Source organism: Podarcis raffonei, chromosome 17, assembly GCF_027172205.1.
Source record: "Podarcis raffonei isolate rPodRaf1 chromosome 17, rPodRaf1.pri, whole genome shotgun sequence".
NCBI lineage: Eukaryota > Metazoa > Chordata > Lepidosauria > Squamata > Lacertidae > Podarcis > Podarcis raffonei.
In genome coordinates this window covers 7,914,658-8,055,514 of record NC_070618.1, presented here as the reverse complement: position 1 = coordinate 8,055,514, position 140,857 = coordinate 7,914,658, and the positions used below count along the sequence as shown (strand labels likewise).

Genomic DNA, 140,857 nt, shown 5'->3' with positions numbered 1-140,857 from the left:
GTACAAAATTTGCACGTAACTAAATTTTGTGCATCTAGAAGTAATGACTAGAGTTTACAGGCCAATTAATTTCCCAACCTCATCACATGAAACAAAAGTTTTTCACCTCCGACACAGACCACCTGAATTAGTTCTTAAATTAGTTGATCCATTACCAATACAGTAATCAATTCCCCCACCCCAAACCTTATTCTAAATTGGGATGGAAAGACCTGTCAGTTTCGGTATTCTTCGTTCTGGGGCAGTTTGTGATTTATTTAGTTTAAATCCTCACGAAAAGTCATCAACATTTTAGTTCAAATTTATCCAGATAAACAAATGTACACATGCAGTTTTTACTACCACATATTACATATGCAGCTTTTACATATAAATAAATTATTGTTAATAAATTATTAATAAATTATTGTTATTCGTGTGCACATTTCTTGCAAGCAATTTCCCCTACATTTTTGTGTTATTTATTGGTATAGGGACGCGGGTATAGGACTTGCCGATCAGAAGGTCGGTGGTTCGAATCCCCGCAACGGGGTAAGCTCCTATTCGGTCCCTGCTCCTGCCAACCTAGCAGTTCAAAAGCACGTCAAAGTGCAAGTAGATAAATAGGTTACCACTCCAGCGGGAAGGTAAATGGCGTTTCCGTGTGCTGCTCTGGTTCACCAGAAGCAGCTTAGTCATGCTGGCCCCATGACCTAGAAGCTGTCTGCGGACAAACGCCGGCTCCCTTGGCCTATAGAGCGAGATGAGCGTGCAACCCCAGAGTCGTCTGCGACTGGACCTAACGGTCACGGGTACCTTTACCTCCACCTTTTTATGTAAGATGCTTTAGATATATTTTTGGTATATAAATTTTGCTAAATAAATAAACTACTGATTAATTTGTGGTTCTGGAGACCTTTCATCATTTCTCCCTGGTGATGTCTTCTGATTTCCCCATACCTTCTATTAATCTAGTCTACCTTGCTCAGCCCCATGAACAACGGGGGCGGGTTTCAGTGGTTGCAATCCTAAGCAACACTCTTACAAGTTGTGACATGAATCCTGGCTCTTCGTTTGCCGTCATAAATATAAAGGTAAAGGTAAAGGGACCCCTGATCATTAGGTCCAGTCGTGACCGACTCTGGGGTTGCGGCGCTCCTCTCGCTTTACTGGCCGAGGGAGCCGGCGTACAGCTTCTGGGTCATGTGGCCAGCCTGACTAAGCCGCTTCTGGCGAACCAGAGCAGTGCACGGAAACGCCGTTTACCTTCCCGCCGGAGCGGTACCTATTTATCTACTTGCACTTTGAGGTGCTTTCGAACTGCTAGGTTGGCAGGAGCAGGGACTGAACAATGGGAGCTCACCCCGTCGCGGGGATTCGAACCGCCGACCTTCTGATCGGCAAGTCCTAGGCTCTGTGGTTTATTCCCTGGGAAGAGGGTTTGATTGTTAAGCTACTTTGAGAATTGCACCTGTGTGAGGGAATTGGCATCTCCTAACAACTTGCAGTACCTTTAACAAACTACAGTTCCCATGATTCTTTGGGGGGAGCCATAGCTATTTCAATTGGCATAATACTACTTTAAATGTATAGCGCAGATGAGTCCTCAGACTCATGTATATTCCTGCACGTTTTTGATTTTCACAAAAGCGGGGAGTTGTCAGACCTCTGGTTCTGGAAAAGCAACATTCCTCCGTGGCTCTCGAAAAGAAAGCAACGGTGAATTGAAAACGGAAATTAAATTTAATAGGCACATAGATCAAGGGCAAACCCAGGAGAGCAACAGGGCTGCCCAAACACGATCTGACGGAGATCTCGTTTTGGAACAGTGCCGTATTTCTTCCAGTCAGTGAATACTTCTTGGTGGCCTGCAACAAAAGCCTTGTGGCTTGTTTTTGGTATTGGTTAAATTAATTGTTCAGTGAACTACTAGCGATACTAATCAAACAATTTGTTTCTGGTGCCCTGCCAACTCTGGAGAATCAGAAGGAGCAGAGGAAGCAGACGGGAAAGTTCAGGGCTTTGGCTCAAGCCAAGATAAACTACATTTGTGGCCGCGGGATTATATTTATGGACGGATACCAGGCAAGGGAATGAACTTGGGGACGGCCTGGTTCTCCTAAGGAGGGTTTAGGAAATCTGGGGTGCTGAACGAGATAGACCATAGCTGTCAACTTTCAGATTTGAAAATAAGGGATCAGCAGCCTCGAAAATAAGGGATCAGCAGCCTCACCTGTCCCGGGGACAGTCTACGGGATATCTAACCATCCGGGATAGCAGCGGGAAATGGCACTGGAATAAGGGAATTTCCCGCAAAAAAAGGGAAGGTTGACAGTTATGGGGTAGACCAGTCAGAGGAGGAGAGGCCAGCAACTGGCAGTCTTTGTGCCAAGCCTACAGCCCCTGCAAGGCATACAATTTTACTTAAAAAAAGAAAAAAACTTTCAACATAGCATCCCCAGGTGAAGGCACCGGATCAGAGGTTAACCACCTCCCCTTTTCCCACGCGCTGAGCACCATGTAGGTTTGCCACCCATCCCTAGAAAAATGGGATTGCTCCGTTTTTGGACAAAAGTTCCCCCTATCCCATTTGGACTTGAAACGGAGAAAGCTTTTCTCCAATATTTGAGCTTGGAAGGCCCAAAATGGTGGTTGTAATAGTAATAATAATAGTAATAATAAGAAGAAGAAGAAGAAGAAGCCACTCTGGGCGGCTTCCAACAAAACACTAAAATACAATAACCTATTAAACATTAAAAGCTTCCCTAAACAGGGCTGCCTTTAGATGTCTTCTAAAAGTTTGGTAGTTATTTTTCTCTTTGACATCTGGTGGGAGGGCATTCCACAGGGCGGGCGCCACTACCGAGAAGTCCCTCTGCCTGGTTCCCTGTAACTTGGCTTCTCGCAGCGAAGGAACCGCCAGAAGGCCCTCGGCGCTGGACCTCAGTGTCCGGGTAGAACGATGGAGGTGGAGACACTCCTTCAGATATACTGGACCAAGGCCGTTTAGGGCTTTCAAGGTCAGCACCAACACTTTGAATTGTACTCGGAAACGTACTGGGAGCCAGTGTAGGTCTTTCAAGACCGGTGTTATATGGTCTCGGCGGCCGCTCCCAGTCACCAGTCTAGCTGCTGCATTCTGGATTAATTGTAGTTTCCGGGTCACCTTCAAAGGTAGCCCCACATAGAGCGCATTGCAGTAGTCCAAGCGAGAGATAACCAGAGCATGCACCACTCTGGCGAGACAGTCCGCGGGCAGGTAGGGTCTCAGCCTGCGTACCAGATGGAGCTAATAAACAGCTGCCCTGGACACAGAATTGACCTGTGCCTCCATGGACAGCTGTGAGTCCAAAATGACTCCCAGGGTGCACACCTGGTCCTTCAGGGGCACAGTTACCCCATTCAGGACCAGGGAGTCCTCCACACCTGCCAGCCTCCTGTGCCCCAAAGACAGTATCACTGTTGGTGCAGATGACGAGGAGCCTGGCCTGGTGTGAGCAACAACAGAGAGAAGGAGCGACTTTCTCTCCCTCCCTCCTTCCTTCCCTCTTGTCGGTGCTCCTCCTCAGCTGCCACCGCCACCAGTCTAGCATGGTGCAGGTTGCAGGTTGCAATGTTCAAACCCAGGCATTTCCACATAGGGCCGGGAGAGATTTCCTGTCTGAATTCCTGAAGAGCCTTTGCTAGTCAGTGTCTGCAGTACCAGCCTAGAGAAACCAGTGGCCTGACTCGCCTTCCTACAGAAGGCTTCTTTCCATGATACTGGTGAATAATCAAACTACATTGGAAGGGAGTTCTCCAGAATCGTTGCTGTTATGTACTGAGTTGAATAGGATCCAGAATGCAGCAGCCTGATTGGTCCACAGGAGCCATCCAATCCAGCTCCAGGTGGAAGTGAATCCGCAACCTGATTGGCCTATAGGCGAATCCCGGAATTAGCCAATCATGTGGGGCCCATTGTGTAAATAATGTATATAAAGCAGACATTCTGGGGGAACTTCCATTCCTCCTCACCACTATGAGCTGAATAAAGAGCATGAAATCCACTCTCGACTCTGAGTATATTTCGGTTGCCACCACAGCTGGCCTTGAAGTCCTTGATGTAATCAAGAGGACGGAAACCACATTAGTTGGGATTAAGCTGGCTGCCTTTCTCTCTCGACCCTTTCACCTTTTCCCTCTTTCCTGTGGTTTTCTTCAAGTTCAGGTTCAGCACTCTCTTGGGCAATTAGCGTGTGATTAATCGACATAAGATACCCGCCCTTTCCTTTCTACATCTACCATATGTGGGAGCCAAAGATCATGACTAATGTTAAGAAATGGTCACGTGCTTCGATATCGCTGGCTGTGGACGAGCACTTCAAAGGCCTTGCAATCCTTCCCTGATTCTTTGTGCTTCCTCATGGCTAGCAGAAGCAGGGGTAAAAGCACTACACTGAATGAATTGGCAGGATTTCACCAGTGGTTCTGAGTGCAGGTTACTTTGGGTTACAGCAATGTTGTGGTGTGTTGTTCTTAAAGCAGAATATCTGCAGGTCTGTGCTCCGTGGGCTTTCTAGTTTGAGGGGGAAACAGATAAGGAGAAATCTGATAAACGTTGTTTATTATTAAAATTTATATCCCACCCTTCACCCTAAGGTCACAGGGTGGCGATACAACATCACATGCGATAAATGACAAATAGAGTCAATTAACTCAATATTAAATCACTAAAACTAGTACGTAGCCATTTCTATCGTAGTACTTATCTGAAGAGCAATACAAATTAAGATTGTCATTTCATTTTTTTTAACTGACCAATTTATTGACGTGTTATTGATGTTTTAACTGATGTTATCGTAGCACTGTAGCACGTGTCCTTATGTTGTACACTGCCTTGTTATATTTCTTGAGAAAGTGCAGTTTGTAAATATTTAAGTGCAAATCACAAATATCTACTACTGATGCTCAAAGGATTGATGAAGTAAGGAAGTTTTCAGGTGTCACTGCAACCCACTCAGCACAGCAGCCTGTTTGAGGGAGAAGCAGATTCAAAAGTGAGGAGGCCACAACTGAGAAGGCCCTATTCCAGGTTCCAGTTAACTGGATCACCCTTGTTGATGATACAACTAATAGGACTTCCCTGGCCAATTTCAGGTCAAGGGCAGGATAAATCCATGTGAAGGAAGTAGACAGAGGTCACATCCACACTAAACATTTAAAGCAATCCTATACCACTTTAACAGATATTACTTCCCTCAAAGGATCCTGGGAATTGTAGTTTGTTAGGGTCTGAGAGTTTTTAGGTAACCCCATTACAGAGCTACAATTCTCAGTATCCTCAACAAACAACAGCTTCCAGGATTCTTTGAGGGAACCTATGATTGTGCTTTAAATGGATTGTGACCAAAGGAAAATATTCTCCTTTTTAATAATGCTAATTGGTCAGGTGGCGAGACACCCAGTAAAATGAATGGGCAGTAGGTTGAGCCAATAGGAAGTTCTTTGAACAGGGGATTACCAACTTAGAGAATTAAAAGTGGTGACAGACACAATCTCAGGTGGCTTTTTAAAGAGGATTAGATTTGGAAGATAGGTCTTCAATAGCCACTACAGTCAAATGGAGCCTCTGTTTTCAGAAGCAGCTATGTCTCTGAGTATCATGCTCTGAGGTAAATGTGAGTAGGCTGCTTCACTTGTGACTTTCCAAAGGCATCGTGTTGGCTACTGTCTGAAGAAAACCGCTGGGCTTTTTTAACAGAGCAGGTCCACACCATACATTTAATTTAAAGCACACTCAGTGCACATTTAAAGGACATGCTCCCCTCCATCCCACTAAAAAGAATCCTGAGAACAGCAGTTTGTTGAAGGCAGTGGGAATTAAAGCTTTGTGGTGGCAGAACTACAGTTCCCAGGTTTCTTTAGGGGAAGTCATGTGCCTTAAATGTGTATTGGATGTGCTTTAAATGCATCTGAGCCAGCAAAGCTCAACCTTCTGTAGATGACCTGGGTTCCCACCTCCGTCTCGTCTCATAATTCATAATATCAAGTCCGTATCCTGCAGGCAACCTCTTCACAGGCTTCCTGTTTCCCCGCCTCGAAAGATTGGCTGTGTTTTTGTGGCAGAGGAGATTGTTGAGGAATTTGTACCTTGCAGTTCCTGTTTATGCATCTGTTGTTCTCCCTGGGAACAGGCATACATCGCAACGCAAAGCCTCTTGAGGGCAACAGAAGGAATGCTCCCCCTGCCCTGAAGATAGTTGTTTATTTCCTTGACATCTGATCGGTGCGCACCGATCCCTCTTGCTCTCCTGGCTTCAGCGATAGCTGCGCAGCCTGCATTCGCTCCATAAGACTCACACACATTTCCCCTTACTTTTTAGGAGGGGGGAAGTGCGTCTTACAGAGCAAAAAATACGGTAATTTGTTCTGGAGGTCCGTTCTTAACCTGAAACTGTTCTTAACCTGAGGTACCACTTTAACTAATGGGGCCTCCCGCTGCCGCTGTGCAATTTCTGTTCTCATCCTGAGGTAAAGTTCTTAAGCTGAGGTACTATTTCTGGGTTAGCGGAGTCTGTAACCCAAAGTGTTTGTAACCCGAGGTACCACTGTATCTGACTTTAGAAGACACCTGAAGGCAGCCCTGCGTAGGGAAGTTTTTAATGTTTGATGTTTTGCTGTGGTTTTATAATCTGTTGGAAGCTGCCCAGAGCCACCCAGTGAGATAGGCTGGCAACATGTTGTTGTTATTGTTGTTGTTGTTGTTGTTGTTGTTGTTGTTGTTGTAGCATAGCGTGGGATGGGAGATGACCACAGGCAGCAATGCTTGAGGTGAGAACAGAAGTGTGTCCGTTTCCCTCTGTGAAACATTGGAAGCTGTGGTTTTTTTTCTTCCCGCCATTCCACCAAAGATATGGGGAATTGTTTCCTTGATAAGAAGAGAAATATTTCATCTTTGCACATGGAATGCTAAATGCAGCTTTTCTGAGTAGAGCACAGAGTCTACAGGCTCAAAAGTATGTCTAATAAAGGGGGGCGGGGGAATCACGCCACACAACAGCATTTCTGCAGCATTCGTGCTTTATGGATTTATGGAAATGCATGCTGAGAACAGTGCTGCTCCAAAATACACAGCGGAATTCCTGCTATTTATAATCCTAAAATAAAAAGGAAGTTATTGGGACGGGAGGACGGGAGGTAACAAAACACTGGCATCCAGTTAGGAATGTGAAAGCTTGGGTTTCAGCAATTGTAGGAAGACAAGTTTCATTCATTTTGCCTGACAAGCTGGCAACTGGCCACTTGCTGTGGATCAGGAGCTCATTGATGTCTCTGTGATGCAGAGTCAGAATTACTAGCTCAAATGCTGAGATGGCCACTTAAATTCAAGAGTCCTGTGATTTAGGTTCCTAGGCAGACACAGACTGAAAACCTAATCCCAGCTGCCCTGAGTGGCTAGAGCAACCCAATCAGATCAGTGGGGTATAAACAATAATAAAAATTATTATTATTATTAAATAGGACATCACTATTTTCATTAGATAAATGTTGACAGGTATGTTACTGTGTCACTTACTAGTTGTCCATTGAGAACCCTAGGTTCTTGTGTGACCTTTGTTTTGAAATCCACCAACCTACAGTCAAGTCTCTCCCTTTGTCAAGAAGAATATTTACTTGGTTTCCTTTCTTTTCTTTTTTTAAAATGGTATTACTTTTCAAGGCTCTCTCAAAGCAGTTCACAAAAGAACACCATTAGACATTTTGCAGACAGGGCACCAAGTTATGCCACAGGTTCACATTTGGTAGGGCCTTATAGTGTCATGGTCCAAAAATTAAGAGTAGGAAAATAAGAAACTGAGAGGAAACAACATTGACCAATTTCCCCATTCCTAGCATTAGCCACGAAATTAAAAGACGCCTGCTTCTTGGGAGAAAAGCAATGACAAACCTAGACAGCATCTTAAAAAGCAGAGACATCACCTTGCCAACAAAGGTCCATATAGTAAAAGGTATGGTTTTCCCAGTAGCGATGTATGGAAGTGAGAGCTGGACCATAAAGAAGGCTGATCGCCGAAGAATTGATGCTTTTGAATTATGGTGCTGGAGGAGACTTGAGAGTCCCATGGACTGCAAGAAGATCAAACCTCTCCATTCTGAAGGAAATCAGCCTTGAGTGCTCACTGGAAGGACAGATCGTGAAGCTGAGGCTCCAAGACTTTGGCCACCTCATGAGAAGAGAAGACTCCCTGGAAAAGACCCTGATGTTGGGAAAGATGGAGGGCACAAGGAGAAGGGGACGAGGGAGGACGAGATGGTTGGACAGTGTTCTCGAAGGTACCAGCATGAGTTTTGACCAAACTGCGGGAGGCAGTGGAAGACGGGAGTGCCTGGTGTGCTCTGGTCCATGGGGTCACGAAGAGTCGGACACGACTAAACGACTAAACAACAACAAAGCATTGTATGACAATGGCACACTCTTCTCACTGCCAGAATTTTTGGAAATGCTACATGAGACCACCATCTCAGTGACAGTCCAGCAACCAACTCTGTACTAAAACTGTCCACACATTAATGGAGCTGTCTGAAAATCAACTCACCTGCCACTTGAAGTGAATGACCATAGTCTCATATCAACTGAATGAAAAGAAATCAAATGGAGGTTTTTCTAATAGTAGACACATACATGCTGCTTCCTTCCAGGGGTCAATTTTCCAGCATGTCAAGTAAATACCTTATTTTAAAATTATATCCTGCAGGCGGTAATGCGATACCTGACTATGTTATCCTAATTAAATGGCTCGCAGCACTCCCTGTAAACTTCAAACCAGGGCTGTGCTTCTGTTCTGAAATGAATACCACCACCCGTCGGATTCTTCTGTTCAGACGCCTGTTGCAGATGGCGCAGGCATAATAAAACACTTGTCTTGGCAGTTATGCGAAGTCTACAAAAAGTTTCCCAGACAGAAGTCACTTTGCAACATGATGTCAAACTCAGAGCTGGCCCTACCGTTAGACAGAATGAGGCAACTGCTTCAGGCGGCAGATAGCTGGGGGGCAGTGGGGAGGTGCTGGACGGCAGAGCTGCCTTAGGCTATGTGGGCTGCCTTAAAATAACTTGCTCTCTTCAGGTGCAGTGGGAGGTGATGGGCCCTTTTTACAGTGTTGAAGTAAGACGCAACAGCCGGCCCAGTCAGACTTTGTACGTGGAATGGGGAAAGGTAGCATCTTATAATTCGCCTCAGGCAGCAAAATATCACGGGCCAGTCTTGTTCCCACTGCAGGTGCTTGATGCAAGAGTTAGCGTGACACAGTACCCCTGCTCTGCCATCTAGGCCAAACCTTCTGGTCCATTTAAAGGTAAAGGGACCCCTGACCATTAGGTCCTGTCGTGGCCAACTCTGGGGTTGTGGCTCTCATCTCGCTTTATTGGCCAAGGGAGCTGGCGTGCAGCTTCTGGGTCATGTGGCCAGCATGACTAAGCCGCTTCTGGCGAACCAGAGCGGCGCACGGAAACGCCGTTTACCTTCCCGCTGGAGGGGTACCTATTTATCTACTTGCACTTTGACGTGCTTTCGAACTGCTCGGTTGGCAGGAGCAGGGACCGAGCAATGGGAGCTCACCCCGTCGAGGGGATTTGAACCGCCGACCTTCTGATCGGCAAGTCCTAGGCTCTGTGGTTTAACCCACAGCGCCACCCGCATCCCTTCTGCTCCATTTAGATAGCAGTAATCAGAATGGGCTTCAGCAACAAACCCATCTGTCTCATGGATACTTGGCGCGCTCTTGCAAAACATACCGCTCGGTAGCACACTGAGCGGAAGTGTGCAGAGCAAGATTCTTCAGCCCTGCTTCCACATGAAATCTAGTAGCTTAAAGAGGTCCAGAAATTCCTGGTAGGAGTTTACCTATTTGCAAAATTAGCTAAGACAGCTATACAACAGCAGAGGACGCACACAGGTACATTGCTTCATAGAATAATTGCAAAGTTGGAAGCTACCCAGAAGGTTCATCTAGTCATCTAGTTTTAAAAATCTAGCTCAAATTTAAAAAATGTTTTATTAATGTGAACCAATAGAGCAAGAGGCAGCCTTTGCGAGGGCTCCTTCCCACCGAAGACCACTCAGATATCACTTTTATCTTTGCCACATGATGATTTTCAGCTGATGATTGAACTGACCCCAATGAAAAGCACTACACCGGAGTTAAATGAGATACTATAGGCACTCTACCTGTGACAGCTCATTCACATGTAAATGCCACCACCTGGTACTTTGACTGGTATAGGCACACTAACATGGTTAGGTAGACACATAGAGGCTGCATTGCAGTATCTAAGTGATAAACATACATCTGTGAAACACTTAATAGCTTAATTAAACAGTTTTTGTCCCAGTGCTCCAATTAGGTTGCACAATGAGCACTGACACAGCCTGGGTTGTTTTTTCCCTCCTGAGCAGGAGCCCGAATCCTAGTTGTGTTTTTAGGCATTTCTGTGCTGCAACTAGAATGTAGGTGGAGAGAGATGTTTCAGTATGCATTTCAGTGCACAGCCTAATGAAAGCAAGGTAATGCGGAGAAATGGCGTTCACATTCAGAAGCAAGTTCTGATGTGTGTTTCGCTGTGCCTCTGACTTCTGTTATATTATTTATTACAACATGTATACCCCACGTTTCCTCCAGTGAGGACAGGGATGAGGAGCTTAAAGAGATGCTTCAGAAGTTGTTTGCTGTAATCATTAGCCTAATGAATCCACCCTGAGCATCCAATCTCCCATGTTGACGTAGCCGTTGAGAAAGATGATAAACGAACCTGAGCTTTCCAGTGGCATGACATGTAAACAGAAGCCATCAGGCCTAGTTAATGCCCTTTCCTAAATGCTATCTTTTGGATGAAATAAGTAACTGAGCCATGAGCAATGCAATTAGTGGTATCTGGAATGACTTTTTTTCCCCAGAAGACGACAAAGAACACCAAAATACTTGGTGAAAGTTCCATCTCTTAACTATCAGAGACTGCTTGGATACAGAAGAGGAATGGTGTGAGGAATCAGGTGGTAAAATATTGGCTGAGACAGCTACTGGTACTAATGTCCCTGGTGAAAAGGGACAGCTGGAGCATATGGAGCACATTTTAATTGTCACCTTGTCCTCTATTGCTTCTTGTTTTGCTTTGCTTTCCTCTAAGACCCAGGCCTCCTGAAAAATACAAACAGGAAACCAACCGCATTGTTGGACTATATCGCCTTGCCTGTCTGTTGCCTTCACACGCAAACTTCCTTCCGTTACATAGTGTTCCTTTTGTACATGCTTTTGAATGGGGCGCATTAAGACCCCAAACAAGTGTTATTTATTAGCTGCTTGCCTGGCAGTTCTTCTCACAGAACAGACAGATAAAGCGCCCCCAAGCTGGCTTCCTATAGATAATAAGGTTGCGCTCTGGTATACAGCCAACTCCCCAAGGCTGTTGAATTAAAAGCCAGTCTGGGAATTTAAAAGGCAGGTGCCCTTAAAAAAATAAAAATAAAAATCACATTTACGGTTTATTCTCCTACTTCCATGCACAATGTCTCTTAACAGCCTCTGAAAGAGTTTTATGTCGCACTACTGTCCTTGAATCCTGAGAAGAGGCAGGGCCAGCTAGAAAGGGCAGAGGGGTCTGTGTCAAACTCCCTCAGTAAAGATGGGAGCAAGGTAATGTGACAAGGTTTTGGGTGCCTTAAAATTTAGACACTCCCTGGACTCAGCTACATTGATAAAGAAACAATGATTTGAATGCACTATAAACATGCAACACCAGAAGGCGCAAGAGAGCAGGAAATTTTTAAAATGTGATTTTCCACAGGGGTTTTTTTCTTTTGTTACAGCGATCTAACTTCTGACCTATTTATTGTGTGTGTGTCCCCCCCGCCAGTGTTTAGATCCATCCCCTGTCAGTAGCACTTGAGAAGACTGAGATTCTCCGTATGTGGAAGCATTTACTAATACCCAGCAGCAAGGACTCTTAATAATGTGAAAGGGAAACCTGTGACCACAGAGAGGAATCAGGCTGTTGAGGAAGCTGGGCTGTCTCCCCTTCCTGTGGCGACCTGCTCCCCTCCCCCTGGTCTCCCAGAACCTGAAGAGGTATGAAGAGGGCAGAGCAAAGGCAGGCAAGCTGAAGGAGCCTCAGATTGCTTGAGAAGGAACCATGGGAGGAAGAGCTGTGGGAAGGCGGGGGACCTTCAGTCCTCACAACTGCCTCATAGGGGCAAGAGCTACCGGGACTAGCTGCTGTGCCACTTGTGCTGCTTCCGTCTCTGGAGTCACTAGGCTCCACCTCTGAGTTAGATACTCTGCCTATCATGCCAGCTTCAACTCCAGAGTTGCTGGAGATGGCGCCCAGCTCAGTCCCACAATTGGAGGCTGCTGCCCTGTCCATCCCATCGTCTCCAGAGGAGTCGTCAATGCCTCCTCCACCATCCAGGTCGTAGAGTTACCAGTACAGGCCACCCAGTCTCCCATGAGGAGAGCCTGTTTGCTTGCCCAGTCTAGGGAACAGCCCTGGTTGCTGTGCTAAGTTGTGTCTGCCTCTTTGCCTTATATACAGTCATACCTTGGATCCCAAACGCCTTGCGAGTCAAACGTTTTGGCTCCCAAACGCCGCAAACGCGGAAGTGAGTGTTCCAGTTTGTGGACGTTCTTTGGAACCCGAACGTCCAACGCAGCTTCCGATTGGTTGCTAGAGCTTCCTGCAGCCAATCAGAAGCTGCCTCTTGGTTTCCGAACATTTTTGAAGTTGAGCGGACTTCCGGAACAGATTCCATTCGACTTCCGAGGTACCACTGTCATGGCATCCCAGGGTCAAGCCGCTTGTTGGAACAATGACTCCTTCTTTGCTTACCAGTCTGAGCAGAAAAGAGTTCAAGTTCTTCCAGTGAGAGCCAGCACAACTTCTATTAAAAGGCACAGCAGCCTGGCCTGCTTTTTCGCCTCGCTACCCGAGTTCAGACTCAGAATAGATAATATTGGGCTGGTGTAACTCAGTATAGGAGCCTTATATAGTCACACTGCCTTTATTTAATGAGGAAGCCGCGGGTTATATTTCTGACTGCTGAATTTTTGAGCTCCAAAAATAAAACAGGTTATACCGATACTAAAATGGCAGCTGGCATATTTGTTGAGCACATAGAGGCGGGGCATGTAGCAAGTTTGCTGAGGGATTTCTGCCGCTTCCGATTTGCTGTTCACCGTGCAAAACCACTCATTGTTTTGCACCTATCTCACCACCAGTCCTGCAGGTGCACCTTGCGAAACTTGCGATTCAGCAGCCACTCAACCAGTTCCATTATTTTTATCCCAACAGAGCACTCCAAGTGACGCCACAGCATATAAATAAAGGTGAAATGAGATCCCATATCAATAGCAAAGATACATTAAAGAGGACAGTTAAACTAAAAGCAGCCGTTTAGGATGTAATTCAGTTCTAAGGCGGCAGTAAAACCTGATATTCAAAGCCTCTTAAAGTAAATTTAGTTTTCACATTTAATAAGCCAAAGAGGGTGCTTGATGTCTTCTCCCAACTTTCCCTACTTTCTCCCCAATGCTTGTTTTTTCAGTTATCTGTGTTCACTTTCTGAATTTTTCTAAAGGAGAAAAAAGGCTTAAAACCACTTAAAAGTATTAACATACCCTCCAGCATTTTTTCGATGAAAATAGGGACGTCCTAAGGAAAAGCAGGACATTCTAGGATCAAATCAGAAACCAGGACGGATTCTGTAAATCTGGGATTGACCCTGGAAAATAGGGACACTTGGAGGGTTTGGATTAATAGGGGTAGGGGAGGAAGGATGAGAGGGCCTGATGAATCTGTACATGGAGAGTATTTCACAGTGGCGGCACCACCACTGAGAAGGCACTGCCTCTAGTTCCTAATGACCCAGGCCAATGAGAGAGATCAAGCCTCGGTCCAGTATACCTGAAGGAGCGTCTCCACCCCCATCGTTCTGCCCGGACACTGAGGTCCAGCGCCGAGGGCCTTCTGGCGGTTCCCTCGCTACCAGAAGCCAAGTTACAGGGAACCTGGCAGAGGCCCTCTCGGTAGTGGCACCCGCCCTGTGGAACACCCTCCCACCAGATGTCAAAGAGAACAACAACTACCAGACTTTTAGAAGACATCTGAAGGCAGCCCTGTTTAGGGAACCTTTTAATGTTTAATAGGTTATTGTATTTTAGTGTTCTGTTGGAAGCCACCCAGAGTGGCTGGGGAAACCCAGCCAGATGGGCAGGGTATAAATAACAAATTATTATTATTATAAGGCCTCCAAGGCTAAGCCTTAAATCTAGGCAGACCTATATGGGAGTAGATCAGCCTTTGCCATCCTGGTGCTTTCCAGAGGCTCTGGACTACAACTCCCATCGGCTATGCTGATTGGAGCTGATGGGAGTTATAGTCCAAAGCAACTGGTGGGCAACAGCTTGGCGAAAACTGGAGTGGATGGTGCTTAAGAAAACCAAAGCTGTGAAAAGAAAATGTTGGTGCCTTCTGCTTTGTCATGTGTGAGCTGGGGTGCAATCAAGCAGTCAGGTGCAGTCAGTTACAGCAGGGGACGCGGGTGGCTCTGTGGTCTAAAACACTGAGCCTCTTTGGGCTTGCCGATCAGAAGGTCAGTGGTTCGAATCCCCGTGACTGAGCTCCCGTTGCTCTGTCCCAGCTCCTGCCAACCTAGCAGTTTGAAAGCACTCCAGTGCAAGTAGATAAATAGGTGCTGCTGCGGCAGGAAGGTAAACAGCATTTCTGTGTGCTCTGGTTTCCATCACGGTGTTCCATTGCACCAGAAGCGGTTTAGTCATGCTGGCCACATGACCCGGAAAGCTGTCTGTGGACAAATGCTGGCTCCCTTGGCCTGAAAGTGAGATGAGCGCCACAACCCCATAGTCGCCTTTGACTGGACTTAACCGTCCAGGAGTCCTTTACCTTTTACCTTTTTACTGTAGGGCTGCCATACGCTCCCAAAATGGTGTCCGGGTGGATTTTTGCAGAATCGGCAAAATGTCCATGAAAAACCAGATGTGTGGCAAGCAGCTCAACAACTCTGTCCGGATTTTCACTTTTGGGAATATGGCAACCCTAGCATGCTGGCCAAGGGTTTAGGTATAGAAGTCCCAACAGAAGATTTTCCCTGTTGCTCCAGGAAGGTGTGGCAGTAATATCTCTTTGAGATGCCGGACTCTGAAAGTGGGGATCTTTTGCTGTGGTCCAAGCTATGGCACCTCCCTGTTTAGAGCATCCTGTTGTGAGTATCCTTGCTCTTTGCCAGAGAAAAACCTTTGGGAGGAAAAGGCCTAGGAATGTCAAAAGGACAGGAGCATAATATATTTGGAGAGTGGGGAGCACTTCAGAGAACATTTGTAGCTCTCGTGCCAATTGTTCCGCCTTTTCCTTAGCTACCATTTCTTATAGCGCTCTCTCATTAAATTTCCCTTCATTTGGATCGGCGGATTATTAACAGTACATTACTCTGGCATCCCAGTCATGAAGGAGAATGAACCTAAGACCCCCGAAAGCAGCATGATCAAATCACGGGGCAGATTATACGGCCACACCTGATCCAGATCTTAAGCAAATATCACACTGTTCACAGCAGGTCTACAGGAATGCGCAGGCCTCCCTCGTTTAGAATGGTAATATAATTGGCAGGCGTCTTTAACGAGAGAGAATCATCCCCTGTGGCTCAATTAATCCTGCCAGACCCTTAAGATTCTATACCATCTCTAGAGTTTGTTCCTATTAATCACGCAGCGCGATCAATGCGCTTGGTGTCTTACAGGGAAACGGAAGCCACAAAGGGAGATCTCTGCCCCAAAGCATTTCCAATCTAAGCATCCGACATCGGGGAAGACAACATACAGCGTGAGCACTGTCACGCTGCATTTAATCCAATATTTTGTTTCTCAAGGGGGGCCATCCAGAGTCAGGGCATGAAGGCTGAATGTGTACAGTGGGGAAGAGGGAGAGACCCCAAATTCCTCTTCCCTCAGCCTCTACACATGCTCACTTTGGGGTCTGAATGGAACTTGACAGGTGTACAAACCACATGCAGAATTAGCTCTCCAGGACCTGTTCCAGGAAAGGCAGGGTATCCTGTCGCAGATACAAACAGGGCTCTCTCTCAGGGTTGTGGGTTGGAGCCCCACATTGGGCAAAGGATTCCTGCATTGCCGGGGGGTTGTACTACATGACCGCTTTGGCCCCTTCCAACTTTGCAATTCTATGAGTCTATGATTGTTTGGCCAGTAGTGATGTATGGAAGTGAGAGCTGGACCATCAAGAAGGCTGATCGCTGAAGAATTGATGCTTTTGAATTATGGTGCTGGAGGAGACTCTTGAGAGTCCCATGGACTGCAAGAAGATCAAACCGATCCATTCTGAAGGAAATGAGCCCTGAGTGCTCACTGGAAGGACAGATCCTGAAGCTGAGGCTCCAAGACTTTGGCCACCTCATGAGAAGAGAAGACTCCCTGTAAAAGACCCTGATGTTGGGAAAGATGGAGGGCACAAGGAGAAGGGGACGACAGAAGACGAGGTGGTTGGACAGTGTTCTTGAAGCTACCAGCATGAGTTTGACCAAACTGCGGGAGGCAGTGGAAGACAGGAGTGCCTGGCGTGCTCTGGTCCAGGGGGGTCACGAAGAGGCGGACACGACTAAACGACTAAACAACAACAACAACATGATTGTTTGGACCATGGGGTGGGGTGGGGACTTCCAGCCTGCAGGCCTAATCAGGCCCACTAAGGGCCCTAATTTGGCCCACAAACCCTTGTTCTCAGTTGGAACTCAACTGCCCCACACCAGACACCAAATGATGATAGGTTGGGGGGGCAGGTACTTTGTGACTGCAAAGGTGGGTTTTGGGGTGCCCCGGATTGTTCCTCTACAAGCGGAGATTGTGTCCAGCGGCTTTTAAATTTGGTACCACATGCAAGGCAAGCCGGGATTGGTTTGATCCTGAGTGAAGCAACCCTCTGACACAAATACAGTGGTCCCTCTAGTTATGAGCTTAATTCGTTCCGGAGGTCTGTTCTTAACCTGAAACTGTTCTTAAGGCGTGCTTTCGCTAATGGGGGGCCTCTTGCTGCTGCTGTGCCGCCGGCACACAATTTCCATTTTCATCCTGGAACAAAGTTCTCAACTCAAGGTAACTCTTCCAGGCTAGCGGAGTTTGTAACCTGAAGCGTTTGTAACCTGAGGCGTTTGTAACTCGAGGTACAGTCATACCTCATGTTACGTCTGCTTCATGTTATGTTCTTTCAGGTTACGTCCCGCGGCGACCCGGAAGTACCGGAAAGGGTTACTTCCAGGTTCTGCCGCTCGCGCATGCGCAGAAGCTCAAAGTGATGTGCGCGCATGCGCAGAAGCGGCGAATCGCAACCTGCGCATGCGCAGACGCACCGCTGCAGGTTGCGCTCTTTTCATGTTGCGAATGGGTCTCCGGAACGGATCCCGTTCACAACCAGAGGTACCATTGTACGACTGTACTTGAATCCCAATTAATTCTGGGCTTTTAACACTGGTATTAACTGGACCCAGAAACACCTCTCATGTTTCTTTTATATTCCGGGACAGTTTTTCAATGTGACGGGCACCCAAATACAGTGGTACCTCTGGTTATGTACTTAATTCGTTCCAGAGGTCTGTTCTTAACCTGAAACTGTTCTTAACCTGAAGCGCCACTTTAGCTAATGGGGCCTCCCGCTGCTGCCGCGCCGCCAGAGCACGATTTCTGTTCTCATCCTGAAGCAAAGTTCTTAACCCGAGGTAATATTTTTGGGTTAGTGGAGTCTGTAACCTGAAGCGTATGTAACCTGAAGCGTATGTAACCCGAGGTACCACTGTATAGAAAGAGCTGCAGTATGATCTAGTTCAGATTCCTACATTGCAAGGGGTTAGACTAGATGACTCTTGGGTTCCCTTCCAGCTGTACAGTTCTATAATTCTAAGGGGGAATTTCAGAGGTGGGGGGGGGGGGACAAACAAGCCCTGGTCTTTGTTCTCAGGACTCTCTCTGAGCTATAGGGATGCCAACCAAATTTTCCAGGCTTCGTCCTCTGTGTGTGAATTGGGCCCTCTGTAAATGTAATATGTTCCGTGGGCTCAGCAGCACTACACTTGGCTTACAGGGCAGCTGGGAGCACCGCAAAGTTAAAACAAAGGAGGTTTAGAAAACGGAAGGGGCGGGAGACCCAGGGCCCAGTGCAAAAGGCTTGGGTCTCCTGGGTCATCCCACAACAACACCCTTTCTGAACATGCAAGGAATGTTCTGGCTCCTACTTTGATCAGTGGGCTGAAGCTTTCGGTATCTGAAGAAACCAGCTCCTGCCTTATTTAAAGACAAAAGAGGAAATGCTACTACTGGAGGCTGTAGCCAAGGCAGGGGGAGGAATGCAACTGGGTCAGCCGCCCGAGCAGTGACTGTGAACTGGTAATTCAATCACTTTCCGGCATCTGATCATTCCTGAGTTAAGTCTGAGAAATGTTTAAGAATGAATATATATATATATAGGCAAGAAACAGAGAGAGGACAAATAAAGGGAGCAATGCGGTGAGAGGAGGGAGGAGCGATTTACCTTTCACAGAGGGAGGGAAGCATCTTGTTTTGCGCATAAGGCCATTGGCAAGATCCTTCTGTGCAAGTCCGCAGCCACACGGTGCAGCCGAGCGACTCTCAGCGCAATCCTATACATGCCTGCTCCATAGGAAGCGACGCTGGGTTCCGCAGGGCTCATTCTCTGCCGGCGGGGGCCAAACTAGATGTGCGCTTAATGCGCATCTAGCGGCTATGCACCTTGCTTTTCCCTAACTAATTGCAGGCGCAGGAGGGAAGCCCAATTCTCGAAGCAGAGGCAGCACATGAGGAGTGGAGCTTTGTTTCTTCCTTTCCTTACCACCCCACCGCATGTGGCTTGCTGGTGCCAAGATGTCTGTGCTATCATCATCAACTGTGACGATGGCAGAGATATCAAAAGTGATGCAAAAGGAACAGGGTGTTGATGTCACCGCATGAAGATTGACAGCTCCCTAACCCAGTACAGTGGTACCTCAGGTTACATACGCTTCAGGTTACATACGCTTCAGGTTACAGACTCTGCTAACCCAGAAATAGTGCTTCAGGTTAAGAACTTTGCTTCAGGATGAGAACAGAAATCGTGCTCCGGCGGTGTGGCGGCAACAGGAGGCCCCATTAGCTAAAGTGGTGCTTCAGGTTAAGAACAGTTTCAGGTTAAGTACGGACCTCCAGAACGAATTAAGTACTTAACACGAGGAGGTACCACTGTATATTTAAACTAAGCACCGCAATTGAGCTTTGGGGCTGAAGTTGATAATTTTTTTCAACAACAACGTCCTGACCTTTTTTTCTTTAATTTACTTTCAAACATACAGATCCAATACTTTCCCAATACACATATATTTTGATTCCCCCCACCCCTTTTGCAGTATCTTATATTTTTAATTCTAAATATTAAATACTCCCTAATTTTTCTTTAATATTACATTTGACTGCTTGTTTTAGGTTAATCCTGCTAATGAATTTATATATGTACAAAAACTTTTCAGGTATTCTACAAATTTTCCCCATCCTTTAATAAAGTGTAATTCTCCTTGGTTTCTTATGGTTCCATTTTGGCATAATCCATCAATTTGATCTGCCACTCCTCCTTGGTTGGGACAGAATCTTTTTCCTGTCTCTGAGGGATGAAAGATGGAGGGAGCAGGTGAGAGTTGCAGGAGGAGGGGAAAGGAAGGGAAGGGAAGGGAAGGAGGAAGGCGGCAGAAGGGAAAGCAGCAAGTGGAAGGAGGCAGGAGGACCTATGAAGGAGGAGGAAGGGGGGGCAGAGCAGAGCAGACCTGACCTCAATGGCAGTGGCAGAGTGCAAAGAGGGGACTCTTTTTGAGCTTCTGGTCTGTTATGTATTCAGTGGTCTGTGTTTGCCTGAGCTTGAGTCTGGACTAAGGAGTCTGAGCCCTGTGTTCTGATTCGATACATGATATCCAATCACAGAACATTTCAGGATTTGGGCCTCTGCCATTGGCCCTTAAACTCTGAGCTATGATTCGCAGCTTGGAAGTTTAGACAACCAATCATGTTGGAAGTGGGAGTGGCCCAGTCCTTCAGAAGTGTATATAAGCAGTTGCTTTGCCCCTGTTGTTCAGTTCTGTTAGTTCAGTAAAGGTTTTTGCTGTTATCTGTCTTGCCTTGTGGAAACCCACCTACACTTCATGGTCCATGGTCTCTTCCGGTTTTGGAGCCGTGGATACAGCTCCTTGCCAAGGGCACAACTATGCTTCTGTCTTAGAACTGTAGAGTTGGAAGGGACCCTGAAGTTCATCTAGTAGTCCAACCCCCTGCAATGCAGGAATATCCATACAGTGGTACCTCGGGTTAAGTACTTACCGTATTTTTTGCTCCATAACACTCACTTTTTTCCTCCTAGAAAGTAAGGGGAAATGTCTGTGCGTGTTATGGAGCGAATGCCTACGGATGGCGGGGGGATCTGCTGCAGTCGTGAGCAGAGGATCCATGGTTCCCCTTCCTTCCCTCCTCCGTGGCTCGCTTTGCTTGCTTTGAAACAGCAAAGCGGGAGAAGAGCTACTGAGTGGGAAGAAGAGAGGGACAGAGAGCCTGGTTACAAAGCACGGATCCACATGGATCCTCAAGATTTTTGCACTGGGTCACCCCAAATTCACCATCAGATCACATAGCATGTCAATGGCTACAGCTTGCACCAAAAAAATCACGCATCCACTGTTTCGTGGGGCCGCAGTGGTGCAAAAACGTGGTTACAAAGCATGGATCCACATGGATCCTCAGGATTTTTGCATTGGGCTACCCCAAACTCACCGTCAGATCACATGTCTGTGGCCACAGCATGAACCACAAAAATCATACATCCACTGTTTCGTTTAGAATATTTTTTTCTTGTTTACCTCCTCTAAAAACTATGTGCGTGTTATGGTCAGGTGCGTGTTATAGAGCAAAAAATACGGTAATTCGTTCCGGAGGTCCGTACTTAACCTGAACCTGTTCTTAACCTGAAGCACCACTTTAGCTAATAGGGCCTCCTGCTGCTGCCGTGCCGCCGGAGCATGATTTCTGTTCTTAACCTGAAGCAAAGTTCTTAACCTGAAGCACTATTTCTGGGTTAGCGGAGTATGTAACATAAAGCGTATGTAACCTGAGGTACCACTGTACAAGGATTGAACTTGCAACCTTGGCATTATTTGAAAGGTACTCTTCAGCTCCTCACATGGTATGTCCCCAGGTCACAATTTAGGAGGGGCTTCTTTGGAGAAAGTGGCTCGTAATGTTCGGGTGCTTCAGAACTTTGACTTTTCAATTATGCTGCTTTGTAACTCTTGTGACCTCAGTCATTCGAAAGAAACTGCTTAAAAACCATCCCGGTACCAGCAGCAAGCGACCCATAGAGACGTATGTTACCGTCTTTACTAATAGGCATTTTAAAGGATTGCCACGATAAACCACCATTAATCCTCAGGCGGGAAAAGTCATATTTCAAAAACTGGTTTGGCAGTAATTGTGAAACCCACACTCTTTTCTGATCATTTCCTAATCCCAATGTTATTGCTGGCATAGGACCTTAAAATGCAGAGACTGCATGACTCAAATCAGCAGAGGAGTGACACTTTGCAGTCATCAGCCAAATCTGTGAGCCCTTTCCCTACAATAGACCCACACATGGCCAGTTCTCCCAGTCTAAACTGAGGCTTGGCAGAAATGGTCATAGTTCACCAGGCTCTACCTTTTCAAACAACAACAACAACAACAATAATAATAATAATTTATTTCTACCCTGCCCATCTGGCTGGGTTTCCCCAGCCACTCTGGGTGGCTTCCACAAAGACCAAAAAGAAACTAAGATGTCACACATTAAAAACTTCCCTGAACAGGGCTGCCTTAAGATGTCTTCTGAATGTCAGGTAGTTGTTTATCTCTTTGACATCTGATGAGAGGGTGTTCCACAGAGAAGGCCCTCTGCCTGGTTCCCTGTAGCTTTGCTTCTTGCAATGAGGGAACTGCCAGAAGGCCCTCGACGCTGGACCTCAGTGTCCGGGCAGAACGATGGCGGTGGAGATGCTCCTTCGGGTATACTGGGCCGAAGAATGGCATTGGAGTGTTGACCCTGGAAACAGTCTCTAAACTTCTAACCCAAACTTCCTCAACCTGTGTGGTGCCCGAAAACAACCCTTCCCTTCAAAAATAAATTGGGTGTTTTCACCTTCTGGGACTTTACACTACAGATTGTGGGGGGGAGGTGGTCTTTTTATTATTATTAACTTTTCCTTTAGTCAATCCCTTCCTACCGGAAAATGAAACCTATCCAAATCCCCTTTTGTATAGTTGAAAAATGAAAGTATCCCTCCGGAATGGCCAGATGACCCTTTGACCTGTGATTCAGACACCAGTTCGGTTTTGAAAAAGTTGAAATAGTGACTTGAGAAAAAACAGAAGGGTTATGAATGTGCCCGTTAGAGATGGAGCGGAATGATTTATGGAGCTTTTATCAGCCCATTGTACGAGCCAGAATTGCAGTGCTTTGGGGCTGAGAAGTCCCGCTCCTTTCCAGCTACAGCGCAAGGTCGCTGCAGTTCCATCCCCTGATATGACCGTTGGGCTCTTCCTCTCGCAGGCAGACATACTGTGAATGCCTTTTCTCCCACGCTTGTAGGAGAATGCTGGTAGCAATCTCTCTGATTCTAATATTAGGAAGACCACTGGTCCATCTAACTCAATACTGAGCACCTCCAATCAGTGTTTTGTTTTGTTTTTCTAAAAAATAATAATGTTTAGGGCTACTCTCATTTTGACTCAAGAAAATCACCATTTTATAGTTCAAACCGGGAACAGTAAATGGACAAAAGTACAAAGAACACGCATTACCTCATATTATCACACATCCACATTCCACACTGCTTCACACATTAAACGCTCACTTCCGTCTGAGACTCAGGAAACACCGGGAAAGGAAAGGAAGCCGCCATCGGAGGTGGTAACAACGAAACTGACCAATCACCGTGCTCGAGTCCAACTCCTACTTCACACATTAAACGCTCGCTTCTGTTTGAGACTCAGGAAACACCGTGACAAGAATTGAGGCCGCCATCGGGGGTAGCAACAGAACTGACGATTCACCGTGCTAGAGAATAAACTATTTTTTTAAAATTTAAAAAAATAGTTTCTTCTCCGGTTAGATTCACAAAATGTTTAGGAGTATGCGTCCCCCTGCCTCCCCCCCGAAAAAAGTAATGCCTCCAGGCATCCTTTTTATTGTGCATCCATGATGTTTGTGTTCATGATGGTATCAGGACAGCTGTACGCAATCCCACTTTCAATACCGTTTGCACCAGCAGACGTTTCAGGGAGGGCATAATATTTCTTTTCTAATCCGTGTGTGTCGCATTGCCTCCTGCTGAAATCTTGTACCACAAACGTTCCAGGGTTGTTGTAGTTTTGGTCCCTCTTTTGTTGCGCTGTCGTGCAAGAGTGCTCCTCCGCAGCAAAAGGACGTGCGGATGGGCCAGGATCCTTCCACCATGGATCCACTAACGTTGGGCCAAGGACCTGTTGCTAAATGCAGCTTCAAAAAAAACACAGTCTGGAAGGGCTCATTGTCTGTGCTGACAGGTACAGCTCTCCAAGGGTTTTTGGGGCGATGTGGGGCTTGAACTCGGGACCTCCTGCATCCAAAATATACACTCTTCCCCTGTAAAAGGTAAAGGGACCCCTGACCATTAGGTCCAGTTGTGGCCGACTCTGGGGTTGCGGCGCTCATCTCACTTTATTGGCCGAGGGAGCCGGCGTACAGCTTCCGGGTCATGTGGCCAGCATGACTAAGCCGCTTCTGGCAAACCAGAGCAGCACACGGAAACGCCGTTTACCTTCCCGCCGGAGCAGTACCTATTTATCTACTTGCACTTTGACGTGCTTTCAGACTGCTAGGTTGGCAGGAGCTGGGACCGAGCCACAGGAGCTCACCCCGTCGTGGGGATTCGAACCGCCGACCTTCTGATCGGCAAGTCTTAGGCTCTGTGGTTTAACCCACAGTGCCACCCGCGTCCCTATTCTTCCCCTGAGCTACAGCCTATTCCCTAACTCTGAGCAGCTGCAGCGATGGCGGTGGGGCTTAAACCACAAACCCCACAGCCCTTTTGTACTCGCTTTCCCTCTCTGTGTAAGCAAAGACTGAAAGGAGCTATTGTGTGGCAGCAGGTCCCCACGATAATAGCCAGTTCTCAACATTTCATCTCTCTATCAAACTAAAGCATTGTGATTCATGTAGCCGGAAAGAAGCAACTCGCAGGGACACAGGAGCCATGGTAAAATTCTTTTTTCTTTTTTTACTGAACTGAGAGTCAAACAAGAAACCTGAAGCCCAGTTGCAAAGTAGGCTAAGATTAAAGACTTGCTCTTCCTCATCAAGAAACTGAGATCATCTGGCACACGGAGTTCACGTGCTTTTATTTCCCCTCTCCAGTATAAGTTAAAGCGAATGCTTCTGATGGAATGACATACTGTATGTGTCAGGAGTTCAGCCTACACTCAAGTAGGACCCTGGCAGGGACACATGCCCGCCTGGCATGTTCTCTCCCTCCTGGTCGATCGTTCGGGAGCTTCAAAAGCTTTCTTCAGCCCGAACATCACAGCGACCGATGCCAACCGACACACTTAGGGATCTGCAGAGTTTGCGCATCATGCGCGTGACAGACCTCAGCAACTCAGCATTTTGGCTAATCTACTTTATTTACATATAAACACACACGGAGCACTGCAACATGGCTCCCTCTCTCTCTAGCATCAGACAGCAAAGAGAAAAAGAACAAAGGACAATAGTCCCACTTCACGGAACACAGTAACACAAACATCCTGTCTTCGTCACTTCGTGGAGTCAAAACATACACCGTCATGTGATAGACAACAACACCACGACTGCAATCATAGAGCAGGAATTCTAACAGTATGTATGTGCACACACTTCAAACCCTCTAAGTGTCCCTGTTTTGCAGGGACAGTCTCAGAATTACGAAAACCATCCTAGCTTCTGGCTTGATCCTGGAATGTCCCTATTTCCCCCACTGGTGCTGCCACTGCTGAGCCCAGGGAGGAGGATGAGCCAGCCCTTTTCTCGAGCGACAACAATGGCAGCTGTGAGAGAGCATCCCATAGCCTCTTCATGGCCGCTGCTGCCAGCCTCCTCCCTTGGGCAGTTTGTAGCGGCTGCTGCAGCCCGAGCGAGGAGGAAAGGGGCTGCCTCTGCCAAGGCCCTGCCCATGTGAGGCGCCAGATTGGAGGTGCAGGCAGGGCCACTGCCCTGGGTGAGAAGGAAGGGGGAGTGGAGCAGAACGCGAGGAGTCTTGATTTTTTAAATTTTTAAATTAAAGACACTTTGCGTGTCTGCATCTAATCTTGCCCCTTTCTAAAATCTATTTATTGCTGTGTGTTTCTCTTTTTGTAAATTTACCAAAGAATGAAATGAAATGAAATCGGGATCAAGGGGCTTTCTCAGACGGTGGAGGGAATAATAATAATAATAATAATAATAATAATAATAATAATAATAATAATAATAATTTATTTATACCCCGTTCATCCGGCTGGGCTTCCCCAGCCACTCTAGGCGGCTTCCAACAAAATATTAAAATACAGTAATGCATCAAACATTAAAAGCTTCCCTAAACAGGGCTGCCTTCAGATGTCTTCTAAAAGTCTGGCAGTTGTTGTTCTCTTTGACATCTGGTGGGAGGGTGTTCCACAGGGCGGGTGCCACTACCGAGAAGGCCCTCTGCCTGGTTCCCTGTAACTTGGCTTCTCACAGTGAGGGAACCACCAGAAGGCTCTCGGTGCTGGACCTTCAGTGTCCGAGTAGAACAATGGGGGGTTATGTGTGCTTTGTCCCATTGGTGAACTGGTGCTGGCACTCACTGTTCTTCTGATAGGAAATGCTCTGCAGCTGGGGGGGGCACAAAAAATGGGGTGTCGAGGAGGGCCAGTTCGGGGGGGAGGAGGAGTGAGAAATGTTCCTATTTTCGTCTGAGGAATGTTGGAGGGTATGACATGTGATGTCTATATATACAGAGCTTGGCTGCTACCACGGAAGGTTTTAACCGTATCCTGGCCCTGCCTCTGCCCCCAACCATAATGACAATTTTGTTAGTAACGTCTCTAAACTACTGCAATGTAAGGCTGGCACTGGATTCATACCCATGAAATAGAATCATTTCTGAAAATCCAGCAGATAAAAAACACTGATTGCTTCCAAATGAGTGGTCACCCTGATTGATTTTTGCAAAATTGGTGTGGTTTATATGATGTTGGACTTGCCGATCAGAAAGTCAGCGGTTCAAATCCCCGTGATGGGGTGAGCTCCCATTGCTCGGTCCCAGCCTCTGCCAACCTAGCAGTTCGAAAGCACATCAAAGTGCAAGTAGATAAATAGGTACCACTCCGGCGGGAAGGTAAACGACATTTCCGTGCGCTGCTCTGGTTCACCAGAAGTGGCTTAGTCCTGCTGGCCACATGACCCGGAAGCTGTATGCCGGCTCCCTCGGCCAATAAAGCGAGATGAGCGCCGCAACCCCAGAGTCGGCCACAACTGGACCTAATGGTCAGGGGTCCCTTTACCTTTATATGATGTTGTTAAGTGGTGGTTCTCTTGCACTTTCCCCTGTAGTTTTCCATTATTTTTTTAGAAGCCGATGTATTGTGCAAGAGTACTACTTAGCTGTTTATCCTAATGTACCCGCTTTCTTTGCAGTGGTTCACGAGGGTGCACTCTTATTGCGCAAAGGGCGCATACCAGGCTCTACCTTAATGTGCGAGAGACCTGCGCAGAAGGGCAGCAGTCTGGAAGTGCCAACTGACATCACCTCCATCAAATGTATGTCAGGCTGTTCAAATACATTCCTTTGTGCTCAGTTTTTTAATGGTGTTCTTTTCTGAAAGCACAGCTTTACCTCTTATGACTATGTATTCTGGCTTCTTGCCTAGTATATATAGTGTCTTTCATACACCCATTTTGGGCTCCACCTTCTACTGATATGTCGCCAGAAGAAGAATTAGCCTGCAGGCCATACAAACAAGAAAGGTTACCTGTCTCCATCGTACAGAGTCCTTGTTGTTCTTAAAGAAATCCTTTTAAAAACTTTACATTCTAATCCAGTTACATGGTATTATAGATTTGTGGGGAACTCCCCCCCAAAAAAAACACACCCTAGAATTTAATAAACGGTAGTATTTTGATTAATTGGGATATGGATGAAAGTACAATCTGCAGTACAATCCCTGGGTTGGCTACCAGCCTGGCTGGCCTAGCAAAGAGCAAATCTGTTAACACAACAAAAAAGGTTGATGGGCCATCTAGTCCTTTGGCCTGGGGAGACAGATGTTGCCAAGGTGATGGGTGTGTACGTTTGAGATGACAGAAAAGGGAGTCTTGAGCAAGGATTGCTGGGAAGAAGGTAGAAGAAGATTAGGATCCATCTTGGGCAGGATGGCTGAAGGCTGGCTGCACTGCTGTGAGGGACAAGCCCCTCTTAAAATGACCATGCTAGACTCCCTCCATACAGACTGAAGGTGTAAATAGGTGAACAAACCTTACTTCTTAAAGCTACGACAGTCTCCACCGTGTCTCAATAATCCAAAGGACCACAGACCCTAAGTGAGGTGAGGGGAACTTTTGTAACAATATGTTTGGCCAGAATCAAATGCCTCCTTGATAACACAAGAGAATACAGGGCAACAGATTTTTGCAGAAGGAACTATACAAAAAGAAGGTCACTCAATACATTACAGATGTCTGCCACTCCTTACAGACAATTAGTTGAAATGGATGTGAATATTTCCACAGATTCCATGCACAGGCATGAATGTGAATGTACCCAAGGCATGATCCAGCCAAGTCCTGGGTATGCTAAATCCTGCCCCAATGTATCCCATATTCTGCTACAACAGGGATGGCCAACGTGTGGGCCTCCAGTGGTTGTTGGACTCCAGTTCCCATCAACCCCAGACAGCACAGCCAATGGTTATGGAGGATGGGAGTTGTAGTTGTAGAGCCATCACTTTGCTACAAGAAAAGCTACATTCTGCAGCTTGTACCAGTTATGAACATTTTATGTGTTATCTTATTTTGCACAATTCATTTGTATACTGTACGTAATTCAGTAGGGCTTACAGTAGTACCTCGTGTTAAGAACTTAATTTGTTCTGGAGGTCCGTTCTTAACCTGAAACTGTTCTTAACCTGAAGCACCACTTTAGCTAATGGGGCCTTCTGCTGCCGCCGCGCCGCCACTTCACAATTTCTGTTCTCATTCTGAAGCAAAGTTCTTAACCCAAGGTACTATTTCTGGGTTAGCGGAGTCTGTAACCTGAAGCGTCTGTAACCTGATGCGTCTGTAACCTGAGGTACCACTGTATTCCCAACTATTAAACTTATTTAGTTATTAATTACACAGCCTTTCCTCCAAATAACTCAAGGTGGCATATGTAATTCTTCCACCACACAATTTTTCCTCACAACAAGCCTGTGAGGAAAATTATATTGAGAGATTGGACCAAGATCACTCAGTGGGCTTCATAGCTGAGTGGGATTTGAACCTAGATCTCGTTGCTTCGAGTCCAACGCTTTAACCATGACACCATGGTGTGCTGTGCTGAAATTTCATTGGGCAGCAATCTTATAATTGTTTAATGCCGGCTGGATCTTGCCCATTGTGAGAGAGTGGCGTCTGAGGCATGTTAATATCACTGATACTAAGCTGGTCAGGACTTGCCGGTTTACCTCAGTGGCATTACAAGAAAGTTCCACCAAGCTGCAACATGCAGTCAACAAAATTAGCAGCTGAGGCAAATTCTGAAAGAACCGTGCCGTTTGATGAAACGAGGAGCAAAGCACATACTTGTAGCAGACTGCCCTGGAGAATTAGATAAGAAAGGCTAGAACAAAACAAGACCTCTGCTAGACAAATCCAGCTTTGAAAAATATTTTATCGTTATCCTCGGTGATTTACAAAGCGATTAGTTGGTATTCAGTTTTGCAAGCATAGCTGTCACCAGCTGGGATTCGAAAAGGTATGCTTCACTTCAGGCAGGAATTAGTCACGATGGCATCGTCTGGTTCACAAGATGTCCTCGAGGGAGTCAGAGAGAGGATCAGGCTCGTACAATTGCAATTTTCTGGTTGCTAGCTTCGTCAGTTCATGCAGGGTGGACTTGGGTCTTTCAGATTTCAGCGGCGCCCCCTGCAAGGCCAAAATTCAGTGTTTCTTACACCTCTTGTCTTCTGTTCAGTATGTGCTCTATGTCACAGTTGCGCTGCCCTAAATTTGCCTCTGATTCGTGCACCAAGGGAATAACTAGAGAAGAAGCTACAGAGGTGGCAAAGGGATAAATTATTCTGCGTATTCAGGAGGCTGCTGCTTTCATCTACAATGACAAAAGCCCAATTCCACAAATTGATTGGGAGCAGAATCTAAGTAACTGCATGCTCCTAGCATCCTATCTCTCTTAGGACCAAATCCACGGACTCCCTGCACTTTTCTGGAAGACATAGAAGTGAATCCGTGGGACCACCCGAAAATGTTTGCAGGTGCGAACGGTATTGAATGTGGGATCCAGTTGACTTCTCCAATAGCATCAGCAGCACAAATGATCAGGAAGGTGCAAGAAGTCCTTGTTTGGCTTTGCCTGCTTGGGGCTCTAGTGCCACCTACTGTTGGTCTCCATGTCTTCTGTCCTACAAGTCCTAATAGGCAGAGGCGGAGCTAGCTGCTCTGGCACCCAGACTGGCACATATGTTGTGCACCCAGGGGCGGGGCTAGCCACCTGCATGGCGGGGCTAGCATCCCAGGGGGGCGGTGCTGCAGCCACCATACACCCCTTCCTCCGCCAGTGCTAATAGGCAGCAGGAATCACTGCAATTACAAAAGAAGAAAAAGAGGCAACAGGAAGCAAGTGAGTCACAATATTTCACGGATTCTCTCCTTCCATTCAGGATGCATGTCCATAGTGACTCATGGAGAAATATAACAGATGGGCTCCACTCAGAGAATGACATGGAGTAAATAATAATAATAATAATATCTTTATTGTCATTGCCCCCTCTCAGGGACACAACCTTTGGAGTGTAAAAGCTAAGTGCTTCCAATTTTATTTCAGAAAAATGTGCTTCTGCTATCCAAAGTATGATGAAAAAATACTACTAGAATACTAAAAAAAATACTAAAGTAGTATGACAAATACTATTTTAATTATTGTGTAGGAGACATTTCAGCTGGTGTGGGGTTTTTTTTTTTTACCCCTGTATATCTAGTCAGATGCGCCTATTGGAAAGTATTAAAAGCTGCATTTATTCTCCTCTGCACCTTACAAATAGCACCACAGACACTTCTACACAACCAGCAATAGGAATGCAACCCTGTAAAGTTCAAGTCAAATACCCTGAGCCGAAGACTGCCTGGCTGAGTCAAGCTTCAGACATTGTTCTGTGATTTATTAAGGTAATTTGGGTTAATGTTTCACAGCAGTGCGTTTATATTAATCTAAATGTTGGGTGTGGGGGAGTGACAGGTTGCAAAAGATCCCTTATCAGCCTTCCAGCTCTAGAGTCTATGAGGATTCTTGTATTTCCAGATGCCTCCTCTTGTCATTTTCAAGGTTCTTCAGCTCCCCTTTGCAAAACGGTCTGCAGAGTCAGAGGGGAGTGGTCAGAGGGAGAAGACTGGCAGGAGGAGGAGTCAGAAGCTGAAGAGGTAACATGGCTTAGTGAGCGGGGAGAGTCTGTGGCAGACAGAAGCCCAGAATCAGAAACTGAAGCAGGAGAAGAATAATAGAAACAGAGTGTTATGTACTGAGTTGAATAGGATCCAAAATGCAGCAGTCTGATTGGTCCTAGAACAATGCAGCAGTATGATTGGTCTGCAGGAGCCACCCAATCCAGCTAAATGTAAAGAAGAGAAGTTGAAATGAGAAAAAGGATAAAAGGATACTTTACATTTTTCCCTGTTAAAATTCATCTTGTTTGTTTTGGCCCAGTTCTCTAATCTGTCAAGGTCGTTTTGAAGTGTGATCCTGTCCTCTGGGGTGTTAGCCACCCCTCCCAGTTTGGTGTCATCTGCAAATTTGATCAGGATGCCCTTGAGTCCATCATCCAAGTCGTTGATAAAGATGTTGAATAAGACCGGGCCCAAGACAGAACCCTGTGGCACCCCACTAGTCACTCTTCTCCAGGATGAAGAGGAACCATTGATGAGCACCCTTTGGGTTCGGTCAGTCAGCCAGTTACAAATCCACTGAGTGGTAGCATAGTCAAGACCGCAGGAGCTATAAGAATTATAAACAATAATTATTAACAGCACACCTGGAGATTATGGTGACACACACCCCAACACTAATTTGAGCAACCAACCAACGGGGATATTTGTTTCTTCTCTATATTGCCTCCAGTGAATAATAACACAGAAAGAATTTCCTCTCATGAGGTCTCACATTATCTTTATTTCCCCCCCTTTGTTAGGAAACACGTAGGCTGGAAGTGTTTGCTTTTCCTCTGGCCTTATCGTATTTAATTAAAGCTCTTAAGAATGTTTCTGATAAAGTAGTGAGTAGACTATTCTGTGCCTTACGCAAACAACAATTCTCCCACAGTCAATGCCTTAAGAAAAGCCTTGGTGAGGGGCGAATGCTGCAGTTTGAAAGGGATTAATGGGCAGAATGTGACTTGTCACTTTCTAGCCATTATTATCAATATCCACGAAGGCTATTTCCATCAAGGCTGGCTCCCAGTTAAATTTTTCTCATTCTTGAAGTTCCTGCCCTCATCCTTTTAATCTGCTCTTGCCGGCTTGTAGCAGCTTCAGCCTGTGGTATGTTTGTGTGTGGTAGTCAGACAATGTTTGCAGCCCAATCCTAGGTGTGTTTTCATGCTGAAGGAAGTCCCACCATGTTCATTGGAGCCTACTCCCAAGTAAGGGACTGTTTAAGACTGCAGCCTCTGTTTTGAAATACGGGCCGCCTCAGGCAGGTGCAGGGCTTGGTGGGTCAGAATAATTAACAGGATATCGTTTTATGCGTTGCCAGAAGAGAAAGCAAAAGAAGACACAGGTTTGTGTAAAATGCACACATGCTAATTTAGCTGTATAGATGCAAATATAGAAATAATTGCTATGGGAAGGACTCCAGTAGTGAGTCCCCTCAGCAGAAGCTGTGCAAAGCAGACTCTTCACATGTCCCTGTTTTCCAGGGCCAGTCCCGGATTTACAGAAGCCATTCCAGTTTCTGATTTGATCCCGGAATGTCCCACTTTTTCTTAGGACATCCCTATTTCCATCAGGAAGACAGGAGTACCTGGCGTGCTCTGGTCCATGGGGTCACAAAGAGTCGGACACGACTAAACGGCTAAACAACAAAATTTCCATCAGAGAAATGTTGGAGGGTATGGAATAGGATGTCCCTGTTTTCATTGGAGAAATGTTGGAGGGTATGCAAAAGGGCTTCCACTTGGGGAGCTGGGCTTTCCACTCTTGCCTCCCCCTGTGCACTGACCGAGCCAGCAGTAAACCACACTTAGCAAGCTGAAGTTAACTCTTTACAGTCATACCTCGGGTTAGATGTGCTTCAGGTTGAGCGTTTTCAAGTTACGCTCCGTGGCGACCCGGAAGTAACGGAGTACTTCTGGGTTTTGCTGCTCGCACATGTGCAGACACTCAAAATGATGTCATGTGCATGCGCGGAAGTGGCAAAACGCGACCCACACAAGCGCAGTCGCGTCTTACGTTTTACTCAGGATGCAAACGGGGCTCCGGAACGGAGCCCGTTCGCATCCAGAGGTACCACTCAATTAGCAAAACAGGATCAGCACAGGAGTGTCAGGCCTTGCCCCCATGAAACAGTTGCTGAGATTAAGATCCCTGCCTCCCCACCGCCGGCTATGTCTCCTCCTGCGGCATTCTTGCCAACAAGTCTGCTGGGCCCACTGGGTTACTAGAACCAGAGAGGCAATCTTCTGGGAACAAATGGGATCATTAGTAACAGGAAGAACACGCCTCGTTAAAGTGTGCCTGTTAACGTTCCTAGGGTGTTTGGGTGTGGGTGTTGTGTTATCAGATATGCTTTTCTCCAGCCCCCACCATTTGCCACTGAAGCCACAGAACCCTGAGGGTCAGCATTCATAAAGTTTATGACACTAACCCTTTATCTGTTTTGGCAATCAGCTGGCTCCTATTCTTTGTTTGCTGTGAAAACAGAAATCTTTTTTTCCCCCAAGCCAGCTTGTAAGCAAATGAAAGAGCCACGATTGTACTCAGGTGTGGTGCTTTCTTCTTAATGTGCTACAGGAAAAAATGGAGGCCATGCTCCAGGGACGTTTCCGAGCACAATTCAAAGTGTTTGTGCTGACCTTTAAAGCCCTAAACGGCCTTGGTCCAGTATACCTGAAGGAGCGTCTCCACCCCCTCATTCTGCCCAGACTGAGGTCCAGCGCTGAGGGCCTTCTGGTGGTTCCCTTACTACAAAAAGTGAGGTTACAGGGAACCAGGCAGAGGGCCTTCTCGGTAGTGGCGCCCGCCCTGTGGAACACCCTCCCACCAGATGTCAAAGAGAAAAACAACTACCAGACTTTTAGAAGACATCTGAAGGCAGCCCTAAATATATGGGATAGATCTAGATTGTGCAGTGGTACCTCGGGTTACAGACGCTTCAGGTTACAGGTGCTTCAGGTTACAGACTCTGCTAACCCAGAAATAATACCTCAGGTTAAGAACTTTGCTTCAGGATGAGGACAGAAATTGCACAGCCGCGGCAGGAGGCCCCATTAGCTAAAGTGGTACCTCAGGTTAAGAACAGTTTCAGGTTAAGAACGGACCTCCAGAACGAATTAAGTTCTTAACCCGAGGTACCACTGTATATGGACTGTGTAGGAAAATACTCAGTCTCCATTGATTCTAAAATAAAATGCTGTGTGTGTAGGCAGCCTAAATCCATGGAGGGCAGTGCAGATTGCTTTAATGTGGAATGCATTTCCAAATTGGACAACTGTGCTGCCCTAAATCAGAACACTTCAGCCATCAGATATCTCCCCGGACAGCCTTCAGCCCACAACACTCACAGCAATCAGTGTGTTTTGATGTGAGCAGAGGGAACCATTTTATTTCAAACCTAGACAGGCTATGCCAACATTTTTCTCTGGGGGAAGTTGTTATCTGCAATCTTTTACAAAGGAAAAGGGAAGCTAACATTTATTGTGCAGTCTTTGGAGTCTTGGTAAGGACTGTCTCGGTTATATTCTTTATGTCCCGGAACACAGAGATGAGAGAGAGTGTGTATTTTATTTTATTTTATTTTATTATTTATTGCATTGCATTGCATTTTATTATGGGTACATAATGCTTCGTCCAAGGCTAACCCCTAATTTGAGGGTGTCATCCATGGGTAGGTAAATTAAGGCCCGGGGGCCAGATCCAGCCCAATCGCCTTCTCAATCCGGCCTGCGGACAGTCTGGGAATCAGCGTGTTTTTACATGAGTAGAATGTGTGCTTTTATTTAAAATGCATCTCTGGGTTATTTGTGGGGCATAGGAATTCGTTCTTTTTTTTCTTTTTCTTTTTCAAAATATAGTCCGACCCCCCACAAGGTCTGAGGGACAGTGGACTGGCCCCCTGCTGAAAAAGTTTGCTGACCCCTGGATCTGTTCCCCAAACATATTTATCTGGCCCTCCAAGACCCTAATCACTTTGGTGGTGAGTCAAGAAAGAAAGAAAAATGACACAATGCTGATACAGTGGTACCTCCGGTTACAGACGCTTCAGGTTACAGACTCCGCTAACCCAGAAATAGTACCTCAGGTTAAGAACCTTACCTCAGAATGAGAACAGAAATCACGCGGCGGCAGCAGGAGGCCCCATTAGCTAAAGTGGTACCTCAGGTTAACAACAGTTTCAGGTTAAGAATGGACCTCCAGAACAAATTAAGTTCTTAACCCGAGGTACAGTACCACTGTATAGGCAGAGGACAGCACCCTGATGGAGAGAGGCAGATGACTCCATCAGATTGATCACCTAATGAGCGGAGATTGAGAGCGATAACTCCCTACCTTGACTGATTGGCACAGATCAACTAAGGCTGAGGGAGGTTGCCTGCCTCTGTGTGTGTGTGTGTCTGTGTGTTCTGTGTGTGTGTGCAGGTGAGTGTATGGAGTGGCCATTTACTCTCCTACTTTTAAGGCTTGCCAGGTTCTGGGAGATGGGTCTGGAATGCTTTCTAGTGACAACGTGGCAGCCAGCTGCTGCTCCAGCTCTGCCTGCTCCTCCTCTCTCATTATTTCCCAACTTTTCCCCTCATCTGCCTGTGAGCTGTGACCTCCCGCAAACCCCTGTTGTAAATTTATACTGTCTTCCTCTTTTTCCTCCCTGGAAGGGTCAGGATGAGGAGGCAGTCTCCACCACTCCTCCTTGGCTATGCACAAGGTGGCCATGAAGTGTCGGGTTTCAAGCCAAAAGTCAGAGGAATTGGCCACCCTCCAGGTGCCTCGGCTTGATTCCCTGTTGACCTCCCTGGCTGCATTCTCCAGCAGGCGCAGGCAAGGTCTCAATCGGCGATCCTCCTCTAACGTGAGAAGAACACACCACTCCTCCCCTACCATTCCCAGGGAGGGGAGAGAGACAGACAGAAATGTATTTACGTGCCTTTATTTCTGTCCTTCCAGCAGTACAGAGAATCGTGTCTGCACTCTCTCATCACCAACAGCAGAGAGAGAAAACTCCTCCCATGTACTTCCAGTACAGATCAGGTGACACTCTGAGCTAACATCCGGTGCTCAGTACACTGAATAGACTGTCCTTTGTTCCCACGGTACAGTCCCATAACGTCAACATCCTGTTTGGCTTTCCAGCCACCTGGAGCTCGCTGCTGCATTGCTCCTTTTTCGTAACCTGATTGGCTAGTACCTGTGACATCTTGAGGTTCCTACAGTGCCCTTGTTGAACTTTGTACTGTGAAAAGTTAAAATGACAGCCCCCCAGTGGGGTCTGGGAAATTAAAATCACAGCTCACTGATCAGAGTACTGCTGCTGCCCACCACATCTACCAAGTAAGGCCAGCATGGGCTTTGAAGACACTAGAACGCAGGACGAAAAGGAGAAATGTGCTAAGAGAAAGGCACGTTTGGCAAACCATCACCATGATCAACTCCCACCTGGAAACCCCTGTCCCCACTGTGGAAGGACGTGTGGATCCAGAATTGGCCCCCACAGTCACTTACGGACCCACTGTGAAGACCATGTTCATGGAAGACAATCTTACTTGGCTATGAGTGATCGCCAAAGAAGAAGACTATCTCAATTATATAAGAACAAACATACTTCTAGGTTCATTTTTTATTCTATTTTTAAAGGAAAAGCCAGTAATGGATAGATGATAGATAGATAGATGATAGATAGATAGATAGATAGATAGATAGATGATAGATAGATAGATAGATAGATAGATAGATAGATAGATGATAGATAGATGATAGATAGATAGATAGATGATAGATAGATAGATAGATATAGATAGATATAGATAGATATAGATAGATGATAGATAGATAGATAGATGATAGATAGATAGCAGGGTCCTACTCACTCCTACCAGCTTCAAGATATTCCTTAGATGTAGGTGAGGCTATTTCAGAAGGCCTGTTCGCTATATGAAAGGCTTGTTTGCTTCTCTCTTTCAGACCAGCTTAGGGTCATGATGTGGATGGTGTGACTAAGAATTTTGATGAAAACAACTGCTTTTGTCCTTCCTGTCGGCTGCCCACAATCAGAGAGAGAGAGAGAGAATTTGTGTGTGTGTGTTTCTTGCATCTGACTGCCCCACAGCAAAGAGAATCAAGAGGAAATATTCTCTTTGAAGTCTTTGTGCTGTGTGCTTTAAAAAAAAAAGTATTAAGGCAGCAGCGATGTGTTCTTCAAAGAAGACAAGCCAACTGGATATAAAAAGCACCCATGTTCTCCTATACCCACCTGTGCAGCAGACCACATGAATTTTTTACCAGCAAAGTCTAATCAAAAAGCGCTTCTAAGGAGCATCACATGGAATGGAATGTGTGTTGGGGAGGGAAGGAAATGTCTCTTGAACAGAAATTCCAGTGTATAGAAATGCCGGCTGGGTAATCTTGAAGCCATGTCCTGAATAGCATCTCTGTGCTAATTCCTCTGTCCTCAGAAAGACAAAACAGAGGACTGTAGTCCAAGATCTGGTTAGTTATTTGAAATCAAGATGTGAACTTCAGCCTACTACTGCTCCTGGCCGTGTGCCACGCTCCTTGCTGCCCGTTCTGCTTCCTCATTAGCTCTCTTCAGATGCCTATTCCCAGCACCACTCCCATCATGAAGAACCACGCAGAGAGGAGCATCTTGGCTCCTTTTCTTGGTCCTTCTTTTGCTCTTAAAGCTGTTAGGAGATCCCCCATTCCCCTCACAGGGCTACAATTCTCAGAGTTCCCCAGACAAAGGGATTGATTGTTAAACTTATCTGGAAATTGTAGCTCTGTGGGGGGAAATAGGAGGCCATCTAACTACACACAGCACCCTTAAAAAAATACATCTCCCAGAATTCATTGCTGTTTACAGTTGTATTACAGCGCTTTCAATGCATGGTGTGAGAGTGTTCCTTCCCCACCACAAAATTCCATTGCAATGTAGTTAGTGGAGAGGAGTAATAATTTTGAATCACAGGTACTTCCTTGGGGATCTGATCAAAAAAGCTGCTCTGTACGCTTTTGAAAATTTTAGCCCCTCTTTTGCATTTTTACTGTATCGCACGCTTCTTTGTGCCCATTTATGTGGAAAAGTGGGAGCCAGAGTGAAGTAATCCATAACAATTCACTTTGTATCTCTCTTGTAAATGCCTATTGAGGGTGAAATGATAGATCATGAATAACTCAGATTACCTCAGGTCTGCTCACAGGGGCAAACCTTGGTTTGTTGTTGTTGTTGTTTAGTTGTTTAGTTGTGTCCGACTCTTCGTGACCCCATGGACCAGAGCACGCCAGGCACTCCTGTCTTCCACTGCCTCCCGCAGTTTGGTCAAACTCATGCTGGTAGCTTTGAGAACACTGTCCAACCACCTCGCCCTCTGTCGCCCTTCTCCTTGTGCCCTCCATCTTTCCCAACATCAGAGTCTTTTCCAGGGAGTCTTCTCTTCTCATGAGGTGGCCAAAGTATTGGAGCTTCAGCTTCAGGATCTGTCCTTCCAGTGAGCACTCAGGGCTGATTTCCTTAAGAATGGAGAGGTTTGATCTTCTTGCAGTCCGTGGGACTCTCAAGAGTCTCCTCCAGCATCATAATTCAAAAGCATCAATTCTTTGGCAATCAGCCTTCTTTATGGTCCAGCTCTCACTTCCATACATCACTACTGGGAAAACCATAGCTTTAACTATACGGATCTTAAATCTTGGTTACAGCTCCTTATTTTGGAGCCAGCTGAAGCACGAGCCTGAATCTGGATGACACACTAAACCAAACCATGGTTTCTCACAGCACTGGCGGAGGAACAGGAATGCAGAGGGAGTGGACCGCTCCCGGCACCACTATTCCAGTAGGGTGCCACACCCACAGGCAGTGCACCACGCCCCCAGAACATGCGCCATGCCCTCGGGTGGCAGGCCACGCCCCTGAGAGCACACACCATGCCCACTGGGGGCACCAGCCACGCCCCCGCCTGCTCTCCGCCCCCGGTAGCAGAGCATGCAGCTTCGCCACTGCAGTGCAGCAAAATGGTCAGGGAGGGGAACAAAGTTGTGACCATTGCCTCTCTGGAAACCCACATGCTTGTGGGTTCATGATGTGAACCATAGGTGCAAAATAAAATTTTACACGCTCTTTCACGACAGATTGGCCACTGTGGGTGAAGCATACATAATCGTGCCACAGTTACCTCAGACAGTACTCAAATGGTTACTTATTTTTCAGTGGTTACCCCAGTGTTATACCTATGAATTAAGGCTTCTCTCACACAACAGGGAAGGGGGTTGCTTTGTTTGTTTATACAGGGAAAAGCCTCTTTGCTGTTGTTACAGCTGAGAGCTACCACTACCTTGTGTTTACCTCTTTGTTTAGCCATTTACAAATCTCTCCTTTTGCTCAAGTAGCTAATGAGCAGCCCTGCTGTGTGGAGTTGCTGAGGTTGTTAGCATATCTTCAGAAGGAATAGCGCTAGCTGCCATTCCTACTGAATGTCAAGCTGGTCCCAGCCTGTGGAATTTCCTAAATACATTTTCTCACCAGGAGGATCCTGTCTGATCATTCCAACCCACTCATTACATTTCCTTCATCCTTTGGTGTTGAGATGATACAGAGGCCACAGGAAGTGAGGGATCTGTATTTTGGATGTGCAAATTAAGCAAAAAAAAAAAAAAAGTGGGGAAGAAATAGAGGCAGTGAGAGATTTTACTTTCTTGGGCTCCATGATCATGGCAGATGGTGACAGCAGCCACGAAATTACAAGACGCCTGCTTCTTGGGAGAAAAGCAATGACAAACCTAGACAGCATCTTAAAAAGCAGAGACATCACCTTGCCAACAAAGGTCCGTATAGTAAAAGCTATGGTTTTCCCAGTAGTGATGTATGGAAGTGAGAGCTGGACCATAAAGAAGGCTGATCACCAAAGAATTGATGCTTTTGAATTATGGTGCTGGAGGAGACTCTTGAGAGTCCCACGGACTGCAAGAAGATCAAACCTATCCATTCTGAAGGAAATCAGCCCTGAGTGCTCACTGGAAGGACAGATCCTGAAGCTGAGACTCCAATACTTTGGCCACCTCATGAGAAGAGAAGACTCCCTGGAAAAGACCCTGGTGTTGGGAAAGATGGAGGGCACTAGGAGAAGGGGACGACAGAGGACGAGATGGTTGGACAGTGTTCTCGAGGCTACCAGCATGAGTTTGACCAAACTGCAGGAGGCAGTGGAAGACAGAAGTGCCTGGCGTGCTCTGGTCCAGGGGGTCACGAAGAGTTGGACATGACTAGATGACTAAACAACAACAACAACAAAATATAACAGACTCACAAACCTCCCAATACAGAATAGTCATTTGAGAGCTCTCTGAGGCCTAAGTGTAAAATTTAAAACATTGTACTGTGCACTGACATTGTGTGTGTGTAGTTGAGGTCTGTACCTTTTGAGTGAAGTTACAGGTCTCCAAAGGACCATCTTCTCTCCAGGATATGTGTGTGTGTGTGTGTGTGTGTGTGTGTGTGTGTGTGTGTGTGTGTGTTTTCAAGGTCACGATTCCCAGCTCAGCATATTTCTATCCACTGCAAGTTTCAAATTGCCAGTTGCTTGAGTGATAAATACTGTTTATATAATTGGATTAACAGCTCCTGTTTGTCATTCGCTCATCTTGCAAATGTTCCTTTTGGCAAGTAGTGCTTTACTACCTGGGACTTGATGTAACACAGGCGGGGGGGGGCAGAGTATACAAAAATACTTTGATGTGGCCTGTAGCTTCATTTGAAGCAATCAAAATGGATTCAGTTCTTCAAGAGACTGAACAAGTCCTTACCCATTCATTTTCACTTAGGAGAATTAAGATTCTGCCTGTGAATCTCCTTCATCTGTGCAGCTACTTTTCTTTCTCACGCAAGTAAGAAAGAGGTTACATTCCGTGCCTCGTCCGCACCAGTTTTCTTCCCTTCTTTGATGATATTCATTTAAAAATAAATGCAAGAATGCTGGAAATTTCAGCTGTGCAAAACTAGGCGTTAGCGCACAGTGAGGCTCTGCAACTTTCTTGGGAGCAAGTCTCTTTGAACTTAATAATAATAATAATAATAATAATAATAATTTATTATTTGTACCCCGCCCATCTGGCTGGGTTTCCCCAGCCACTCTGGGCGGCTTCCACAGAGACCAAAAATACACTAAAATGTCACACATTAAAAACTTCCCTGAACAAAGCTTGCTTCTGAGGATTGGGCTGTCAGGCCACAAACGTCAAAGGGTGGCATTAGTTTCAGAGATAACTCACACAGGGCTGGCCCAAAACATTTTGGCACCTGAGGTGAATCTCAAAATGGCACCCCGCTTCCCAGCAGGGAAGAAGAGTTGAGTGCAGATCTATATCAAGAACAAGGGGGGAATGCCTGCAGATATTGAGAGATGAGGCCCTTCTTTGGGTGCCACCACCTGCTGAGTTTTTCCTGGTGGTGGTCCCCATGACATGAGTAGGATATACAAGAGCTACAAAACCGATTCATTTATATTAACTGGAAAAACATTTTGTTTATTTTCCCAGGCTACTAGAACAATGCTCTTGCATACAGTCCTTCTGCTTCGCCACGTCTGTTTCTGATTTTGATTGATGTTGATTGCATTACTGTATAGTATTATGTTGCGAGCCACCCACAGGACTCTTTTGTGGAAAGGCAGGATGCAAATCTAAACATAAATGTAAATAAACAGAACGGTGCCCTTGCACGAAAGGTCCCAGATGACACAGAAGAAGGACGGAGCACAGAAAAATAATAGGTTTCCCTTTGAAAAGCTGAGCCTCTCTTTTCAAGGCTCCAGCATCCCTTAATTTATATACTGAGAGATGTGCTCCTATTTCCAAAGCTCTAATACAGAAGGAAGAGGCCAAGAGCAGTTGATGTCTCCTTAAATTAGGAGCAGCGTGGCATGAGATGACTCAATATTGACATAGTTCCTGCTTCCATACAGCTGCTGCCACTGTATTTTTACCAGCAGTGAGGTCTGTTCATAGTCTCGACATCATCCATATATTAATATTGTTACAAAAGGTGCCTCCCCCTCTCTCTGCTGAGCGGTAACAAGAGCCCATGGGGTTCCAGGCACTCACCCAGGGTCTGTGTTCCTTTGGAGAACTGAGACGCGACAGAGACTGTTGTAGCTTTAAGAAATGTGGTTTATTTACCCATTTACACCTTCAGTCTGCATGGAGGGAGTCCAGATCTTACAGCATGGTAATATCAAGAGGGGCTTTCTGCCCCACAGCAGTGCAGCCATGGAGTCTCCCAGCCTGCCTTCAGCCATCCTGACCAAGATGGCTCCCAGTCTTTCTTCCTCTTCCCAGAACATCTTGCTCAAAAACTCTCTTTTCCTGTCCACACCCAGTTACCCTGGGCAACCTTTCCCTGTCTCTGTTCACACCTTGGGGCAAGGAGGAAGGACAGTTCTCTTGCATTGCCAATGGTTCACCTTGTCTTGTTTCTTAATGGTCCTAGCTTGGCCAGGTCATTTTACATAGGCTAGTCCAGGAATTCCTCTGCAGCCTGTATTTCTCCCTTCACACCCCAAACAATCAAAATCCTACCATTTATTAATTTGTAGGGTTTAGGGGAGTCCCCCCCCAAAATCAATAACAATATACAAGTAACATACGGCTTTGCCCTGGAAACAAATATACAGTTCTACCTCAGCAACGGTGGTCTTTAAAATGAGTTTGGGGAATCCTGAGGTTCCTTCAAAGCTTAACAGGCAGTTCACCAAAAAGAAGGAACAGCAAGATAAGCTTACTGGAAAGACAGCTTTCAGTACAAAATCTTCCACTGCGACGTAGAGCCACAGTGCGTATTATCTGGGCTAGGATCTGATCGCACAGAGTTCCAACAGGCCTTGTCAGTGCCCTGCATGTTCGCCCCCTAAGGACAAGTCCAGCCACACAAGGATGCGATGGCAGATGTGAGGAGGAGATACCACCCTATTTTGTGGAAATATTTACAACATCTAATTAGGAGGCTGCACCGTACGCATTGGTTCATGCAATGCGTAATGAACTTCTGGAATTCATTAGTAAGTTGGTGACGGCTTCTAGTTTAGACGCCGTTTTAAAAGGATTAGGCAAATTAATGGGGGATAAATGTATCTGCAGTTATTAGCCTTGAGAGCTGAAGGGAACATCTGTGTTCAGAATACAGATTGAGAAGAATTTTCTTAGGTCCACATTTTAAAGAGAAGCGACCTGATATAGCACCTTCCAGATTTATACTTGGGCTGGAATGCAATTCGGCTTAGAATTTTGCTCTTCTGCAAATACAGTTGCAATAAAGTTCTCAGCTAAAAGATGTACCAAAATGCACTAAAATGTGCATTTTAGGATAAAATGGATTTAGAAATGCATACACGGAAACATAAAATAGTATTTAAGTACATATTTTGTGATAAAATACATATTTAAGCATGTAGTTAAATACAATTTTCCATATGGTCCATTAATCTGCCATTTGTTCTTAATGCAAAAATATCACCAAATGGACTTATGTGGCACAGACTGAAAACAGACTGATCTGTACATCCCACGTTCAAAAGCCCTGTACTTCTAAAAATCACATGGGGCAAGCAGAGGATAACCTTTGCCTTCATATCCTTGTTACAAACTGCCCAAGATATCTGTCAGAGCACGGCTGGAAACTGAAAATGATGGACTAGATGGATTCTTGTTATGATCTTACAAGGATTATCTTGAATTATTATACAGTATTAGTTTTAGATATTGTATGTCCTGGTAGTTTAAAATGTTCTGTTCTGCTTCGCCTTTGGAAACAGTGTGTATTAATCTGACCTTAGGAGGACCAGAGAAATCTGCTACTCTTACAGCATTCTCTTTTGCAGATTTTCACAGAGTTAAGCACCCAGCTATGATCAACAATCTCACCCACTGCTACTACCCCACAATTTAAATTCTGCTTTTTGAGAGGTCCACAAAATCCTCATGTTGAATATCCGATCTCACATGCAAGTAAGTATTTTTCTAAAATTATACGTTCACTGAAAATCCTAAGTTGACTACCGGAGAGTAAACTGTTGTCTAGTACTTTGCCTTTGCAGTGGAAGTAATTAGGATCCAGAATGTGGCACCAATGTCACAAAGAGGCACAGAAGTCCTTATCTGACAACCCAAACCTCTGTTGCTGGCAGGTTATAGTAATCTGGCTCGGATAAAGAGATCTTTGTTGAAATAATCAGCACCACCCAGGTAAGTACACATACTTGTCTCATAGTCTTGGTGTTGATGGCCAAGAACAAAAAAATCCAAAAAACATTTCTGCTGCATCTGCGGTCATGTGTCCTCAACAAAAGTGCTTGATGATTCTTTGTCCTGGATAAATGGAAGAATGGAAGAATGCTTAATCCACGAAAGTAAATAAAACCAGCCAATGATGCCAGAATTGGATCCTGTAACTTCAGTTACCTTCATGTACTGACAAAAATATTGTCTGAACTCATACAGCTGCCTGCACACTATGCCTTTAGCGCATATTCAAAGCACACCATTTTCCTCAAAGAATTCTGGGCACTATAGTTTGTGGAGGGTTGCCTGAAATTGTAACTCTGTGAGGGGGAAATTGCAGTGGCCAGAATTCTTTGGGGGGGGGGAATGTGCTTCTAATGCGCTTTAAAAGTAAACTCTGCACACATCCTAAGTAACCATTTCTTCAACAGGCCTACTGTGTAATGATTACTAGTTGAGAGGGTAGGATTGCTTTCTTTGCCAAGCCAGAACACAGGAGGAAATCCAGCTGCCTCTGTAGTAACTTGAATACAGCCCAAGGCCAGCCTTTCTCAACCTAGTTGTGATGGCCTGGGATTCGGACTCAGAGGCTGAACCTGAGGAATCCCAGCCTGCACAGGAGTCCCCGCCTCCAGAACCAGCTGAGCCGGGGCTGGGGCCTGAGCCTGAAGGGTCCTCACCTGTGCTGGATCCTCAGGTGCAGGCACCAGCTGAGGCTGCTCTGACCCCTGAGGTGATGGAGGACCCATTGCCTGCAGGTGCTCCACTCTCAGCCCTGTCAGGGGAAGCTGAGGTTGCCTCTGGGTCTGGTAACCCTCCAGCCTCTCCTGAGCTGCAGAGGCTCAGGGCAGAGAGGCGGAGGGAACTAAGTTCCCGCAGGAGGAGTGCTCGCCTCCAGGCCAGGAGAGGCAAGTCACCTGTGGACCGGGGCCGCCCTATGCCTCGGGGCAGATAAAAGCCAGTCAGCCCCAGTCCCAGGTTGCGGGAGCAACATTGTTGGTTACCTGTTCCTGCCTGCACCCTGTCCTGCTCCTCTGCCAGTGTTCCTGACCTCACCCGACTCCTTGCCTTGGAACCCTGCTTCAGCCTTGATGGACAGCCTCCATACCCCACCCTTGACCTCGGACTGGACTCGGACCTCGCTGCACAGTAACCCCCCGGGACCAGCACACTAGTGATCTCCATATATTTTAGACTAAAACTCCTATCGGCCCCACTGAGCACAGCCATGCTGCTTGGGGCTGATGAGACGTGTTGTCCAAAACATCTGGTGACAGAAACTCCAGCTCCTGGGGGCCAAGCCCTATATTTTTGGGGTGGGGGCTGGGTCCCCAATGCCGCAAAAGCTCAGAGGCGAAGCATAGAGCCAAACATGGCACAGCTCCAGTGGCCGACTCCTTCTGCTCCTCCTCCAGAGGGAAAGGGGGGTCAAAGCTGCCTCCCACTTGTGGTGAAGCCAGGAGGAGATGGAAGAGGAGCTGCCGGCCATTGAAGCCATGGGGCCTCCATGTCTGGCTCCATCCCCAGCTCCTCCCAACATCCTGACATCATGCATGTGATGTCACACACACCCATCGCCCTTGCAAGCTGGCGCCTCTGTCTGGTGGGCACCAGGTTGAGTGTGATGGCCTGGGACTCGGGACCAGAGGAGTCTCAGTCCGCACTGGATCCTTTGCCTCAGGCGGCATCGGAACCATGTCTGGGGCCTGATTCTGAAGAGCCCCAGTCTGCACAGGTTCCCTTGCAACAAGCACCAGCTGGGCCGAGTCAAGGGCCTGAGCCTGCCCTGGCTCCAGATGTGAGGATTACCTCGTTGCCTTCGGCTGAGCAGTCACTTACAGCTGCTCCACTACCAGGTCGGTCAGGAGAGGCTGAGGCGGCCTCGGGGTCTAGTAACCCACCAACATCTCCCGAGCTACAGGGGCTAAGGTCTGAGAGAAGGAGAGACCTGAGTACTGGCAGGAGCACCTTCGGGCGAGACAGGGAGGTGAGTCACCAGGGGATCAGGATCGGTCGTTACCCCGACAGAGATAAAAGGCTGTCGGACCCTGCCCCAGGTTGCGGGAGCAACATTGCTGTTTGCTAGAACCTGCCTGTGACCCTGTGCCTGACCTAGCCTGGTTTCCTGCCTTGTGACCTGCATTGGCTCTGTCGGATCGACACCTCGCAGAACCCTTGGATTTGGGACCGGACCTGGATCACATTGCTCGTGTTTACCCCCGGGCCCAGCACACTGAGGAAAGTTAATCTAGATTGTGAAGCCATGGGGTGCCCCATCCCAGACAAGACACTGTAATAAAACAATCTGATGTTTACCTGGAATGAAGTCCTACTGAACTCAGTGCAGCTTCTTGCCTCCCCTGCAAGAAAAGGGCACAGGACCGCAACATTAATTTCTTTAATATTAAATGGTACATAATGAAATGTTATGCTAAATTCTGTTAGATGACTCTGGAATCTTGGTTTCTAAACCACGACGATTAAAAAATAGTATCAAACTTGTCCGTTGCTCCAAGTCACTAGCAACAAATTTAAAACACACATGTAAGTAAAAATACATTACAACCTAAGCACATTTACACAGAGCATCACACACACCCAATAGCAGCAGCAGAAAGCAGCCGGTTGCCATTGTCGCTGAGCACTAGACAAAAGCAGCATTGTCCCCTCACTTTTGAAGACGTATTTTATCCTAGGCACCAGTTCCATGCCATTCTGTTTGTGGGCTTTTTGCCAGCTGTGATCAGGAATGCTGTCTGAAGCAAATGACAATAATTGGGATTTGCAAAATGGCCAGTTCTTTTCGAAAAGGGAAAATGCGGCACAAAAAGGCTCATCTGTTTATGATCCAGCCCTCCAGGCCCTTCCAAGTTAACACACGAAGACAAGAGTTTTTATATGACACAGCTCTATTTGGGGGAGACTCAGTGACTTAATGGGGGGAAACTTTCCCTTTTTACGCTCCTTTGCTCCATCCTTTGGAGACCAGCCTTCTAACAAAGCCCTCCTATTGTGAAAGGCATGGTGGCGCAGCTGCAGGTGTCCTGGTAGCGACACAGGACAAAGCCCATTTGTTAATCGGCCGTGTCACAAGGCCCATGGTCCCCTTCTCCAGGCATCGCCACAGCCTTCAAAAGCAAAATCTACACATTCAGTCAAAAGACCTATTCTCCAAGGATTTCTTAGCGAGTACTGTCCCTGGGGTATGTGTATGTAAAAGCAAGGGTCTGTCTTTGCCCCAGTGCCCAGATCTGGCTCCTGGTCAGCTTGGCGATTCTTTGAAAGAATCTGTGTGGAGACTGTTGAGGCATTAAGAAGAAGGGGGGCGGCTTCCTTTTAGCCCCTTTCAAGATAAAGAAACCACCATCAAAACTCTTTGGAAAGTAAAATTGTTAAAGGGCCATGGCCCTAGAATGGATGGGTTGCACCAAGTTGACGTTATTCATTCAGTAATACTACATTTATATTATATTGATTCAGTAATATTCAGTAATGTTATATATTCAGTAATAGTAACATTATAAAAAGTGTCATTTTTGTGCGTGTGCACACACACTTAATTGTAGGTTGCTTCAAGACTTTTGGGTAACGTTCAGCCAGCAAGTCAAATACAGTGGTATCTCGGGTTAAGAACTTAATTCATTCCGGAAGTCCGTTCTTAACCTGAAATTGTTCTTAACCTGAGGTACCACTTTAGCTAATGGGGCCTCCCGCTGCCACCGCGCTGCTGCCGCCCAATTTCTGTTCTCATCCCGAAGCAAAGTTCTTAACCCGAGGTACTATTTCTGAGTTAGCGGAGTCTGTAACCTGAAGTGTCTGTAACCCGAGGTACCACTGTAAATAACAACAGCAAACAACACCTTGCATTTTCTCTAACAAAATCAGTGTGGCATACGAGCCCCACTTTTATCTTCAGAATAAAACTGTCTTAGCTCCCACTTGAGAGGTGCCGGAACAGAGTTCCTGCTGAAAAAACCCCCCTGGTCTTGTGCAATCTCAGGTTTGTTCATTATCTTATCGATATTTGTATTATTGTCAGCACTAGTTAGTCACTTGTCACTGTAACCATTTTGATTTTAGGTATCTATAGCTGTCTGCTCATTTTTTACATTATCTTTCCCTCCGACCTCAATCTTCTCCGTTCCCTCAACCACTTGAGTACACACTCCTGACAGTTTAGGACTTCACATCATGCGCCTGATGGACTTTGGTCTGTGGAATCTTACATGCCATATTGACATTGTTTGTCATTTAAGGTGCCACAACTGCTGTTCTTGAAAAGTAGGCTAGGCTGAGAGACAGAGTTGTTGTGGGTGGATTTGAACCCAGGTTTCCCACTCTAAATCTGACACTATAACCACAGCACCACACTAGACAGAAAGCATTTTACTTAAGGTGGTTTACAGCAAAAATCATGAGAACATTATCATAACAATGCAGTTGAATCATTTAAAACCCAACACAGCAGAGTCAGCAGAAAAGTGGCTTTGAGTCAGTGATTTTAACAGTGCCATGGGTTTGGCAAAATAAGAAGGCTTTAACTTCCTCCCTCAACCTAAACCTTGGATAGAGAGAGTTCCATGGCCAGCCCTCCACCGAGGACAAGCCCCTGCTGCAGCCAGCCACTTCCCAAATAAATAGCAAAGAATCAGTGTTGGGGTGAGGATGGAGAAAGAGGTCTGCTTGACCACAGCTGCCTAAATCCATGATCTCAGGAAATGGAAGTGTCTCTAGAAAAGCTCCCCAAAGTCCACACTTGGGTAATACCTTTATTAAAAGTAAAGGGACCCCTGACCATTAGGTCCAGTCGTGGCCAACTCGGGGGTTGCGGCACTCATCTCGCTTTATTGGCTGAGGGAGCCGGCGTACATCTTCCGGGTCATGTGGCCAGCATGACTAAGCCGCTTCTGGCAAACCAGAGCAGCACACGGAAACGCCTTTAACCTTCCCGCTGGAGCGGTACCTATTTATCTACTTGCACATTGATGTGCTTTCGAACTGCTAGGTTGGCAGAAGCAGGGACCGAGCAACGGGAGCTCACCCCGTCGCGGGGATTCGAACCGCTGACCTTCTGATCGGCAAGTCCTAGGCTCTGTGGTTTAACCCACAGCACCACCCGCGTCCCTTGAATACCTTTATTAGGACCAAGCAAAAAGACTCGATTTGGCAAGCTTCCGAGTTCTCCACAACTTTTCCGTAATGACCTTACACACATTCTGCATAATCCAGGCAGAAGCCACAGTTGCCTTCATATAATCAGGCAGGGGACACCCATAGGCTGAGGCCCAAGGCTGCATGTGGGCTGTAATAACAGGCTATGCTGCTGAGGTGCTTTCAGTCTCTGAAAGTATTGTACAAGATGCATTTTCAGTTATATTACTTTCTGAATGTTTTGAAGGACCCGTTCTTCCATTGAGAAGCTCAAAACAGCAGCACACAAGAGTGCTTCCAGACAGCAGTTTGGTGTGGAATTTCATGTTCTAAAGTGTTTTGCACTGTCTACCTGACATTGCTGCCATCAAGGAAGAAAAAGAAAGGTTGTCCTTTTTCTTCATTTAATCTGGATTTATCCGTTCCATGGAAAGTCGATGAACAAAAGTAACCTGTTAAGAATCCACAATAGTTGCTGGTGTGGATGTGTGTTAGCACATCCTTTAGGAAGTTTCCTTATACTGAGTCAGATTATTGGTCTATCTAGTTCAGTGCCTTTTACACTGATTGGCAGCTGCTCTTCAGAGTTTCAGGCAGGAACTCCTTCCTATGTGGAGAACCTGGGACCTTCGGTTGTTTTTTCCTAAATGATTTTTTATTAAGTTTTACAATTTTATAATCCTTACAATGACATTATCTCAAAGAAAAAGGAAAAAATGCAATTCCCATACTCTCCCCCCATGACTTCCCTCAACTTCCTCTTCTGGTCCTTTACCTATTAACTTCTCCTGCTTATTTTATTAGGGACACGGGTGGTGCTGTGGGTTAAACCACAGAGCCTAGGACTTGCCGATCAGAAGGTCAGTGGTTCAAATCCCCACAACGGGGTGAGCTCCCGTTGCTCGGTCCCTGCTCCTGCCAACCTAGCAGTTCGAAAGCACATCAAAGTGCAAGTAGATAAATAGGTACCGCTCTGGCAGGAAGGTAAACGGCGTTTCTGTGCACTGCTCTGGTTCTCCAGAAGCGGCTTAGTCATGCTGGCCACATGACCCAGAAGCTGTACGCTGGCTCCCTCGGCCAATAAAGCGAGATGAGTGCCGCAACCCCAGAGTTGGCCACGACTGGACCTAATGGTCAGGGGTCCCTTTACCTTTATTACATTCTTTAGATTAAATATTGTTCTATTCTTATTCTTTTTATACCATAATTGTTTTCAAATTGCCTCTTACACTTTATTATTTCCCAATTTTTACATCTTAATCTCTATGTTCGTTTTGTTAATTGTGTGTACTCAAACTCTACTAGTGAGTTCACTTCTTTACAATGTTTCTGGAAGTACAACATAAATGGTTCCCAGTCTTTTTTGAATTCTCTATTGTCTTTGTCTCTAAATTTCCCCAGTTAGCTTCACCATTTCCGCATAGTCCATCAGTTTTTCTTGCCATTCTTCTTTAGTTGGTATCTTGTCGTCTTTCCATTTTTGGGCTAGTAATATCCTGGGACCTTCTGCATGCAACTCAAATGCTCTGTCACTGAGCTGTGACCTTTCCTCAGTTTTGGAAAGTGGTATGTCATGTACGTAGTAATGTCTTATCTTATTCCTTACCACCCAAAGACATCCTAGCTATTTGCTTTCTGCCAGTCCAAACAATACACGTGTGCCCGTTTCCACTGACTGTCCCATGCTGAAAGGTGAAGGTAAAGGACCCCTGACAGTTAAGTCCAGTTGCAGACGATTTTGGGATTGCGGCGCTCATCTTGCTTTACAGGCCGAGGGAGCTGGCGTTTGTCCGCAGTTTTTCCGGGTCATGTGGCCAGCATGACTAAGCTGCTTCTGCTGCAACGGAACACCGAAACCAGAGCAGCGCACGGAAACACTGTTTACCTTCCCGCCAGAGCGGTACCTATTTATCTACTTGCACTTTTGGGCGTGCTTTCGAACTGCTAGGTTGGCAGGAGCTGGGACTGAGCAATGGGAGCTCATCCCGTCGTGGGGATTCGAACCGCCGACCTTCTGATCGGCAAGCCCAAGAGGCTCTGTGATTTAGACCACAGCGCCACCCGTGTGTCCCTGTCCCATGCTGAAGGCCTGCCCAAATTCCAGCAACCCAGAATTCCAACAATCCCCTTTATTGTCACAATAATCCTGTGAGGTACCTGTGAGGCTGACCAAGATCACCCAGTGAACTCCAATGACTGAGTAGCGGCTTGGACTCAAAACAAGTTCAACACGCTTATTAAACCCCACCGCTTCTGATTGATGGCTTAGTGAACTGAGGGTTAGGCGGAGGACAAGGGATGTCTGTGAAGCTCAGCTTTTCCTCAGAATTTGCAATTGTTTAGCAAGCTTTTGGTTTCTATTTTTTTATATATAAAAAAATCTCTGCAGGTCGCTTTGAGACACTTGTTAAAAGCAATGAGTAATATCTTAACAACATACACCAAGAAGGACATAAAACCCATTTGTTATTCATATTAATAGTATAAGTCATGAAAGTACTTCAGCAACAACAACCCTGGGATTCAATCCATACAATTTATTTTGCCCTGTCTTGATAAAGGGTTCCATGGAGATGAGCTATTTAATATTCATAAAGCTTTCTGCACACAGATGTTAAAGAAAGGCTGGAGTGATTAATTGATTGGCCACTGTTGAGCTAGCGTGTAACTGGAGAATTACCTTTGTTGGAGTAGATTCAGAAGCCATTGGAAGGTTTTGTCGGGAATCTAGTAAATAAAAGATTCCCATGTCTTAATGACACAGTAGTGTTATTGTGCCCAGTGGTCCAACAATTTCTCTGGAGAACTAAAGAAAGGCAAAAATGCAAGATGTGATATTTCTATTTCAGCATCCTTTTAGTGAGAGAGATAGGGAAGATTTGCCGTCGTTGTTACACCATCATAGTGGCAGCCACAAAAACCAAATAATAAAGGGTGGTGTGGGGAGGTGGGCATTAAAGAGACTTTAAATATTGATTCTTGAAGTTAGTGGGGCTTAATTGTCATGGCTTCACCCAGAGTGCCAGGGGAATGGTAGCTTTGTTAAGAGGCAGAGAACTCTGCCAGAGGTCCCAGCTCCTACACAACAAATAAACAGGTTGGAACCACTTGACACTCTTGGCTCACTCCCAAAAAATTTCCGGGAATTGTAACTGTGTCATGATGATACATATCCCTAAAACACTGTTTCCCAGAGTTTCGAGAGCCGAGTCACATTCTTTTTCTTTTCCTTGAGTGAAATTGAAGGCACACTTCGTTCCTATCCCCCCCAAAGGGTTTACATTTTAGAGTGTAAATAATAATAATAATAATAATAATAATAATAATAATAATAATTTTATTTGTATCCTGCCCTCCCTGGCCAAAGCTGGGCTCACAGCGGCTAACAACAAGTAAAAATAGCACAGCGTACATAAAATCACACAGTCAATTAATTAAAATACATTCTAAAATCAATTCAGAATCAAATTAATGGCAACCATTGGGTTAGAGTTCTGTGAGGATTGCAGAAGGAGCAGGGGGTCAGACTGTGCCTTGGCCAAAGGCCTTTTGGAACAGCTCCGTCTTGCAGGCCCTGCGGAAAGATGTCAAGTCCCGCAGGGCCCTAGTCTCTTATGACAGAGCATTCCACCAGATCGGGGCCACAGCCGAAAAAGCCCTGGCTCTGGTTGAGGCCAGCCTAACCTCCCTGTGGCCTGGGACCTCCAAGATGTTTTTATTTGAAAACCGTAAGGTCCTCCGTGGGACATACCAGGAGAGGCAGTCCCATAGGTACGAGGGTCCTAGGCCGTATAGGGCTTTAAAGGTTAAAACCAGCACCTTAAACCTGATCCTGTACTCCACCGGGAGCCAGTGCAGCTGGTATAGCACTGGGTGAATGTGATCCCGCGGCAAGGACCCGGTAAGGAGTCTCGCCGTGGCATTCTGCACCCGCTGGAGTTTCTGGGTCAATCTCAAGGGCAGTCCCACGTAGAGTGAGTTACAATAATCAAGCTTGGAGGTGACCATCATGTGGATCACAGTGGCTAGGTCAGGGCGAGAGAGGTAAGCAGCCAACTGCTTAGCTTGGCGAAGATGAAAAAATGCCACCTTTGTTATAGCTGCAACCTGTGCCTCCGTAGAAAGGGAGGTGTCGAAGATTACACCCAAACTCTTAATGGACAGCGCTGCCACTAATTGCGCCCCCGCAAGAGATGGGAGTTGGCCCCCCAATCCCTTATTGTCCCAACCCAGCCAAAGGACCTCTGTCTTCGAAAGATTTAACTTCAACCGGCTCCCACATAACCATCCAGCCACAGCTTCCAAAAGTGAGAATTACTCTAGGGCAAGCACCTGTTTTGTGCAATTCCCCCTAACTAGAAGGAAGGAAGCTCACAGAACTGATTCATGCATCATCTCAAAGGGAGACACCTTGGAGGGCAGGTAATTCTGCTACACCTCTGTATCAGGAATGAGGCAAGCTCAGATCAGCGCATGCGAAGAAACAGGGGGCTGCCTTCTCTAAGGGCAGGAACTGTGAGCTCACAGAGCTTTTAATTACTTCATTAAATTATTTTATTTGTAATGATGCACTAGCAGTTCCTAGAAGTAGGCATGGATGAATCGGTTCATTTCGGTTTCTCAATTTTCCCGTCTTAAATTCAGTTCTCCATTTTTCTGCAGCACTTAAAAAAAAAAGTCATGAAAATTCATCAGCAATTTATTGTATGTATTGTATTGTTGTATGCAGTTTGGGCTCCCATGCAGATTTTTGCAATCTCTTCTCCCTAATTTTTTCATGTTATTTTAACTAATGTATGTGTTTTAATGCACAATTCCCCCTAAGACAAATTTCCCCTATGTACGCATTGGTTGAAGAAGTGTGACGCAACATTCAGAGAAGCGTGAATTTCATAGGATAGCTGTGTTCCGTTCGCGTATTGGTTTGATGAGTACAAAACAGGTAATCTTTAAAATACAAACAAAATCAAATTTCTCCCCCATCTCCATCCAGGAGTACTTGGTTTGAAGCAAAGCCTGTTGAACTAACTCAAAGCTGGTTTAAATCTGTAGTCTGGAGAGGCAGCTGGCAGCTACATTCACATTTACTCTTCCCCCCCCCCGCCCTTGTTCATTCATCTTACTCATTTGCAGTTGCTTCCAAAATTTGCCCTTCTATATAACGAAGTACAAAAACAAGGTATTCTGTTCTCTGATCCCATGGGGTTGTTGCGTCTCCCTGAAAAACGGCATATGAATCAGAAAATTTTATTTTTAGGTTTTGCTAAAACAAGCAAACTCTCTCCTCTTGCTGCAGACGTTCCCCTTTCCTTCCTGCTAAATTTCTAGGGAAATACTGGGTGAGTACATACAAACAATGACATAGATTTCTAACTGTGAAAACTACAGTACTGCCTGTTTTCAAGGATAACTAGTGAAGGATACTGCTCCAAAGGGAGAAGGTATGGGTTTATACCTAGACAGCATCTTAAAAAACAGAGACATCACATTGCCAACAAAGATCCGTATAGTTAAAGCCATGGTTTTCCCAGTAGTGATGTATGGAAGTGAGAGCTGGACCATAAAGAAGGCTGATCGCTGAAAAATCGATGCTTTTGAATTATGGTGCTGGAGGAGACTCTTGAGAGTCCCATGGACTGCAAAAAGATCAAACCTATCCATTCTTAAGGAAATCAGGCCTGAGTGCTCACTGGAAGGACAGATCCTGAAGCTGAGACTCCAGTACTTTGGCCACCTCATGAGAAGAGAAGACTCCCTGGAAAAGACCCTGATGTTGGGAAAGATGGAGGGCACAAGGAGAAGGGGACGACAGAGGACAAGATGGTTGGACAGTATTCTAGAAGCTACCAGCATGAGTTTGACCAAACTGCGGGAGGCAGTGAAAGACAGGAGTGCCTGGCGTGCTCTGGTCCAGGGGGTCACGAAGAGTCAGACACAACTAAATGACTAAACAACAACAACAACATGGGTTTATAGTGTGTTCATAGTTATAGCTGCAATTGAAATTTTAAATAATAATGACAAAACATAGATTTCCTTGCAACTGAATGTTTTCATATAAGGCTACAAAGATTCCTCAATTTAATAAAGTGCTATCCTTGCATCAGTGGTGTAAAAAAAGGTGGGGGGGACTCTTGAAAGAAATGTTAGGTCCCTCCAGCTGTTGTAGGACTACAACTCCCATCATCCTTAGCTAGCAGGACCAGTGGTCAGGGATGATGGGAGTTGTAGTACAACAACTGGAGACCCTAGTTTGAGAAACATTGTGTGCTTATTGCGTTGGTGGAGGTGGACAAAGAGGGAGAGTTGACAAAGTGATGCTGAAAAAAAAGAGCATGCTAGGTTGTCATTCATAACTTGGGATACAAATGGTGTTTGGGTTGGCTGTTTGTGTGCTTTTGTATTTTATGATTTGATTTCCCATGGAGAATGGGGTGGAAGGCAGGGCTTTGTGTCATATCTTGGATATGCCCGCAGGAACGGTGGGTGTCAAGTGTGAGAGAAGAGCAGCATCCATTGTGTGCCGATACTGCCCTGCCGTTTTGCTGTCTTTGCCCCTGAGCAAGTCATTTCCAGAGCACTGAATTTTTATGGGGGTGAAATGGCTGTTGCTACGGGCTGCCTACAAATCCAGTGCCCCAGAAATGGCAATGAGAAATTGGCCAGGAGGGCAGAGACAGATTTCATATTACCGTCTGCAGGGCAGCCATCCGATGAAGAACGACAGGGCCTGCTGAGGCTAGGAGTCACAGCTGACGCCTCAGCCCCAGCCTGAGCACTAGGCCTTACTGGCTCCAGTAGCAGGAGCAGCAGATGGGCAGAGTTGGACCCCTGGGCATGCCTCTGCCCTACAACACGTACAGTAGAGAGGCAGAACAGAAAATGGCTAAGTGGTCCATTTCTGCTTCTTTGCCAAAGCTGTCTCACCCACCTGCCCTCTGCTCCTTCCCTGTCAGGAATGTTTTTCCTGAGTCATCACTTTTTCAGGAAGGAACAGGTGTGCTGTTCCCCTCCCTTTGCCAATTCTCCACTTTCTCCTCCTTTCCTGGGATACAAATATGAATAACTATTTTTAAAAAACAAAGGGCATGTTAAAGATTCCACCCCCGCCTGGAGAAAACCGCTCCCTGTGAGATGACTGGTTTCCAAAAGCCCCTTCAGTCAGAGGGAGAAAGCCAGAAAACCGTAAAGTAGAAATGACAGAAGGAAGCCCTTAGATTTGTGTATCAAGTTAAAGGGACCCCTGACCATTAGGTCCAGTCGTGACCGATTCTGGGGTTGCGGCGCTCATCTCGCTTTATTGGCCGAGGGAGCCGGCGTACAGCTTCCGGGTCATGTGGCCAGCATCACTAAGCCACTTCTGGCGAACCAGAGCAGTGCACGGAAATGCCATTTACCTTCCCGTCGGAGCAGTACATATTTATCTACTTGCACTCTGACGTGCTTTCGAACTGCTAGGTTGGCAGGAGCTGGGACCGAGCAACTGGAGCTCACCCCGTTGTGGGGATTCAAACCGCCAACCTTCTGATCAGCAAGTCCTAGGCTCTGTGGTTTAACCCACAGCACCACCCGCGTCCCTCAGATTTGTGTATATATGTCTGTAAACTTGTATGTGCAGATTTGCACCTTATGAGCTTTTTTACTGGATTTTTAAGTACTTAGCAGTACCAGTGAAGGCAGGTATCTTCCCCGTTTCTGAACTGGGGGACAGGATTCAGAAAGGGAAAACCACCAAGCATAGGAGCCAATTCAATGCCCCAATCTAGATTAAGGATGCTACAATTTTCTTGAAATTACAAGAAAGGAGATCCCTACTTAACATCAGGAAGAACTGTTCACAACAGTGGAACCGTTTCTCTCAGGTGGTTGGGGCCTTTCCTTCCTTGTCTGTCTGCTTTTGCTGACATTCCTGCATTGCAGGGGGTTGGGCTGGATGACCCTCAGGGTCCCTTTCAACTCTACAATTGTATGGTTCTATTATTATTTTAAAGAAAAGGAGAGGTCTCCTTTGGTCCTGAGACTTCCTCACTGGGGGAATGAAACCCTTGTGTTCTGTTGCTTGCAAACTGAGCAAGGAGGAAACACGGGGGGGGGTGCTCAAGAGGGGGAAACGGGGAAGGAGGGTGCAGAGGAGGATGAGTTATGGGGTTACAGGGTGCGCTGGGGAAAGGGATTTAAAAAGGGGGTGCAGAGAGAAAAGGGGGCAAGGGAAACGAGGGGCTGCAGAAAGTGTGTGTGTGTGGGGGGGGAAATAAATGATAGTGGGGTGTGTTGTACCTTGCTGTGGTGCACCTGCGGGGTGAAACTAAGAAAAAGCCAATTGGGTGTGAAGAGAGGTCGGAAGCACCTGTGGCGAGGCCGAGAAAGGCGAGGAGGGGATTAACCGAGACCCTGGCGGGGGGGGGGGAGGAAACGCTCTGATGGCAACAGAAATGCAGCGAGGCGCCTTCGTCCGAGTTCCTGAAATGCAAAGGCGGCCCTCGGAATGTATATCATTGCATGCAAAAATCTCTCCCTGCTCCGGGCAGCGGGATGTTTGGGGAGGGGGGAGGGAGGCGGGCTGAGAGAGGAGGGGCGATTTTGCGGCAGGAAGAGGAGCTGCCGCTGCTCCCTGCAGCCGGGAAATCCTCCTTCGCTTGCACAAAATACACACACCCTCGGCTTTGCCCGGGCGGCGATCCTTGCTCAGCCGGTGGAGAAGGGAGGTCCCCCTTTGGCACGCTAGGAAGGCTTGGTTTGATGGCGCTGCAGCCGGGAGTCTGGGAGGTAAGAGTTTCCTTCCTCGCCGCCGCCGCCATCCTCCTCCTCGCCTCTTCCATTCATTGCTGGGTTTGCAGCCCCAGCAGCTGCGGGGTCCGGGCTGCGGCGCCGCAAAAGGGGGAAGCGGAGTTTCCTCCTCGCCGCTGCTCCCCAAAGTGACATTTGCCCATTGATTCGCAAGCAGGTAGGCGCGCGCGCTTCCTTTTGCGCCTTTTGCGCTGCGGGAGAGCTTGCAGCGCGAGGCGCAGGGCAAAACTTTCCCCTGCAGCCTGGTTTGTGTGTTGTGTGTGTGTGTGTGTGTGTGTGTGTGATCGGCCTGGGGGGGGGCTCCCATCCGAGGCCGAGAGAGCTCATGGGAAGCGGGGAGTCGCTTCGCCCAGCAGAAAAGGCCATGCGCCCCTCGCTTCCTTGCGCCTAGACGCGCCGCTTTCCTGGAAGAGTCCCGCAGGACTTCGAGGTTTTCTCTCCGTGCATTTTGCGTGGGTGGCTTGCTCCGCGACGCTTATACACACGTGTTGCGTGTTCCCCACCCCCGCAGCTGTTTCACTCTCTCCCGAGGTTCACGTGGCGAGCGCCGAACAACAGTAAGCAAAGTAGCCTTTTGTTAAAGGCTTCCAGAGGGTTGCATTGAACTGAATGCAGTGCGGTGCGTTTCGTGAAACGTGCCCGGCAGAGCAGATGGTTGGCCGGGCATTTCTTGCCAGTAAGTTCCCTGCAACGTTACAAGGTTGGCGTGGTTCGGCTGTTCCAGGGGCGAGGTTTTCCTTGGGTGAGCGGGGCAAACGTATTTCCTCCGAAGCACATGGCTTGCTCAAAAGCAAAGGGGGGAAAAAGCTCCAGTAGCGCTGCCCAGACGTCTGACTGGACCTTGATCTTTCCAATATCCTGTGCTTTAAAAACCAGATTCCTCATAAGCTGTATAAAAGACGAGAGAGGGTTTTACGGGAAAGCTGTGAAAGTCCAGACTGTAATTAGATACGGTGCAATAACCATATTCCACATTTCTTTCAACTTGGCAGTGTTCCTGATCCTTTCCCATATGCCTGTTGCAGGATTGCAGAATATACAAGTGTTAGTTGGTTTCTTTCCCTTGGTGTGTTTAGACTGCAACCCCACTCGCAGTGCCCTGGAAGGAAGTCCCATTGAACTCAATGGGTTTTATTTCTGGGTGAACATGTTACTGGATCACAGTTCCCTTTTGAAGTTGCCAATTTCCTTGACTCTTCAAATAGTGCTGCTTGTCAGCCTAACATTTTACAACTGCGAGTACAAACATTGTTAGTGTTTATTAATTACCAAAGAACCATATTATTAATGTTTTGTCAGGCCTTTACTAAGTGTGTGCCCCAGAAAGGCAAATAGAGCCCACCGTGCGTGAATTTCCTGTAGGTGCATGATACACCTGTTATTGCTACCTGTCTGAGACTGCAATAAGGGAGAGGAGGGTCAAATACTTGACAGGCCACAGGGCACGCCTAGCGGGCTGCATTTAGGCTGGGGAATCACAAACTGCAAATCTGGTGTTACTGATCTTATACAGAGGACTCAGCTATACAGCTGCAAATGAAATGTTTTAAGTGTGTTGTAAAGTGCGTTATACAAATGTGACACTAGATGGTGCTGGTGAGCTATGAGAAATCCAATCTATTTTTTCAAAATGTTATTTTTAAAAAGCATTTTCACACCTTTTTTTACATGTGTGTAGATTCCACCAGAGTGTTTTGAAGTCAGTGCAGTGATCCCAGGGAATATCCCCCCCCCCAGCCCGTGATTGTGATCAGTGGGCATGATCCAACTGAAGCTTAAGTACACTTGGATTCAATTGATTCCATATCATAGAATCCTAGGGTTGGAAGGAACCCTAAGGATCGTCTCGTCCAACCCCCTGCAATGCAGGAATATACAGCTGTCCCATATGGGAGTTGAACCGGCAACCTTGGTGTTATCAGCACCATGCTCTTACCAACTGAGCTAAAGATGCCGGAAGATAAAGAGAGCTCAGCAGGTTCTTAAATCCCCCATGGATATTTGCTTAAGATGGATTTTACCCCAATGTGTTAGGATTCAGGTGATACCTGGATAATGGACTGCAGCTTGCTTCTGGACTTCCTCACTGAACACAGGGGGACTTATTTCTGGATAGGACATACAGAGAACTGCGCTGCTAATTTCCTACATTGTGGAACTGGCCCAAATAAAGTTGGCCCTGCTCCAGCCTCTTTGAAATCAGTGGGTCTTAGTTGATTTCAGTGGGGCATAATTGCAGTTATTACTTGCAGTGATAAATAATAATTTACGGTAAATGTTTCTGCAGGCAGAGGGCCTTCTCAGTACAGTGGTACCTCGCAAGACGAATGCCTCGCAAGACGGAAAACTCACAAGACGAAGGGTTTTTGGTTTTTTTAGTTGCTTCGCAAGACGATTTTCCCTATGGGCTTGCTTCGCAAGACGGAAACGTCTTGCAAGTTTGTTTCCTTTTTCTTAAAACCGTTAATACAGTTGCGACTTGACTTCGAGGAGCAACTCATAGCACGCGGTGTGGTAGCCTTTTTTGAGGTTTTTGAAGACTTTGGTGATTTTTGAAGCTTTTCCAAAACTTTTCCGAAACCGTGCTTCGCAAGACGAAAAAATCGCAAGACGAAAAAAACTCGCGGAACGAATTAATTTTGTCTTGCGAGGCACCACTGTAGTGGCACCCGCCCTGTGGAACGCCCTCCCACCAGATGTCAAAGAGAAAAACAACTACCAGACTTTTGGAAGACATCTGAAGGCAGCCCTGTTTGGGGAAGCTTTTAATGTCTGATGGACTATTGTATTTTAATATTTTGTTGGAAGCCGCCCAGAGTGGCTGGGGAAACCCAGCCAGGTGGGCGGGGTATAAATAAACAACAACAACAACAACAATAATTGCTGAAAATATAATACATGGGCTCACTAATTGTAAATTATTTACAGTGACAAAAATGCGTCCAACTTGACTGACATTCCTTGAAGGTGTATTCTGGTAACATACCTGGAAATATAATGTGTTGGCTTGATATTCATAGGATTCTTAGGATTTATGTAGCTTTTGTTGCTTCATATAATGTCTTCCATTGTATGCAGTGGTAGAACTGTGTGACCTTTCTCACTATGGGCGAGAAAACTTGAGGAGCATCCTTTAGGAAGTTTTCCTGTACTGGGCCCATTGAAATCTATGGAGTCGCACAAGAGTAACCACAAACATCTGTGCAGCCCTCATTGATTTCAATGGGTCTTGTTCAAAAAAACTTATGGGGGAATTGTGCTCACACTAATATAGTGCCAAACCTGTGGTATGGACTGCTCATTTACTTTGCAAAACTTCATTCGTTTTCATGCCAACTTTTCAATATTTGAATAATAGCTATTAATAAATATATGTTCTGTAGGTGGCTTAGAATAGGTTCTCAATTTGGAGGGTTTCTGCCGGAGGAAAGCTTTAATGAAACTGAAGAAACAAAAATGTAACTTGCATCTCCCTTGCATATTACCCATTGTATGAGCCATATTTTAAAGCTCAGCATAAATTTACATTTAAAGCATGGATTTGATTATATCCCCAGCTCCAAAATAGCCTGATTATGCAGATTTGGCACAAAGATGATACCAGTTAAAATGTAAGTCGGCCAGGAAAAGTTACATTAACACTGATAGGGGTAGGGAGCAATCAGTATCTGAGCTGTCAGTATAGAAAATCAGTGTATATTTTTTTACTGGGCCTGCAAGAGTGATTCATCGCTGATGGGATTAGAAATGATACGAAAAGTTAAAATTGTAATGAAATGGCACTTTGAACAGGGTGGCTGCTCCAGAAGTGATACAATAGTGAAGGTTGCATAGAAGGCTGAAGTGCTGAGTAGTTATTTGCCGCCATAGTTAATTGGAACCACCCATGTTAAACCACAGAGCCTAGGACTTGCCGACCAGAAGGTCAGCAGTTCGAATCCCCGCGACGGGGTGAGCTCCCATTGCTCGGTCCCTGCTCCTGCCAACCTAGCAGTTCGAAAGCACGTCAAAGTGCAAGTAGATAAATAGGTACTGCTCCAGCGGGAAGGTAAACAGCGTTTCCGTGCGCTGCTCTGGTTCGCCAGAAGCGGCTTAGTCATGCTGGCCACATGACCTGGAAGCTGCACGCCGGCTCCCTCGGCCAATAAAGCGAGATGAGCGTCGCAACCCCAGAGTCGGCCATGACTGGACCTAATGGTCAGGGGTCCCTTCACCTTTACGATAATAATAATAATTAATAATTATTTATACCCCGCCCTCCCCAGCCAAGACCGGGCTCAGGGCGGCTAACAACCAATAATAAAAACAAATTGATTAAAATACAATTTAAAAAAGATTAAAAAACAACATTAAAACATTAGGATGCAGCCTCTTCACAGGAGGAGAAAGGAAAAAGAAAGAGGGGGATTTAATCAAACTGATTCTAAGCCAAAGGCCTATATTTTTATATATATATATATATATATATATATATATATATATATATGAGATATCAGATATATATATATATCAGATAGAATTCTACAGGAAGGAGTATTAGTGTGTGAAAACGGTCAAGATCCAGTGATTCCCCAAGCATGCACCTCCAGATGTCAGGCGCCATCCTAATGCCCAGGCATGTTTAACTTGCTCGCGAGTTGCCGATAGTCAGGGAGAAAATGCGCCAGGCTCATCAGAGGAGGGCAACCAAAATGGTCAAAGGCCTGGAAACGATGCCTTATGAGGAACGGCTAAGGGAGCTGGGCATGTTTAGCCTGGAGAAGAGGAGGTTAAGGGGTGATATGATAGCCATGTTCAAATATATAAAAGGATGTCACATAGAGGAGGGAGAAAGGTTGTTTTCTGCTGCTCCAGAGAAGCGGACACGGAGCAATGGATCCAAACTGCAGGAAAGAAGATTCCACCTAAACATTAGGAAGAACTTCCTGACAGTAAGAGCTGTTTGACAGTGGAATTTGCTGCCAAGGAGTGTGGTAGAGTCTCCTTCTTTGGAGGTCTTTAAGCAGAGGCTTGACAACCATATGTCAGGAGTGCTCTGATGGTGTTTCCTGCTTGGCAGGGGGTTGGACCCGATGGCCCTTGTGGTCTCTTCCAACTCTATGATTCTATGATTCTATGAACACTGCCTGTGGCCCTCCAGATGTTGATGGACTACAACTTCTACCATCCCTGACCATTGGTTATGGCCGATGGGAGTTGGAGTCCAACAACATCTGGAGGCCCATGTTTTAGCCACCCCAGCTTAGAAGCATCCGGCTGAGTACTTCTAGAAACCAACTTTCCCATGTTGGGGAGCCCCACAGGTTGGCATCAAAGTTATTTGTGCTTTAATCCCATAGAAATCGTTAGAACAAATGAATCTAGTTGAGGTGTGAGGGATCTGCAGTCTAACTTCAGGTAGCCCTTGGAATAATCTGCATCCTAAATTGGGAATCTGCGGCCTAACTTCATGTGGCCCTTGGACCAATTTCAAGCCGAGGAGCCAGTATTACAGTTTGCAGAAGGAGGTTGAAGGCGAGAGGACTGGCCTTTCTTGAGGCTATCCACTTTGTTAATCTCTCAGCTTAGTCTCTCGCTTCACTTAGGTGCCACCTCACTCATTAACTCACTTCTTGGCTTTAGGCAAGGTGTTATGTACTGAAGTTCTCACCCTGAACCAGCAGGGGGATACTGTAGATAGTTCAGGTCCACATATGCAAATAAGGGATCGAAAGTGACGTTCAGTGATTGGATAGTTACAGGAAATGGTTACTGTTGCGTTCTAGTGGAGCTCTATATAAGCAGGCTGGCTGAACCCTTCAGTTCAGTTCTGTTCTGACCTGTGAATAAACAAGAGCTGTTTGAAGAATCGCTGTGTCGTCTGATATGTTCACCCACAACTTAACAAAAGCCACCGTCGTGTATTCCTGTCACGCAGAGTATAACAGTACTGGCAAGATCCTACGCAGTGGTTATCAATACTAGGGTAATGTATGCAGAGCACTTTGCAAACTTAGCAAAAGCTGCTTCTTAACGCTGTTCTTATTGATCACATTTCTATCCCACTTTTCCTCAAAGGAGTTCAAGGTACCCAACCACCTGCTTCATCCTCAACAATGACCCAGTGAGGGATATCAGGCTGAGAGAGTGGCTTAATCCAAGAGGTGGCATTCAACGTACGTTTTACTCAGAACAGACCTGTTGAAATAAATGAACCTAACTGAGTGACGTTCATTAATTTCAGCGGGTGCGCTCTGAGTAAAACTTAGTTGCCTGCCAGCCAAAGTTTCCCAGTGACCTTCAATGAGGGTGTGGAGATTCAAACCCAGGTTTCCAAAGTCTTAATCCAGTGGTTAAAATAAGAATAATAGAATCGTAGAATTGTGGAGTTAGAAAGGACCCTGAGGATCATCTCGTCCAACCCCCTGCAATAATAATAATAATAATAATAATAATAATAATAATAATAATAATAAACAACTATATATATATATATATATATATATATATATATATATATATATATATCTCCCGCCCTCCCCAGCCAAAGCCTGGCTCAGAGTGGCTAACAACAATAAAAGTAACACAGTTTACATAAAATCACAATCAATTAATTGAAATATGCAGGAATATGAAGCTGTCCCATATGGGTATCGAACCTGCAACCTTGGTGTTATCAGCACCACACCCTAACCAACTGAGCTATCCAGGTTCTCAAAGTTTTTTCTCTAGCCCACACTTTCAGAATAAAAGTTTTGCTCTCAGCATGCCGGGGTTTTTTTTTTATTGATAAGAAATACATTCGAAAACAAAAAGGAACACTTTTGACAAATTGAATACATTTGACTGGATATACAGCACGCATGGTCCGAGTAGCAATAAATCTGGCTTAGTAACTTGCTATTCAGCTGGTCACCTGTGGTGAGTAACAATTGCCCCCAGGCAAATAGGCAGGGAAGCTTTACAAAAGTTGGTTCCTTTTTCTGTTTGAGGCACAAATGACTAACATGGAGTGGGTGTGAGTGGGCTGGTAACAACTTTCGCTGGCATGTCATTTTGAGGATTTATTACCAAGGCTGCAGTAAATCCTGTATTAAATGAATTTTTTTAACTGTCGGATGCGATAGAGCTAGAGAAATAGGATTAGAAGGGGAATTTTTCCTTAAATGGGCATGTTTCTCGTGGGGTCCTTGCAAAATCAGCTGCCTGTTTCCATTGTTGTAGAAGTGGACAATATTATTAAGTTATGGCAAAGACAGCTGATATTCAAAACTTGACGGATTGATAACCATCATTTGTTTACATTCTGTCTAGATCTTCCATTTGTTAACTTTCTGTAATTTCAGATAGGTAAAGGTAAAGGGACCCCTGACCATTAGGTCCAGTCCTGGCCGACTGGGGTTGCGGCGCTTATCTCGCTTTATTGGCTGAGGGAGCCGGCGTACAGCTTCCGGGTCACGTGGCCAGCATGACTAAGCCGCTTCTGGCGAACCAGAGCAGCGCACGGAAACGCCGTTTACCTTCCTGCTGGAGCGGTACCTATTTATCTACTTGCACTTTGATGTGCTTTTGAACTGCTAGGTTGGCAGGAGCAGGGACCGAGCAACAGGAGCTCACCCCGTCGCGGGGATTCGAACCGCCGACCTTCTGATCGGCAAGCCCAAGGCTCTGTGGTTTAACCCACAGCGCCACCCGCGTCCCTGTCACACACTTAATGATCTTGTCTTACAAGGTTGTCTTACAGTGTAGGCAGTTAATGAAAACTCAGGAGTTGCTGTGTCTTCGTCCCCCACAGGATAAGCCCAGCTTCCATCTGCCTGTATAATATAATATGTACACGCACCATTTGTATCAAACTCTGATGTAGTCATTGTTTTTTTCCTTGACCCATGCTTCCACTCATACATTTGCACCATTTATTCATCACATTTAACACAGAGAGAGCAATCTGTTTTGTAGAAGTTGAAAAACCGTTGTCTTGTTTGCATCTGTCTATCAGGGAGACAATGAAAGAGCACGCCTTCAGGGGAAGAGTCCAACCGTTGGAGAGTTATAGCGCCTGCTATGACTGTAGAGAGGGACGCGGGTGGCGCTATGGGTTAAACCACAGAGCCTAGGACTTGCTGATCAGAAGGTTGGCGGTTCGAATCCCCACGACAGGGTGAGCTCCCGTTGCTCGGTCCCTGCTCCTGCCAACCTAGCAGTTCGAAAGCACGTCAAAGTGCAAGTAGATAAATAGGTACCGCTCTGGCGGGAAGGTAAACGGCGTTTCCGTGCGCTGCTCTGGTTCGCCAGAAGCGGATTAGTCATGCTGGCCACATGACCTGGAAGCTGTGTGCTGGCTCCCTCAGCCAATAAAGCGAGATGAGCGCCGCAACCCCAGAGTCGGTCACGACTGGACCTAGTGGTCAGGGGTCCCTTTACCTTTTATGACTGTAGAGACTAGGGGTCAGCAAACTTTTTCAGCCTTGGGCCGGTCCACTGTCCCTCAGACCATGTGGTGGGCTGGACTATATTTTGAAAAGAAAAAAATGAACAAATTCCTATGCCCCACAGATGCTCCACCAATAAGATATGCATTTTAAATAACAGCACACATTCTACTCGTGTAAAAACACCAGGCAGGCCCGACAAATAACCCAGAGATGCATTTTAAATAAAAGGACGCATTCTACTCATGTAAAAACAAGCTGATTCCTGGACTGTCCGCGGGCCGGATTGAGAACCACGAGCCGTAGGTTGCCTACCCCTGGCAGAGACCAATACAGGAGAGACATGTTTCATTGTAGCTGGGGCAGATGAAGGCATCTGGTTTTTCTGCTAAAGGTGAACTATGGTGCTTCTCTCTGTGGTCTTTCCAGGGACCATTCCTCCTCTGGTCATGGCTGTGGATAATTATTATTATTATTATTATTATTATTATTATTATTTTATTATTTATACCCCGCCCATCTGGCTGAGTTTCTCCAGCCACTCTGGGTGGCTCCCAATCAAGTGTTAAAAACAGTACAGCATTAAATATTAAAAACTTCCCTGCACAGGGCTGCCTTCAGATGTCTTTTAAAGATAGGATAGCTGCTTATTTCCTTGACATCTGAAGGAAGGGTGTTCCACAGGGTGGGCGCCACTACCGAGAAGGCCTTCTGTCTGGTTCCCTGTAACCTCACTTCTCGCAATGAGGGAACTGCCAGAAGGCCCTCGGTTCTGGACCTCAGTGTCCGGGTAGAATGATGGGGGTGGAGACGCTCCTTCAGGTATACTGGGCTGAGGCCGTTTAGGGCTTTAAAGGTCAGCACCAACACTTTGAATTGTGCTCGGAAACGTACTGGGAGCCAATGCAGATCTCTCAGGACCGGTGTTATGTGGTCCCGATGGCCAGTCACCAGTCTAGCTGCCGCATTCTGGATTAATTGCAGTTTCCAGGTCACCTTCAAAGGTAGCCCCACGTAGAGCGCATTGCAGTAGTCCACGACCTGACTGTCTTGTCTCCAAGCACTACGATTGTCTGCGAGGGATTCCCATACAGCTGACTTAATGTAATGTTGCCAGCCTTCATGTCACATTTCATGTCCCTGGAGATCCCGCCATCCTCCTTTCTGTGTACATGACCAAGCCAGCATAGACGTTGCTGAGACACAAGTGTGGGAATGTGGGCCTGGAAGAGCACATCTTTGTTTGAGATTCAGTTTTTCATGACGTCACAAGTTCCAGCCAATTAGTGCTGTGCACATCAAGCTTTTCCCCTGGACACATGGAACCAGTTTTTTCTGTGCTTGGTTACCTTGATGAGATTTCTTCCCATGGGCATCTTGTTGGCCATTGTGGTGCTAGACTCAATGAGCCTTTCAACTGATCCAGCGGTACTCATACGGTATGTTATTTTCTTTAAAAAAAGGAAATATTGTGTATCCTGTAGGGCAAAGACTTGGAAAGGACTTCAGCTCCCTAGTTGGCAACTAATTATGCTGTATTATTAGAAGATGGGCCTACGTTTTAAAACTATTTCCAAATAGATATTGGAGACGTCAAGCTTCAGGCCACTTAACTTCAGAATAATTGTACTAATGAGTGGAACTAATTCCAAATAGATAATTATCTGTCTGTCTGCCTGTCTCTCCATCCTTTAGTTGTCTTGTGTCGTTTGATTGCTCAGTTGAAACAGATGTTAATTACCCTTTCTTTTCTTTTTTGCCCCTTCTCTTTCTTTGTGCATTCAGTAACAATACATTTTTCAATTAATCATCATCAGATTTTTTGATTAGCAGTGTGGCTAGTTTTTAAAATGAGGGCAATTAACATTTTCCATTATACTCCTTTTGTCGTCTTCTTTCTGATCCAATTACTAGAATGAAAAGAGAATTTTGATCCTTCTAGGGGTGGCGGCATTCAGGGATCTAAAACAATTAACTGCTGTACCGTGAACTAAGAGCCATAATTTGGGGGAGGGGTTCTGGAAAAAGCAAACAAAGAACATTTTTAGAGGTCCTCATAAAATAATCGCAACAAAATGACTGCACCTCCCATTTGCTGGATTGTAGGTTTTTCTTTCTTACTTGTGACTGAAACCCACCCAACATGTGGTAAATTGGATAATCAGCTTAAGTAAAAACAAGCATTTTCCACACAGTGTACAGTAAATAAAGCAATGATTTCTTGAATTGAGAATGATGGGAAGGAAGGAAATAATAAAATGTTTTCATGTCATTTTAAACCATAGTTAATGTAAACTATGGTGTAAATCTTAAAAAGCAGCATCTTAAACAGCAGAGACATCACCTTGCCAACAAAGGTCCGTATAGTTAAAGCTATGGTTTTCCCAGTAGTGATGTATGGAAGTGAGAGCTGGACCATAAAGAAGGCTGCTCGCCGAAGAATGGATGCTTTTGAATTATGGTGCTGGAGGAGACTCTTGAGAGTCCCATGGACTGCAAGAAGATCCAGTCCTATCCATTCTTAAAGACATCAGCCCTGAGTGCTCACTGGAAGGACAGATCCTGAAGCTGAGACTCCAATACTTTGGCCACCTCATGAGAAGAGAAGACTCCCTGGAAAAGAACCTGATGTTGGGAAAGATGGAGGGCACAAGGAGAAGGGGACGACAGAGGGCGAGGTGGTTGGACAGTGTTATCGAAGCTACCAGCATAAGTTTGACCAAACTGCAGGAGGCAGTGGAAGACAGGAGTGCCTGGCGTGCTCTGGTCCATGGGGTCACGAAGAGTCGGACACGACTAAATGACTCAACAACAACAATGGTGTAAATCTGAATGTGCAGCTGATCTTCATTCCTCTTGTGCTGCCAGGACGTAAACCATGGCTTGGCTTTTGATTTGTTTCCTCCAACCAAACCACAAGCTGTAAGTGAAGAATAAATCCTGGTTACAGCACACGACTCATTTAAGGAGAAGGAAACCACAACTCTATTTTCAGAGGTCCCCCCCCCAGCAGCAGCAACAGGGGCAGTGCACACCAGCTTGCATTTACATTTACACCATTGTTGTGAACCTGATGTAAAGTCCAAGCAGGAGCTACAGCAGGGACACAGACATGGCAAAGTGTCATCCATTTTGATCCAACATGTCTGCTCTACCGTCTGCATAAAACATACCATAACTGCTGGGTGTGATGGAGGTTATGCAGGCCTAGCAGGGCTCACATACCCTCCAATAATCCTCCGATGAAAATAGGGACATCCAGTGCTATTTTTGTAGAAAAAGAGGCGCAGAAACACACAATGAACACCTCTCTTGTTCTCTTAGAATGGCAACAGCGCCCACCTGAGAGGTGCCGGGACTAAGTTCCTGTGAGTTATGGCTGAAAAAAGGGCCTGGAAACACCTTATTCCATACCCTCCAACATTTCTCCAATGAAAATAGGGACGTCCTAAGGAAAAATGGGTCTTTCCGGAATCAAATCAGAAACCAGGAAAGCTTCTGCAATCCAGGACTGTTCCTGGAAAATAGGGTCTGGGCTGAGATTAACACACAGTGTGTCTTTGTGTAAGTACTCATAGTGCTGCTTACTGATATATCTGGTTACTGCTCAATGTTTTTTAAGCCATGGAGAAATTGGCTTCTTTTTGTGGCAGACAGTGATATGTATGTTTGTCAAGTTCCTGTTTGATTCATGCTGAAACTATTTCTTCCGTTGCCCAACCCATTCCTATGTGCTCTTTACTTTTCCACTATATTTGCAAAGGCGGTGTGACCAGGTCATAGAATGAATCTCATACTCCAGATATATGAAACTTATCTCCAGATGGACAATAGGCATTGTATATTTCTAGATACTTATTGTTAAGGTCATAGCTGTGGAATGTGTAAAAAAAAACAACAACCAGCCTGAACACCTTGAACACAGTCCAGAAAAAGTCAAGCGCTTGGAGGTCCCAGTGATCTCAGTGGAGAAGCAAAACACCTGTTTTAGTTTTCCTTGTTTTTTGGGAATATTCCCTAAGGGTCTTCCAGCTTGAGATTTGTCGTTGGGAGAGGTAAGAAGCAAAGAAGATGCAACAGGCATGAAAACTGAGGGAATTGCTATTCAGAGCCAGCTCTGCTGTTAGGCAGAGTGAGGTGGCCACTTCAGGCAGAAGATGCGGAGTGGCGGAGAACGGACAAAGCTGTAAGTGCCGTGCAGTCTGCCCTGTATCCCCTAAGCTCGCCTGCTGCCCTCAAGTGCACTCTCTGCCCCATCACCAGTGTTGCAGTCAGAGTCACTTGCTAGTCTGGTTGGCTTTTGTACGTAGAACAAGGTATGTACTACCTTGCTCTTTAATTCAGGTAGCAACATGTCTTGGGGCAGCCCCGACTGTGTGTTACAAGAAAAAGGAGCCATATGTTATGTGAATTCTCTCCTTAGTATCTATAATTTCTTACCTAGTTACAGCCTGTGATTGGGGGCGGTGGCGGGACGCCTCAACAAAATGCTGCCATTTTTAGTGGCAGCCTTATGTTCTCTGTAATGTGTACTTTTTTGGCCTAAGGTTAGGCTAAAGGCTTCATAGGGAAAGTGCATGCATGCAGAGCTCTGGGTGCCATTCCTGGGGTTTCTTTTGAGAATTTTGAGTATTGGGTTTCCCGTTATGAATAAAGGACATCCTCCTGTATGCAGACTCTTTGCGTCCTGTTTCTTGATCATGGTAGAGTGTGATGGAATGTGGGAAACTGGTTAGACACATACACATAGTTAAGAATGCCAGTTTAGGTTTAGGTTCCATGCATCTGATGGACTGTGGTCCACGAAAGCTTATGCTGAGGACTTGTTAGTCTTTAAGGTGCCGCACGACCCTTTGCTGTGTGTGCTTAATGGTTCTCCCACTGAACTCAATAGGACTTAAAAGTGATTAATGTGAATGGATTGTGTCACGTAAAATATATGTTGTGAAAAAGCAATGTAAGCAAACAACCATTCTAGTTAAGGCATAATGCAGTTTTTCATGTCATAGGCTGAGAAACCTGTGCAGGTATCTGCGTGGGGGACTGTGGGGCAGGGCTTATTACTGGAACTTAGTGAACTATCTGATACTGTATCAAGAGAAGAAGCAGTTAAGAGCCCTACAGAATTGTAGATTTGAAAGGGACTACAGGGATCATCAAGTCCAACCCCTGCAGTTCAGGAATCTTTCACCCAACATGGGGCTTGAACCCTTGACCTGAGATTATGAGTCTCATGCTCTACCAACTGAGCTATCTGTATGGGAACTCTGCAAGCAGCAGCAAAAAGAAGGAATTGCTTAGTTCCTGTTTTAGGGCCAGAGCAGCCAGGTGAGTCTTGTTGCCAGGCAAGAGAGGGTGTGTGACAATACCCAACAGGGAAGCATTCATGCTACAGTTATTTTTAACATCTGCACATTGTAAGATGAGCCCTACTGAAAAAGACCAAAAGCCCTTCTAGTCCAGCTTCCTGTTTTCACAGTGGCCAGCCAGATCCACGAACCTGTGTGTAACTGCAGGATGTAGGGAAATGTCCCCATATCCTCAGGGCATCTCCACACTTCATCTGTGGGTGCTGTCATTTCCTCAATCCCATATAGCGTTAATGACAGGCGCTCAGGCATCTTTGAACGTTCATGTTGGGGAGGATGCCTGGCATATTCAAATAGGCACTTGCAAACTCTCCTCTGTTGCTTATGGGGCTTTCTTTGAGGGGGTTGAGCAACCCAGAAAGTAGAATTAAGTTTGTGAAGGTGGGGGGGGGCAGAAATTCAGAATGTTTTAGAGGCGTGGCATGGTGGAAAGAGCTTCCTCAAATTTCCATGTATAAAATTAATAGCAGTGATGTGTTCTTTCTTTCCAGATAGCTCAGTTGCACAACAGGACAAATTGTTAAGAGCCGCTACACGGAGTGCAAAATGAACAGCGAAGCTCAACATACAAGATGCAGAGGGCAGTCCAAGTGAAGCGAGTGGGATTGAAAATGTCTGCGTGTAGTGATTTTGTGGAACACATCTGGAAGCCGGGCTCCTGCAAAAACTGCTTCTGCCCCAGACACTTCCACCAGCTGCAGGCACCGCCCCTGGACCTGGGAGGTAGCTGTGGCCTCTTGCAGGATCTGAATGGAACCAGAGCCAAAGCTGAGCCTACGGCTCTGGAGGATGACGGAGTAGTTTCCTTGCCTTACTCCAAGCCAACAATTGCCGTAAAACCGACGATGATAAACTCAGATGTTGCCGATGTGTGGGCGGATGGGAACCTGAGTGCCGATATCCCACAGGTAATGATTAACAAGGGGCAGGGTGTGTTTTACAAGCTTCTTCTGTTGTAAAAAAAAAGTATATTTGACGTAGAACAGTACAGTGGTACCTCAGGTTACATACGCTTCAGGTTACAGACTCCGCTAACCCAGAAATAGTACCTCGGTTTAGGAACTTTGCTTCAGGATGAGAACAGAAATCACGTGGTGGCAGCGGGAGGCCCCATTACCTAAAGTGGTACCTCGGGTTAAGAACAGTTTCAGGTTAAGAAGGGACCTCCGGAACGAAGTAAGTACTTAACCCAAGGTACCACTGTACTGCTTTTGTTATGACACAATTCCTGTAATTTTTCTTCATTTAGCAAAGGAAGGTTCTGTTGTCAATGGCTTGAGATTCTTGTCAGTAACACAGGAAACCCTTGCAGAATTTCTAGGTGTGTTCCTAGGTTCTTGGTGGGCAACATCCTCTTGGGTTTCAGAGAAAGCCAGAAAGCTTTGCATGTTTCCTCCAGGGTGAGCTCACCTGTGAACCTCCAAACATCAAAAGGTAAAGGTACCCCTGCCCGTACGGGCCAGTCTTGACAGACTCTAGGGTTGTGCGCCCATCTCACTTAAGAGGCCGGGGGCCAGCGCTGTCCGCAGACACTTCCGGGTCACGTGGCCAGAGTGACAAAGCTGCATCTGGCGAGCCAGAACCGCACACGGAAACGCCGTTTACCTTCCCACCAGTAAGCAGTCCCTATTTATCTACTTGCACCTGGGGGTGCTTTCGAACTGCTAGGTTGGCAGGCGCTGGGACCGAGCAACGGGAGTGCACCCCGCCGCGGGGATTCGAACCGCCGACCATACGATCGGCAAGCCCTAGGCGCTGAGGCTTTTACCCACAGCGCCACCCGCGTCCCTCCTCCAAACATTATTGGTCTTCAAATCCCAGTCCCGTCTCTGGCCTTGCTGTCTGGGGCTGCTGGGAGTTGGAGTCCTGCAACATCTGAACGGCCACAGGTTAGCCACCCCTGACTTAAGGTAAAGTGACCCCAGACCATTAGGTCCAGTCGTGACCGACTCTGGGGTTGCGGCGCTCATCTCGCTTTATCGGGTCATGTGGCCAGCATGACTAAGACTCTTCTGGCAAACCAGAGCAGCACATGGAATCGCCGTTTACCTTCCCGCCGGAGCGGTATCTATTTATCTACTTGCACTTTGACGTGCTTTTGAACTGCTATGTTGGCAGGAGCAAGGACCGAACAACGGGAGCTCACCCCGTCGTGGGGATTCGAACCGCCGACCTTCTGATCGGCAAGCCCTAGGCTCTGTGGTTTAACCCACAGCACCACCTGCGTCCCTCTGCACCCCTGACTTACTTTCATGCAAAACCCTTGCCAGCTGTCATGTTATCCTTTGGATCCAGGTGAGCCCCACTGCTGCCCAGACTGACACGAGCAAGTTTTCATTTGCCCTCTTCTAGGCATCAGAACCTTCTGACCATAGCTGCTTGTGAAAGTCATTCAACTTCTCTCAGGCATCTTCAGCCTGGACTTTATTCCCTCAGGAAATGCAGCAGTGCCTGCCTCCCAAATCCAGCATTCCTGGAGATAGGTGAATAGAACTCGAATAGGAACAGCCTCGCTGTAGAGAGTGGGGCACCCAAGAATCGACCAGCCCTCCTCATATCCTCACCCCTTAACTACACAACAATCCAAACATCAGGTGCTGGGCTTGTGGTCAGAGGATCTACTGCTTCTTGTGACTTCTAGGGATCCTAACCCACAAGACGCTATGCTTGCCAGAATGGTAGGAAGTACTTTCCTTGGTAAGTGGGCTTTTGGAGTTTGACAGCTACACTATAGGGAGTTCTCAAGCCGTCCCAGGTGTGGATACTTGAGGAATTCGAGCTTTACACATTCCAATAGGAACTGATTTGTAGCAAAGCTTCAATAAGCACCAACTTCCATACTTCCCCAATATTCAGATGTGTGTTGTTGTTGTTGTTTAGTCGTTTAGTCGTGTCTGACTCTTTGTGACCCCATGGACCAGAGCACGCCAGGCACACCTGTCTTCCACTGCCTCCCACAGTTTGGTCAAACTCATGCTGGTAGCTTTGAGAACACTGTCCAACCATCTCCTCCTCTGTCGTCCCCTTCTCCTTGTGCCCTCCATCTTTCCCAACATCAGGGTCTTTTCCAGGGAGTCTTCTCTTCTCATGAGGTGGCCAAAGTATTGGAGCCTCAGCTTCAGGATCTGTCCTTCCAGTGAGCACTCAGGGCTGATTTCCTTCAGAATGGAGAGGTTTGATCTTCTTGCAGTCCATGGGACTCTCAAGAGTCTCCTCATCAATTCTTTGGCGATCAGCCTTCTTTATGGTCCAGCTCTCACTTCCATACATCACTACTGGGAAAACCATGGCTTTAATTATATGGACCTTCAGATGTAGTTTTTGGCTAAAAAAAGAGTAAAGTATTTTGAAATGTGTATTTTGAGAGAGAGAGAAATTAATTAATTAAATGTATTTAGAAGTGGTAACAAGAACTGAAAAACAGAAACAGGGTAGATTTCTGAGTGAACACATGCACAAGTGGCATGGGCTGAAAATAGACTCATTTGTACACCGCTAGTTCCTAGGGGATCCCACCTAGGGGATTCTGTTAAACTCAGTCCTCTACACGGAGGATGCAGGATATCTCAGCAAACTTGGTCTCCCACAAACAGACATTGAAGTGGAAGATGAATCAGTACTTCCACCTGGGATTTGCCTTGAACTGTTCTGCCTCTTCTCCCGTTAAAGGGAAGGTGGTAAATAATGCTACAGAGTTTACTTACAGTGTGTTGTAAGCAGTATTTCAGGCAGAGATGTGTGAACACAGCCGCTGCCACCACAACGCATCAAGAATTGTCACTGGTATTTTCAAAAAAATCCGTTTTTGCTGCCTATTTAATGCCTTGAATCTTTCCCCCAAGCAGACATTTCCGCATTAGCCTTGATATTTTTCTCTAGGCAAATTTTGCCGGCGACTCTTAACTGTAGATAAGACTTATTAAGTAAAGAAAAGACCAGAAATGGCAGAATGAGCAATTTATTTCATGCACTAACTTGAAAGTACTGGTGTTTCTAATTGGGCTTGGTTTTTAATGAGCAAAATTTCATCAAAATCAGTTAAGGCAGGGTTCAGCGTTCAGTTACCTACATGTGTCACTGAAAGCCTTTTCAGGCAGGCAGTGAATGAATGAATCATGTCAGTTAGTGTGGAGAGGATAGAAGAAAGGCTTTTGTGCTTAAGGGCTTCTGCTGAGATTCTGGGTATCTTTTTATATATTCATTTTTAAAAAGCAGTACTCTAGCCCTCTTTGTCCAGGAGAAAATGGAATGTGCCTCAAAGCTGCACATTTGAAAGGGGAAAGAAAAATATATTCAGGAGCCTACATGTATTATGCTTTCAGATCCCATGATTACAAAGTCTATTTGAAGTTTTCGAAGGCGTACTTTGTAATTTTGAACTTCTGGGATGAGTAGCTCAGGCATTCTTTGTCAGAGCATCTGATTGGAAAATTCACCTTTCCAGGAAGCAGGGACTCATCATATTTGATATGAAATTGTTGCCTGTTAATACTTGCCACCCTTTTTCTCTGTTTAAGCTGTGCACCACCTTTTTCACTGTTAAATTCAGATTAAAAATGAGGCTCCCAGCTTTAATCAGTAGATTAATCAAGTAGCACTTGGAACTGACGCATGTGGGGAGAAGAGTTTTAACTATTCCCTCCCCAGAAACGATCCCCGTGAATATTCCTCCATGTAGCGATTAGTAAAGGTAAAGGGAATCCTGACCATTAGGTCCAGTCGTGACCGACTCTGGGGTTGGGGCGCTCCTCTCGCTTTACTGACCGAGGGAGCCGGCGTACAGCTTCCGGGTCATGTGGCCAGCATGACTAGGCGAACCAGAGCAGCGCATGGAAACGCTGTTTACCTTCCCGCCGGAGCGGTACCTATTTATCTACATGCACTTTGATGTGCTTTCGAACTGCTAGGTTGGCAGGAGCAGGGACTGAGCAACGGGAGCTCACCCCATTGCGGGGATTCGAACCACCGACCTTCTGACTGGCAAGCCCTAGGCTCTGTGGTTTAACCCACTGTGCTGCCCGCATCCCTTGTGGGCAAAACCTCCCATTGACCCACAACCTTGTTGACAATTCTGTGCATTACCCATTTAACTCAATGTGTAGTTAAGCCCACACTGCAATATTTGCACAGAAAGAAAAAGTCAAGAAAGAATCCCATAACTTTGAAAAGTTGACACTGTGCGTGTTTACTCAGAATTAAGTCCTGTTGAGTTAATGGAACTTGCTTTCAGACAAGTGTGCACAGAACTGCAGCCATAATATCATTCTGGATCAGTCTGTAAAGGTGGCTGGGTGTGTTGATGCACAATGGATGTCTCGTTTTTCTACTCAGCGAGATCAGAAGTGACCGGTTAAAATTATTTTCCAGACACAAGCCCTGTTGTTTCTGTCGTTCTTGGGAAGAGAGTCTCCACACAGCTCTTTGATGTTCTTCCTAACACACAGGTTTCCCTTAATGTGGAGGGATCCTCTCACGGCTTTTGAACTGCCGTGACTTTGCTTCTCAATAAACCAGATGCCAGTTCACAGAGGACAACGCCTCCTCCTTTGTAATGTTTATAACAGATATAGACAGCAAGAAAGCTCCATTTTATAGCATGGAGTGGGAGAGGAAATTATCCGTTGCCCTGAACTGGGGGGGGGGGGATGTCCTTGCCAGAGTGGCTTTTGTTTGATCACTAACGTTAATGAACATTTTCCTCTCTTCTCCACTTTTATTTTCCCATTTAAGGACATGTATTTTAGGCTGAGTTCTCACTGAGATGATAAAACTGTGTGTGGGCTGCACAGGGCAGATTGCTAGTGGGAGGGGTTCACATGAGTCAACTGTCCTGCTTGCTTGCTTACTTACTTACTAAATAAATAAATTCCCTGCATATTGGAAACTGGCCTTTCAGGGAGAAGGCTAGACCTCATCTCTTAGAGGGTGTTTTGTTTTGTTTTGTTTTGGTTTTGTATAAAGGTAAAGGGACCCCAGACCATTAGGCCCAGTCGTGATCGACTCTGGGGTTGTGGCGCTCATCTTGCTTTATTGGCCGAGGGAGCTTCTGGGTCACGTGGCCAGCATGACTAAGCCGCATCTGGCGAACCAGAGCAGCGCACCGAAACGCCGTTTACCTTGCTGCTGGAGTGGTACCTATTTATCTACTTGCACTTTGATGTGCTTTCGAACTGCTAGGTTGGCAGGAGCAGGGACCGAGCAACGGGCGCTCACCCCGTCGCGTGATCGGCAAGTCCTAGGCTCTGTGGTTTAACCCACAGCGCCACCCGCGTCCCTTTTGTTTTGGTATAGAGGAGCGTTTATTCAGTTGAAGCGAGGGTTTTCTACCCTAGCAAGAACCAGGCCTTACTAGACTCAGAACAGTTCCACTTATATTATTCAGAATAAGATTATAGACTGAGAATAGATGAGAGAGGGACATATTTTTGAATGTGCACCCACATTAAAAACAGCAACACCTCCCAGTGTGTAATGAACTATCTCACCAGGGAGAAAGGATCTCTGACATGCATGGACAGGATGTGAGTGTTGTGTTTTTGTTTTACATCAATAGTATGTCATCCACACATACAGTGATGCAAAACAGAATTGTATTGTTTCTGTCTACCACTTTGGTCAGTGTCATGTGTATTATTATTATTATTATTATTATTATTATTATTATTATTATTTCTATAGTGCCATTTATCTGTAGATCTCAGGGCTCTTTAGGCCTCCTTTGGTTTCATTTCTCCAAATGAACATTTTAGGCCAAGGTGGGGGAAAGTTTTGAGTCCACCTTCTATCTTGCTCATCCTTTTGGGGGCTGCATGCAGGTGGGGAGTAGGAGCCAGAGGCAAAAGGTGGATAACACCAGAGGCAAAATGCTCTATTCCAGCCACACAAAAGTCAGAGGTTTACAATGCACACAGACACACATATATTTCCACCCAGCCAAACAATATATCCTAGTTCAAGGATACGTTTCAGCTGGGCAAAAGCCGTTGAGAAGTGTGCAGAGCAGGACTAGTGAGAGGTGCAACTTAGGGAGCAGAGCATGGACTTCCAATAGTCCCATGGGCCAGAGAGGGGCCACAATAAGCCCCTGAGCCTGAGGTTTTCCGCCCCTGGATTAGGCCTGCGTCAAATTGCTTATACCTGCTTGCACAGTAAAGTATCGAAAACCTGTGCATGGCTTGTTTGCTTCAAGATGAGGATAATTTTTTGATTTTAGAATACCTGGACAGAGGGCTTTGGCCTTCTGCTCTTCAGTGTTTAGTATTACAGCAGGACCACCCTAGTCAGTAGATCTAATTTGTTCTCTTAATAGATCTAATTTTATAAATCTCAAGTTAGAAATTACAGACATATATATAATATTTTTGCTTATCAATGCAGGTCAACAAGAGAATGCCACCCAGAAATCTTGCCTTGATGAAATCTGGAGAAGAACAAAGAGTGTGTATTGACAAATTCAGCAACAACATCATAAGGAAGCCTGTCATTCAGAATACTCCAAGTGATCGTACTTTGCACAGTCCTCCAGGCGCTCCTTTGGCCGACCCGTTGAGTCTTGAAAGCAGTGCAGAGAGAAATGTCGCCTTCAGTAATGCGGCATTTCTGAATGATATGGGTGCACGGGAGAATGGAAATGAAGTGGCCAGCAAGGAGAAGTTATCCTTGCCATATCTGGGCCTCTGCCACAATTCATCCTTTTTGAGTGACAGATGCGTTGGCTCTGCCGTGGACTCCGTGGGATACTCTCCCGTCCACCAAAGAGAGGAAGCGTCACTTTCAGAAAGAGCTGGTATGTTCAATTCTTCTGACTTAGAAAGTGAAGGCGGGGAGTACTGCTCCATCACAGACTATTGCAAAGAGGCTCCTGCCCACCAGGTGTTTGACAATACCAAAACCAAAGAGGTGTGGCATGAAAAACCTATTTCAAAACTTCAGGCGCCAGAGGCTGTGACAAATGCAAGAACTGAGTCCGTAGAGGTGAGTTTCAGTGAAGGGGAAAGCAGAACCTTGAATTCAGACTTTCAAAGGGGGGAGAAGCATCCGCCACACAGTTATGTATACAACCACTTATGTTCCGAAACGGACACATTAGTATTTCCCTCAGATACTGGCCGTGGCCCCTGTGGTTCGCCCAAGGGAAATTATTGCTGTCCTTCAGTTAGAGAATCAGATCAGACCGTAGGCAGGCGTATAGAAAATGCAAGCAATTCCGCAGAGCAACAGCTTTCCTGTGAAGTAGCCTCTCAAAATGAGCCTATCTATGCTGAGAGCACGAAGAGGAAAAAGACGCAGCTAAATAATGCCAACATACATGCAAGGTGTGATGCCTTGGCTTATAGCCCCTGTAAAGATAAACAAGATGGCCTCTGGAGAGGCAAGGCTCTCAACTTGGACTGCGAAAGAGAGTTCCAAGAATCTGTCACACAGGTACCAGCGACTATTACCATTGTGGCGGCCCACACAGAAGATGACAACCGGACTATTTTCCTTAGCAGTCCAGACTCAGCTGTCGGGGTCCAGTGGCCAAGTCCTAGCCCCACTTCTAATTCAGAAGTTAGGAAAACATCCCCTTTCTTCGAATACAGAGAAATGCCGCAAGCGAGCAGTGAGATGAGCCCGGTGGAAAATGATCCAGGTCTTCCGTCCCAAACAACCAGCAGAAATGGGATTGAGGAGACTCCTGCTATTCCCCCAAAATTGTCCAAAGGGAGCCCGCCTAGAGGAGAGGGGCCTTTCACACAGTCTGTAAGTTCTTTTGTGGCAGAAACTTGTGATGGCGACGGCCATCGGGGTCTTGACATCCCAAAGAACGGCGCAGATAGCACAATCTTTGAGCCCGCATCGTCCATATGCCCTCATACGAACAAAATCTCTCCAGAGGAGTCGAACAAAGGTCCGGCGACCTTGAGCTCTGAGAGGAGGCAGAAATACTACAATCTCTCCTGGAGCAGGCAGTGCAGGATAGAGGAGGAAGACGAAGAAGAGCAGGGGTTCTTGAAAAGCACACCAGAGACGGAAACGGAGAACGGGGCAAGCAGTCCCTCAAGTATTTCTAATTGCCATCAAGGGGGGAAACACTCTGTCCAGGAGAACAAGATTGGAGGAATGAGCAAATCAGCATCTTTTGCCTTCGAGTTCCCTAAAGACAAGAATGGAATGGAGGAATTTACACCACCACCTCCACCGCCAAAGAAACAATCCAGGTACAGAAAAATATGTTTTGTGTGCATGCTTGTTGGTAGCTGTCAGATGGCAAGGGTGGTTGCTCACGAGTAACCAGGCAGGACTCCGACCTGTCTTTTACAGGTTGTATTTAGGTGCAAAACTACCTTTATAGTGCAGAACCCCAAAGTTCATGTCTGCTTCAATCGCTAGCAGAATCTGGGAGTGTTTGTTTCCTGGACCTCCCCCAACATAAAAGTTTTGTCACGCCCATCCTTTTCCTTCCCTCTTTGTCCTTTAGACTTCATAGAATCATAGAATCATAGAGTTGGAAGAGACCACAAGGGCCATCGAGTCCAACCCCCTGCCAAGCAGGAAACACCATCAGAGCACTCCTGACATATGGTTGTCAAGCCTCTGCTTAAAGACCTCCAAAGAAGGAGACTCCACCACACTCCTTGGCAGCAAATTCCACTGTCAAACAGCTCTTACTGTCAGGAAGTTCTTCCTAATGTTTAGGTGGAATCTTCTTTCTTGTAGTTTGGATCCATTGCTCCGTGTCCGCTTCTCTGGAGCAGCAGAAAACAACCTTCCTCCCTCCTCTATATGACATCCTTTTATATATTTGAACATGGCTATCATATCACCCCTTAACCTCCTCTTCTCCAGGCTAAACATGCCCAGCTCCCTTAGCCGTTCCTCATAAGGCATCGTTTCCAGGCCTTTGGCCATTTTGGTTGCCCTCCTCTGGACACGTTCCAGTTTGTCAGTGTCCTTCTTGAACTGTGGTGCCCAGAACTGGACACAGTACTCCAGGTGAGGTCTGACCAGAGCAGAATACAGTGGCACTATTACTTCCCTTGATCTAGATGCTATACTCCTATTGATGCAGCCCAGAATTGCATTGGCTTTTTTAGCTGCCACGTCACACTGTTGGCTCATGTCAAGTTTGTGGTCAACCAAGACTCCTAGATCCTTTTCACATGTACTGCTCTCAAGCCAGGTGTCACCCATCTTGTATTTGTGCCTCTCATTTTTTTTGCCCAAGTGCAATACTTTACATTTTTCCCTGTTAAAATTCATCTTGTTTGTTTTGGCCCAGTTCTCTAATCTGTCAAGGTCGTTTTGAAGTGTGATCCTGTCCTCTGGATATATAACCCTCTTGTTCACCTATCCCAACTGTCTGCATGGAGGCAACATTTATATGCTCCACTTCTGCGCAGGGTGGGCGACCGAAGGGGCGTGCTTCCCTCCTGGCTGGCTTGGCCAGAAGCGGTGCTGAGGCTCCCACCAGCATCCTCTGGTCCTTTCATCACCTCTTTTCTACTGGAGGTGGGCCTTTCCTCATCACCGGAAGAGGAGCTGCTTCGCAAGATTTTCGGAGGCTTCCTGTAACACAACTGCCCCTCTGTTTCCTGCCCCTGTTCCGATAACAGTTCCCTGACAGTAGTCAAAGATCAATAAGGTTGAGATAAGCGACAAAATCCAGGAGATAATTCTCTGTCCTTCCTCCTCCTCCCCACAAATCCTGTCCTCTGGTAAAACTAACATAGGTGTGTCCTTTAGCAGAAATTCCATATATACGAATGTTTCATATATGTGGGATTTCATATATATGGATTTGTCTAGCCGATGAAATATTCTTTAAACGGAAAAAATACATAAATGGGCTTTGGTATCTATACAGTTGTATCTTGGTTTTCGAACAGCTTAATTCTTGTATGTTTTGGCTCCCAAACGTTGCAAACCCAAAAGTGACTGTTCCGGTTTGCGAACTATTTTTGGAAGCCGAACGTCCGATGGGTCTTCCGCGGCTTCTGATTGGCTTCAGGAGCTTCCTGCAGCCAATGTGAAGCCGCACTTTGGTTTCCTTATGTTTTGGAAGTTGAACAGACTTCCGGAACAGATTCCATTCAACTTCCAAGATACGATTGTATGTGCTAAATTATCACTGGGGGGGGTGGGTAGCAAAGTACTACCATCACATTTACTGATTAACACAGGGCTTATCTATATAACAGGCTTAAATCTGTTCCATTGTCACTGCCTAAGTACCCTGACAATCCTAGTTATGTAAGGGGCTGCCAAAAGAGAATTTCTGCCTGCTCAGTCACCTGCCTTTTGTGGTGTAACATGTAGAATAATTCCTAGTGCTGCTTGTGGAAAGTTCAGACAAACTTCTTACTTCACATGTGCAGAACTCTTGATAAGAAGGCTATACTCTGTCTTCCAAAGAGTCTTTAACACAGCAAGAAAACCCAGGAGGTCAGTTTCTGTATTTTAATTTTTATGCAGTTGTAGGGAACAGTCTGAGTGCCCTTTCATGTTTGTGTGAATTCATGTTTGTGTAAAGTGAATTCCCACATGGTGTCGGCTAGCAATTCCCAAACTACCCCCTGCCCAACTGATCAGCTGAAAATTGTTGAGGCTTTTGGGAGACCACTTAATGATTTTTGCCTTTTAAAAAAGTTTTTATTGAGTATTTTCTTGTGTTGCGAAATAAACAAATAAACAGGGGAAAGTACATACTGTATAGCGTCACCACTTTCGATTCATAGGGTCTTTTTCACAGTTCATTAATATTCAGTATGGGCCACTAATGCCATAGACATCTTACAGCTAAGGGGAGAGAAGGGGAAAAGAAATGAGGGGGGGATATGGGGGTGTTGTTCTGTCGTTCTATTGCTTAGTGCTAGTGTGGGGATTTGTGTCAGCATCACATGAGTAGGTCCATTTATATTTATATTTTATATTTATATTTATATATTTATATATTTATATATTTATATATTTATATTTATATTTATTTATATTTATATTTATATTTATATTTATATTTATATTTATATTTATATTTATATTATTTATATTTATATTTATATTTATATTTATTGGCATTGCGGGGGGTTGGAGGATCCAGAGTTTGGTTGGTTGTATTCAGTTGGTTGCAGTGTGGCTTATTTGTATGGCGTGGGGATGGGGAGGGAACATTGTTGGGTTAGGTTAGCCATATTGCTTATTTTTTTTGACCTGTTGTAGTTCTCAAAAAGCACTGTGCTGGTGGCTGCTGGATTAGTTTAATCATATTTTTATTGCTGCTTTTATTTCTTCTATATTGTATTTCATAGAACTCAAATTGTAATGTAAGAAATAAAAGCAATAAAAATACAATTAAATATCAGTATGAATATTTAATGCCATGAATGTGCAGCACCACAGTTTGGGAATCCCGGCGTTGTCCATTTTATCTGAGAAGGGGAAATGGAGGGTAACACCAATAAGCAGAAGAACAAGGACTTCACATGAGCTAGGAAATAGGAGGAAATAAGGAGATGCGGGTGGCGCTGTGGGTTAAACCACAGAGCCTAGGGCTTGCCGATCAGAAGGTCGGCGGTTCGAATCCCCACGACGGGGTGAGCTCCCGTTGCTCAGTCCCTGCTCCTGCCAACCTAGCAGTTCAAAAGCACACAGTGCAAGTTGATAAGTAGGTACTGCTCCGGCGGGAAGGTAAACGGCATTTTGGTGCGCTGCTCTGGTTCGCCAGAAGCGGCTTAGTCCTGCTGGCCACATGACCTGGAAGCTGTACGCCGGCTCCCTCGGCCAATAAAGCGAGATGAGCGCCGCAACCCCAGAGTCGGCCACGACTGGACCTAATGGACCCTTTACCTTTAAGTAGATGCAGTAGCCCAACATAAAATAAAATGGAATCATAGAATAAAACTGGGTTGCCCCTGAGGAAGGGTTTACCATACACACTGGGCCATAACCTTTCTTTATAGTAATCTGTCTCCTAGCACCTTTCCAATTTCCTCTACCAATTTTACCCAGACCATTGCAGCCCTTCTCTTAGGCACCATACGGAAAACTATTAAGAGCATTTTTCTGTCTTCCGGTCTTCGGTGGCTGATGCTCTGCAAATGTAGCATTTGAGTTAGGCCTCAAAACTGGGCTCTGAAACTTTTTTTTTTAAACTGTTTTGCTGATAGATAAAACGGATGCTTTTAATGATTCAGCAATGAATCAGTAACTTCTCTGGGATTCTTTCCCTCCAACGAAAGCAAAAACGCGGGGAGGGGGTGGGGCAGGGAAAGCAGATGTGTGTTGAAAAAAGCTTCACTTGCTCTGGAAAGATCTTCATTATATTTCTCTACGTGAATCTGTTTTAAACACTTGCCCTGCTGGGTTATTTTATCTCCAGTGGCAAAGAGGAAGTCATAACAAAAGGACTTTGACTAGTTGGAAGGTCAAAGATTGACTGTGGTTAAGGGGTAATGTTCTTAGGAGAGAGAAATGAGAACCACTGGAAGCAATTAATTGGAGAAATATGGCTCTCTTGCACAGAGATTGTATGGGGCTTGTCCTTTGTTTTCCGTGGGGAATTCCTCCGGGTGTCTGCACCACCTTCTGGTCAGAGACTCCATTCTCTTGAGAGAGAATAATAGTAGAGTTCACATAGTGGAGTTCCCCTGTCCATCGGTACATACACCCAAGACAGACGCTTTAATGTGTACAGATTTCTATCTGTCTTTCAACTTCCCCTTGTGGGTTTGTAGAGATCAAGTATCTGGCCACAGTGACACATGCTGTGGTAAGATCTGGGCTGGGTTACTGCCATGCACTCTGCATGAGTTTGCTTTCGAATAGCATCCAGAAAGTTCATCCAGTCCAGAATTAGGCTTCTAACAAGGACTAGGCCTTTGCTCTTACGCCAAGAGAACTGCACCGGCTTCCCAGTTCCTTTACATGTTGAATGCTAGTGTTAAACTTTCATACTCTACGCTAGTGGAAGTCAAGAAAGTACCGTATTTTTCGCTCTATAAGATGCACTTTTCCCCCTCCAAAAATTAAGGGGGAATGTGTGTGCGTCTTAATGGAGCGAATGCAGGTTCCATGACTTCAGCGATAGCAACGCGAAGCCTCCGAAGCGCAGTGGGAGCGCTCCCGTCGTGCTCTGGAGGATTCATGTTGCTTTCGCTGAAGCCTGGAGAGCGAGAGGGTCGGTGCGCACCGATCCCTCTTGCTCTCCTGGCTTTGCTTTCCTGGAGAGGTGCTGCGCAGCTTTCCCTCTCTGTGCAGTGCCGCTTCAGCGAAGCGGGAGGAGAAATGGAAGGGGCTCCGTTTCTTCTGCCGCTTCGCTGAAGGGGCGCTGAGCAGAGAGGGGGAGATTATTTTTTTCTTGTTCTCCCCCTCTAAAACAAGGTGCGTCCTATGGTTGGGTGCGTCCTATAGAGCGAAAAATGCGGTATATCAGGATCTGCTGGTAGATCTCTTGAGCGATTTACAGTAGGTTTTGCAGAGCTTCCGACTCCCAACTACTTAACAGTAACAGCAACGAAAAGGCTCTCCTTCCTCCTCTCCACCTGGGTTGCTGGTATGAGGAAAGTTTAGAAGGAAACCCAGGATTGGGTTTTGTGTGAGCTCGGCGCAGCCAGCCTTTCGGTAAAGCGGGGTGGAGCAAACTTTGGTGTTAGATCTGGACTCCCCTGGGAGAGGTGGCGGATCCATCTGCTGCTGTCTCCTCATCCGCTGGCGGCCTCCTCCTCCACTCCTGCAGATCTCCTTTTGGAGCATTGTGCTGTTACAACCATAGCTGTCAACCGTCCCTTATTTGGCGGGAAACTCCCTTATCCCAGCGCCGTGTCCCGCTGCTGTCCCTTATTGATGATGTCCCTTAAATTTCCCGGGTTTCATGCTCGCCCGGCTCGGGAGGGAAGCAGCAGCTCGGGGTCCTCCGCCGCGAGAGAGAGCGTGCGCTGGCGCCATCGTCCTGGCGCGAGGAGTTCCATCAGCCCTGCCCTGCCCGAGAGAGGAGGGGGAGGGAGAGAGACTCTCGCCCACGAGCCCGGAGGCGGCAGCGGTGGTGGCAGCTGAGGAGGTGGCCTGAGGGAGGAGGAAACAGCAAAATCCCTTATTTTGGCTGCTGATCCCTTATTTTTGAGGCTGCTGATCCCTTATTTTCAAATCTGTAAGTTGACAGCTATGGTTACAACTTCAGTGTGATTTTAAAAATGGAGACCTACAAGGAAGGAAGGGCCAGAAGAGGTGCATGGCACAGTGCGATGCTGGTGTCATGAGCAGGGAAGCACAAATACTGAAACAAGGGCCTCCCCGATCCGTTATTCACAATGGTCTCTTGCCTCTCACGTCATCCATTCCTTTTTTACCTTCTGAATTGTTTTGGAACAAGCCTTGATGCTAGGAGAGTTAGGAGCGTTGGTTTTTATCTCTAAATGCCCTTCCGTTCCACACCTGGACAAGACTAGTTCCTGTGAGAGGCTTACTCCCAAACCGCCATCATGAAAGATGTATCTGTTTTATCAGCCATCTACTCGGTCGCAACCCTTTGAGTCTAACCTGCATCTCAAATTGGGCTGTGATCTTCACACCCCTTCAAAACCTGGCTGTTTTGTGCTTTTTATTGAACCAGCTCAGTTCTAAGGAGACCAACAGCCCTAAGCCACGTCTACTCAGGAGTAAGACCATCGATTTCAGTGGAATTTGCGCCTTGAAGTTCTAGTATAAAAGGAACAAAAAAAGAGGAGATCTCACAAGCTTCAAGTTCTGTCCTACAAGGTCTGGATCTAGGACATTTCCCCCTCATTTTGGTCTTAGGGTAGAGCCTTGCTCCACATGATGATGATAATGGTGTTGTGTCACGTAAGGGCTTAGGTTTGCAAATAATTCCCATTTCTGCTTTTCTATAGATTGTGGGGGGGCGGACAGAAGTGGTTTTCCTGGTGGGGCAGAACCACAGTGCCCAATTGCACTGCACCAGCCCCATCACTTGTGCACCAACTCACTTCCACAGAAAGAATAAACTATGGAGGGGTACCCAGTGTGGTACCTTGCAGGTGTTGTTGGACTACAACTCCCATGATCCCTGACCGTTGGCCATGATGCTAAGTGGGGCTGCTGGGAGTTATAGTCCAACAACATTTGGGGAGCTGCTCCTGTATCCAGTCACAAACCAAAACCCCTGCATGAGAGCTACATTTTTATTTTTTAAGCTCCTAGGTTGCATCTTCTGTCTCCAAACTGAAATCCGTGAACACTTGAATGAATAAATTAAATTTAAATTATGCCCTGTAATTCTAGATATGACCGTTCTGAATTTCTAAACTGTTAGGTTGCGATGAAGGGGGAGAAGGAATGTTGTGAGAGAACCTTTGTCTCGATGAATGGTCCACGAGCGAGTAATCTCCGCAAAAGATAATCACCCATTTTGTGTTAAGCGGTGGAAAGGGAGGGTCCGCCTTTGTGTGTTACCCTGAAATATGCCACAGGCAACACTTAAAGAAGGAAAAGGTTCACTGTGAGAGATGGAAAGTAATTGACCACCACTTAGTTATTTTTAGCACTTAAAGCCACGACCCCTTTGGAAAGGGAACTGTAGAACAACAATAAAAAATAATGATTGGCAATATGTACATCTTCAGCCTTTCTACCTTCTAGATCCAAATTCATACTCAGATTAGGATTATAACTTAAATTAAGGAATATGGTTATAGATAAGTGTGCACTTAATTTGGGATTAAGTCAGTAGGACCTCTAAATATATGTGTGCAGGTATAGGTTTGTTTGGGCTGCATACATTTATTTCCTTGTGTGTTGTAAGTCCTTCGTTTCTTTCAACTTCAAATGGCTTTTTCAGATGTTCTCTCCCCCACCAGTTTACCTAGAGAGAAACTATGGGTCAGCCTTGAACTTATGCTCTTCCCTCTTTAAAGAGGTTTCAGTCTTGCAGATTCAAGGTGATCCCAGCCTTTGTCCAGGTAAACATGGGATTTTATGGTGAGGGTTAGGCAGGGGAAACATCATATAAGCCCAAGTTCTCTTCCGGTCGGTCTCCTGCTCACAATTCTGAAGAGTGAGCAGTAACTCCAGGGTAGCTCCCAAGATTCAGTTCTCCCAAATTCATGGATGGGGAACCTCAGGCCCAGAGGCCAAATATGGCTGTCCAGGCCTTCCTGTGAGTCATCTGGAACTTAGCAGCCCTGCTTTGCACCCTCCTTAGATGACCATGGCTGTAATGTGTCCTTGTGTGTAGAAGCTAGCTGTCAAGGGTGTTTCCCACCCAAAGAATGCACATGGCACATAGTTAACTCTCTATTGTCAAAGATAACACAGTTCTGGATCCCTATGCACACTAATCTAGATTCTAAGCATCTATTCCCGGATCCATGCTCTCTGGCACAGTTGCAGCAACCAGGGACCTCTCGCCCTCCACCAGTTTATGTACCTTCCCCCCGACAGGCTGCACACATGCAGCCGGAGACTACGCCTGCATAGAAACTTCCTCTGCTCTTCGCTTTTCAGTCCCCTCCTAGTTCTGGGAGACAGTGGTGCAGGAGAGGGTGGGGAAGCACCTGGCCCTTCACTTGCCTGACCTACCTTTTCCTCTGACCCATCCTGTGCTCCATGCTCCAGCTCTGAAGCTTCTCCTACCTCTGACTCTTGCCTCCTGGTTAGTACAGTTCCCTGCAAATCACTGACCCCCTCTCCCGAATCAGACTCCAGCCCGCTTTCCCGTCAGTGTCCTGTCAGTCCATCACACTAAGCCTACTGTACAAAGGTAAAATTCAGAGTTCCTTCAATAGAGGTGGTAGAATTGTGCACTTACATAACAGCTCCCTAACAGTTGGGGATGTCTTATTACATGTATATGTCTTTCATTTTTGTTTTGCTATCTGGTTTGCTTTGTTAATACCGAGCAAATTATGTGTAGAAATGAAAATTATAAATTATTCAGTTCTCTTGGGGAAATCACACAAGATAAAACCTTAGAAGGAAAGGGGGATTGCCACCCCGATGGAAAATGCCCTGTCATTAGCAACAGAAGTTTAGATTAAAAGTAAAGGGTAAAGGGACCCCTGACCATTAGGTCCAGTTGTGGACGACTCGGGTTGCAGCGCTCATCTCGCTTTATTGGCCGAGGGAGCCGGCGTACAGCTTCTGGGCCATGTGGCCAGCATGACTAAGCCACTTCTGGTGAACCAGAGCAGAGCACGGAAACACCGTTTACCTTCCCGCTGGAGCGGTACCTATTTATCTACTTGCACGGCATGCTTTCGAACTGCTAGGTTGGCAGGAGCCGGGACCGAGCAACGGGAGCTCACCCCGTTGCGGGGATTCGAACCGCCAACCTTCTGATCGGCAAGCCCTAGGCTCTGTGGTTTAACCCACAGCGCCACCTGCGTCCCGAAGTTTAGATAAGGCCCCCTCAAAAAGATAAGGCTCTATAGTTTTGAAAAGGATCTTTGCTTTATTCACATGTAGAAATACCTTGGTCTGGAAATGTCCACATTTGTGTTAATTCATTGGCCTTGGTTAGCAGAGAAGAAGCAGTGCCATATATACTTTGGAAAGCACAGTAATATAATTATGCCAGTTCCCCCACCTAAGTTCTGCAAAAGTGTCGAACCTGGCACCCCATCTCCTCCAAATTTTCCTGCACACCCTCAGGCGCTGTGCATTTGGCATTGCTCGTGACTGTAAACTATAACAGAAGAAGGAAAATTTTAGCACACTTTCCATATTTTCTGGGGAAATGTACTTCTTTCATTTGTTGATACTGAAATGTGGGGAGTGGAGGAGGTTATGAATCCAAGTGAGGGCTGCTGACCTACTTGAGAGTAAGCCTAATTGAATTCATTGGGACTTAGGAGTAGGCTGGTATAGAATTGCACCTTTGGAGCGTTTGGTAATGTATACTTGGCTCACCTCAAAAGTGCCAAGAACTCCACTTGCTTCAAGAACCACACTTGACTGGAACTTTTGTCTCAAGCTGTGCAAACAAAATGCATGTTGTTCCAGTTTTTTTATGAGCAAATGGGTTTTGGGATAGTGAAATACAGGAAGGAAAGGGAAGAAATCAGTTTCTACCTATCTTTTATTTAGGTTTCTGTACTTTAAATATGTTACAGACTTGGATTGAATGTGACATCAGAGAACAGGATTTTATCATTTTCGAGGTGAAAGAGATTTTATAGTCCAGTCTATGACCGAGGCTGGAGTGTGCTGTTAGTTTCATTGCATTCTTCTGACTTTACAAGCTTGGTAATACAATATTTATTGGACTGGTTGTTAACAAAAGTACAAGCTTTTTCATTTCACAAACCTCTTTTCCAGGTATAGAAAGGGAAATTTTGTCTATAAATGAAAAGGGATGCCAACTTCTTTGTATGAATTGGTGTTAAGAGAAGGTTAGAGGTGTGCAGCCAATCTTTTGGCTGGTAAATTTCAACACATAATAACCCTGCTCAGTTGGAGGAGGACCATGAAAAACAATTTCTTCTCCCCCTTTACCTTGTCCTTAATGTGTGCTCTCTTGTGCACACACTGGCTTGGTTCACACATAACAATAAACCATGGTTTATTAAACCATGACTTATTAGTGATACCCTGCCCAGCACCTTACCACCAACAAACCTCAATCTGAAGACATGGCTTGCTGCCAGCTTACAAGCCTTCGTCAGTTTTAAGTATGGCTTGGTGTTACATGTGAACCCAGCACACTTAATCATGGTTTGTTTCACCACTGCACCTCGAAAGCTCACCAAACCTCAAAGACAAGAGGCGTGAGCAGTTGGAGAATGAACAGCACTTAGAGCAACAACAAAAGAACAAGCTATGGCTTGTGTCATCATCTGTGCAACAACTCATGGTTAACTCATGGTTTGTTAAGCAAACCATGGCTTAAGGAAACCATGGTTTAGGATGATGACTAAACCAGGCCACTGCGTCCATGTTGTAGAGCTTGGACAACCATTCAACTCCTGTCCAATCAACGGCTAAACAGCCAAGCTTGTGTCAATTATCTCCCTCAAGAGCACACTCACATCTTTAAAAGGTAACTTGATAAATGGCTTAGTTAGTAATTGTATTAAGGTGTCAGAAGCACTCTTGATTTGCTGTTTTCCAGAGAATAGTCTTGCTGTTGGAATCACGGTAAGCATTTTGCCACACTGCTAACTCCCTTGTGTTTCTGTAATGCTAACATGCAGAATATAATCTCGCACCAAATTTGAAATTTGTTATGCTGGTTGGCCTTCCCCTGCTTGCTGCCACTTTGCTCTAAGCTAAAGCCTAGGAGCACAGAGTAGGCAGTGGAAATGCGACCTTGATGGCAAACACTAAAGAAGCACTTCTGCGTCCACGACTTTGCAAGACTCCTGGAAAGAAGTACAGGTTGTTTAATTGTGTCACAAATGGAAAAGAAAAGGTCAGTTTGAGAACTGTACATTAAAGCAAAACAATACCAGTAAAATTACACCACTTGGTTTCCAGTACAAGAAACGGTGAGTCTTTCAGCAACTCATTTCTTAGACAAGAAAAGGGAAGGGTAACACCCTGGGAAACTGGATAAGAATTCCTGTGATTCTTATTTAGGCAAGACACGGTTGGGAGTTTTGGACTTGGCTGGCAAGTCCGCTCTGTTTATTAGCAAAAATCCCCATGAAGTATCATTTTGTTTTGCTCATTTTCAGTTCCAGTATGAAAAAAAAGTATAGATGATCCCTGTGTTTTCACCCCCTCTCTGCCCACTTGGTGAACACACTGATCCATCCTCTTGTTACCTCCAGTCTCACCCTTGAACACCTGTAACCTTCTTTTCTCTGGCTGTCCTTTATCATCTCTCAGTCTTCTCACCTCTGTCCAAAACTCCCCCCCTCCAAAAAACCCATTGCTTATCATTGCTCTGATTGGGTGATGCATCTCCTTCAGTCCCTGCTTTAGCTTCCCATCACCTTCTGTATCTGTCATGAATTCTGTTCTCACCTTTTGAGGACACTTTGGGTGGTATTTCCCTGTCCTACCCACTGAGACTCTCTTATTCGAGCAAAAAACGGTACAGGCTCAGCAGGAGTTCAAGAACAGGGCAGGAAGCTCAGATTCGGACAGAAGCAACGAAGATGTCCCAACAAGGTTTCCCTGCCCTGCTCGCCAAGCTTTTAAAGATGAGGCATGGTGTGCTCATTTGCAAGTCTTGCTCGCCTTGTAGGATTGTGTGCTCCCCTGGGGTAGGCAGGCCTGCTCCTATGACGGTGGCTACTGGTTTTAGGTGACAAGACTGCACCCTCCTGTTCAATTGCTTCTGCCTTCCTCCTTCCTCCCTCAGCCTCCACTGAGGCTCTCTGCTCTGCAGGAAGGTCAGGGACGACAACCACCTTCCCTGCTCCCCTTTCCAAAGCAGCTGAAGTTGGGGCAGATCCATCTCCCTCTGACCCAGTTCCTCATCATTCAGTCTCATCCCCCAACCAACTATTCCTTTCTCTTCCTGTTGCATCAGAGACTGCCAGCCCAAACACAGACAGCTCTGTGGGGCTCATGGCATGAATCTCAATTGCCACATTTTCTTGAAGTTATCCTCATTTTGTAATTTAGCATTACAGATACTGTACCTTTCCTTCCTCCCCCCCTTCCCTACTTCCCTGACTTTCATCTCTGCTGTTGGAATTGCAGATGGAAAGCTCTCCTGAGCAGCGGTTGCTTTTGTCCTCCCCAATCCTCCAGCCCGTGTGTGTGTGTGTCCCTGAAAAGTGCCATGTATATTTATATGTTAGATGAAAAATAAACAATACTTTACAGAGAGTGCTGGAGGTTATTATCTGGTGTGGCAGTAATAGGCAAGGCCAAGAGCGGCTGTTCCCCAAGCAGCGATGATTTCTGTTTCTGTTTTATCCCCTATTCAGAAAGTGCATTTTGTATAAGGCACCAGGGCAGTGGGAATAAAGAGAGCTCTCCTCGCATATATGACTTCACAACAATCAAGGCTGTACTTTGCAAATGCAGCTAGCTAGCTTCTGAAAAGATTTCCAGTCCTGAAATTGCGCCACTGAATGCTTATGTTGCTCTGCCAGTGTTGATGTTAGGATGTCAGACCCTCCTGAACAAAAGTTTGATCTGGTATTGCACCATTTACTGGGATGGTAAGTTAGTCTGATCTGGTTTTAAACCATTTGCTGGGGTGGTATGTTACCTATGGTTAGCAGGTTCCAACTATTTTTGTGTTGTTGTTTTTTGCTTTTTTAAGTATTTTTTTTAAAATCGGTATCATGATTTTTAATAATTTTGTTAGTTGCTTTGTAGATCATTAGATTGCAAAGTCACAATGCACATATTTTAATAAATAGATATTAGCATGGATAGATAACATGGATTTTGAAAGAGACAAGTTAGACATGCTTACCTGGAAGTAAGCCCTATTGAGCTGGTTGGGAGTGGCATCCAAGAAAAAGTTGCATTGGATTGATCCATTTAATATATTCATTTCTGAAAAATCAGGAACTAATAATTTATTACAGAATTGATAATATGTTGTGTGTAGATTGTGTGTCAGAGAAAGAGAAGCCCTGAATGAATCTTGGATATGGAAAAGGTTATTGGATAGGGAAAATGTGTGCCTTGTCATTTATGATTTATTTGGCGTTCCTGCATTGCAGAGGGTTGGACTAGATGACCCTTGGGGTACCTTCCAACTCTACAATTCTATGTTTCTATGATTCTAATCCTAGCCCTTAAATGAAGCTTAAGATGTGCTTGATAACGAGGCCAATTTAGAGGAAAATAGAAAATTGTATTAAGGATTATTGCTTATAATATGAGGTGCAACTATAAAAGGAGGCTTCTGTAATGTTAATTCCTGTGGGGTCTTTTTGTATATTTTTCTTAAGCTCCGAATATGTTGGAGATAAGAATTAAAAATATGAAAGTTTAAATTATCTGTCTCTTGCCTGTTATATCAACATGAAGGGGCTGTTTCATTATAGAATATAAAAAGTGGCAAAATTTCTCTGTGTTTGTCTATTAGACATTTTTTGTTTTCTGTTGTCTGCTTTAAGCAAAAAACGATTTGCTTAAATATGGTTCTCTGCCTAACCAACAGCCAAGATAGCTAGCAAAATCCAATATAAACAAATATAAAACCACAACAAGCTTACTAAAAATATGAAAAGGCAAAAAGAAAGCATCAGCAATACACAACAGTCTACGTAGTACTGAAGTCACTTGCATTATCCTTCCAATGCCATCCAAAATAGCCAACTTGTTCAAAGACCAGTAATGACAGGTCAGTGGAGGGTGTTCCACAATTGTGGTGCCATGACCCAAAAGGCTCTGTATAATCCACTCATCAGACATCGTAAGATGGAGGGACGTGGAGAAGGGTCTCTGAAGTATCCTGAGTAGTCTGGCTCACCTTAACACCATTAGAGCTGGGGTGACCCTCCAGATGTTTCTAGCCTGCACCCCCCATCATGCCTGATCATTGACCACACTGGTGGGGGGCCGATGGAAGCTGGATTCCTAACACCTGGAGGGACAAATGTTCTCCATCTCTGCATTAGAATGAAACCTTCAGGTTTCTGCCATTCCAATAAAAAAACACACAAAAAACCCAGCAATCCACAAAACATGATTGGACATATGTCTATACGTATGCGTGTGTATATATTGCATGAGGGTTTTTTTTCCAAGGAAACAAATTGGGTCAGATAGAAACGAAATGTAAAAATTATACAGTTTAGTAATATATATTATTATAGGGATATCAGACAAGTTTAAGGCTGCATATCGGCTTGAAAGTTAAGTTTGACTGAAATGACAGGGAATTACAAAATTGTGCTTGGGGATTGGGGGGCTAAGCTGTTTTATAAAGAACATTAAATAACCGAAAAGAGATAATGCAGAAAAATAGCATTGTATTGTTGGCGTAATGGGGAAATGAAATTGTAAATCGTGGTAAGAAAATAAGCCTTGTGAGCTTCTGTTGTGATCCTTAGCTACAGATAAAGACGTGTTGGGTCGGTAGGCATTTGTTTGTTTCTTTTTAATCAAAAAGACATTGTACCTTGGAAAGGAGCTTTCAACGCAGTGCTTCGCTTGCTTTCTGCAGATATACTGTGTGTAGAAAACAAAAGCAAATCTATTGTTTTGCCTTCTGCATGCATGTAGAAACCCCCTGAGCTAGAAATGGAGGAATCCTTTGCAGATGGAAGATTAGCTCTGTAGATCAATTTGAGTCCTTTGGGGAAAAGGGAAGGATATAAATGGAATAAAATTAATAAAGGTTGCCTGTATAGAAACGTGCTACTGCGGCAATACAGCGCCGATAGTCAGGGATGCAAAGGTAATGTTGTACAGACCTCACTAAGAACAGCGTCCCCAGCATTGAGGCAGCCTGTTGAGCTTGCATTTGAGTCCTGTAGTTGCCTTTGAAGCGACAGCTTTTATTGACTTGTGGAAAGACTTATTTAGAAGACACCAGCGTGTCACCAGAAATTGTATCTTGGTATGCCTGCTCAGAAATAAACCGTTTTACTTCTCCCAAGCCATCACATACCAAGGAGTTGACCAAGCAGTGTGCTGAGACCATTCTCTGATTTCCTTGGCCTTCTCTCTTTCTTACCTTGTGTTGTTCATGCATGCAGGTGTGGCTGAAGTGAGGTGGGTGGGTAGGGTGGCATGCTCCTGGCCTCCCAACAGCAACATCTCCACCAATAACTGGTAGCCGCAAGCAGTGTTAGAAATTAACCAGGTGTGTTTTGCTGCTGGCCTGGGTCCAGTGATGACTACATGGAGATTTCTGGGCACAAGTTTGGCAACCACAGTTTAATAACCTCTGCCTTAGTTCATAATAAGTACCATTTCCATTTCCACTGTGTGTTTCTCCTTCTTGCATATTGGGACAAGTGAATCATAGATCTTAGAATTGTAGAGTTGTAGGGTCATCTGACCCATGTAGTGGTTAAGAGCGATAGAGTCGTAATCTGGTGAACCGGGTTTGCGTCTCCGCTCCTCCACATGCAGCTGCTGGGTGACCTTGGGCCAGTCACACTTCTCTGAAGTCTCTCAGCCCCACTCACCTCACAGAGTGTTTGTTGAGGGGGAGGAAGGGAAAGGAGAATGTTAGCCGCTTTGAGACTCCTTCGGGTAGTGATAAAGCGGGATATCAAATCCCAATCCAAACCCCCTGATGAATAGACATTCTGTTTCAGTGATCGTAACCTAGGTTTAAGGTGACATTTGGCGCCTAGCTTCTATATCTGAGTTTCTAACACTGGTGGTGAGGTGGCTGGAGGGTCTGCACTGTGTGAGCAAACCGGGGAGCTGATCCAGTGCTCCTGCCTGTGTCCACACAGCACTGATTTCTCTACCATCTCTCCCAGTAAGGAGTAGCAATGCCGCTGTTGGAAAGCCAAGTGTGTGCTGCTGCCCCTCCCCACTGGCCGCCCCTGCATGTGTGCAAAAAGCAAACAAAAGCAAACAAAAAGCCCTCAAAACAATATTAGGACAAAAGAAATAAGAGAGGAACAAATCAAAACAGGATCACAGGTGTTATTGTGTAGACATAGCCACATTCTTCAAAATCTGATGCAATGTGACTCTTGTATAAATTGCTGTTTTCTAATTATGTATTTCCCACGTTTAATCTCTAGGCATTTTCTAAAAATGAACAGAAGCAATTCTGATTTGGAGAAGCTCAGCAGTGATTCTACAGAAAACCTCAGTCCTGCTTTCCAGGGAATCCACGTCACTTTCACCGCTGGCTCCACGGACAGTTTGAATTTGGACACAAATGCATTCGGCAATGGAGGTAGCTGAAAGTTGTGTGTTAGTGTGGGGCTGTGGGGTTAATGTACGAAACATGTTCTGTAAATTGTGACATATTGACCCAGTTTGCACGTCACGGTAAACCATAGTTAATGGCCTACTGTGAATATGGAGGTGGCTCCTGCCTTGCTGGCCCCTAATTGGAGCAACAAGCCACAATCCCTGTCTTTGTGCTATATCTGACTGAGAGATTATGCTTTATTTCACTCAAACAAACCATGATTAATAATATAAGCGAGTTTGCAGCAAACCATTAACTATGGTTTACTTTGTTGTGTGAATGTAGTCAATAAACAGGCCCTGTAAAGCTGCATTTAGAGTTTCACTTCCCCAGGGAAGCTTTACATGGTCTCTTCTTTTCACCCTTCAGGTGGGTGTAAGCGGTCCTTAGTATCTATGATACGTTGCTGTTTTGAATGCCCATTTATTCAGCTTTGTTGCTAATGTGCCAAACTATCCCCAAACCAAATGGAACCTTTGAATGAATGACAGGACAGCATAAGTCATTACTACAAAAGCAGTCGTAGAACTTTAAAATATATGGGCTGAATGTAGCTTAAATTCAAGGCGTCTGGCATTTCTTATGATGAAGTATCAGAGCAGTTGGAGGACCATGCTTCCTGTGATGTCACCGAAATTAGGGGCAGGACTTGTGCCCTCTACAGGCAATGAGCTGCGCTGCAAGGGCTAGCCATGGTGGCCAGCTGTCAATCATAGGATCAACAGGAAAGCCAGTAGCCATCCCTTGCGCTATCTTTTTGTCGTAAGTGCTGCATAGTAGTGAAGAAGACTACATCCGTGTTGGGAAAGGGATGATGATGATGATAATTGTTAAGTTGTGGGTGAACATATCAGATGACACAGCGATTCTTCAAACAGCTCTTGTTTATTCAGAGGCCAGAACAGAAATGAGCTGAAGGGTTCAGTCAGCCTGCTTATATAGAGCTCCAGTACACATAATTGTAACAACTTTCTAAAACTATCCAATCACTGAACGTCACTTTTGATCCCTTATTTGCATAACTATTTACAGTATCCCCCTGCTGGCCCAGGGTGAGAACTTCAGTAAATAATAATAATAATAATAGTAATAATGCACTGCATGTGAATTGTCCTAACTTTACAAATATCTTGTGCTTGGCCTACAATAAGGTACTACAAAGTAAAGAAAAAAATAGTAAGTAAAAAAATTTTCTGAGTCCTCACATAGCTTACCACGTTGCTTAAATATTTACCCTGTTCCAGCTTCACTGCTCTTTGGCAGCCAGTGCCCAGTTCTGTGACAGAGAGCCAGGTTGTCTTCAGAAACGCTATGCAATGTTAACTCCACCTTCCAATAACATTCCTTTACTCAGTTGGATAGTTTCATTCACAGCGGGGATATACAGGTTGCATTGTGCTTAGCTTGCAGAGCTTAGGTAATTGTAATAAAAGTCACTTTGGACTTCCCACTTCAGTGCTAAGGTTGCTAGTACCAGAACTTGATGGGTTTTAAAATGAGGAATTAGGGATGCACAAACATCCCGCTCTTTGACCCAAACATGAATTGCCTCCCCCTTTCCATTCAAACCACAAAACCCCTCAAGTGATTCGGGGTGGGTTTGATGATCGTAAAAACACCCAGGGAAGCCTGGTTCCCAACATGCTAGCAGAGAAAGAACTTCTCTTCTACAGCATTTATTTGCTGGCTGAGGAAGAGGGAGCTTCCCTTTCTCTGTGGTGTCAGGAGTAGACCAGAAATAAAACACCCGGTGTCGGCAAAGTTAACTCTTTATACCAAGAAACCAAAACAGCGCAGGCCTAGTGATCCTAGTGATCAACTCTTCTCAGTAGGTCTTGCCCCAGTGAAGATTCTCACAATCTCTCTGCTCCCTAAGACTCCTCTGCCAGGTCTTTCCCAAGCAAACTTGGGCTCCATCTAGTCTCTCATTGCTCTGCTCTCTTCATTCCTCTACATGTTCTGGGAGACCATGTAAGAGGTAAACCTCGGTGTGGTTGCTCGAGAGCGATCAGGCAAGATCCCTCACTGGTCTTTTCAAAAGCTTTATTATTGGTGCAAAAACCTTTACAATGCAGAACGCCTCTATTCCATGTCTTGCTCACTCACTAGCAGAATTTGAGAGTGGGCAGTCCTTAAACTTTCCCCAGCAGAGTAGTATCTTGACCCCCAGCCAACGCCTCCCCTCTCTGCGCGAAAGCCGAATGTGCAGGGAAGGCTTGGGTAAAGGGGGACCTCCCTCCTCCCCGCTTTGCTCAGGCAAGGTGTCCTGGCACTGCCTTGCCTCCTCCGAGCCCTGCAACTCTTCCCCACTAGAGGCGTGGCTTCCTTCCTCCGCTGAGGAAGTCCTGCTCCCCAAGATTTTTGGAGGCTCTCTGTAATCCATCTGCGCTTCCCACTCTCGCCTCTGAGCCAATGGCAGTTCCCTGACAACCCTATTACCTCTTCAGCTTCCGACACCTCCTCCTCCCAGTCTGCTCTCTCTTCTCCCTCTGACCACTCCTTGTCATCCCACCACGAATCCCCTGGCTCTGAGCCTTCTTCCCCTGGGGGTTTCCTTGGGGGTTCCCCAACTGGTGCCTCCCACCATTCCTCTGCACCCAGCCAGTCCGTGGCATTGGTTAGCACTGAGACACAGTGTGTTCTGTGGGTGGGGAAGAAATTGGATTCAGTTCACATTTCATGGCAAATCTCCCAAATTTGCACTGCAGCCAAGCCGTCCTTCAAAACCCACACTTCTCTGAATTTCCTGATGAAATTCTCCAACTGGATAATGTACAGTATAGGAAAAACGTATTATGTTAGGAGAAATTGAGGTGTATTAGGCAAAATTGCACACTGAAATGCTGGCAAATTCTCATGAGGACTTAAAAAGAAAATTGGCAAAGAGATGCCAAAACGTGGAGAGCTAAACTTAAGATTGGAAAAGCAAAAAATGGACAGATTTGCCCATCCCTACCCTGCAGAAGGGGGTTGGGGGTGGAAACAAGATAGCTTTGCCAGGTACCAACATGGCTAGCAACAGTGCTTCTTGGGCAAAGTGCCTTGTTTTCCCCTGTACGGGCTGGAAGACTCTCCTCCATGCAAAGCAGGAGAAATAAAGGCACTCTGCCCAGAAAAGAAAGAAAGCTCCTGTTAGGCAGGGCATCTTCTTCCACCCTGTTCTACAAAGAAGGGGAGGCTTGAGGGGAACTGCGCTTCCCGTCCCGATGTTGCTTGTAGAAATCAGATAGGGTTGTTTGCCTGTTCATCCCTAATATATAGGGAAAATGTCTGGCAGGATTTGTGGGCAAGATGATAAGACTCACCATTTTGGGAGAGCTTGAGAACAAACCTTGTCATGCCTGGCATAAGCAAAGGCTTGTGAGGAGCTGCTCTCCTGGTCACTTCTGCTTTTCAAAAGCCACTTATTTTAGTTTACAGATGGCTAATGTAGGCATAAGGGATGTGGGTGGTGCTGCGGGTTAAACCACAGAGCATAGGGCTTGCCGATCAGAAGGTCAGCGGTTTGAATCCCCGCGACGGGGTGAGCTCCTGTTGCTCGGTCCCTGCTCCTGCCAACCTAGCAGTTTGAAAGCACGTCAAAGTGCAAGTAGATAAATAGGTACCACTCTGGCGGGAAGGTGAACAGTGTTTCTGTGCGCTGCTCTGGTTCGCCAGAAGCAGTTTAGTCATTCTAGCCACATGACCCAGAAGCTGTCTGCGGACAAATGTCGACTCTCTCAGCCTATAGATATGCGAGATGAGCACGCAACCCCAGAGTCGTCCACAACTGGACCTTATGGTCAGGGGTACCTTTACCTTTACCTTTAATGTAGGCATATGCAACCACATGCAACCTATTTTAAATATGCATATGCAACCTATTTTAAACATGTTGTGGCTTAATAGCAGAGCCATGTGTGGTGCAGTGGATGGAGACTTGAACTGGGGAGACCTGGGACTCAGCTCTGAAACTTGCTGAATGACCTCCACTGTCAGTCACTTTCCCTGAAGATAAACTAGACATGGTGATGATGGCATGACTTAATCCTGCTCCAGCCTATTCCCTATAAAGGCAAGGAGGAGCAGAACCCCAACCCATCTTTTCCCACCCAAAATCTCTCTGTCTCCTGGCAGGGGTCATATCCAGACATGGACTTCCACGGAGGAGAAAAACAGCTTTTAAAAAGTGGTTTGGGGGTGAGGAGCAGGCAGGCAGGTGGGAGAGAGCCATTTAGTAAATTATAGAAAGGATCTAATATTACTTGAGTATCAAAAGCAGATAGTATAGCCCTGTGTGACAACGGCAGGGAGAAGGGAAACCCATAACTAAATGTGAATTTACATGGCACTGATAGATAAAATGCAGAAAATACAGAAAATGATAAAGCAAGAGAGGTGTAGACATGCTAGGAGTAAACCCACTGAAATCAATGTGACTTAATTTAATCAACTAATTTAGTCCTCTTGATTTCCACAAGTTTACACTCAGCCCGGGTACGCCCATATATTATAAACACTTAACTCCCTATGGCTTTTTGCTTAATATTTAAGGTTAAAACCTGTGCTTTTAAATTGGCTTTTAATTTTTCTTGCACACACCTAACACCTTTCCTGGCAATAAATGCCACCTTTCTCAGAATTCTCTCTACGAACCATCATTTTTATTCATTGTGCCCTTTTGGGAACCTAATCGCTTTGCGTTGCTAATGAAGGCTCAAACAGTCAGCCGGATAATTTCATGCTGATTTCTGTATCGCCAGTCTTACACACTACCCCTTGGGTCCTGGGCTGCCATGGGGAGGGAGATTCATCCGCACAGGCTCCTCTCCCTCCTCATCACACCACAGGACCTGGGGGCTGGGATGCCGCCATACAGACACACATATAATGTCTCATAATTCTATCATGCTCTGGCGTGACTTTGACCCCATGTACAAAGGCCATTCTTGTTTTGGCTGCTACTAATGATCCAAGGCTAATCTGGGTGCAAAGTTTCATTACCCTAGGCTGGCATGCTTACCTTTTTAGATGGAACTTGATCTAGGCCTCACATTGTAAAACATCTTTTTTTATCCGTGCTGGTAGGAGTCCCCGGCTTATAATTGCTTTATTGTCTGCATGTGTTTCAGGACAGTCGTGCAAAACAAGCCTTCGTTCACCCACCCGTACTGGGAAGCCGACCTTTCCTTCAACTCATTTCCCTGCATGTCCCAGCAAAGACAGGCCGCAATGCAAACCTTTGCAGCCGCCTCCTCTGCCGCAAAAGAAAACCGTCAGCAGAGCTGTTTCTTCGCCAGATGGTTTTTACTGGGGCCCGGCTTCCCCAGCTAGAGCTTCAGGTCCCGCAAGCCCCAAACTGAACTTCAGTCAGTCGGAAAGTAACGTCTGCATCCGCGAGGAGTCTCCGTTCGGCTCCACCTTGGGAGTCAACCGCCAGACATTTTCTTCTTCTGAGTCACTGGAGAAAGCCTTCAGAGGATCCCATTCCCCATATCCCTGTTCTGCTAAGAATGGCGGCGCCTGCTGTAGCCAGAGCAAAAACTTGCCACCTCGTTCCTCCTCCCAGAACAGCATGTCCACCACAGTTTCCTCAGGTTCTAGCTTTCAGCTCCACAACCTCCTCAGCAATATTGACAACAAAGAGGGGGTGTACGCCAAGCTAGGCGGGCTGTATGCGGAATCCTTGCGCCGCCTCGTTTCTAAGTGTGAGGACTGTTTCATGCGCGACCAGAAGAGCAAGCTGCATTTCAGCGAGAACAACTGGTCCCTCTTCAAACTGACGTGCAACAAGCCTTGCTGTGATTCAGGGGACGCCATATATTATTGTGCCACCTGCTCCAAGGATCCGTCAAGCACCTATGCGGTGAAGGTAAGTCGTTGCATGACATTTTGTCATGACTTGCTTCGTGCTTTTGGCCTTTACTGGCGGTTCCCTCACTACGAGAAGCCAAGTTACAGGGAACCAGGCAGAGGGCCTTCTCGGTAGTGGCACCCGGCCTGTGGAACGCCCTCCCACCAGATGTCAAAGAGAAAAATAACTGCCAAACTTTTAGAAGACATCTGAAGGCAGCCCTGTTTAGGGAAGCTTTTAATGTTTAATAGGTTATTGTATTTTAGTGTTTTGTTGGAAGCTGCCCAGAGTGGCTGGGGAAACCCAGCCAGATGGACGGGGTATAAATAAATTATTATTATTATTATTATTATTATTATTATTATTATTATTATTATTTTCCACTGGTCTCTGGCTGCCATGAACTCGAATGATCTGATGACCTTCACAAGGATGGGGGGACACACACACCCTATACATACAGTGGTACCTCAGGTTGCCAATCAGAAGGTCGGCGGTTTGAATCCCCGCGACGGGGTGAGCTCCCGTTGCTCGGTCCCTGCTCCTGCCAACCTAGCAGTTCGAAAGCACGTCAAAGTGCAAGTAGATAAATAGGTACCGCTCCAGCGGGAAGGTAAACGGCGTTTCCGTGTGCTGCTCTGGTTCGCCAGAAGCGGCTTAGTCCTGCTGGCCACATGACCCGGGAGCTGTACACTGGCTCCCTCGGCCAATAAAGCGAAATGAGCGCCGCAACCCCAGAATCATCCGTAACTGGACCTAATGGTCAGGGGTCCCTTTACCTTTACCTTAGGTTACAAATACTTCGGGTTACAAACACTTCAGGTTACAAACTCCGCTAACCCAGAAGTAGTACCTCAGTTTGAGAACTTTGCCCCAGGATGAGAACGGAAATCGTGCGGCGGCGGGAGGCCCCATTAGTGAAAGCGCGCCTCAGGTTAAGTACGGTTTCAGGTTAAGAATGGACCTCCAGAACGAATTAAGTTCGTAAACCAAGGTACCACTGGGTTCTTTCAGAATTTTTCAGGTGTGTTGCCTGATAAGGAACCTTGAAATATGCTTGAATTTTGCTTTAGAGGGGAATCTGCTGTCAAACTGGTTCTATTTAGGAACACACGTACCAAGGATTTTGCTGGTCTGCTTAAAAATATATATATTGCAGGGAGTCGAACTAGATGATCCAATGGCGTCCTTCCAACTCCATAGTTCTGTGATCCTGTGATATTATTATTGCATTCTGCTGAAATTCATAGAGTGTTTTGTCTAAGAAGGAACAGCCAGGTTCACTTCGAAATTTCTTTCAGGCAAAAATTCAGTGGCAAATATCACCTAGCAAAACCCCAGGTACAGGGCAGGTGAATTGCCTAAAAATACCAGAGATCAAAGAACAGAGTCCAAAGTTTCTGGTCAGAACAAGCAAACACTTGAGAGTCGAGCTCTAAGAGTTGCCCAATAAGAACCAGAAGGAGCACAGAGTTTACACACAATCCGTTGATTAGCCTCCCAGCAGCAATTCTCCTTTTTTCTCAAGCAGGGCTGATGAGAGGCTGCAATAAAGCCAGTAGGGCACAGCTGGGCCTGGTTGCCGTGGCAACCCTCACAGCGCAGGTATAACAGAGCAGGGCTGGGAGCAAGTCTTCATACCTAAATTTCCAACTGATGTACTGCCAAGAGTGTGCAAGTCATATATCCCTGTAATCCAAGGGGTTCTAAATTGCTTAATGTTGCTTGCGGGGAAAAAGAGGCACAGGTCATGATCCCCGGGATTGTTTTTTCTCTCTCTTGCATGAAACCCCGGCAGAATGAACAGGCACTGCCACCTTTTCCCTGGCCTTCTTTTCTGTGCATGGGGACAGAAGGATCTGCCAATTTCAGTTCCCTCGGTTTCTCATTTTCCCCAGTCTTAAATTAAGTTCTTCATGTTTCTGCAGCAATCTGTAGTTTTGTTTGTTTGTTTTTAAATCCTCATGAAAATATGTCAGCTGGCATTTTAGTGGAAATTTCTCCTAATTTTTAATTTGCTGTTCTGGCTAGTATACAGTTTTGCAAGTCATTTTTTTCATAATGTGGTGGATTCTTCTTCTTTTTTAATAAAATCTTTAAATTAGTTTCCCAATATACCCCAATAAAAGCCAAATTATAACAATAACAATTACTTCCCAAATTATACAATTATCAAAATACCAATCAACTTCCAATTAATACATTTTAGTTAAAGTGGCTCCCCACATGATGGTTTGGGTGCACTTCCGATCTTACATCACTGCGTTCTGTAATCTTAATTAATGTCAGTTGCATTTCAGTTATAATAATAATCCCTTAGTCAACAGCTACATAATTAATGATTTCCATTTGTGACGTTACAATATATAAATTCATAAAGCTTCAAGTGAGGAACTCAAACTTATTCTGCCCAGCGTGTGAAAAGGAAAACAGAAAAAAAAAATACATTTGGCACCAACTTGGCCTCAGGTTTTGTCAGGATGAGGCATACGGGGCCCCATCCAACTGTCTTAGGGACTGCATTCTGGATTTGTGTAGGTTTTACTTCTTAACACACAAAAAGCACTTTATAAAAGCAATAAAATAGTTCTACAAAGCTCTAAAAATGATAAAACTATATATTATAAAGTCTAGAAAACCATAGAACCCCATTTACGAATTGTTGTTGTTGTTTAGTCGTTTAGTCGTGTCCGCCTCTTCATGACCCCATGGACCAGAGCACGCCAGGCCCTCCTGTCTTCAACTGCCTCCCACAGTTTGGTCAAACTCATGCTGGTAGCTTTGAGAACACTATCCAACCATCTCGTCCTCTGTCGTCCCCTTCTCCTTGTGCCCTCCATCTTTCCCAACATCAGGGTCTTTTCCAGGGACTCTTCTCTTCTCGTGAGGTGGCCAAAGTACTGGAGCCTCAGCTTCACGATCTGTCCTTCCAGTGAGCACTCAGGGCTGATTTCCTTCAGAATGGAGAGGTTTGATCTTCTTGCAGTCCATGGGACTCTCAAGTCTCCTCCAGCACCATAATTCAAAAGCATTGATTCTTCGGCGATCAGCCTTCTTTATGGTCCAGCTCTCACTTCCATACATCACTACTGGGAAAACCATAGCTTTAACTATACAAGCCTTTGATGGCAAGGTGATGTCTCTGCTTTTTAAGATGTTGTCTAGATTGGTCATTGCATTTCTCCCAAGGAGCAGGCGTCTTTCGTGGCTGCTGACACCATCTGCAGTGATCATGGAGCCCAAGAAAGTAAAATCTCTCACTGCCTCCATTTCTTCCCCTTCTATTTGCCAGGAGGTGATGGGCCCAGTGGCCATGATCTTCGTTAAATTCCATTAGCAACACACACACACTGCGTGGTAAAGCCTTCTTGAATAAAATTGTCTTGAGTATGTGTCTAAGCATCATGACGTTATGCGCCTATCTAATTTTGGCTTAGAAGCTCAGACCTTAAGAGGGCCTGAAACTGCATAATTTCTAGTCCCAGAATCTTTTTCTCCACCCTGTGTGAATTGCGGGGCTCATTTTCAATGCATCACACGCAGGGGCGTCTGCGTTGATGCCCATTTCACAAAGGGGGAAAAAGGCCTGCCTTTCTGCCACTCGGCTTACTTCACTCGGTTTGGGCTCCCAGTGGATGCACGCTACAGAGGGAGCGTGATGGCGAGGGAAGGAGACAAACCTTGTTTTGTGCTCGTCGCAGACCACACGTGTGTGTCCCCGCATTACAAAATGCGCCTTTATTGTCTGACTCTGGCAGACAGTAGCATGCTAAAGCTGAGCCAAAGAACTGAGATACAAGCGCCGCTGCTGTGTGTGCGAGTTCAAAGTGGGGAAATGTAGCTAGGCAACTTTTTGGAATGCTTTCATTTTTGTCGCTGGAATATTTCTGACAGATAGTGGTTTCAGGGCTTTCGTGCCTTTCCTTTTTCTTTCCCTGTGAATGTGATATTGTTCCACTGACTGCAGACATGAAAGAAGCTACAGATCTGATTGTTGCCTCAAGTCAGGCTTCAACAGGCCTGTTTCAAAGTTTGAGCTAAGATGAGCTTCCTGTCATGCCTTAGAACCCTAGACCCTGCTAGTGCTTCGACTCATATGCATGAATTGTGGGGAATGGAGCCAAAATATTCTCTCTCCCCCCCCCCCAAAAAATCTTCCTTTTATCTTCGACAGAAGACCAGCGACTTGAGAATATGGCTCTCTACCAAAGATGTAAAAAGAGGTGGGGGGAACTCAATTTCAAGGTGCACAGTAGCAAGGGGAGGGATGCTTAACCCTTCTCCAACCCACTTGTTGTTTAGTCGTTTAGTCGTGTCCGACTCTTCGTGACCCCATGGACCAGAGCACGCCAGGCACTCCTGCCTTCCACTGCCTCCCGCAGTTTGGTCAAATTCATGCTGGTAGCTTCGAGAACACTGTCCAACCACCTCGTCCTCTGTCGTCCCCTTCTCCTTGTGCCCTCCATGTTTCCCAACATCAGGGTCTTTTCCAGGGAGTCTTCTCTTCTCATGAGGTGGCCAAAGTATTGGAGCCTCAGCTTCAGGATCTGTCCTTCCAGTGAGCACTCAGGGCTGATTTCCTTCAGAATGGAGAGGTTTGATCTTCTTGCAGTCCATGGGACTCTCAAGAGTCTCCTCCAGCACCATAATTCAAAAGCATCACTACTTCTCCCTTTTTCCTTTCCCAGCCAGGGTCTACAGACATGTGTGCTGTAGTTGGGGGTGGGAAGGCCTGGAAGAGAAAACGAAGGGGGAGAAATGGATGGCAGCGCTTGCTACTTTTCCCCTCCAAATTTCACCCTCCTTTCCCTCTGCTCACCCCAACCAAAGCTTTTATAGATGCTCCGCAGAGACTCAGGTTTCCAAATCCCATTCTTCTGCCAGTTGTCTAGTTTGGCTCTCAAAATATATTCCTCTGTGGTGGACCTATAAACACGCTTGTAATTCAGTCACGTGATCAGACTCTTCAGGTTTTTTTGTTTGTTACTTGATTATTACTTCTGCACAGTGCATTTGGCAAAGGTAGGAAAGAGAAGCTGCAGTCCCTGCGCTCCTTTGGGCTGCTTCCATCCTATTACCGCCAACGGGATTCTACACAGTCTGATTGTACACAGCAGCGCAGCTCTGGAGAACAATAGCAGCAGGAAAATGTGCTCCATAGCCTAAAGGAGCCCATCAATGTCTCAGAGCAGGCAAGAGCATCACACAACCAATAATGAATAATATTACCATGTGGAATACTCTTAAAATGAATTTGCTGTCCAGAGATTTCATTAGACTCATTCCCAGCCACTGATGCTATTAGGATGCAAGAGAAACAACTTGGTCCCCAAACAGAAGGTGCTTTAAATCAATTGCTTTTATTATTTGGGGATCCTTCTGTACCTCTTCTGGACTCAATACCTTGTTTTATTTAAACAAATATTATTTTCTAAACATACTTAACAAATCTAAACAAATATTATTATTTATCTAAACAAATAATATTTTCATGGAGGGTTCAACATGAATCATAGAATTGAAGGGACCAGGAATCTTTTTGCCCAGTGTGGGGCTTGAACCCACAAACCTGAGAGATTAAAAGAGTCTCATGCTCTACTGATGGAGCTATCCTGGCCCATCTGTGCTTCCAACAGTGGCTTCTCCTTTAAATTCCTGGGAGTCCCTCTTAGTGAAGATCTAACTTGGAAGGTCAATACAGCCCAGGTGGTTAGGAAGGCCCAACAGACTTCATTTCCTTAGGGTCTTGTGAAAGAACAATGTTAGACAGCAACTGATTATTTCCTTCTATCGGTCCACAATAGAAAGTGTTCTCTCATACTGTATTACGATGTGGTACGCTGGTTTGACAGCCATGGACAGAAAGTCCCTACAGAGGGTGGTGAAGACAGCACAGGATATCATGGGCTGAGTCCGCTAGATGTTATCGAAGGAGACCGTTGCCTCAGAAGAGCAAGGAACATTCTCAGGGATGACTCACACCCTGGCCAGCACCTTTTTAATCTCCTGCCCAGGAGATATAGAAGCATGATAAGCTGCACCAACAGGTTAAAGACCAGTTTCTACCCATGGGCCGTGAGGCTGCTGAATGGAAGACAGCAACATTGCAGCTGATCTTTGGGGCTGGTGGTCGTACACACAGAGTGTGACAAGGACTGAGAGATTGTGGGAGGGGAGGGAGGGCCCATTTAATCTCACTGTAAACAAGTGGTACAGTGACAATAAAGTACTGTATTTTTTGCTTTATAAGACTCACTTTTTCCCTCCTAAAAAGTAAAGGGAAATGTGTGTGCGTCTTATGGAGCGAATGCAGGCTGCGCAGCTATCCCAGAAGCCAGAACAGGGAGAGGGATCGCTGCTTTCGCTGCATAGCAATCCCTCTTGCTGTTCTGGCTTCTGAGATTCGGAATATTTTTTTTTCTTGTTTTCCTCGTCCAAAAACTAGGTGCATTTTATGGTCTGGTGCGTCTTATGGAGCGAAAAATACGGTATTTCTATTTAGACTGCCTCTGCTGGATACTTCCAAGTGAGAAGTAGGAATGCCCCTCAATAATGTCTGGACTTGCTGCAGTGTGCCAGGCATGTTGCTGTGTGCCCATCACGGCACAGATCCAGCTCAGGAGCATGCCAACGGTATGTTGAATAGGCTCCACCTGGAGATCCTCCAACCCTGTGCTTTGATGCTTTTGTTTTATTATTGGGTTGCAAATCGTACCAGTTTCGCTGGCGACGTTTTTGCAACCTGCCCTTGACCCATTTGGAGTGAAGGGCACAAAATGAATAAATTGAATAAATAAAGTTTTGGGAGGTTTTGGACCATGATGCTTCATTTTATTTAAACTTAAGAAAACAGGAGCAGCGAAAAGTGGACCTGGGTTCTGCTTCATATATGGCATAATAAATTGGTTGGTTTTAAAAGTGGCCCAGGATTTGATGAAAGACATTTGACTTTACCCCTCGGAAGGGGTGGGGAAGAGTAATTTTAGAAGAATTAAGGAAACTGTATCAGCCAGCTTTTATTTTGGGTTTGGCTGTTTTCCACTGAGTTACAATGGTCCTCGTCCCCATCTTTGGTGTGCCTTAGCCATCCCCCATTACTAAGCTTTTAGCAACAGCCCCATGAAGGCAAAATTGAAATGACAACAGTGCAACGGTCTACAGGTGTAGATGCACCCTCAGGTCTGATTACTCAACTGTAGACACCAAGATAAAGACTTCCTTTGGGGAGTTTCCCTAGTTGTTAGAGTTATTTTTACCTTTATTATAGATCTGGGTGTTTTTGAACTTTTAAACTCACAGGTTTCCAGAACCCCCATTGCTTCTTACTCTGCTGCTACTAATCGTCTTCATATGTATTTTGTGCGCGTGTATGTTTTATTTTTAATTTTTATCCAAGTTTTGGCAGAGATAATTTTTTGAGAAAACTATATCAGTGTTGGTGAAGCAAGACTTCAGTAAGACTTTAGGATGGGGTAGTCAACATGGTGCTTTCTAGATGTTGTGGTTTATTTCTAAATGTTTGTATTTTGTTGTTGCAGTTGTTTGCTACCCTGGGCTCCTTTAGGGAGGAACGAAAGGATAATATTGATATTATTAGGTTGCATCCAACAGTCGTCAAACTCAGAGTGGAGAAATGGAAATTTCTGTCAGTGGCCCACGTTGAACTACCTGCTTCCATTACCTGAAGTCAGTGCAAGGACTTGTACCTAGTGCAACACAACTTTTCCCCATCTCCTCTCCAGATTGGCCTGTTGTGCCTCTTCCAGGTCCATTTTGGAGGATTAGGAGAACCCCACAATCTCCTTAACGCCACATTGAATTCCACCCATGCGCTGAGGAAACCTTAGTTGGATGCGAACCAATAATAATTGGCCATGGGCTCCTTTGGGGAGGAAGAACAGAATTATTATTACAGTGGTACCTCAGGTTAAGTACTTAATTCATTCCAGAGGTCCGTTCTTAACCTGAAACTGTTCTTAACCTGAAGCATCACTTTAGCTAATGGGGCCTTCTGCTGCCGCCGCGCTGCCGGAGCCCGATTTCTGTTCTTATCCTGAAGCAAAGTTCTTAACCTGAAGCAGTATTTCTTGGTTAGTGGAGTCTGTAACCTGAAGCGTATGTAACCCGAGGTACCACTGTATTATTATTATTATTATTATTATCATCATCATCATCATCATCATCATCCTCACCATCCGAATAACAATAGTGGCCTGATCAGTACCTACTTACATTCAGACCCTGATGCTTTTGTGGGTTCACATTTCCCTGAATCAAGTTTTTCATTCCCTTACCTCCTTCCCTATCCCAAACGGAACTGACCATACACTTTGCTTCTGTCCCTTTCCTGCTTTCCATTCACAGATATGTAAAACTCAAGACACGAAAGCCGCAACGTCCTGCTGCAGCCCTTCCGTCCCGGTCCACTTCAACATCCAGCAAGACTGTGGGCATTTTGTTGCCACAGTGCCCTCCAGCATGCTGAAAAACGCTTCCGCGGACGGCCAGGGCCCCTCCCGCGCCACCACCGAGCAAGACTGCGTGGTCGTCATCACCCACGAGGTCCCGCACCAGACTGCCGCCGACTTCGTGAGGGGTTCCGGCCCTTTCCACAAAGCGAAGCCAGAGCTGTATGAACGGCGGGTGTGTTTCCTTCTCCTGCAACTCTGCAATGGGCTGGAACACCTCAAGGAATACAGCATCATCCACAGAGACCTTTGCCTTGAGAACTTGCTGCTGGTCCATTGCAGACCTCCCCCCAGCTGCAACAAAAGCAGAGAGGACAAACATCTGCCGCGGCTCATCATCAGCAACTTTTTGAAAGCCAAGCAGAAGCCGGGTGCCGCCGAGTCCAAAGCGAAAAAGAACCAGGCTCGCTTGGCCCCGGAGATCGTCTCCGCCTCCCAGTACAAAAAATTCGACGAGTTCCAAACCGGCATCCTCATCTACGAGCTTCTGCACCAGCCCAACCCCTTCGAAGTGAAAGCCCACCTCCGGGAACAGGAGTACAGCCAGGAAGACCTTCCCCCTCTGCCCCACCTCTCCATTTATTCTCGGGGGCTCCAGCAGCTGGCTCACTTGTTGCTGGAAGCAGACCCCATCAAACGCATCCGCATCGTGGAGGCCAAGCAGATCTTGCAGTGCCTGCTGTGGGGTCCCCGGAAAGACTTGACGGATCAGGCCCTTAACCACGAGGAAGCGCTTCACAACTGGATCGACATGAAGCGGGCGTTGCTCATGATGAAGTTTGCCGAGAGGGCGGTGGACGCGGAGCGGAGCGTCGAGCTGGAGGACTGGCTGTGCTGCCAGTATTTAGCCGCCGCAGATCCACCTTCTCTCTGCAAGTCGCTGAAACATCTTCAGCTCCTTTGATTCTCCGTAGTGTGTGAAAAGGGTGTTGTTACTTCTAAGGGCAATGGACTAAGCGCTTCCTGGCACAGAAAATGTCACACACCTCCCGTCCCCTCTGTGGAATGATAATTGCGTGAAACAGACCGTATTTCATGCACAAACACAACGCAAAAATCAAAACCTATGTATATTTCAGGATAAATACCATTATGAGTGTTGTAAACAGACAATAGTGCTGGATTCCACCACCAAGTGTATCGCTTCCTGGGTTACTCTTGGAGGTAAATTAAAAAAGGAAAAAAAGAAGGTATGTGTATTTCCTAAATGGGAGGAGGGTTTCGTTCTTGTGAGATTTTGTTGTTGTTTTGCTTTCCTAGTGAATGTGCTCAATCTTGGGGCAGAGGCTTATTCGCTGTGAAATATCCTAATATATTTTCTATTAAAAAACCCAGCAACATTCTGCGTGATTCCGGATGGTGGCTTAATTTTATACACAGGTTGTTCAGATACTGCAAAGAAGCCATTGGCGACCGAGAAAAAGCATATGGTGTTTTGATGCCAGCAGTGCTGTGTGGATGCACACATGAGGAGCTCCTATCCCATAATATTTGACTGCCTGGAAGTATTGTATGTCTCACCAAACCCACCCAGCTTTGCCCACTCAAGCCTTCCTGGCAGCCCTGCTCCAACTTTACCCTGCCCAGAGGGATCACCAGCCTCATAGATGTAGAAACAGGGAAGGAAGGTGAAGAGAAATGAATTGAGCAAAAAGGAAGAGATTCTGGAGTCTGAACTGTGCTCTCTCATTTTCAGGGAAGTGAGCATTTCCTGCATCTCTTCCTGCACCCATTAAAAACAAAAACAAATCCTGTCCTCTTCAACCCTCTCTGTGAGCTCATCCATACTGCCATGTAATGTGGAGAGGGGTGAGTTTCCTTGTACCTTGGTTAGTTCTTAGTTGTCCATACGACTTTCCTCTTCAAATCACTGCCTTCCCACACTTTCCCTTCAATCTGGATTTTCTCATAAAATATATTCAGTGGTACCTCGGGTTAAGTACTTAATTCATTCCGGAGGTCTGTTCTTAATCTGAAACTGTTCTTAACCTGAAGCACCACTTTATCTAATGGGGCCTCCTGCTGCCGCTGCACCGCCAGAGCACGATATCTGTTCTCATCCTGAAGCAAAGTTCTTAACCCGAGGTACTATTTCTGGGTTAGTGGAGTCTGAAGGGTATGTAACCTGGAGCGTATGTAACCTGAGGTACCACTGTACTTCAAAAGAGAAAATCCAGATTGAGGAAGGGGAAAGCGTGGGAAAGCATTGATTTGGAGGTGAAAGTCATTTGGGCAGCAAAGCATTAATGGAGATAAAGGAAGCTTAAAAGGTAAAGGGACCCCTGACCATTAGGTCCAGTCGTGACCGACTCTGGGGTTGCGGCGCTCATCTCTCTTTATTGGCCGAGGGAGCCGGCGTACAGCTTCCAGGTCATGTGGCCAGCATGATTCAGCCGCTTCTGGGAAACCAGAGCAGTGCACGGAAACGCCATTTACCTTCCCACCGGAGCGGTACCTATTTATCTACTTGCACTTTGACGTGCTTTCGAACTCCTAGGTTGGCAGGGGCAGGGACTGAGCAACGGGAACTCACCCCGTCGCGGGGATTCGAACTGCCGACCTTCTGATCGGCAAGTCCTAGGCTCTGTGGTTTAACCCACAGTGCCACCCGCATCCCTTACAGTACCCTACCATTATGTAAAAATAGTAATAATCACTGAGAATTTTGATACCTTTGCAATGATCAGCATCATACTCACACATTGAAATGGCTATCAGGAAAAGTGGGGGAGAAGCTGATAAGCTTTGGTGGTGTATAGGGTCCCCAGCAAGGTTTAGTGGCTCCAGCAGCTGTCTTGCTCCAGATGCACTACTCTCGTGTAATATTTACAGGAGACTCATAAGCAGGCATAGGCAAACTCCGGCCCTCCAGAAGTTTGGGACTACAATTCCCATCATCCCTGACCACTGGTCCTGTTAGCTAAGGGTGATGGGAATTGTAGTCCCAAACATCTGGAGGGCCGGAGTTTGCCTATGCCTGCTCATAAGTGCTGCTTCATAAGGCAACTTGTCCTTTCATGGGGATTATTTTCCATTTTGGAAACTGCATGTATCTGATCATGGGCAAAAGGTCAGGCGAGTATGTGTTTTCCCCACTGTGAGGATTGTGGATAGTGTGGCAGGTTTGACTTTCTAGGGTAAAGGCCTGCGATCTGGTAAACATCCGTCCCTTCAAGAAACCCTACCAGCCAAATGGTCTACAGAGGAAGGAGAGGAACAATTGAGAGTTTACATTGCAGGCTTTGTGCCATGCATAAGAACAGCAACATCTGATTTATTAGTCATATCAGGACTGGTTTGGACACCTTCCCAATTTCCCATAGAATATGGATCCGGCAGCCAGAGCAATGTAGTTTTTTGAGGGACTTAGCACTGGGATCAGGCAAGATAAGCGGACTGGAAGGGTTTGCAGAGGAGACTTTTTACCCCTGGCTGATCACTAGCCTTACTATTGGATTACATCCTGATATTCCCTTCCCCAGCAGGCTTGCTATGAGCTCCCATCACCATAATACTACTTATCTGTAACTTTTCTCCTAGAGGGTTGAAGTTGAGAAGCCCAGATAGTACTTCAGAGGCTAGATTTGGGTCATGGGCAACCATAGCTGATCCCAGGTTATATTATAAATTATACCATGACCGTAACCATTTGGCAATCCATCTTTCTATTTGATTAAATTAACACAGATGAATCAAGAGGTGCAGTGAGCTGGGAGAACTGAGAACCTGAAATAAACAATACCTCTCAATAGAAATTCCTTACTGTTTTTCTAGTCTTGCTTCTGAATGCTTAACAGCAGCTTGGCACTCAGAAATTAAACAGGTGCAGCTTTTATTGATGTAGAAATCAGGTGTGGGGGGGGAGAGTTTCACCTCCAGAATTTCTTCATGTACAGTGGTACCTGGGGTTACAGACGCTTCAGGTTACAGACTCTGCTAACCCAGAAATAGTACCTTGGGTTAAGAACTTTGCTTCAGGATGAGAACAGAAATCGTGCGGCAGCGGGAGGCCCCATTAGGTAAAGTACCTCAGGTTAAGAACAGTTTCAGGTTAAGAATGACCTCCAGAACGAATTAAGTTCTTAACCCGAGGTACCACTGTATCTACAGTGCGTTCAACAATGATTCGTGTTGGAGGAGGCAGCGTGAAATTCATACTCAAGGTATGGTTTTTTTACCAACCAGTTTGGAGTAGGTGGAGGGGTGATCAATGGCTCTATGCAAGTCAGTTTGACAGTTACTTACTGACCCAGATCCTGTGCTTTTATGCTAGTGGCGCTGTGGGTTAACCCACAGAGCCTAGGACTTGTCGATCAGAAGATCGGCAGTTCGAATCCCCTTGACGGGGTGAGCTCCCGTTGCTCAGTCCCTGCTCCTGCCAACCTAGCAGTTCAAAAGCACGTCAAAGTACAAGTAAATAAATAGGTACCACTCCGGCGGGAAGGTAAACAGCGTTTCCGTGCGCTGCTCTGGTACGCCAGAAGTGGCTTAGTCATGCTGGCCACATGACCTGGAAGCTGTATGCCGGCTCCCTCGGCCAATAAAGCGAGATGAGCACCGCAACCCCAGAGTCGTCCGCGACTGGACCTAACGGTCAGGGGTCCCCTTTACCTTTTTAAGCCTAATGTACTAAGCAGGCAACAGTTTGTTCTGACATAGCACCAGAAATAGTGATGGGAAAAACTTCATCACACATTTATCAATGTTGGGCTGCTGTTAAACGCCGTAAGAACAAGTTTGTTTTACCCTCCCGAGCCAGGATCCTGCCCACAAAGGACCTGCAGAGCAATCAGGCCACATGCAACCAAGAGAGAATTGAAAGGCTTCCTGTTTGGCCACCAGCAACATATGGTGAGAAGGGTGAGCATTAATATGTAATAGACCCCTGTTAAGAAATCAATGGGGTTACAGTTTACTGAGCCTGTTGACAGCTGGGAGCCTGGCAGCCAAGCCGTGTTTGCTCTTGTGACTTTGGACAAGAGAGAATTAGCAACAGGTGGGTCATATTGTTCTCAAAGAAAAATAGTTGGATCCAACACAAAAAGACGGAAATTGTGCTCACTCAGACCAGTTGGGCAAAGTTTGTGCAGTTGCACAACATCCTCCCTCAACACCTTTGCCCTGTAGGCTAAAGGCGAACTGAAATGGACCAAATTTCCGGACTGCAGAAATGAGATTTGTGTTGTGGCAGCACTTGCTAGAGGCAAACCATACCAAGTATGAACTTCAAGGCACAGGTCCCATGACAGCTGATAGTTTGGATGTGCGCCCTGACCACAGCTAACCTGCTTTCCCCACTCCTCCTTCATCTACCCGTGAAGGGATGGGCAGATGGATGGTAGGAAACAACCCTTTCTGAGAGTTCGTCATCCATCCATTGTAGAGACCCTGGCTGGCTAGCAAGTACATTTTCTGGTGGGTGACTTTGGGGCTGTTCCACAAATTGCAGAGCCGCAAATGCAGATCGGCCAACAAGTGTACACTGCTCCCTGACATGTGCTTGCTTGTATGATACATGTGTATACAACAATCACCTTTTGTCGCATCTGTGCTTTGCATTTTTAGTTAAGACACCTAAAATGTGAAATGTGTGAAGAGGGCCTAGTAGGGAGGGAGGGAGGGTAGTGTTCTCACCCACCACTGGCTGCCTCCAAATCCTGTTGCCGCCTCCTCAATACACCTTCACTGGAGGCTTTTGAGCAGAGGTTGGATGGTCATCTGACATGGATGCTTTATCTGAGATTCCTGCCTAGCAGTGGGTTGGACTAGATAACTCTTGGGGTCCCTTCCAACTCTACAATTCTGTGACCTCTCTGCACAGAATGACAATTCCATAGAGAGCCGGATTTGGCCCCCTGACCTGTAGTTGCTAAGTCCAAATTTGGGCACCCTGGTGCTCCTGAACATCTCCCACTCAAATCAGCTGGCTATTACCTGGTTCACCTGTTGACTTAAGTCTGCAGAACAGCCTTCCACAACTTGGTGTCCTCCAGATGTTCTTGGGACTATAACTCCCATCAATCCCAGGCAGCATGACTAAGAGTGATGGGAGTTGTGATTCAAAACTATGCAGAGTTGGGGAAGGCTGCTATAGAACCTCTGTGAGGATGCTCTGCTTTCCAGTCCCAACTAATCCACACATGGACCAGAGCTAGGCCAGCATTCTGATTGGCTTCAGAGAACCAGGACACTACCTGTGCCTTGGGACGAACCAGGTACAGTGGACGCTCAGGTTGCGAACTTGATCCGTGCAGGATGCACGTTCACAACCCGCAGCATTTGCAACCCGCGCCTGCACACGCATGGGTTGCAATTCGGCACTTCTGCGCATGCGCAAAGCATGATTTAGCACTTTTGCGCATGCGCGACCTCCAAAACCCGGAAGTAACCTGTTCCTGTACTTCCGGGTTTCGGCGGTCCGCAACCCGAAAAGACGTAACCTGAAGCGGCTGTAACCCGAGGTATGGCTGTAATCTGTAGTCTTAGATTTGACAATGTACCTATTGGTGAAAGATAGCCCCAGCATAACCAATAATAGGACCTTCTCTGAATGTGCCCCTCTGGCCAGTTGCTTGTTGAGATTAAGGGTCCATCAAGGCTGGAATTCTTTTTCAGCAGTGGCTAGTCAGATGTCTGGAAGCTCACAAACAAGGCATGAAGAAACACACAAATAAACAAACACACCATCCCATTGTTTGCTCCCCAGCAACTGGCACTCAAAGGTAAACTTCTCTGAATGTGAAATCTCTATTTTGCTATCATGGCTAATCAGAGCTGTCCTGCTTTATCAGATCAAGAGTCCCATCTAGGCTATAAGCCCATTAGTGGCTTAAACTTCCCCTCTGCTGCATTTCACCCAATGCACGTGGTGTGATTTGTTCTTCCACCCCTCCTATTCAATGAAACTCACTGAGCATGTGGCTGCCTGAACTGTACGCATCCCAGCTTAACTGCGGCTTATGTTTTCAAATCGTATGGAAGCTGCTCTGACGGGAAATGCATCAAACAGGAATATTCCTCAAGAAACTGCAGGATACATTTTAAAAAAATTGTGGCTAACTGGCTTCAAACACCAGTGTGGGGAGAGCATTGGAGCTGGAATAAACTGCAATGTACCCACAGCCATAGATGGAGTTGCTAAAGTATTCTTTTACAAAGCGATCTGCTGTCATGTATAGACAGTGGGGAGGTAGAAGGAATCCTACATAAGTTGTAGATTTCTTGCTGCCTCCCATGCATCGTATTTGGCGCATTGCCACTTGCTCGGAGAGAAGGAACTCTCAAGCATGTAGCAGTAACATTGGGTTCTGCTGCCACCTGGTGACATTCTTAGAAGGTACAACCAGCCTGGTTTCAAAGGAAGAATTCTTTGGCAGCTAGCCTGTGCCACAGCCCAGAGAGTTTGGGGCATATCTAGGGAGCAGCAAGAGGACTGATGGGCTTTAACAATGGCATAGAGGCATGCCTGTTCTTCTGCTCAATGTCACTGTCTGCTCAAAAGACCAGAGGCAAAACTGCACCAAGGTACTGGGGACTGCCAAAAAGATGGGCTAGTATTGGAATAGGATGCCAAGCATAGTTACAGCACAAGGCAGTGTCTCTGTATACTGCGTTCATTTTGTAAGATCCAAAGCATGTGCTTCGTTGCAGAACCGTTGCGCTGAGTCCAATTATGTAGCAACCACAGGACTTGGGAGAGGAAGCAACAGCTGCTTTATCTCCAGCGATATTGGGGGATTTAAAGACATGTTCCCTGTGGCAGATGCAATCCCTAAAACAGGCAAAAACACATACCCAAAAAAGGCAATTGGAGACAAGGCTCAGTTGGTAGAGCATGAGACTCTTAATCTCAGGGTTGTGGGTTCAAGCCCCACGATGGGCAAAGTATTCCTGCTTTGCAGGGGGATGGACTAGATGACTCTTGTGGTCCCTTCCAACTCTACAAATTCTTTGTCCTTAGGCATGCTCAGGAAGAAGACAGATACAAGATTTTAAAACTGGTCAAGAGTGCTTGACTGCACTGTTGCTGCTTTGTAAACAGAAATACTTTATTGTCAGGGAACCAGGCAGAGGGCCTTTTCGGTAGTGGCACCCACCCTGTGGAACGCCCTCCCACCAGATGTCCAAAAGAACAACAATTACCAGACTTTTAGAAGACATCTGAAGGCAGCCCTGTTTTGGGAAGCTTTTAATGTTTAATAGACTATTGTATTTTAATATTTTGTTGGAAGCTGCCCAGAGTGGCTGGGGAAACCCAGCCAGATGGGCAGGGTGTAAATAATAAAAATTATTACTATCATCATCATCATCATCATCATCATCATCATCAATGTTTTCTGAGTGGTTTTAACTGTTTTTGAAAAGGCATTGTGTGTTGTTGCTCTTTTTTTGCAGGTAAGGGGAAAAGATTGACTGGGGGGGTGGGAATAAAAACAAGTGCAGGCTTTATTAAAAGGGGAGGGGAAAGACAACCATGATGGGAGAAGCAAGATGAAAGACTTCACCTAGTTTGTACGTACTGTATGTTAATAATGCAAGTCACCTTACAAGGTGGCCTTGAACCTTGGATGAAAAATGTCAGGGAACTGCCATCGGAGCCTAGAGTGGAGGTAAGGCTCCCTAACGATGCAGGAGAAGGGACCAGCAGGGAGAGAGAGCAAGCTTCCTTTGAGGAAGGAAATAGGAGGGACACCAGGAAGCAAGGGGAGACTGCGGAGGGAGGGCTCCGAGACTCTTCCACAGAGAGCAGCGGGGAGAGCCCAGGACCTCCGTTGGGCACGCCCACTCTGCGCAGGAGACTTCCGCGCAGAGAGGCTAGGAGGAGACTTGGGGTCAAAGAGTTTTTATGCTGGAAGAAGTTCAGAAAACGCCCACTGACGGATTCTGCCAGCGACTGACACAGCCATGGAGAAAGGGCTGTCCAGCCAGGGAAAGGTTTAGCCAGGCAACGTTGCCTAGAGCTGCAGCACCCTTTACGTACAAGCAACCCCCAATTCCCTTTACAAAAAAGCTGCTGCAACTGTTTTTAAAATCCTGCTTCTGTCTACATACCTCCATCTAAGGATGCGAAATGAGCTAGTGAGGACCAGTAGGGCTGCTCGCTCATTTCTTTACTAACAGGAGGAGCACAGTGACGGAGACTAATGGAAAGAAGCTATTGTACGAAGACAACAGCCGCCAAAGCATGGAGACACTCCTCATCTCAACAGCAATCATAATGTACGCCACCACCAGTTGTGTATGACACCAGGTCACAGTTTGGTACAGCAGCCTCTGAAGCCGGGATTTTGCCACTGAACCCAAAACGCGATGGAAGCGGTAGTCTGCTTGCACCATAACGGCCCAGCACAGAAACCCAAAGACCTGGCCAGGGCGGAAGCCATGCCACCAGGCTGAGAAGGCAAAGGTGGCCAGGAGAGGATGTGAACTGCTCTGCTGGAATATGAGCCGCCTCAGCCACTGGGCTGTGCTCTTGTTCCATGTTCGGGTGAAGCCAGCAATTGTGTTGGTTGTTTCCAAGGTCCAAATGTCTGTGTCCATGACGACTCTGTCAGCAGCTGCTGAATATTGGTGGTGGCCAAGATCCAGCCCCAAACCTGCAGCAAGGAAGAGGGACTCGTCAAGCAGCCAGTGAGAGTAGTAAGTGAGCCTGAAGGAGAGGGCTGAGGTCCACACGACGTAAACACAGTCAAAGTGGGTGCAGTCGATTAGGTCATCCAGAGCGGAAATGTATCCCCTCACGATATTGTTCAACAGGCCCAGAGTCAGAGCCCCCAGGCCTTTTTGAGTGGCAGCCCAGAGGAGACCTGAAGAAAACGGAGCCTTGGAATACCTTACCCATGCCTGAAATCTGTGGAAAGAACAGAGAGGGCCTCCCAGCAGGGTCGGGAAACACAGCAGATAAGTACACAGTGGCAGTGCCTGGAGCAGGTGCCAGCAAAAGGATCTCCTCTCCTCAGATGGCAAGCCCACCTTCACTTTGTTTTCATGGATATCCAAAGCCAGTGAGGTGACTTTCTGGGTCATCAGCATGAGGGCAGAAAGGGCAATGGGCAATCTGAAACAGAGCAAAAGGTTAGCTAGTGACAGGTAAAAGGTAAAGGGACCCCTGACCATTAGGTCCAGTTGTGGCCGACTCTGGGGTTGCGGCACTCATCTCGCTTTATTGGCCGAGGGAGCCGGCGTACAGCTTCCGGGTCATGTGGCCAGCATGACTAAGCCGCATCTGGCGAACCAGAGCAGCGCACGGAAACACCGTTTACCTTCCCGCCAGAGCGGTACCTATTTATCCACTTGCACTTTGACGTGCTTTCGAACTGCTAGGTTGGCAGGAGCAGGGACCGAGCAACGGGAGCTCACCCCGTCGCGGGGATTCGAACCGCCAACCTTCTGATCAGCAAGCCCTAGGCTCTGTGGTTTAACCTACAGCGCCACCCACATAGCCCAACTCAGTGACAGAAGAGCACACAATTTGCATTTAAGAGCCACCCAGTTTTAGTTCTCGTCAGTTCTGTTAGAGAGCTTATGTCACATCCCATTTTAAGCATCCGAAAGAATGCCAGGAGTTGTAGTTTGGTGGGGGTGCTGAACATTCTTTGTTAGATATCTCAAACCGCCTCACAGAACTACAATTCCCTGGATCCCATGGGCAACAGGAAATGGCTAATAAACCAGTCTGTCCGGTTTATATTTTCTCCCTTCAAAAGTAAATGGAGCTGAAGCTACCAGCTTGTCTTTTAAGTCCTATATACTTTTCATGGCTCAGGATCTGACTTTTATGCAGATCCTTTTAAGAGCAAAATTTGTATGTGTATTCTTCCTCACCTTTGGTCTCTTTTTGCAGGGGAGTCTGATCCGGGAAATGACCAGAAGGAGGGGTGGCAACACATCACTTACTCAAAAGTCCAAATGTGCTCATGGAAATAAAAAGGTTGACTATCCCTCCTCAAAAAGTCGCTCACTGCTTAGTGATAGTTTAGTTTGTCCTAATAAAGGTATTGGGACGCGGGTGGCGCTGTGGGTTAAAGCCTCAGCGCCTAGGACTTGCCAATCGAAAGGTCAGCGGTTCGAATCCCCGCGGCGGGGTGCGCTCCCGTCGCTCAGTCCCAGCGCCTGCCAACCTAGCAGTTCGAAAGCGCCCTAGGGTGCAAGTAGATAAATAGGGACCGCTTACTGGCGGGAAGGTAAACGGCGTTCCGTGTGCTGCACTGCCTCGCCAGATGCAGCTTGTCACGCTGGCCACGTTACCCGGAAGTGTCTGCGGACAGCGCTGGCTCCCGGCCTATAGAGTGAGATGAGCGCACAACCCTAGAGTCTGGCAAGACTGGCCCGATCAGGCAGGGGTACCTTTACCTTTACCTTTAATAAAGGTATTACAATATTGCTCCTGTTTATACTGGGTATAATTCCCATAAAGTTCAATGACAATAAAATTAGTAAGCAAAAAACAGTTATACCACCCAGGAAAGGACCCTCTCAATCCAATTGGTCTGTCTACCGTTTCTATGTGTACTGAAATAATGCAAAGTAAACTGCTCCGAGACTAACTCTGCCATCCAAGCGATACACTAGACTAGAGCAAGCACATCTTTACCTGATACATGCAGCTTCTTGTAGGTAATATTCTTTGTAATGCAGCCCAAGATGGCACAGTGTTTGCCAGGTCATCTGAACGAAGAATGCCCATGTGTGGACCTGCTGTGGGCCAGCAGAACGGATTACGGCAAGAGAGGAGAAGGCAGATATAAGCAGCAGCAGGGCATAGCACCCCATAGCAGCCCAGGCCAGGAGGAAACCACCCACCAGCAGGAAAGTGTACCTAAAAATAAACAGACGTGTTTTCAAAGTCATGGTGGCAATTTTCAGGGTAAGAAGTTTCCTGCCTGGCAGGAAAGTGAACAGACGGGGAGGCGGGAATGCCAAGTGTGGCAAGGCAGTGTTGGGGAGATCTGGGAATCTGTGCTCCTTTTGTAACATCTAGTTCCCAACCAATCACTTTTGTAACAAACAAAAACTCAGCCAGGTCATCACACTAGTTCAACCTGCATCGATACCCAAAGATGCCATTTGGTTCACTGTTAGAAATAAACATACCGTATTTTTCTCTCTATAAGATGCACCAGACCACAAGACGCACCTAGTTTTTGGAGGAGGAAAACAAGAAAAAAAAATATTCTGAATCTCAGAAGCCAGAACAGCAAGAGGGATCACTGCACAGTGAAAGCAGCGATCCCTCTTGCTGTTCTGGCTTCCAGGATCGCTGTGCAGCCTGCATTCGCTCCATAAGACACACACACATTTCCCCTTACTTTTTAGGAGGGAAAAAGTGAGTCTTATAGAGCAAAAAATACGGTAAATTATTAGCGCACATCCAGTTCACATAGGACTGCCTCTTAAGACAGTGCAAAAGCTTCAACTGGTGGAGAATTCTGTGGCATGCTATTGGAAGAAAGATGGTGGGGAGCTCCAGTTGTAACTGATTTTCTTCCCAGCTAGTTGTTGCTTTTAAAGTGCTGCACATTCCTATACAGGGCTTTTTTCCAGCTGGAACTTGCCATAACTCTGTTCCAGCAACTCTCAGGTGGGCGCCATTGCCATTATAAGAGAAAAAAGGAAGGCGTTCATGGTGAATTCCGGCACCTCTTTTTCTGGAAAAATAACACTGTTCTTATAAGAAAGATAGGAAAGTTCTGGTCCTTCAGATGTTGTTGGACTACAGCTCCCAGCATCCCCGACCTTTGGCCATGCTAATTGTGACTGATGGGAGTTGGAGTCCAACAACATCTAGAAGGCCGCAGGTTCCCCATCCTCTGGTATATACAATAGCCTCCTGTCCAAACAGATAAGGCCTCTTTTGTACGTTCCTTTTTCCTAAGGACAGAACCGTTCAGGCATGGGGAATATATCTTCCCATTTTGGTACCCAGAAGTGGTTGCTAGGTACGTAAAAGACCTGGGAGACCAACAGATGACACAAATGTCTATAAAATTAGCATGTGATACTTTACAGGTATAGATGTTCCTGGGAAATTACAGTGGCAAATGGTTGGAGCTCACCTACACTGTTTTGCTATGTCCCCAGCTTCCTCAGAATTTTTTCCCCAGAAAATTGTTTGATTTTTATTTCTTTAAGGGGAAAGGGGCAGGAAATCTAGGGGCACGCTACAAATGACATGAGACTCAGCCCCCCATAAACATCATGGCTGGTGGCACTTTCTTTTGCATCTCACTTTCTGGAAAACAATTGGATTGGCCCTTTCCTTTTCAAATCTCCTCCTTATCCACAGGTGAAAACTTTTTCTTTCTCAAGTGTTTCCTAGTTCCTGATACATTGAGATTATTATTTTCTAGAAGCTGCTGTTTTTTGATTGGCTTTCTTTTAAAGTATATTTTATATTTTGAAAAAAGATTTCTTAGTTACTGTTTCTATTGTAGGCTTTTAAATTCTCGTTTTAGACCTTGCTTTGTTTGTTGCTTATTAGTCAAGAAAAATATAACATTTTTTTAAAAAGTAATAATGGTAAAAAAAAAAAAATAGATAATGATACCTACCTTGCATTTATAGAAAGATTCCCAGAGGCACAGAGATAATGGAACAAAATAGCAAATGGAAAAGCAGCTAACTGGTATAAAGCTGTGGCTTGAAAGAAAAACAGGGTTTCCCAGTTCATAAAGACCCTCATTCTCAAAATGCTATTTTGCTGGTTGTCTTCCAGTCCTTTCTCACCTAAATGAAGTGTCTCAACAGACATTGTTGTCTTTTCCCTATACAGTATTGGATTAGGCTAATAATGGAAATCACCCAGATGATGAAGGTCAGCGTATCAGAGTTTATAACTATGGAGACGGGACATTCTGCCTAAAATATACCATTGAGGTATATTATTTGTTCAAATGCCATTTTCACTGAGCTGCTGTGCCACAAAAGTCGGATTGTCACCCTATGAGGCCCTTTTGAATACTTATTATGAGGTGGACGCAAAGATAAGAGCCTCATACCAAACTGATAACATCTCCATGACACACAAAATTGCCATATTTTCAAAGAATCAGAGACACATAAATGGTTGTTCTTATCCTTCCCTTATAATATCCATCATAAACATTACCAGAAGAATACACAGTAAAACTGGCAACTGTGGTAGGCATGAATGGAAAATTGTTTTGATACATTGGATTGTAGTGGGTATAAGGGTCAGTACAATAGTTTGGTTTCCAAGCGCCCATATTTCTCACAGATGGTCCATGGCTAAAAGAAGACATGCGGTGAGTTTCACTAGAAATGAAAAAGTAGAAGGAAAATTGAACATCCCTTCCCTGTGCGCCGCAGTCCTGGTAAATATCACTCCCATCCATCCCCAGCCCACCCATAAGGCAGGCTGAGGCAGCCACCTTGGGTGGCAGAAGCCCAAGAGACAGCGCCCCCACAAGTGCCCTTGGTCACCCTACCACCACTGGAGGAGAAGTAGCAAGATGGCACCAACATCTTAAGAGATCTTGTGCACTCCACAAAATCTGACCTTTAAAGCCCTAGACAGCCTCTGCCCAGTATATCTGTTTTTTTTTTTATATATAATATTTTTATTAAACAATTTTTATATTCATACAAACAAAACATACATAAACAAACAGAAGACAAAAACAAAACAAGAAACAAGTACCATTTCATGTCCTAATTTCTTAAACCTTTCTTCTTCGACTTCCTCATGCCTCCCGTTTCTGTATTCCAAATTCTAATCAATTGTTCAGCAAATCTTCCCTTATTTTGCTATAAATTTAAGCTAGTCATCCTTATTCTCCTTGTCTTAACCATTACTAATAGTAACCATTTACTTTAGTCCAACATCATTCTAACTGTCATTAATTTTGTAATATTTCTTTAAATAGTCCTTAAACTTTTTCCATTCTTCTTCCGCCGCTTCTTTTCCCTGGTTTCGGATTCTGCTCGTCATTTCTGCCAAGCCCATGTAGTCCATCACCTTCATCTGCCATTCTTCCAGTGTGGGTAGATCCTGTGTCTTCCAGTACTTTGCAATGAGTATTCTAGCTGCTGTTGTAGCATACATAAAAAAAGTTATATCTGTCTTTAACACCCCTTGGCCGACAATGCCCAAGAGAAAGGCCTCTGGTTTCTTAGGAAAGGTATATTTAAATACCTTTTTCAGTTCATTATAAATCATTTCCCAGAATGCCTTAATCTTCGGGCACGTCCACCAGAGGTGAAAAAATGTACCTTCCTTTTCCTTACATTTCCAACATTTATTGTCAGGCAAGTGGTAGATCTTTGCAAGCTTGACTGGGGTTATGTACCACCTATAAATCATTTTCATTATATTTTCTCTTAAGGCATTACATGCCGTGAATTTCATCCCGGTGGTCCACAACTTTTCCCAGTCAGCGAACAAAATATTATGACCAATGTCCTGAGCCCATTTAATCATAGTTGATTTAACCGTTTCATCTTGTGTATTCCATTTCAGCAGCAAGTTATACATTTTTGACAAATTCTTAGTACTGGGTTCTAACAGTTCAGTCTCTAATTTTGATTTTTCCACCTGGAAGCCAATTTTACTGTCCAGTTTAAACACTTCATTTATTTGGTAATAGTGCAACCAATCTCTCACCTTCCCTTTTAATTTTTCAAAACTCTGCAATCTCAATTTGTCCCCTTCCTTTTCCAAAATTTCCCAATATCTTGGCCATTTCGACTCCATATTTAACTTTTTAACTGCCTTAGCTTCCATTGGCGACAACCACCTTGGAGTTTTATTTTCCAGCAAATCTTTATATCTGACCCAGACATTTAATAGTGCTTTTCTGACAATATGGTTTTTAAAACTTTTGTGCGCTTTAACCTTGTCATACCACAGATATGCATGCCACCCAAAAATATTGTTAAAACCTTCCAAATCCAAAATGTCTGTGTTTTCAAGAAGCAGCCAATCTTTTAGCCAGCAGAAAGCTGCCGCTTCATAGTACAATTTAAAGTCTGGCAGGGCAAACCCCCCTCTTTCCTTTGAATCCGTTAATATCTTAAATTTTATTCTGGGCTTCTTGCCCTGCCAGACAAATTTAGATATATCTTTCTGCCACTTCTTGAAACAGTCCATTTTATCCATTATTTGTAATGCTTGAAACAAAAACAACATTCTTGGCAATACATTCATTTTTATAACTGCAATTCGGCCTAACAAGGAAAGCTTCAAGTTTGACCAAATCTCCAGATCTTTTTTCACTTCTGTCCAAGTTTTTTCATAATTGTCTTTAAATAAATTCACATTCTTAGCTGTCATATTCACACCCAGGTATTTCACTTTTTTAACCACAGTCAACCCCGTCTCATTCTGAAACCTTTCTTTTTCAATCTGTGTTAAATTTTTCTCCAATACCTTAGTTTTTAACTTATTCAGTTTAAATCCTGCCATTTGACCAAACTCTTGAATTATTTCCAAAACTCTTTTCGTACTAGCTTCTGGCTCTTGTAAAGTAAGTACTAGGTCATCTGCAAATGCTCTCAATTTGTATTGTTTAGCTCCGACCTGAACCCCTTTGACCAACTGGTCCTTCCTAATCATATTAAGCAAAACCTCCAGGACCGATATAAAAAGTAATGGGGAGATAGGGCACCCCTGACGTGTCCCTTTTTCAATCTTGAACTCTTCTGTTACCACATTATTTACAATTAATTTTGCTTTCTGTTCAGAGTATATTGCACCTATACCATTTTCAAACCCTTGGCCTACCCCCATCCCCCGGAGGTTCTTCAACATGAAACTCCAAGATATATTGTCAAAGGCTTTCTCGGCGTCCACAAATATCAAAACAGCCTTAGTATTTATATTCACTTCCAGCTTCTCCAAAATGTCAATTATATTCCTTACATTATCCGACAAATGCCTTTTCGGGAGAAAGCCCGCTTGGTCCCCATGAATCTCCTCCATCAAAACTCTTTTCAGTCTCTTTGCTAAAACATCAGCAAAGATTTTGTAATCCACATTTAGTAACGAGATGGGTCGGTAGTTCTTGAGTTGGGTCTTTTCAGTCTCTGTCTTTGGTATAAGTGTAATGTAGGCCTCCCTCCACGTGTCTGGTGCCCTTCTCCCCTCAATGATTTCATTGCAGACTTCCTTCAAAGGTTGTATAAGCCCTTCCTTCAAAACTTTGTAATATTTGGAAGTCAATCCATCCGGTCCAGGTGATTTGCCCAACGTCGTGTTTTGAATGGCATCTTCTATTTCCTGTGCTGATATCTCCTGGTTCAAAATTATCTTACTTTCCTGCGAAATCTTTTTCAGCCCATTTTTCTCGAGGAATTGTTGTATATCTGTTTCTTTCTGCGGCCCTTGTGTATACAGTTGTCTAAAGTAGCTCTGAAAACAGTTCCTAATTTCCACTGGGTTGCATATGTTCTTTCCCTCCACTTCTAAGTTTGTTACCGTGTTGAGTTTTTGTCTCTTCTTTATTTGCCAAGCCAATAACTTGCCACATTTATCTGCAGATTCAAAAGTCTTTTGTCTCATTTGTTTAATTTTCCATTCTATTTCTTGATTCATCAGTTCCATATATTGTGTTTGGTACAGTTTAATTTCTCTTAAAATCTCTTGCGATTTTGGCTTCAATCTTAATTTCCTTTCCCCTTCTTTTATCTTTTCCAAAATTTTCTCTTTCCTCTCGTTTTGCTTTCTTTTCTTTAATGTATTTTGTTGTATCAAAAACCCTCTCATCACGGCTTTACTTGCGTCCCATACTATTCTTTTTTCTACTTTAGTCCTTAAATTGATTTCGAAGTAATCTTTCAGAGTTTTTTGGGCCTTTTTACAGATCTCCTCGTCTCTAAATAAGGTGTCATTCATTCTCCATCTGAAGGAACCAGTTGTTGTTTGCTTCATCACCATCTTTACTGCGTTATGGTCGGAGAGAGTTTTTGGGCAGATTTCCACTTTCTTTATATTCGACGCCATACTGCTAGTCACCCAAATTTGGTCAATCCGTGTCCATGTCATTTTGGCTTCAGAAAAGAAGGTTCCCTCTCTCTCTAATGGGTGTTTTGTTCTCCAAATGTCAATCAAGTCCATATTGTCAGTCATTTCAAAAAAGGTTTTTGGTAGTCTTCCATCTTTTGTAACTACCTGTCTTTGTGCTTTGTCCATATTTGTTGAAACTACTCCATTCATGTCCCCCATCATGATTAATTTATAATCCATATAGTCCATTAAAGTCTCATGCGACTTCTTAAAAAATTCTGCTTTCCCTTCATTTGGTGCATATATTCCCACTATCAAAAATTTTTCTCCTTGGAATTGAATTTCAATTGCCAAATATCTTCCTTGATCATCTTTAAAGATTTGTTTCGGTTGCAGATTTTCCTTTGCGTAGATCACCACTCCTCTCTTTTTTACTCTGTCTGAAGATATAAATTCTTGTCCCAGTCTCTTGTTTATTAATAATTTTCTGTGTGCTCTTGTCACATGAGTCTCTTGTAGGCAAATCAAGTCCAATTGGTCTTTCTTTAGAGCATGAAATATATTTTTCCTTTTTCGGGGATTGTTTAGACCGTTACAATTCCAGGTTAGAAGTTGCAAAGCCATGATGGGGTTACTTGCTTCCTCCTACAGCTCCCAGTTGTTGTTCGTCTTTTGTCGGTGGTTCTGTGTCCGTATCTAATGATCCCTTGCTTGAAGGGTGTCCTTCTCCTGGATAGGTCTCTTTCTGTAGGTCTTCTTCGTGTTCTCCCAGGAACTTGTCTTTATCACTCACTGTTTTTATTCTTCTTTTCTTCCCCTTGTATTTAAAAGACAGGCCTTGGGGAAACTCCCACCTGAATAGTATGTAGTTCCTTTTCAGCAGTGTCACCAAATCCTTGTAAGGACCTCTTGCATCCAAAATACTTTTGGGAATGTCTTTAAAGATCTCAATATAGAAATCTTCAATTCGAAGGGTTGTTTGGTAGTGCAGGTTCAATATTTTATCTCTCTCTTCCTTGGATCTTAAAGTTATCAGGCAATCTCTGGGTCTATTCTTCCTCTGCCTTATTCCCAACCTAAATGCACTCTCTATCTTGAACTCTTCTTCTTTCAGCTCCTGCTTCCAAAAGTCAGAAAACTCTTTTGTCAGGTAATCCACCAAGTTATCTCCTTCCTTTTCCGGCACAAGTCTAATCCTTAAGTTCTTCTCCTTGCGTTGCATATCCTCTCTGCCCAGTATATCTGAAGGAGCGTCTCCACCCCCATTGTTCATCCCGGACGCTGAGGTCCAGCACCGAGGGCCTTCTGGCAGTTCCCTCACTGCGAGAAGTGAGGTTGCAGGGAACCAGGCAGAGGGCCTTCTCAGTGGTGGCTCCCGCCTTGTGGAACACCCTCCCATCAGATGTCAAGGAAATAAACAACTATCTGACTTTTAGAAGACATCTGAAAGCAGCCCTATTTAGGGAAGTTTTTATGTTTATGTTTATTGTGCTTTTAATATTCTGTTAGGGACGCGGGTGGCGCTGTGGGTAAAAGCCTCAGCGCCTAGGGCTTGCTGATCGAAAGGTCGGCGGTTCGAATCCCCACGGCGGGGTGCGCTCCCGTCGTTCGATCCCAGCGCCTGCCAACCTAGCAGTTCGAAAGCACCCCCGGGTGCAAGTAGATAAATAGGGACCGCTTACAAGCGGGAAGGTAAACGGCGTTTCCGTGTGCGGCTCTGGCTCGCCAGAGCAGCGATGTCACACTGGCCACGTGACCCGGAAGTGTCTCCGGACAGCGCTGGCCCCCGGCCTCTTGAGTGAGATGGGCGCACAACCCTACAGTCTGGCAAGACTGGCCCGTACGGGCAGGGGTACCTTTACCTTTAATATTCTGTTGGGAGCTGCCCAGAGCAGCTGGGGAGGCCCAGCCAGATGGGCAGGTAATAAGTACTATAAGTCAGTACTATAAGTGAAATATACTCGGGAGTCGAGAGTGGATTTCATGCTCTTTATTCAGCTCATAGCGGTGAGGAGGAATGGAAGTTCCCCCACAATATCTGCTTTATATACATTATTACACAATGGGCTGCATGTCATTGGCTAATTCCCGGATTCTCCTGTAGGCCAATCAGGTTGTGGATTCACTTCTACCTGGAGCTGGATTGGGTGGCTCGTGCAGACCAATCAGACTGCTGTATTGTTCTAGGACGAATCAGACTGCTGCATTTTGGATCCTATTGTTCTAGGACGAATCAGACTGCTGCATTTTGGATCCTATTCAACTCAGTACATAACAATAAGTAATATAAGTAATATATTAAACTATAAGTAAGTAAAATAAGTAATATAAGTAATAAATTGTTGTTGTTGTTGTTTCATGAACCATTGTGGGAGATATAAATGTACTGATATAAATGTACTGCACAAACACAAATGCTGGCTCCCATGTTTGTATGTTTACACGAAAAAAATTCAAGACACATAACATTGTGTGGCGGGTATTAAGAGGTTAATACGCCGTCGCACGCTATTAAGCGCATCAACCCAGAACGAGGGGAGGGGAGGAGTTACACGCTCCAGGGCGGGTTCTCATTGGCTACGTCGCTCCCATCCGGCCCGAGCGCAAGGCGCGGCGAATCGATTCCCGAGGGCTACGATCACCACTCCTTTCCTTCTCGTTGGTATCAGCGGGCTGCGTCGCCGCCGGCCGAGCAATGGATGAGAGGGCGGACAAGATGGCGGAGAAGGCGCAGAAGAGGTGAGCAGATTCGAGCTGGTCGGGTCTCTTTGGTGGTGGGCTTAGCGGCGGCCTAGTGGGTGGCAGGTCTGCAGATTGGCTAAGAAGGTGGGCGGGAGCCCCGGTCTTCTTCCCAGTTCTCTTTTGCCCGATGCAGAATTAAATTTAGCATTATTCTCGCCATTTGCCACGGCTGCCCGTTTATTAGTCTCTTTTTACCTTGTATGCATTTCGGCTCTGCGTAGAAATGTCTCGCAGCCGCTGCTGCCCGATCTGTTTCATGGCCTTTCAGCGCCACTATATCCCTTTTTCTCTCCTCCGGATCCCGTACCAGTGAAGTGAGGATAAGACTCCACGCATCTGATATGAAAGATCAATAAAAGGGGGGGGGGGTCTTAGCCTGATAATTTTCCAGCTTGGAACTTCTTACTTCGTAGTTTTTATTCATTTGCTTTACCGCTTATTCAGGCTGCTGCTTTTTTTTATACCAGGGGGAGAGAATCTTTTTAATAAAAACAAAAGCAACCCCACTCTCCTGCTGCTTTGCCTTGTAGAGAAAAGAAAATAGGACATGAAAGTTACACACGCGCTGCTGTCCTGTGCCCTTGCCTTAGAAGTCAGCCCCACTGAGCTCAACTGGGTGTACTTTTAGTAGACATGTATAAGAATTCCATTGTTTAAAAATGCTTTCCTCCTTTGGGGGGTGGAGCAGTCTCATTGTCTGTGTCCCCGACTTCAGGCTTGTGAAACATTTTGTTTTTTTACTAGAACCCTGGTTAGGTTTCTTAATTTTTGTAGCCCCCTCCATGAGGGACAGTTCATGAGGGTGAACTGTCAAGCCTAAATTCTCTTAGCACCCCTTTCTTGAATTGCCCATCAAGGAAAATTTGGAGCCACTGTAACTGACCCCGTTACATCTGGGTAACAGCACCCAGCTCTCCTAATCTGGAATTAAAAGCCACTGATTGGGTCTAAGCTTGCTTGAAATATTCTGGATATATTTTCATATACATGTGCTTTCAAGGGAAATGCAAAACATTGTTGTTGTTCTCTTTTCCAGTGTAAAGATTGCTCCTGGGGCTGTTGTCTGTGTCGAGAGTGAAATCAAAGGTGATGTGACAATTGGTAAGAGAAAGTAATTTGTGTGGTTGTCAGAATCTCCAGAGTTAATTTGAATTGTTGTCAGATTAAAGATACCAGTCTACAAATAGTCTCTTAATTCTCACATATTGCTTAATGTTGTGAAGCAGCATTGCCTTCAGTACGAGACAATCCCTTGACTGTGCAGGTGAAGATAATACAAACAAGATCAATGTTTGTTTACAGTGTGGGTGGGGAACCTGCTGTGGAAATTGTTGGATTCCCAACTACTATTAGCCCCAACCCAAATTTGAGGGATGCTGGGAGTTGTAGTCAAATAATATGTGGAGGGCCACAGGTTTTCCACTCATAGTTTGCAACGATGAACAGTGAGTACAACTAGTGAGCTGATCAGAAGTACAGGTGCTCATGAGGGCAAATAGTTTGTGATCTGAAATACCCCTTCCATATTTATGTGGTGTTCTTGCTGAGAATGTAAAAAGCTTGTGGGTGTGATGGCCTGGGATTCGGATTCGGATGCTGAACCTGAGGAATCCCAGCCTGCACAGGAGTCCCCGCCTCCAGAACCAGCTGAGCCGGGGCTGGGGCTTGAGCCTGAAGGGTCCTCACCTGTGCTGGATCCTCAGGTGCAGGCACCAGCTGAGTCTGCTCCGGCTCCTGAGGGCGTGGAGGACCCATTGCCTGCAGGTGCTCCACTCTCAGCCCCGTCAGGGGAAGCTGAGGTTGCCTCTGGGTCCGGTAACCCTCCAGCTTCTCCTGAGCTGCAGAGGCTCAGGGCAGAGAGGCGGAGAGAACTAAGTTCCCACAGGAGGAGTGCCTGCCTCCAGGCCAGGAGAGGCGAGTCACCTGAGGATCGGGGCCGCCCTGTGCCTCGGGGCAGATAAAAGCCAGCCAGCCTCAGTCCCAAGTTGCAGGAGCAACTTTGTTGGTTGTCAGTTCCTGCCTGAACCCTGTCCTGCTATCCTGTCGAAGCTCCTGACCTCACCCGACTACCTGCCCTGCATCCAACTTCAGCTTTTACGGACTGCCTCCATACTGCACCTTCGACCTCAGACTGGACTCAGGCCTCACCTCTCGGTTAGCCCACAGGACCAGCGCAGTGGTGTTCCAATAGTCCCTTCCACTGTTTGAGAATGTTGGTGGTTGAGATTTCTTATTGGTTCCATGTACATCCATGGTAACCATGTATTGAGACAAATTGATACTGCTGCCCCATACGCTCTGTTTTCTCATGAAGTAGTTGGAGAAATATCTAACCGCTATACCAGGAGTAAACTTTTGAGTATTTCCTACAGGGCCTAGGACCGTGATTCACCCCAAAGCACGGATCATTGCAGAAGCTGGACCAATAGTAATTGGGGAAGGTAACCTCATAGAAGAGCAGGCAATTATCATAAATGGGTATGTATGAAATGTGGAACTTTCTTGGGCCAAAATGGTGTACCTTGGGAAGGCCTTAGTGAATGCAGCCAAAAGCCAGCTTAATTTTAAAAATGTAAATGCAAGCATAATATTATGCAGTCTACCCTACACTAATAATAATCATAATCATAATAATAATTAATAATAATAATTTTATTATTTATATGCCGCTCACCTGGCTGGGTTTTCCCAGCCACTCTGGTCAGCTTACGAAGCATACATATCATAGCTTTCTGTCCCCTGCAGCTTCTCTCAGTGGTGGACCACATGTTATGTGTGCAGAAGATCCTACCCTTATCACCTTGGTTATACCAGTGAAAAAGATCTTGGCAACCCCTTGCTTGAGTTCTTGGAAAGCTGCTATCAGACTGAGCAGATAGTACTGAGCTAAATGGACCATTGGTCTTATTCAACATAGAAAGCTGCCTTGTGCTACCCAAAGCCACTAAAACTTAAATCTCCCAGGCCACCTGCCTTGCTCTTTTTTCTTGGCATCTTCCTAAACGGCCTCTTCTCATTGGCTCAGTTTTGCAGGGACAGTGTAAGTTCAGTGTTAAAATGGAAAGAAATGCAAAGCTTCTTCATGAATGCACTGTTGCAGATGGGTAGTGAATCTCCATGTTGAATCCTTGTGCTTTATTTTATGTTCCACTGTGGAGGGGATATGCCACTAAAGAAAGCATGTGTAAGAAATAAGATAAAGAACAAAGCTTCCTATAATCCTTGCATACCTTCAGTAGTTCACCGTTGTACGCATTTAATTTGATCACACAGTATTTTACGTGATTTTTAAATTCCCCTTACCCCACTACAGTGGTACCTCAGGTTACATACGCTTCAGGTTACAGGCTCCGCTAACCCAGAAATAGTGCTTCAGGTTAAGAACTTTGCTTCAGGATGAGAACAGAAATCGTGCTCTGGTGGCACGGCGGCAGCAGGAGGCCCCATTAGCTAAAGTAGTGCTTCAGGTTAAGAACAGTTTCAGGTTAAGAACAGACCTCTGGAACGAATTAAGTACTTAACCAGAGGTATCACTGTATTTTGAAGAAGAAGAAGAGTTTGGATTTGATATCCCGCCTTTCACTCCCTTTAAGGAGTCTCAAAGCGGCTAACATTCTCCTTTCCCTTCCTCCCCCACAACAAAGACTCTGTGAGGTGAGTGGGGCTGAGAGACTTCAGAGAAGTGTGACTAGCCCAAGGTCACCCAGCAGCTGCAATGTGGAGGAGCGGAGACGCGAACCCAGTTCCCCAGATTACGAGACTACCGCTCTTAACCACTACACCACACTGGCTCTCTTTGATATGCATTTTGTGGTGTTCTCTTAGTGCAGAGAAATTAAATGGGAAATAGTTTGATCTCCTGAATTCTTCACTTGCACAGCACTACTGGTGTCTTCTTTAGCCTGGCAGAGCATATTGCTCTACTGTGCCAACAGTCATCTGTCCTCATTGGCTCTGCAGTCTGAACAATCAGCTTTCTAACTCCTAGAAAAAGGTGAATACAAGGTACTTTCTATACTGAAGGACTTTTCCTCATCTGTATCCATTTTTCAAAGCTAAATGTTTTGGGAAGCTGCCCATAATTTAGTTTTCCCACCAGATATATTTAAATTGCTATGTAGATGCAAAGGTGGATGTTTCGCCCAGCAACCTTCTTTCAAATTTACACCTGTTCTGGTATTCCAGAAGAAACAGACTTGCCTTTGGGGCATGGGATAGAGTGTGGAATCAAAAGCAGCAGCCCAATGCCATTGCCAAAGTTTTAACTGTCCAAACCTTATAGCTACCAAAGATAAAGACAGTTCTCAATCTTTCAACGAAGACATGGTTTTTTGGGATGTAGAAACGTTAATGCATGTTTCAATCCTTTTACAGCTATCCTGAAAACATTACCCCTGATACAGAGGAGGTGGGAGCCAAACCAATGATCATTGGCACCAACAACGTCTTTGAAGTTGGCTGTTGTATCCTTCAAAAGATCAGTGTTTTTTAAAGTGAGAAAGTGTATGTTTGCACAGGACAGTGCTACTTTAGCAATGAAAACACCAGTGATGGAGTGATTCATTACTTACACACACACACACACACACACACACACACACACACACACACACCCCTTTTCACATGGGAGAATTGTCTGAGTTTAATGACCTATCTCGGATTCCACGGGTGTTGTTAGCTCCCAGCAACTTCCACCCGTGGGCATTTTGTTCATGTTCAGGTCAAGAGCTTTCTAATAATGATGGGGTGTGGGTGTGTTTGTAGTAAACCTCAATGATATTTTAATACAAGAACTGCGTGCATTTATTTCACTACACAAATGTGCTGCATGGGCTCGCTGTGCCTTTTATTTCACAGGGAACGTGTGGCAAAATAGATGTGTCTGCTCAGCATGTTGCAGCATTCACAACAAACATGGTAACCACATGCTAGTTTCCCTAATGTGAAAAAAAGCAACCCTGCATTGTGAGCAGTGACCTCTCTCTTGGGACAAAAGGCCTCAAAGTTCTGTTTTGTTTTGTCTAAAGGGATCAACCATTGCAGCTGGTGTTCCAAACTCAAATGAGCAATCTTAAATAAACCAGGTAACGAAATCTTAAATAAACCAGGTAACGAAAGCAACCCTCCCACAAGGCCAGCAAAGCAATGCAAAACATCACATTTAATATCATTACAATTTCCCTTGTTCTTTCCTTACCTGTAATATTCCCCATGTTGGCTGTGTTTTAAACTTAGTTGACAGCCTTCTAGTACAACAAGCTGTGAGTTTCGTTTAATCTCCTGTCTATCTTCGCCTTCCTTTTCTGCCTAACACAGCTTATAACTGTTGAAGCCACAGAACAGTGGTAGGAGCACCTTTGCTGTAACAAGAGGGTCGTTCACAATCATAACAGCTAATTGGTTGCTCACAAAGAACTTCCCACTGATCTTTTGCTTGTTCAGCAGAGAGAATTCCACTCACTGTGCATTCCTTCTCTGTGGCAGTTTGTAAGAGCCTAGCAGAAGAACCTAGGACCACAGAGCTGGCTGCTCTGAGCATTGATGAAAGCCTTTGAGCACACATTCAAAGGTCCATAGGCAGCTTTTGATTCAACTAAAGGCCACTGGTCCAGGAGCTTGCAAATCACACTTTACTGAAGCAGGCCACTTGTCCTGAACGCCTTTTCAAAACATGGGGATTCTTCAAAGAGGACTGTATTAGGAGGAATCCAGGCTAAGGGAGCGTGCAAACTAAATATCTAAGTACTCTTCTTAACTGTGAACTTAGATTCCCAGGCAATGAAAATAGGAGACAACAATGTAATTGAGTCCAAAGGTATGTATGTTGATTAAGTGGGAAATCGATAACGGGGGAGGGGGGTATTTTTTGTTTCCAGTTTTTGCGTTGTATTACTTTATTCTCTATGCTTCTGAGGACCACTCTGACATCTGAAAATACTGGAATGGTTTATGTGAAAAACCAATTTTGATAAATATATTGCAAATCTGTAGTAACGTGCTTAAAATTGCAGGCTTGCTTTTTTTAAAAAAAAGTTTGACTAAGACAGTAGTTTTGGAAACAGCACACAAACACACACACACACCATCCATTTGCAAACTTCCTTAATTTTGAGTTTCCCCATGTTCTCCTAAAGCAGTCATGGGTAACCAAAGGCCCTCTAGATGTTGCTGGATTAAAACTCCCATGAGCCCTAGCCAGCTTGGTCAGGGATGATGGGATATGTAGTCCAGCATCATCTGCAAGGTCACTGGCTCCTCATCCCTATGCTTGATGGTACAGACTGCGGCAATTTAAGACCAGAGTGTAGTTGCACATTCCTGGGTTGTGTACACTTGGAAATAAGCAGTGGACCTGGGTGGTACTCAGAAGTGAGACTGCACATGATTGCAGCCGAAATCTGATATCAGCTGATATCTCAAACAAGTTGAGTTCTAGAAACAAGACAAAAAATCTGGGATGTTGCGGAGGAGTAGCAGAGAGTAGACTTATGTTGAGGATACTCTCTGTTTCTAGAGGTGAGATGCTGGGCCAAAGAACAGACCACTGATTAGACTTCCTGACCGTTGTTCATTCCAGGTGGGTTGTTTGCCATTTCATTTTTTGTCTCTGCAGCATTTGTGGGTAGGAACGTGATCTTGACGAGCGGCTGCATCATTGGAGCCTGCTGCAATGTCAACACCTACGAAGTCATCCCTGAAAACACGGTCATCTATGGAGCTGACTGTCTTCGGCGAGTGCAGACTGAGCGGCCCCAGGTAGGTGCATGACAGGAGGTCAACCTTTGCAGATATGTCGCCAGTTGTTCCTCCAACAGCATGACTCAGAACAGAGAGCCACTCGTTTCCTTTTCTTTCCCATCAACTCAGCACTCCCGTGTCTGTGGTGCAAAGGCCAGTGGCGGTGGAGCAACTGATTTGTCAATGAGAATGTCATACGAAACCTGGCACAAACCTAAACACACTTTTTAATCCTCTCTGAGTGGGCCACTTGTAAGAGTCCATGATGCCTGGACCTTGACAAGCCACAGTTTCCAATCCGTTTCTAATTCTGGTTTTCTAGCTGATTGCAAACTGTGGCTTATCAAGGTCCAGGCATTATGGACTCTTACAAGTGACCCACTCAAGAGAGGATTAAAAAGCCTGTTGTCTTTCTCAGCTTGGCTGGGGAGTAGGGGAGACTCCCAGGATGGGGGCGGGTAGGAAACAGAAATGAAGTTTCTGGATAATTGATCATTTGCTTTCCCCTATGTTGTCTTTAAGGATGCTTTGGTTCTTTATCCCATGAATTATTTTCCCTGGTAGAGCAGAACATAAGCAGATGAATTCAGACTGTCAGTATTATCACCTGTCTGGTGCTCTCCCCCCCCCCCCCCAATTTTTTCACACTGCTGTTCTTTTTAGCCACAAACATTGCAGCTGGACTTCCTAATGAAAATCCTGCCAAACTATCACCATCTTAAAAAAGCCATGAAACCAACTTCTACTCCTGTGAAGAGCTGAAGACACCCTTCTCCCAGCATGCTTACCAGAACTGCAGTGCTTTCAGGACTCTTGTGTCCGCAAGAGCTAACTCACTTAACTTACATGCTCGTTCATTCCATTGTGCAACATAATGTTATTTATTAAAATGTTGAAAAATGAAATGTTGTGTGTGATGTATTCCCCTCAGTGGGTTGTCTTCTTCTTAGCTGATAAAAACTGCAGTCAGTGGGAGATGCTTAATGCTCACACTGAAACTTACAAATTCATAACTACCTGCTCAGAGGTGGGGAACCTGTGGCTACTCTTCAGATGTTGCTGGATTTGAACTCCCAACATCCCTAACTATTGGCCAATCTGTGGCTGAAGTTCAACAATGTCTGGAGGGAAGCCAGAGGTTCCTCACTCCTGGCCTGGATTGCACCTCAAGTGTATTAGAGCTCCTCATCATTTCTCTAAGATGTGTCTCTCTTCAGACAAAAATGGTGCAAGAGTGAGTCCCTAAGTGCTGTGCTGGCAGGAACTAATGGGAGTTGGGAATCCAGAACATCTGAAGGACACCAGATTGGCAAAGGCTGCCCTGAGTAATCCAGCTGTGACTGGTTATCGCCTCCCTTTGGTTTTATAATGCACTCTCACACTCCATCCACAGAGCCATTTGTGTGCACTCTAGACAGTGTGAGAGAGTATCTGTACCTTACTGAGCAATCCTACACCTAAGTGTGAAATTCTAAACACCCTTTAGGAGTAAGGCTCCTTGAAAAGAGTGGGATTTTCTTATGACTAACCTGTTCAGGTGTGCTCTGTGACCCTAATCAGCTTAAGTCATAGCCCCCAATAAATCTGTTATCTTTTCCCCCA

The 140,857-nt window shown here is 45.7% G+C and overlaps 3 protein-coding genes across 5 annotated transcripts; 2 read left to right on the top strand and 1 right to left on the bottom strand.

The window, feature by feature from the left end:
• The first annotated feature begins 57,741 nt into the window (after positions 1 to 57,741).
• On the top strand, positions 57,742 to 113,156 carry PRAG1 (PEAK1 related, kinase-activating pseudokinase 1). Of its 3 annotated transcripts, none has more exons than XM_053370562.1 (6): positions 57,742 to 57,940; positions 72,233 to 72,649; positions 79,119 to 80,941; positions 97,337 to 97,494; positions 102,624 to 103,363; positions 111,710 to 113,156. In XM_053370562.1, the coding sequence occupies exons 2-6, from the start codon at positions 72,314 to 72,316 to the stop codon at positions 112,715 to 112,717; spliced, it is 4,065 nt and encodes a 1,354-aa protein (XP_053226537.1). In that variant the 5' UTR covers positions 57,742 to 57,940; positions 72,233 to 72,313; the 3' UTR covers positions 112,718 to 113,156. The 3 variants fall into 3 exon arrangements, with proteins under 3 accessions (XP_053226537.1, XP_053226539.1, XP_053226540.1); XM_053370564.1 differs by lacking the exon at positions 57,742 to 57,940 and adding an exon at positions 57,969 to 58,118; XM_053370565.1 differs by lacking the exon at positions 57,742 to 57,940 and adding an exon at positions 58,343 to 58,637.
• Positions 113,157 to 120,851: 7,695 nt separating this feature from the next.
• MBOAT4 (membrane bound O-acyltransferase domain containing 4) lies at positions 120,852 to 123,665 on the bottom strand. Its single transcript, XM_053370914.1, has 2 exons — positions 123,407 to 123,665; positions 120,852 to 121,870 (listed from the first exon to the last, which is right to left on the bottom strand). The coding sequence occupies exons 1-2, from the start codon at positions 123,661 to 123,663 to the stop codon at positions 120,916 to 120,918; spliced, it is 1,212 nt and encodes a 403-aa protein (XP_053226889.1). The 5' UTR covers positions 123,664 to 123,665; the 3' UTR covers positions 120,852 to 120,915.
• Positions 123,666 to 132,399: 8,734 nt separating this feature from the next.
• DCTN6 (dynactin subunit 6) lies at positions 132,400 to 140,160 on the top strand. The gene is made up of 7 exons (XM_053372002.1): positions 132,400 to 132,514; positions 133,554 to 133,618; positions 134,890 to 134,995; positions 136,892 to 136,980; positions 138,285 to 138,332; positions 139,131 to 139,273; positions 139,919 to 140,160. The coding sequence occupies exons 1-7, from the start codon at positions 132,471 to 132,473 to the stop codon at positions 140,015 to 140,017; spliced, it is 594 nt and encodes a 197-aa protein (XP_053227977.1). The 5' UTR covers positions 132,400 to 132,470; the 3' UTR covers positions 140,018 to 140,160.
• The last annotated feature ends 697 nt before the right edge of the window (positions 140,161 to 140,857 follow it).

Bases quoted from the DNA above. Each gene is read 5' to 3' on its own strand.
- PRAG1 (XM_053370562.1), top strand. From the start codon at position 72,314: ATGCAGAGGGCAGTCCAAGTGAAGCGAGTGGGATTGAAAATGTCTGCG. The intron at 97,495-102,623 runs GTAGCTGAAAGT...CATGTGTTTCAG, and splicing joins AAATGCATTCGGCAATGGAG to GACAGTCGTGCAAAACAAGC. The intron at 103,364-111,709 runs GTAAGTCGTTGC...TTCCATTCACAG, and splicing joins CAAGCACCTATGCGGTGAAG to ATATGTAAAACTCAAGACAC.
- MBOAT4 (XM_053370914.1), bottom strand. From the start codon at position 123,663: ATGACTTTGAAAACACGTCTGTTTATTTTTAGGTACACTTTCCTGCTG. The intron at 121,871-123,406 runs GTAAAGATGTGC...GCTCTGTTTCAG, and splicing joins CAAGAAGCTGCATGTATCAG to ATTGCCCATTGCCCTTTCTG.
- DCTN6 (XM_053372002.1), top strand. From the start codon at position 132,471: ATGGATGAGAGGGCGGACAAGATGGCGGAGAAGGCGCAGAAGAG. The intron at 136,981-138,284 runs GTATCCTTCAAA...CTGTGAACTTAG, and splicing joins CGTCTTTGAAGTTGGCTGTT to ATTCCCAGGCAATGAAAATA. The intron at 139,274-139,918 runs GTAGGTGCATGA...TGTTCTTTTTAG, and splicing joins TGCAGACTGAGCGGCCCCAG to CCACAAACATTGCAGCTGGA.